The following is a 144,179-nucleotide window of genomic DNA, read 5'->3' as shown; positions in this document are numbered from 1 at the left end:
ACTAATTTTTACCACAAAGAAAGTAAACTCTATATGGAGGTTCTTTGATGCTCATCATCTTCTCCGAAGTAGATTGGTGCTGCAAGGAGCAGATGTGTCTCAATGACAAAATGCCTTATGTTATTAGAAGCATCTTAAATGCCATATTCTGTAGCTCTCCAATGTGTTTGAAGACCACCTATCTACCTAAAATATATCTCTATTTAACCTTGAAAACATACATAACATGACTACAAGTTTGATTATGATAGGTGACTGGCTACTAACCAGCATTTCTTTACTATCCTAAATAATTTATAATGATAACTCTCAAGGATGAGAAATTTACATTGCATTGTTAAAGGAGCTGTATAGGTACAATACCTTAAACAAAAGTAGAAATGTATGTACAGTATGATATAACACAAATAACCTTAAATTTGTATCAATATACAAAAATTTATACGAATGAAAAATATTTAAGACTAGTAGTTGCTTCTTTTGTTTAAAAGTAGATTTAATGATCTACCCTTTTATCCTATCATTTCTATATTCCCCTTTTTCTTTTCAGAATGAGATCCCTGATTCTAATCTCCTTTGCTTAGCTTTTTTCCCTGACCATTAGCAATAACAACTTGTAACCACCCCCCTAAATGATGACAATTATCCATAACCAACTGAGTGACCAAAAATCATCCACCCGACCTCTTGGGAATGTGGGCATCATGTTCTCTAGATTGTATCCTGCTGAATGGGAGGTTACAGTATCTCTATGGGCTTATCTATCTGAAGTCCTGGCTGGACGACCTCAGCAAGCCACCTTGAAATTGTTCTCAGCAGCTTGTAGTCCAAAGCTGATCTTTGGGGGAGGCAGAACAAAGCATCCAGCATTGGCCACCATTCCTGTCTTGTCCTTCCATCCTCTGGTAGGGAGTGCCCTGACCTGTGGCAAGGTATCCAGCATCAGCTGCCATTCATGTCTGCAGGGTGCCCCTGCACCCTCCAGGAAAGAGGAGAGGATACAGCCTTGAACCCATACCCACCAGGAGAGGAACAGACCCCCACCTGTACCCGCTGGAATAAGAGATGGAAAGGCGACAGTATAAGAACACACCCAACAACAGAAAGAGTTATATGACACCACCAGAGTCTAAGGAATCTATGCCAGCAAGACCTGAGCATCCCAATGCAGATGAAGCAGAAGAGAATGACCTTAAAAATAACTTCATGAAAATGATAGAGGCCCTCAAAGAGGATATGAGAAAATCCCTTACAGAAATGGAAGGAAAAAACAAACCAAAAATGCAAGAAATCAACAAATCTCTTAAAAAAAAAAAAAAAAAAAAAAAAGCAAGGAAAGCCAAGAAAAAAACAATCAAACAGATGAAGGAAACAATTTAAACAGTTCAAGACCAGAAAACTAAAACAGAGACAATAAAGAAAACACAAACTGAGGGAATACTGGAAATAAAAAAGCTGGGTAAACAATCAGGAACTACAGATGCAAGGGTAACCAACAGAATACAAGATATGGAAGAAAGACTCTGAGGTATTGAAGATAAACTAGAGGAAATAGATTCATCGACCAAAGCAAATCTTAAATCTAAAAAATCCTTAACACAGGATATCCAGAAAATGTGGGACACCATGAAAAGACCAAACCTAAGAATAATAGGTATAGAAGAAGGTGAAGAAGCCCAGGTATAGAAAACATATTCAACAAAATCATAGAAGAAAACTTTCCCAACCTGACATGCCAATGAAATAACAAGAAGCTTACTGAACACCAAATATACTGGACCAAAAGAAAAGAAAACAACAAAAGTCCCCTGGCCACATAATAATAAAAACACCAAACTTACACAATAAAGAAAGAATATTAAGACCAGTGAAGGAAAAAGGCCAAGAAACATATAAAGGTAGACCTATAAGAATTACATTTGACTTCTCCATGGAAACACTGAAAGCCAGAAGGTCCTGGATAATACTAAGAGACCATGGATGCCAGCCCAGACTACTATATCCAGCAAATCTCTCAATCACTATAGATGGAGAAAACAAGTTATTCCATGACGAAACCAAACTTGCACAACACATATCCACAAATCCAGCCCTACAAGAAAGTTCTGGAAAGAAAACTCCAACCCAAGGAAGTCAACTACACCCACAAAAACATAGGCAATAGCTAATCCCACTATGCCAAAAGCCAGAAAAAAGGGAAAAATTCACACACAATACCAACACCAAAAACAAATCCAAAACAAACAGGAATCAACAATCAATGGCCATTAGTATCTCTCATTATCAATGGTCTTAACTCACCTATAAAAAGACACAGACTAAAAAAATGGATATGAAGACAGAATCCTTCCTTCTGCTGCATACAAGAAACATACCTCAACTTCAAAGATAGACATTACTTCAGAGTTAAGGGTTGGGAAGAGATTTTTCAATCAAATGACCCTAAGAAGCAAGCAGGTGTGGCTATCCTAATATCTAACAAATTAGACTTCAAACTAAAATTAATCAAAAGAAATGAAGAAGGTCATTTCATATTCACCACAGGAAAAATCCAGATGAAGTCTCAATTCTAAACATCTGTGCCCCAAATAAAGGTACCCATAGTCATTAAAAAAATTACTAAACTCAAATCACACATAAAACCCCACTCTCACCACTGGACAGGACTACAAAACAGAAACTTAATAAAGAAACAAAGGAACTACAGAAGTTAAGGCCCAATTGGGCTTAACAGACATTTATAGAACATTTCATCCAAACAAAAAAGAACATACCTTCTTCTCAGCACTGCAAGGAACCTTCTCTAAAATCAACCACATACTCGGCAAAAAGCAAACCTTAACAGATACAAAAAAAAAAAAAAAAAAAAAAAAAATCAGAATAACCCACTGTATCTTATTGGACCACCATGCCTTAAAATTAGAATTCAGCAATAACACAAATCACAGAAACCCTACACACTCATGGAAATTGAACAATGCTCAAATGCACCACTCCTGGGTAAAGGAAGAAATAAATAAAGAAATCAAAGACTTCCTAGAATTCAATGAAAATGAAGGCTCAATATACCCAAACCTATGGGACATTCTAAAAGCAGTGCCAAGAAGAAAGTTCATAGCCCTAAGTGCCCACATGAAGAAACTGGAGAATAGCCACATTAAAGAATTAACAAAATAACTGAAAGCTCTAGAACAAAAAGAAGTAAACTCACCCAGGAGGAGTAGATGCCAAGAAATAATCAAATTGAGAGCTGAAATCAATAAAGACAAAACAAAGGAAACAATACAAAGAATCAATGAAACAAAGAGTTGGTTCTTTGAGAAAATCAACAAGATAGACAAATCTTTATCCAAACTAACCAAAAGCCAAAGAGAGAACATGCAAATTAACAAAATCAGAAATGAAAAGGGGACATAACAATGGACACACTGAGGAAATCCAGAGAATCGTTAGGTCATACTTTGAAAACCTGTACTCCACAAAATTGGAAAATTTAAAGAACATGGACAATTTTCTGGATAAAAGGACATGGACAATTTTCTGGATATGTATCACTTACCAAAATTAAAACAAGGACAGATAAGCAATTTAAATAGACCTATAACCCCTAATGAAATAGAAGCAGTCATCTAAAGTCTCCCAACCAAAAAAAAAAAAAAAAGCCCAGGGCCAGATGGTTTCAGTGCACAATTCTACAGAAATTCAAAGAAGAGAAAATACTAATACTCCTCAAATTGTTCCACACAATAGAAACAGACGGGTCATTGCCAAACTGTTTTTATGAGGCCACAATTACCTTGGTACCCAAGCCATACAAAGACACAACTAAGAAAGAGAACTACAGACCAATATCCCTCATGAACATTGATGCAAAAATACTCAATAAAATACTGGCAAATTGAATCCAAGAACACATCAGAGAAATCATCCACCACGATGAAGTAGGCTTCATCCCAGAGATGCAGGGATGGTTCAACATATGAAAATCCATCAATGTGATCCACCATATAAACAAACTGAAAAAGAAAAACCGCATGATCATTTCACTAGATGCCGAGAAAGCCTTTGACAAAATTCAGCACTCCTTCATCATAAGGGTCTTGGAAAGAGCAGGGATAACAGGAACATACCTAAACATAATAAAGGCAATATACAGTAAACCAACAGCCAACATCAAACTGAATGGAGAGAAACTCAATGAGATACCTCTAAAATTATGAACAAGACAAGGTTGTCCACTCTCTCCATATCTCTTCAATATTGTACTTGAAGTTCTTGCTAGAGTAACAAGAAACAAAAGGAGATCAAGGGGATACAAATTGGAAAGGAAGAAGTCAAACTTTCACTATTTGCAGATGATGTAATAGTTTACAGAAGTGACTCAAAAATTCTACCAGGGAACACCTACAGCTGATAAATACCTTCAGCAAAGTGGCAGGATACAAGATTAACTAAAAAAAAAAAAAAATCAGTAGCCCTATTATATACAGACAATAAAGGGGCTGAGAAAGAAATTAGAGAAACATCACCCTTTACAACAGCCACAAATAACATAAAATATCTTGGAGTAACTCTAACCAAACAGGTGAAAGACCTGTATGACAAGAACTTTGAGTCATCAAAGAAAGGAATTAAAGAAGATACCAGAAAATAGAAAGATCTCCCATGCTCTTTGATAGGTAGGATCAACATAGTAAAAATGGCAATCTTACCAAAAGCAACCTACAGATTCAATGCAATGCCCATCAAAATCCCAGCACAGTTCTTCACAGACCTTGAACTTTATATGGAAAAACAGAAAACCAAGGATAGCCAAAACAACCCTGTATAATAAAGGAACTTTAGCTCTACTATAGAGCTATAGTAATGAAAAGTTTGGTATTGGCACAAAAATAGACAGGTAGACCAGTGGACTCGAATTAAAGACCCTGATATTAATCCACACACCTATGAACACCTGATTTTTGACAAAGAAACTAAAACTATACAATGGAAAAAAAAAGAAAGCATCATCAAAAAAATGGTGCTGGAATAACTGGATGCTGACTTGTAGAAGACTGCAGATAGATCCATTTCTATCACCATGCACAAAACTTAAGTCTAAATGGATCAAAGACTTCAACATAAATCCAGCTACACTGAACCTCTTAGAAGAGAAAATGGGAGGTACCCTTGAACAGATTGGTACAGGAGACCGCTTCCTGAACATAACACCAGTAGCGTAGACACTGAGATTGACAATTAATAAATGACACTGAGAAGCTTCTATGTAAGGCAAAGGACACAGTCAACAAGACAAAACATCAGTCCATAGAATGGGAAAAGATCTTCACCAACCCCAAATCTGACAGAGGGGCTGATCTCTCCAAAATATACAAAGAACTCAAGAAGCTAGTCATCAAAACACCAAACAATCCAATTAAAAAGTGGGGGGTACACATCCTACAATCCACACCACCAGAAAAGCTAGGAAACAAGGAGGACCTAAGAGAGACATACATGGTCCCTCACGAAGGGGAAAGGGACAAGATTTCCTGAGTAAACTGGGAGCATGGAGGGGAGGTGAGAGGGAGTTAGGAGAAAGAGAAGGGGAGAAGAGGAGGGGAGAGGAGAACATGAGGCAGCAGGAAGATTGAGTTGAGGGAAGAATAGAGAACAAGAAAAAAAAATATCATAATAGAGAGAGCCATTATAGGTTTTAAGATAAATTTGTCACTAGGGAAATGTCCAGATACCTACAAGGATGACCCCAACTAACAATCTAAGCAATAGTGGAGAGGCTACCTTAAATGCCCTTCCCTGATAATGAGATTAATGACTATCCTATATGCCATCTTAGAGCCTTCCTTCAGTAGCTAACAGAAGTAGAAGTAGACACCTACATCTAAATACTGAACTGAACTCCTGGAATCCAGTTTTAGAGAAGGAGGAGGGATGAGCAAAGTGTCAAGACAGTGCCAGAGAAGCCCACAGAAACAGCTGACCTGACCTAGTGAGAGCACAGGGCTCCAGTCACAAAGCTGGGGAACCAGCATTGGACTGAAAGAAGCCCTCTGAATGTGGGTGCCAGTTAGGAGGCCTGGGCTGTCCATGGGGCCTCTGACAGTGGCACCAGTATTTATCCCTATTGTACAAACGGACTTTGGGAGCCCATTCCACATAGAGGGATACTCTCTTAGCCCAGATACACAGGGGAGGGCCTAGGTCCTGCCCCAAATGATGTGATAGACTTTAATGATCTCCCATGGGAGGCCTCACTATCCTTGGGGAGTGAGTGGGGGTTGGGTTGGGAAGGTTGTTGGGAGGGTTGGTGGGGGGTATGGGAGGGTGGGAGGGTTGTGGGGAGGGTTGGTGGGGGGCATGGGAGGGTGGGAGGGTTGGTGGGGAGGGTTGGTGGGGGGTATGAGAGTGAGTGAGGGTTGGTGGGGAGGGTTGGTGGGGGTATGGGAGTGAGTGAGGGTTGGTTGGGAGGGTTTGTGGGGGGGTATTGGAGGGTGGGAGGGTTGGTGGGGAGGGTTGGTGGGGGGTATGGGAGGGTTGGTTGGGAGGGTTGGTGGGGGTATGGGAGGGTGGGAGGGTTGGTGGGGAGGGTTGGTGGGGGGTATGGGAGGGTTGGTTGGGAGGGTTTGTGGGGGGGTATTGGAGGGTGGGAGGGTTGGTGGGGAGGGTTGGTGGAGGGCATGGGAGGGTGGGAGGGAGAGGGAACAGTGGGGGGATTGATATGTAAAATAAGATTGTTTCTTAATAAAAAAAGTTGAGAAGAGGGATTGTGGGACACCCCTTTGGCATTTCCTGATGGCAAAGGGTTACTTTGCCTGTCCCATGTTGATTTCATTCAATCGTTTATTGTCAGCCTTTGCCACACCTTCTGCATATTCCAGAAAGCTAGGGCCTTCTTTTTAGATTCTCTCTAGGAAAAAAAAAAAAAAAAAAAAAAAAAAAAAAAACAAACCATTGTTCCTTCGATGCTGGTCATCTGGTGGTCGGTCATCCAGGAATGGTAACTGGATAAATTAAGGTTGGTTTCCTAATAACCTTGGGTAGCCCCTCTTCAGGTTCATAGTGCAATGATGTAGTTTCTGCTCTACACCCCTCTGTCTGTGTGAATATTTTTCTTAGTTTTATTAGTCTGTCTTTCTAAGAATTTTATCTTATCAGTCAATTTTTTGTATTTGGCACTGATCCCAAACAACTTTTTTAGGGCTAAATTACCAAAATGATTAACGTTCTGTCAATCCCAGCTAAGTTAATTATCCCATCATTTAACTGTTGCATTTTCAAACCATCCATTGAGAAACCATACAGAGATCTAACTCTGCATCATAATATTATTTCCCATTTTTTTTACGTGGGGGAGAACTATTTTCAACTAATTCCTCCCTTTAAGAATTCCCTGTTGTCGCTTTCCAGTTTGGGCCCCGGCAGGATGGCTCCCGTGAAGAAGGGTGGCGAGAAGAAGAAAGGCCATTCTGCCATCAACGAGGTGGTGAACCGGGAGTACACCATCAACATCCACAAGCGCATCCATGGCGTGGGCTTCAAGAAGCGTGCTCCTCGGGCACTCAAAGAAATCCGGAAATTTGCAATGAAGGAGATGGGGACCCCAGATGTTCGCATTGATACCAGGCTCAATAAAGCCGTCTGGGCCAAAGGAATAAGGAATGTTCCGTACCGTATCCGTGTACGTTTGTCCAGAAAACGTAACGAGGTTGAGGACTCCCCGAACAAGCTGTATACATTGGTAACCTACGTGCCTGTTACCACATTCAAAAATCTACAGACTGTCAACGTGGATGAGAACTAACCTGCTGAATGTCAAATAAAGTTGAGAGCTGACTGCAGGGGGGGCGGGAGGGGAGAAGAATTCCTTGTTGTCTCAGCAGATCTGCTGCTGATGACAGAGACGGGCAGTCCTGCATAGCATTGCTGGGCAGAGAACAAAGGTGCACAGGCTTGCTGAGGGCAGCTGTGGCTGCTTGTGTGTGCACCCTGAGCTGAGAGTGTGGTGGTTACAACAATGGAAGCTTGAACTGATGTCGAGGCAGCTAACCTACTGTGACAGAATCCCAAAATGGGGAGGGGGGGCGATCCAGGGGAATCCCACAGCCATCGGAAAAATGAGCAGCCTTGGAATGTGAGGAAGAAGCTCGTGTAGCAGGAGCTGCCTGAAGGCAGAACCAGCCAGTTGTGAGAGGCTACTCGGTTTGGAGCCCAGGCACCTCTGGAGTTTGGGGCCTATGGAGTATGGGCGGTAGCTGGAGTCTGTGGTAGAGAGGCCGCAACTGGAAAGTCGCACTCTTTCAGTGGACTTGGGGCAAGAAAGCAAAAGGTAGAGGGCGGGTCCCACAGTGGAGGTTCTGGTGGCTGCAAAGCCAGGGGCAAGCAGCAGTCTTGTGATTTCGTACCCACACTGGGCGCCGGGTAAAGCACGATCTAATTATTCTTTGTCAATATGATTAATTTTGGTCAGCTAGTGGCTAACTACATCCTCTGACTCAAAGCAAGTTTTATTGTCAGAATGTGATCAAAATATCACACAACACCCACATGTTGCAGCTGGTATGGGGCAGGAACAGATCTTCCACTCTTATATGTTTTTTTGTTTGTTTGTTTGTTTTTAAGATAATTTATTTATTCTTTTAAGATCTTCCACTCTTAAAAAAAAAAAAAAAAGATCTCCCACTCTTTGGCCTCAGAGCCAGCCCACCCACCTGCCTCAGCCATTATTGGGGGAGGGTATCTCTTCCCCACAAGACAGATGAGTAACAGGGACAGCTCTACCACACTGACAACTTTGGTGCAAGCTCACCCACACTTCTGCCAACAGGGTTGGCTCAGATGAGGTGCAGAGTCCACTTTCCTGACTGAAGCAGCTAGTATGGAGGAGGGTCCTTCCCTTGCCCACCACAGATGGCGGGGTCAAGGAAGGGGGAGAGAGCATCTTCCCCTTACCCTCACAACCACATGGCAAGTGAGGGGGTGTGGCCAGCTACCCCGCTCATACCCGCAGAGCTAGCTACCTCACCCATGCCTCTGCCAACAGGGCCATCTCTACTGTGCTGTCTCGATGAGGAACAGGCCACTTTCCTGAATGTTACAGAGGTGGGGGGTCACCTCCCACATCTGTCATAGGCAGTGCGGGGCAATGGGTTATGGAGGACAGCTCTCCATGCTCACAATTTCAGGACTGGCTTGCCCATACCTCCACCTACAGGGTTGGCTCCATTGTGCTGCCCAGGTGAGGTGCAAGGGCTGTTCTCCCAAGTGTTACAGCTGGTGAGGGGCAGCAATAGTTAGTTCTCTTACTCTATGACCTCAGAGACAGCTCTCTCACCTGCCTGAGGCATTGATGGAGGGAGAGCATCAGTGTAAGACCCTCAGAATGAGGAGTCTCCCAGTTTTGGTCGGTACCCCCAAGAACTCAATGTCCAGTCCAGTCGCTGCAACACGCAAGAGGCTTTAATGAACAGGAAATGTTTGCACAAACGGGCTCCCTCAGCACGCAGGCTAGAGAGAAGTCCCATCCCCCCAGGGCACAGGTGTTTTTAAAGGCAAAACCCACAAGTTTAGGGAGGGGGTGGGACCCTCTGTCCATTGAGTAAGTGACCCTTGGAGGCCAGATGGTCTCACTGTTAGGGTCAACAGACCTTAGGGCCTCAGGGTGTGCTAATTAATCTTGTCTGGGCAAACCGGAGGTGCAGCTATCTCTTTGTTTCTTAAGGACCCTATTTATCACCTGCTGACTCATGGAAAGGAGGGGCAGTGTGAATTCTTGGTATCCTGCCATCTGGGGGCCTTGTGAGAGGAAGTTAGCAAATTCCAGGTCAGACTGTCCTTTATTTCAAGTGGGGGGGGTGTTTCTTTAACTTTACTTTTTTGTCTTTCAGCAGATGAAGGGTGGGGTTAGGTTTCCCATACTTACATTCTTGGGTTTGGCTTACCTGTGACCTTGTCAACAGGGTCAGCTTCACTGTGCTGTATAGTGAGATATTCACTTTGTCTGCATCTGTGGCACTGACCACGCCCATTGGGGGGTAGAGACAAGAGCTATGTCCCAATATCCCTTTCATGCCCTCAGGGCTGGGTCACCTACATACCTGTCTACAGGGAGGGTCATCACATTCTTAATTCAAAGAATTACTTAATGTTTCTAACCATGTAAGGTTGAGGACCAAGGTCAACAATGAGAGACTAGGGAACCTGTGATGTCAGGACACAAGACATAATTTGAGTCATCCAAGGTCTGAAAGACCCGCGGCGGGCATGGACCCTCACACCCCGACTCAGGAAAGGTGCTCCCCCCCAAAATCACTCACGAGAAGCGGCCTTGATGCAAAAGCATGAGATCTTTTATATTCCAGTGCACTGGGGTTCACAGCCATACTCCACGTGGGGTAGAAGACTGGGAACCCCAGGTACAGGGTTCAGACAGCTTTTATAGGGTTACACAACAAAGCCTGCGCTTCAAAAACCAATCATCTCATAGCATCCAGTGTGGACCAATCAATTTGAACTATCCAAGCCCGCGGTTAGCCCAGGAAGTCTGCTTTTGCTAGGGCTTCTGGGTAGTGTGGCACCGCTCGTTTTCTGTTCTCATTCACTCACAGGTGCTGTCGGTAAACTGCCCTGTAGTAAACAGTCAAGAATGACCTTTTGCCTACTCACTGCTAGGGGACAGAGTCTAGGGAAAATTAGGCTAAATTTTTCCATCCTTACAGTTCCTTTATACCAAGATGCATGGCAAGCACCCAGGGTCCCTTTGTGTAAGCCATGGTGGTGTTTGTTCTTATTCTGATAGTTAACAGTATGAGTTCTTTGGACTTCAATACAGTCTTTGTTCAGCACAGTCTAATATTTTCCAGAATGTTTGAGATCGAGGTGAGGTAAGCCTTAATGGGTAATGTGGTGTAGTTATGAATCAACTAAATACCACATCTGGGGTCAAGAGAAATCTCTGGCTCCCATGAGGCCTTGGATGGGATCTAGAGATGAGCGAAAGAAACATACAGGACACAGCTTTTTTGAGATCTAGGTTTTGAAGATGTCTGTGTATGGTGCATTGATATCATATACTTTTTGATGACATAATATCACAACCATTTGCACTGTGTGCTAATCAATCCCAGGTACGTATATGATTATGTGCATTGCTTTTTTCCCCCTTTTAGGAAAAACAGATTCTTTTCTCACAAACTATATCCTGATTATAGCTTCCCCTTCCTTTACTCCACCCAGTAAACTTCATATCCCCTCCCATTGAAATCCACCCCCTTTTTGTCTCTCATTAGAAAAGAACAGGCTCCTAAGAGATAATAATACAATATAAACAAGATAAAGTATAATAAAATAATACAAAAACTAATACATCAAAGTTGGACATTACAAATGAAAAGAAGGGAAAGAGCCCAAGAGAAGGCATAAGAATCAGAAACTCACTTATTTACACACTCCGGAATCACATGAAAACATTAAACTAGAGCATATAATCTATATAATATCAGACCAGTGCCAGCCCTGTGCTTGCTGCTTCAGTAACTGTGAGTTCATATGAGCTTTGCTCATGTTTATTTAGAAAGCCTTGCTTTCTTGGTGTTGTCCATCCATTCCAGCCCTTACATTCTTTCCATCTCCTCTTCCATGAGGTTCATAAGCTCTGAGGGGAGCGATCTGATGAAGACATCCTATTTGGGACTGAGTGTTCTAAGGTCTCCCACTCTCTGCATTCCAATCTGATGCAGGAAGAATCTTATCTGATGATGGCTGAATATCTATTGAGTGAAGCAGAATATTTTTAGGAATCATTTTGTCACTGTTTTTGAGACTCAATAGTATTTAGTTTAACACTAGATCTTTGGGCTATGTAGTCTCTGGTTCTTAGTCACCTAAGTAGTATCAGATATGGTTTCCATCTTACAGAATGAGCTGTAAATCAAATTAGATATTGGTTGGTTACTCCAACAATCTTTATGCCTCCATTGCACTATAATCTTGCAGGTAAGACACCATTGTAGATCAAAGGTTTGTGGCTGGGTTGGTTTTACAGGGTACTTTTCTATACCAAAGATGCTAGAGCATAGAGTTGAAGTCTCTGTGTAGGCACCAACTTGACTTATCCATGTCCAATGAGTTGTACAGATACTGTATTCAGCAATGGAGATTTGCAGTCAGTTTGTGGTGAGTAACCTATTGCTTAGCAACAGCCTGGGTTGTTTGGAGATAACCAGGGGGACCCCTTTGTCCAAAAACTCAATTAGATGTAACCCAATGCCAGGACTGGGATTTGTTGAGTGACAAAAGATGGCCAGTGGGGATGCTATCCCCCATATTATTTAGTAATTTCATTTAGAAGGCCTTCATATATGTATTCATATATGTATATATCTTAGGAAGTTTCTACTGTATTAGGTTTTCATACTACCCCTCAAAGGGCCCTTAGTTTTATCTGTCTCTCCACATATTCCCTCCCTCAACTCCTTTTCCCTTCCCTTCCTCACTTGATCCTCCCATTGCAGGCCCATACATCCATCCACAAGTCTCTATTCTATTTCCCTTTCCTAATTAGATCTTACCTACTCTCTACAATGCTATTGATTATAGCTTGGTTTTCATTGCCTTAACAGCTAATACATACAGAGAAGCAAATCCATATCATCTTTGTCTTTCTGGGTCTTGCATTCCTCATTCAGGATTTCTCTTTCTAGTTCAATCTATTTGTCTACAACTATCATGATGACATTTTTTAATGGCTGAGTAATACGCTATTATGTAAATGTACCAACATTTTCTTTATCCACTCTTTTCTTGAGGTACATCTAGGACGTTCTAGCTTCTGGCTATTATGAATAGAGCAGCAATGAATATGGTTGAATAGATGTCTCTGTTGTAGGATGAAGCATCCTTTCGGTGTATGCCCAAGAATGGCATAGCTGGATCTTGAAATATCAATTCCTATCCTCTGGAGAAACCATCACACTGATATTCATAGTGCCAGTACAAGTTTGCATCCCCAGTGGCAATGTTTGAGTTCCCCTTACTCCAAATACTCACCAGCATGATATGTCACTTTTGTCACTCATCTTAGTGATCCAGACAGGTGTAAGATGAAATCTCAAATTAGTTTTGATTTGAATTTTCCTGATGGCTAAGGATGTTGAACATTTCTTTAACTGTTTCTCAGACATTTGAGTTTCCTTTATTGAGAATTCTCTATATCTGTGCCCCATTTTAATTGAGTTACTGTTTTTTTTTTAATATCTAGTTTCTTGAGTTCTTTAAATATTTTGGATATAATGCTGTACTGAATATGTAGCTGGTAAAAACTTTTCCTATTCAGTAGGCTGCCACTTTGTCCAAATGATGTCTTTTGACATGCAGAAGCTTTTCAGTTTCAGGAGGTCCTGTTTATTAAGTGTTTGTCTTAGTGCCTGCACTAATGACTGGTTCTATTCAGATAGTCTTTTCTTATGCCAATGAGATCAAGACTATTCCCCAATTTCTCTTCTACCAGGTACAGTGTATCTTATTTTATGTTGGGTCTTTGATCCATTTGGAGTTTTGTGCAGTGTGATGTGTGACAAATATAGATCTACTTAGATCCTTCTATATGTGGCCAACCAGTGTGACCAGAACCATTTTTTGAAGATGCTGGCTTTTTTTTTTTTTTCAGTGTATAATTTTTTTTTTTTAAATCAGGTATGTGTAGGTGAGTGGATTTATGTCTGGATCTTCAATTCAATTACATTGATCAGCATGTCTGTTTTTGTGCCAATATCATGCAGTTTTCATTACTATAGCTCTGTAGCACAAATTGAAATTGGGGATGGGGATACCTCCAGCAACTTTTTATTATTCAGGATTATTTTAGCTATCCTGGGTTGTCAGTGTCCATAAAGATGGCTGCACTCCATTTTGACACAAGAACAGAGAGTTCAAAACTGTCCCCAGCAAGTCATAAGACCTAAAGGTCAAAGGTGTGGCTGCAGAAGGATGCTTCAGCCATCTTATTCTAAATAACAATAGACCTGAATCTGAGGTGTGACTACTGACCCTGAAGGCTAGGGAACAAGAAGTTGAAGCTAAGGTGTGGCTACTGAACCCTTAGAATAAGTAAGGAAGAAAAGTCTGTTTGTTCCTACCATGTTCCCCTTTTTGGTTAAGGTATATAAGAGTGGTGAAAAATAAACTCTGGCATTTCAGAATTGACTGATGTGCCCTCCTGATTTTTATTCTGTGTTTCTGCTTTTTCTTTATTATCTATAGTTAGCCTTTCCCTCATTATTCACACTCCCCAACTCAGACACAGTCTTGGGGCCGCTCAGCTGGTTCTGACTGTAGCTCCACAAAGACAGCTTCCAACACTGTTTTTTTGGTGTGTGTGTGTGTGTGTGTGTGTGTGTGTGTGTGTGTGTGTTCATATGTAATTGAAAATTGTCTTTTCAAGATCTGTGAAGAATTGTGTTAGAATTTTAATGGAGACTTCACTGAATCTATACATTGTTTTTGGTAGGATGGTCATTTTTACTGTAATTCCTACTGATCCATGAGCATAGGAGATCTTTACATCTTCTGATATTTCCTTCAGTTTTTTTCTTCAAAGACTTAAAATTTTTATCATACAGGTTTTTCATTTGATTGACTAGAGATACTCCAAGAAATTTTGTATCATTTGAGGTTATTGTGAAAGTTGTTGCATTCCTGGATTTCTTTTTCAGTTCATTTGTCATTTGCATCTAGATGGGCCACTGATTTTTGCGAGTTAATTTTGAATCCAGCTACTTGGATGAAAGTGTTTACCAATTGCAGGAATTTCTTTGTGCAATTTTAAGGGTCACTTATGTATGCTATCATATCACCTGAAAATAACAATACTTTAACTTCTTTCTGATTTATATCCCTTTTATTTCCTTCATTTGTTTTATTTCTCTAGACTTTAAGCACTCTATTGAATAGGTATATAGAGAGAGGATAACCGTGTCTTATTCCTGATTTTAGTGCAATTTCTTTGAGTTTCACTTCATTTAAGTAGATATTGGCTATGTGCTTATTCTAAAATATCTTTATTATGTTTAGGTATGCCTTTGTATCACTAATTTCTCCAGGACTTTTATCATGAAGGGGTAATGTATTATGTCAAAGGCCTCTTCTGCATCTGATCAGATGATCTTGTGTGTGTGTGTGTGTGTGTGTGTGTGTGTGTGTTGTCGTTCAGTTTGTTTCTATGGTGGATTATGTTTACTGATTTAAGTGTATTGAACCATTCCCACGTCTCTGAAATGAAGCCTACTTGTTTATGGTGGATGATCTATATTTTATGTGTTCTTGGATTCAGTTTGCAAGTATTTATTGTGTGTTTCTCATCTATGTTCATAGGGAAGTCAGTCTATAATTCTCTTTCTTTGGTGGGTTTTTATTTGGTTTGTGTATCAGGGTGACTATGGACTTGTAAAATGAATTGGGCAGTGTTTCTTCTGTTTATATTTCTGTGGAATAGTTTAAGGTTTGTTGGCATTAACTCTTCTTTGAAAGTCTGATAAAATTCTGCGTTAAAATCCACCTGGCCCTGGGCTTGTTGAGTTGGGAGACTTTTAATGATTGCTTCTGTTTCACTAAGGTGATAGGCTAATTGTTTATCTGATCTTGATTTAGCTTTGGTAAGTGATATGTATTCAGAAAATTATTCATTTTTTATATTTTCCAATTTGATGGAGTATATAGGTTTATTATTCTCTAGATTTCTTTAGTAAGTTCCCATTTTCATTTCTGACTTTGTTAATCTGAAAATTCTCTCTCTGCCCTTTAGTTAATTTAGATAAGATTTTGTCAATCTTACTGATTTTTCTCAACCAACTCTTTGTTTTATTGATTTTTTTTTCTGTATTGTTTTGTTTTTCTTGTTTCTATTTTATTGATTTCAGCATTGTGTTTGATTATTTCTTGTCATCTACTTTTAGGTATGATTTCTTCTTGTGTCCTAGAGCTTTTAGGTATGATATTAAGTTGCTAGTATGAGATCACTCCAATTATTTATACAGGCATTTAGAGTTATGAACTTGTATCTTAGCACAACCTTCACTGTGTCCCTTAAATATGGGTATGCTGTGTGTTCAGTTTCATTGAATTCTAGAAAGTCTAATTCTTTTTTTAAATTTCTGTCTTGACCCCTTGTTCAGTTTCCATGAGTTTGTATGCTTTATGTTGTTTTTGTTGTTGTTGATAATCCAACTTTAATCCATCATGCTCTGATAGCATGCAGGGAGCTGTTGAAATTTTCTATCATCTGTTGAGACTTGCTTTGTATCCAAGTATGTGGTCGATATTGGAGAAACTTCCATGAGATGCGGAGAAGAAAGTATATTCTTTTGTATTTAGGTGAAATATTCTGTAAATATATTAGGTCCACTTATAAAATCAGTTAGGTCCAACCTTTCTGTTTCATTTTTGTTGAATTGAAAGACAAAAAAGTAAAGTTAAAGAAACCCTCCACTTGAAATGAAGGACAGACTAACCTGGAAAGCTGACCCAGACCAATATTTGTTCCTTGGAATTTGCTAACTTCCCCTCACAAGGCCCTGAGATGGCAGGATACCAAGAATTCACACTGCCCCTCCTTTCCATGAGTCAGCAGGTGATAAATAGGGTCCTTAAGAAACAAAGAGATAGCTGCACCTCTGGTTTGCCCAGACAAGATTAATTAGCACACCCTGAGGCCCTAAGGTCTGCTGACCCTAACAGTGAGACCATCTGGCCTCAAAGGGTCACTTACTCAATGGACAGAGGGTCCCACCCCCTCCCTAAACTTGTGGGTTTTGCCTTTAAAAACACCTGTGCCCTGGGGGATGGGGCTTCTCTCTAGCCTGCGTGTTGAGGGAGCCCGCTTGTGCAAACATTTCCTGTTCATTAAAGCCTCTTGCGTGTTGCAGCGACTGGACTGGACATTGAGTTCTTGGGGGTACCGACCAAAACTGGGAGACTCCTCATTCTGAGGGTCTTACAGAATGACCTGCCTATTCGCAAGAGTTGGATATTTGAAGCCTTCCATTATCAGTGTAAGGAGCTATTAATATGTGATTTAAGCTGTAGTAGTACTTATTTACAAAGTTGAGTACACTTGGGTTTGGGGCACAGTTGTTAATAATTGCAATGACCTCTTGGATTTTTTTTTTTTTTTTTTGTTTTCATGAATATGTTGTGTCCTTTGCATCTCTTTTGATTAGTTTTGATTTAAAGTATACTTTATCATATATTAAAATGGCTATACCAGATTGTTTTTTAGGTACATGTGGTGATATACAATTTATGATTTAATAAAGATTGAACAAAGTATCAGAAAGCAAAACCAGACACACTAGTTAGCTGTAGAAGCTAGGCAGTGGTAGCACACGCCTCTCAGGAGACAGCAGATGGATATCTCTGAGTTCAAGGCCACCCTGGCCTACACAAGAGTGAAGAGTAACAGAGCTCATACATTTGATCCCATCACTTAGGATCACATGCCTTTAAGCCCATCAGTAGGGAGGTAGAGACAGGAGGATATGGCTGGGTGGAGAAAGGAATATGAGGAGGAGGAGACAGGAAATACAGAATTTTTGCATCTGAGGATTTGTGGAGGCAGGATTGCCATTTCAGTTGGGTACAGGTAAGATCTACTGGCTTGGCTGTTTTGTTTCTCTGATCTTCAGCTTGAATCCTGAACCCCATCATCTGTTTCTGGGTCTTTTATTTTTTGTGTTACAATTGGTACTCAATGTTAAGGTATGAATTCATGAAAAAGCTGCTTTGAGGCCATCTATCCAGACCTAAGTCTGTATTACCTGTGGGGTTGAAGCCACCACAGTCCCAGGTCAGAGCTGTACTTGGGGCTCCTGCTGGAGCACCTGCCCAGCTGGTTAGTTTTTCTTTTGTTTTCTCCCCAAATCTTTGAGCAAGTTTTGGATTTCCTGGTTGCAGCCTCACAGCCAGCTCTCTTCCTCCATCTCTCCCTTCCTTTCTCCTTTCCTCCCTCCTTCTCTCCCTCCCTCTTTCTTCTCTCCCTTCCTCACTTATGCTTTCAAAGTGTCCCATTTGTTTGGGTACGTTGTGTTGTCATTTTCACTGAATTTTAGGAAGTCTTTTATTTCTTCCTTGACCCAGTGGTGATTCAGTTGAGCATTGTTCAGTTTCATGAGTTTATGGGCTTTCTACAATTAGTGTTGTTGAATTCTAACTTTAAGCTATGGTGAACTGAAAGATACAGGGGAATATTTCAATTTTTAAAAAAAAATTTTTTTTTTGGTATTTCCTGAGGTTTGCTTTGTTACCAAGCATGTAGTCAGTTTTAGAGAAGGTTCCATGTGGTGCTTTTGTGTTTGGGTAGAATGTTCTACAGATGTCTGTTAAGACCATTTGAGTCATTATATCTGTTAGTTCCTTTATTTCTCTGTTAAGTTTCTGTCTAGGAGACCTGTCCAGTGGTAAGAGTGGAGTGTTGAAGCTTCTTACTTACTATTAGTGTGTGGGGCTTGATGTGTGATTTAAGCTTTAGTAATTTTTCTTTTACAAATGAGGGTGCCCTTGTATTTGGGGCACAGATGTTCAGAACTGAGATTTGATCTAGATGGATTTTTCCTGTGACAAGTATGAAATGACCTTCTTCATCACTTTTGACTGATTTTAGTTTGAAGTCTATTTTGTTAGATATTAGGATAGCTATCCCATGTCCAATCTGTTAACCTGTGTCTTTTTATAGGCAAATTGAGTCTATTGATAATAAGGAATATTAATGACCAGTGATTGCTAGTTCTTGTTATTTTTGTTTTTGCTGTTGGTATTGTGTGTGGTGTGTTTCTTTTCTTAGGGATTTGCTGTTGTGGGATTAGCTGTTGCCTTTTTTTTTTTTTTTTTTTTTTTTTTTGGTATGTAGCTAACTTCTTTGAGTTGTTTGAGTTGGAGTTTTCCTTCTAGTACTTTCTGTAGGGCTGGATTTATGGATAGGTATTTGTTATATCTGGTTTTGTCAGGGAATATCTTGTTTTCACCATCTATTGTGATTGAAAGTTTTGCTGAATATAGAAGTCATGGTCTCTTAATGTCTGCATCATGCCTGACCAGGCTTCCATTTTTTTTCCATTGAGAAATTGGGTATAATTCTAATAGGTCTGCCTTTATATGTTTTCCTTTGAAGCTCTTAATATTCTTTCTTTATTCTGTATGTGTGTGGCAAGGGAACTTTTTTTTTGTGTGTGTTATCTATTTGGTGTTCTGATGGGGAATGTTCTTCTGTATATTTGTTTCTCTTATTGGTTAATGAGTAAAACCCCGATTGGCCAGACAGGAAATGACATAGCTTGGCAGAATCAGAATATAAGCAGGGATAAACAGGAGATTGCTCTCTTCTCTGCAGAGATGCTGAGCAGTCATCATGTAGCAGGCAAAGGAGTTGCAGGTCCAGCATTCCCCAGTAAGATAAGACCACATGGAAATACATGGATTAGTAGTTATGGGTTAATAATTAAGACAGAGCTAGCCAATAAGAAACACTAGGCACCAGCCAACAGCCTTATAACTAATATAGTGTCCTCATGTTCATTTGGGGCTGAAGTAGCGGCAAGGCCCTGCCAGGCCAGAAAACTCACATTACAGTGTTCTGTAAGCTTCTTGTATTTTTATAGGTATGTCTTTCTTTAGGTTGGGAAAGTTTTCTTTTATGATTTTGTTGAATATATTTTCTGTGCTTTTGAGCTGGAGTTCTTCTTCTATCCCTATTATTCTTAGAGATAATTCTTTTTTATGGTATCCCAGATTTCCTGGATATTTTCTGTGAAGAATTTGTTGGATTTATGATTTTCTTTGGTCGATGAATCTATTTCCTTTATTGCATCTTCAGTGCCTGACATTCTCTCTTCCATCTCTTGTATTCTGTTGTTTATGCTTGCATCTGTAGTTCCTGATTGTTTATTCACATTTTCCATATCCAGAGTTCCCTGTTTGATTGTTTTTCTTGTTTTTTTTTTTTTTTTTTTTTTTTTTTTTTTGTGATTTGTTGATCTCTTCCAATTTTTTGTTTGTCTTTCTCTCCATTTCTTTAAGGGAATTTTTGTTTCCTCTTTAAGGGCCTCAATTATCTTCATAAAGTTATTTTTAATGTCATTTTCTTCTGCTTCATTTGCATTGGGATGTTAAGGTCTTATTGTTGTAGAACCAGTTTTTGGCGGTGCTGTATTGCCCTTTGTATTTGTATTCTTACCTTGTTGTCTATCCATCTCTTCCTCCAACTGGTACATGTGGAACCTGTGCTTCAGGGGATCCCTCTTCCTCCAATCATTGTAGTTGGCTGTTGTGGCACCACTGAATGAATACTCCTTCAGGTGCAGGCAAGGCTGAACCTCTTGTGATTAATTCCTACACATGTAGATGAGCCCAACGCTCAGATAGTCCCTCCTTTTGGTGCAGGCAGAGCCATGACCCTGATGGTTACTTCTCTAGGTGTAGGCAGGGCTGAGGCTGAGGCTCTGGTGGCCGCTGCTGCCACTGTGATCTGTTGCAGTATTGATGCTGTCTCCTGGCATGCCCAGGGCACTTCTTTGGATAGTTTCTGGAAGCCAATGCTCTTGATGCTTCTGGGCCTCTCACTCTGCAGCTGATGTTCTCTCTCTCTCTCCCACTGACACTCTATCTTTATCTCCCAGCTTCTGGGCCTCTTGCTTGGCCAATGATACTCTTACTCTGCCGGCTTCCAGGCATCTTTGTATTTAAGCACTGGTGTAGTAGTGCTGATGTAACACTCTACAGTGATGTCACCGTGTGCTTCTGTAACGGAGCAGTGTTTCCAGCTTTGCTGAGACACGGATGTGCACGTGCTGCTATAGTAGTGCTCCTGGGTGCAGTGCTCTATGCATATACCCATGTGTACTACTGTCTAGTTCTTCCTTAGGCAGTACCTCCCTTTCCTTGGTTACTAGTACATCTGTATGTCCTCATATGGTATTATATTCCTACATGCTTCCGTAACAGTATATCTGTGTGTTTGGGTGTATATCTATGTATAAAGTTTTTTGAGTACATCTGTAATCACTTCTCTACTAGTAATCCATGTGTACATCTTTACTAGTACATCCATGAGTATTGCTGTACTAGTACAACATGCTGGCTCAGTTGTGTGCACTTTTATACTAGTATTATCAGTGAGTACTATTGAGTCTGTGAGCTGCTGTACAGGTAAATTCATGTGTATTGCTGTAGTGGTACGTCAGTTGTGTTTTTGCTACTACGTTCATGTTACAACAACATGCTAGTACTTGTTGTTGTGCTGTATTAGTATACCTCAGAAACTTAAGGTTCCGAGAGGCAGGACACTTTTGAGGACCTTGGGAAGATAGTTCCTCTTACCCATGTCTACCCTGCCCAGGCTCCCTGGAGATGGACCACCTATGTAGCCCAGTCTCCATAGCCTTGTGTGGGGAGGTCTATCTAGTTCCAGGAGTTTGGGATGGGCCACTGAGCAGAGCTGCTGCTGGCTACACAGGGTGTGTTCCTAAAGCTCCATGCAGGAGGAAGGTGAGCATCCTTCCCAATACATCTTTGTGAGCACCAGGCTCCAAGTCAGAGACCCTACCTAGGTTTCTTAGCTTCCCATCAGAAAAGTCCCTGAATGGGCTTCTCTTATGCTCAGATCTACCTCCTGTACTTTGGCTTCACCTACCTTAACATCTCCTAATGAGAGGCATGTTCAGCTGCAGGGAAGGATGGATAATGAATATATGAGGATAGGGCATAGAAAAGAATGAGATAGATGGATATGGTGTGGAATGAGTAGAAAGTTTTGGAATGCTTAAGAGATAGATCAATTGATGTATGTGTAGAAGGACAAGGGCTAAAAGGAAGAGGCACAAATAGGTCAGGAGGTGGCATAATTGGAGAGTATGCCTAGAAGGTGGGGAGTGATGGAGGAAACTACAGCAAAAAGGCAAGAGGCAGAAATGCCAGGTGTAAGGAAGTGAGCATGCCCAGATGGAAGATGTGATAGGCTGAAGGATGGTTGTGTTAAAGTAGGCAGGCTTGAAGGATGGTGAGTGGAAGGACAAGTCTGTGCAGCAAAAATCTTTCATATCAATGAACCTCAAAGACCAGAATGGAACTGTTCAGTGTGGGGCATAGTGGACAGGACAGGGGCCGGTAAGTCCTCCTTGTTTGGGGTCCTGCTCCTTCTTCAGCTGGCAGCAAAGGTTGCTGTCTGGATCAATAGGATCCCTATTATCCATGTGGGGCTGCACACACTGCAGTCCTAATTCACCACCATCCTTCAGGTGACGACTGGGACAATGCAGGGGAAGAGGTAGAGACAGAAGATATGGCATAGCCCGGTTCTGACCCAGCATCCCTCCCCCCAGGACCTATCCTGTCCCCAGGTTCTCTATGGATGAATACGGTCCTGGGATTAAAGGTGTGTGTCACCACTGCCCAGCTTCTGTGGTTGTGACTAGTCTTTGCATTCTGATCTCCAGTGGCTTTATTAGAACATAATGTATCATCACAGATGTCCAACTCTAGGACAAGATCAAGTGGCACACTGACACAAGCATGTTCACATTTCCGCTATTGCTTGTGTGTCAGTGTGTAAATCCAGCACTCTCTGTTGCCCTTTTGTGAAACAGGGTTTTACACAGCCCAGGATGGCCTTGAGCTTCTGATATTACCTCCCAAGTCTGGACTATAGGCCCGTGTAACCATGCACTATTTATGTGGCTCACACCAAGGCTTTGCACGTGCTAGGGAAGCACTCTATCAACTATATTACATCCCCAGCTATGGATTCAATTCTACACTTATTTACAATTGTAAAATTGAGTGTCTGAACATATAGTCCTGGCTAGTCTCAAAGTCAAGTCCCTCTGTCTCAGCATCTAGAGAATGCTGGAATAACAGTAACAGGCTTGTGCCACTGTACACACTTCGACTCACCATTGCTACCTAGCAACACCACTGTCACTGTTGGCTGTGGGTCAGGGCTAGTGGGTCTTATACATGCTAAGCATACTGAGCAGTATTCTTGGGTTCTACTCAGAGATGCCCCCTCACCTGCCATTGTGGCAAGGCAGTTCCTACATACTGCCATGATCCCAGAGGCCCTAGTACCACTCACTGAGTATGGGCAGGAGAGAACTCCTACCTGCTTCTAGGGATACAGAGCCTGCTCTATTCCACCCATGTCCTGGGGCTTCTCTGTGGCCCACTCTGACATAGGGTTTTAGGGTTCTCCTTCTGCCTGGAGTGATCTTTTGTGAGCATGACCAGAAGCTCATTAAGAGGCTTTCTACTTTCTAAAAAGTAACCCTCATTACCATGGCTACCTTTAGGTGTCAGTCTTATCACAATGTTTATCTTTTTGTGTCTCACCACCATGGCTGCCTTGGTTGTATCAGCCTCAGCACCATAGCTGCCTTTATTGTGCAGAAGAGCAAACTGAAGCTAGAAGTGACAAAGTGGAAACTTGGCCCTGGGCTTCTAAGTGGTCCTGTTGGCAATTCTGCTCTGGGGGCGGGGGAGCAAGAGACTGGGCAGCACAGCACTCAGCCACCTGGCCTCAGGCAGAAGCTGCTGTGTCTCTTAAATCCAGCTTGGAATGCTTAAGAGATGTCTGTCTAGGAATAGACAAGAGAACATCTAGTAAGCCAGTAAAGTGTTCCAGTAATCATTCCTCAAACCAAGGTCTCCTGATAGCAGGGCCCAGCTGGCGGGGGAAGCAGGAATCAGCTCCAGAAGGCCACAGGCACCCATCCTCAGCCTCTGGCTGTTCCTGTAGGCCTTTCTTGTCTTTTGTGCGGTGCTGGGGATGAAACCCATTCAGGAAACCAAGCCAGAAGACACAGTATCATCATCAAGCCCTTCCTTCCTACATTCCTTTATGGATACATTGGCAGCCACTAAATCCCTTTGACAGGAAACTGAGGCCAGAGAATTTTGATGGCAATCTGCTCAGCAGTGCACCTTTCCAGTCAGTATGGCCTCAACTCCTCAGTACATGCCCAGAACCAACTTCCATCCTACACTCCCACTTCAAGGGCAGAGGTGAGGGACAAGCTTCCTTTCCTTTTTAACTGAAAGACTTGCTTGAGAAATTGGAGGTCTGTCTCCAGAACCTTGCACAGTGCAAAACAGGGACACTCAATACATACTGACTGGGTGAGCCAGAGACAGGAAGGAGGGACTAGCAAACACCACATTTCTGTTGGCAAGTGGTGTTAGGGCCCAGGCACTGTACCGGGTGTTTTAACAAACTGTTTCATACTCATTGAACCCCAGCTGGCAGTGTGTGATGATCTCTGTGGCACCAAGGCAGGGACATAACCTAGATGGGTTATGTTTAAGAGGCCCTTTTGACAGAAGGCCCACGCTGTGTGGAGCTGTGGGGGGTGACATAGATCTAGAGGAAACACAGGTGGCAGAAGCCCGTGAAGCAAAGCCAGTTTGAGCAGGACCTGGGAGGATGAGACTGGAGTCACACCACTGGTATGTGTTCATGGCGTTGGTATGGCTGCTTGGTATGGCTGCTGGGCGGAAGACAGACTGTGTGGCTGGCTGGGAGGCATAGAGAGCTAAGGACAAACATTGGGAGTGCCCGGCCGGCACCTGTGCTCTCAAGTCCTGCTTTCTTTAGCAGATTCATGGCAGAGCAAATTAAACTGGACCCCAGAACCCAGCTCTTCCCTCCGTGAGCTCTGAAGCCTGTTGAGGATCTGGCCTAAGATTGGGGCTCAGAAACACAGGCCACATGTAAGGCCCAGGCCCAGCCAGCAGGTCCAGATGGTGCTGAGCCTTATATCAGGGCTCCCCCCCCCCCCGCTGCTTCCGCACACTCCCCTTCCTGCTTTATCTTTGCTGTAGATCAATGGTTTCAATGAGGTGTGTTACAGTTTGCTCTCCCCCACCCCGATCTCCACAGGATATTCTTCACTACCCACACTCAGCTAGAACAAACTCAGAAAGCCAGCACCCAGTCTCACTACCCCACTATCCAAACCCTAGAGCACTATGGAACGTGGCCATGGACGAAACACCCTTCATCAGCGCATTCCCCTGCTTCTTCATGTTTTGGTTGAGGCCAAGCACATGTCTGACGTTGCCAATGGACTGTGAGGGACACTGTCCCTTCCAGTTTTAGACTAAAGAGAAGCTCCCATCCCACACTATGGGACCCAGAAGCCAGCCCTTGAGTGGCAAGAAAAAGAGACCAATGTGGGTTTTTACTCTGGAGAGCGGCTCAACTCTCCTTGGAGATTGTCAAGCCTGTGCCCATTTTGTGTGTTTGTATTTTGCTAATGTTTGGTATTTTCCTCTACCTTTTATCTGCATGTGTCTGCATAATATTCATGTCTGGTGCTTGCAGAGGCCAGAAGAAACTGGAGTTAGAGATGTCTGTGCTGCCTTGTACCACGGAACTGGGCCCTCTGGAAGAGCAGCCAGTGCTCTTAACCACTGAGCCACCTCCCCAGTCCATTTTTTTTTTTTTTTTGCTTTTTTTAGATTCATTTTATGTTTAATTATAGTATGTGCATAAGCTTGTTTATGTGCACATGAGGGCAGGAGACCTCAGAGGCCAGAAACATGAATGACAGGCAGTTCTGAGCTGCCCAATGCAGGTGGCTGGGCCAGTGCTTCTGCCCCTCCCTATCTTAAGCTCTTACTGAACAAAGAGTTCACTGATTGGGCTAGGATGGCTGGCCAGAGAGCCCCAGGGATACTCCTGCTTTCCTCCCTGGTGCTGGGATCATATGCATATGCTGGCTTTTATGTTGAGGACTGAAATGTAAGGTTTCATGAACAGACAGCAAGCACTGTACCAACTGAGCCATCACACCAGCCCCATTTCCCAAGATCTTAAAGCCTTGTTACTGCAGCTCACTTCCACCCACTACAGAAAAGTATTTGGGTCATTTGTGACTTTTGTCTCAGAAGCTGAACTTGGCCACCTTACACAGACAGAACTGAGGCACACAGTCTAAGTGCCTTGCGGAGTGTCACGTGACCAAACGCCCAGGCATTTGTACTTTGTAGCTCTCAACCTTGGTCCCCGCCATTTCTTTTTTATTTTTAATTTGTGTGCCCAGAAGAGGGCAATGGGTCCCTTGAAGTCAGAGATACAGGCAGCTGTAAGCCACCAGACACAGGTACCAGGAACTGAACTTTAGTCCTCTGCAAGATGAGCAAGCACTCGAAATTGCTGCGCCGCCTCTCCAGTCCTGCCCTGCCACCTCTGACAACGGTGCTAACTAACATAGTGAGCACTCCTAGTCTGGCTCCTCCAGAGTGGAGGTTGGAAACTTTAGTCTGTACCCAAAAGAAAATAAGATGATTATTTAGAAAGAAATACAACATTTTTTCTTTACTGTAAATTATTTGCAAATACTCACGTTTCCAGTGTCATTACAAAAAGACCCCCAGGAGAAATATGGGTCCTTTAACGTGAAAGAATGGTACAAATTACAAAAATAATAAATACATATGTTGCTACCTAAAGAAAAAGAAAATCACCTAAAGAAAAATGAAATCAGTGCTGAAATTCATAGCTGGCAGCAAGTTCTCACTGCCCATGGGTCTCTCTTTGGTCTATAACTCAAACACCTAGAGGACCATTTTGAAGGATTCAGACTGAGGATCAAGTGCAGAGTTAGGCATGGCTACTCCCTGAGTCCAGTACCTCCCCGCTAGAGATCGAATTCTTGGGAGCACCTTTCTCCCTGGAACAATGCTTAAAAATAGGGTGTGGCGGTGGGGTGGGGGGAGGAATCACTGCTATTCGTGAATGGTTCTCTTCTTGTCCTGGAGGGGACTCTGGCTGTCTTTGTACCACCCTTTTCATCTGTGGGTGACATCCCTTGTACCCTTGACTTTTGCTGCTCGTAACTACTCATAGACCTTCGGGAGGAGTGAGCCTCCCAGCAATGGATAGGAAGAGGCAGAGAGCAAGAGAGGGATGGTGAGGCAGGATATGAGTCCCTGTGAAGGGAGTATTGCCTGGCCTGATTCCAAGCCTGTCTGGCCAGGGCCCTTCACAAGGCTGCATCTAAGGGAAGTCCTGTGAGAGAGCTGTGCTGGGTGCAGGGAACAGTGTGTCAGAGGGCCTGAAGACCAGATGGCAAGCAGGCTGACATCACCCTGAAGCAACAATCCTGGTTTTTTTTTTTTTTTTTTTTTTTTTTTTTTTTGCTTCCATGCTTTCAACTGCAGGCCTGAAGACAGGAAGTTCTCTTCTGGAACCAACAGGACCATGAGAAGTGATAAAAGAGCTGGCAGGGTCAGGACAGGCTCCAGGGCTTGGCATCCATGGATGTGGCTGAAGAAACATGAGGCACTGGCTGTGTTTAGTCACTAACTTGTGTGTTTGACACCAACAATTTCTCTAGAAGTTTAGCTGCCCTAAGCCCAGCTGTGGGCTATAGCAGGAGCATGGGTGAACTTCCAGGGAGCCTCACAAGGGGCACCAGAGGCCAGGCATGTGTTTAAAGTGGAGTACATCTGTCTCCCAGTTTCTTCAAGGTCAGATTCAGGATGGAGTCAGATGGTGGCTGATACTTTGTGTGTTTTGCTTCTTTTTAGTTTGGTTTTCCATTTTTTTTTTTTGGTTTCTGTCGGGAGGCTTGGGAGGTCCTATAGTTCTTACCAGATTTGCTAGTATCCAGCTCACACCAAGCCAGCATCCTTAGCCATGCTATAGAAGATGCCCCTCTGCTGCAAGAGCTCAGAGGGTGCACCACACTCCCGAACTTCTCCTTTGTCCAAGACGATCACCCTGCATTGGGAGGGATACAGATGTGAGCATTACACAGAAACGTGTCTAATGCCTGTGTCTTTCTGCTTTGCAGAAAGCATTGCAAACTCTAGGGGCTGGAGACATGGTACCCACCCTACCACCTTCTTGCTATTACTTGTACCATGTATATATCACTCTCTGAAATCAGTGTTTGATGCTGTGATCATTGTCTCTCTTTTAATTAAGTGTTCTGGTCCTTAAGATGTTCCCTAAACTTTGTTTGAGAGAGAACCAAGAGTCCAGAATAACATGGGACACATAGCAGGCCCCTCATGCATATAAATACTGAAATAAATACTGGATTAACTGGCTCTTCCCATGACAGAAAATTCCCACCAATTGGAGATGCCCTGATGGGAGATGTCATTCTGTAAATATGTTTCTCGTATTGGTTAGGCCAATAGGAAAGGAAGATAGGCGGGACTAGGAGACTAGGAGGAGAGAGGAAGTAGTAAGGAGGGTCAGCAGAATGCCAGCCCCTCTCTCTGGTAAGATAAGACCATGTGGAAGTACTTAGATTAATAGAAATGGGTTAATATTTAAGACAGAGCTAGCCAATAAGAAACTAGTAGTTGGCCAACAGAATTATATATTAATACAGAGTCTCTGTGTTTTATTTGGGACTGGCGTGGATGTGGGACCAGGCTGCCGGGGGAAAAACCTACTCATAACAATGCCCCTGAACACAAGGATAGTGATGAATGAATGAATGAATGAATGAATGATGAACGAACGAACGAACAAACATGTCTACAGGATCAACCCTGCAAGCCCATAGATCCACTCTGGGTCTTACCTTGTGTAGTCCATGATGGTATTAAGCCTGTGAGCAATAGTGAGCACAGTACAGTCTTCAAACTGTGTCCGGATGGTGGACTGAATGAGGTCATCTGTCTCGAGGTCCACAGCTGCTGTAGCCTCATCCAACACTAGAATCTTTGTCTTCCTCAGCAGAGCCCGGGCCAGGCACACAAGCTGGCGCTGCCCAACACTACAAAGGGAGAAAAGCCCAGAGACAGGGGCTCAAATTATCCTGATCCCGAACCAGGCCTGGAGGGGAGAAGGCTGGCAGCAGTCTGGGTGTGGGCTTTGGGCAAGAGAACAAATCTACTTCCATGCCTGTGACAGGCATTACTAATCAACCATGCCTTCCTGGAGAGCAGAAAATGGGCTGAGAATCATTCCCAACAAAAGGCTCAGAGGTGATGTTCAAAGTATGAGGCCATATTGGTGTGGGTGATGCTAACAAAGGTGACTCAGCATCCATGATCTCACTGAGCTGCAGCAGACTCAGCACTGGCTGGATTCAGCTATGAACCTGGCTTTAGTCAGTGAATGGCCAGTAGAGGCCTAATGTGGGAAAGAATGGACACTGAGCATGTTCACCTTTACACATCTGCCAATAACATGACAGCATGCCTGGGCGAGTCTGCTGGAGGATGAAAAACATATACTGAGGCCAAGTAGATCAACTAACAGTCAGCTGTATCCCCAACCCTGCCCCATGAATGAGCCCAGCCAGGATCAGCAGCACAGCCACTGGCTGACCACCTTAGCACTGAAGCAGAATGAGGCTGGTGACGGATAACTGAAGTTGGCACATAGGCAGGAGGGTGGAATCTTCACACACCTGGCTCCTGCCTGCCTACCTACCTCAGGTTCTCTCCGCCTTCTGTACACTCATGATCCAGCTTATCTGGCAAAGCTGACACGAAGGCCTTCAGGTGAGCGAGCTCCAGGGCCATCCACACTTCTTCATCAGAATACCGACTGAAAGGGTCTAGGTTCATGCGGAGAGAACCCGAGAACAAAACAGGATCCTATGCAAGGATAGCAGATAACATGTGTGATGGTCTGAATCTAAAGATTCCCCACAGACTGATGTTTTGAGCATTTGTTCCCCAGTTGGCGGTGTTATTTTGGGAAACCATGGAGCTTTTAAGGAGGCAGAAATTGTCTGAAAGAAGCCGATTGCTGGGGGCAGACCTCTGAGGGTGACACTTGGCTCTGATGCTGGTTAGGTCTCTGCTTCCTGGTTGCTTCATGTCATCACCACATATCCCTACTTCATGACCATCCTTTCCCCTTATGATGGACAGCAACCCTGTGATACCATGAGCCAAAATAAACCTCTCTTCCCTGCAGATCACTCTATCAGGTATTTTGTCACAACTATCAGAAAAGTAACTAATAGCATATGACAACCACACCTCATTGAACAAGGAAAGCTCACGGATATAAGACATGAGATGTTCACACCAGAACAGGAAGAGGTCTCAGAGTCCCTTGAAAGCATGAACTGGGATGTCTGCAACAGAAAATGCTGAAAAACCCTGGGTAAACTGGAGCAAGACTTTCATTTTTGCAAAACTCCAAGTTTTCAAAATGCAAATGCTTTTAGTGATGGCACTTCATCACAGCAACTGAAATATAACTAATAACACTCATTCAACTCCAGCTCCAGAAAAGACTCTCAGAGAAACTTAAGGAACAATCACAATCACAAGCAATGCCTTAGGAAACAGATGCCCACAAGGATTAGTTTAGAAAATTTTTATGAGTAGCTTAGCTCCAGGAAGTATAAGAGATTAACACACTAACTCCTGCAACTGGCAGAGAAGACACTGTCTTAATAAGCCCCGACCACCACCAAAATCCACAGAGGCTCTGGTTCTTTGTATGAAAAGGTATTTTTACATAACCTACTCATAGCCCTATACACAGCATGTATAGATGATGTACTACCTACTATAAGAAAATACTAGAAATATAACTGCACATCACTTGGGGATAAAAGTCTATGTATGGTATTTAAGTGCAGATGCTAAACCTAAAACAAACAAACAAAACACAAAACAAAACAAAACAAAACAAAACTAGTCATAGGCTCAGTGACTAGAGGCACATGCTACCAAGCCTAAAGGCCTGGATTTGATCCTCAGAATACACATATAGAGAATTGACTACAGCAGATTTTCCTGACTTCATACATGTGATCTGTTCCCCTTCTCCCAATAAATACATGAATGCAAAAACACCATTCTCCATCTATACTTGGCTGAGCCTATGGATACAGAGGGTGTGGTCTCAGTGTGTACGGGACCCACCAACCTTCCCACCTGGGGGATGATGGTGATCTTGAAGCGCAAGCTGTGCAGACCAATCTTAGCAATGTTCACCCCATCGATGATGATGTCGCCATCTGCAGACTCATTGATCCGGAACAAACCCAGGGTGAGAGAAGACTTCCCAGCTCCTGTACGGCCCACAATACCAACCTGCAGGACAGGAAGGGGCTGGTGAGGTGGGAATGCTGCAGACTCAATGTTCTCCCAGCAGGTGGCTGCGTCAGAGCTGTGGTCATCTGGTCAATCTAGCTACCACTCCCCAGCTTCCCTAAGACCCTTCAGGGGCTACTTTGACAAAAGGTAGGAAAGACGCCTTTTTTGCTTCTAAAGACTAAGGACTTTTTTTTTATAAGTCAGAGAGGTTCAAAGGAACAAGGAATGTTAGTTGAGTTATGTTATGTTCAATTAGAGAAACTCAGAAAATAATGAGGTGTTTCCTGGCTTCCCACAATTCCTCTCTCCTCTAATGGGAATTCCTCCTAGAGCCACAACACCACCTCAGATTTGAGCAAAGCCCCTGAACGTCTATGATGTGGCCTTGGCACCCCAGTTACTAGCCAATGGCTGATATTCCCAATGCCCAGTGAGTTTTTGCTCCTCTCTTTCACATCTGGGCTTGAGATGGGCTCCCCCATAGTTATTACAGTCCAGTACCCTTGCATGAATCCCCTTAACACATAAAGACTCAGAGACTATCTCAGGGAAATAGAACACTCTGATATATATATAGATGACAATTTAACAGATCAGTATTACAGAATACAAATGCCTAAGGTGATCCCTGACCAAGTTTCTGAGAAAATTCTATGGGTCAAAGACATATGGAATGTCTTCCAGGAATAGCTTGGAACCATATGTCCCTATAAGCCATCCTGGTGATGGTGGCATCACCTATTACTCCAGAGTTCATAAACTCCAATGTCTTAAAGGGACCACATAGGCACATGGACCCCACAGGAGGAACTGGGGTGAACTAAAAGGCTAGTATTTTCTAGAAAGGGCCTGGAGGGGATTAGGCCAGAACTGCTACATGTTTCAACTGTCCAAAAAAACCAAAAGGACCATTTTATGAAAGATCATAGATTTTTTTTTCAGTATTTATAGTTCATGCAAATGTTTCCCCAAAACATATCTACATGTCTGTAGACCTCATCCTTCAGTGTGCCACCTGTTGAACACAATCAGCATCTTTTATTCCCTTGATTCCTCATCCCACAGTATGAGCTGGAGATTCATGCTAGACCCTAAGTCAATGGAAATGGAGGATGGCACACACCCACCTTTTCTCCACCCTCGATGGTGACGTTTATGTTCTTGAGAACCAAGTCCAAGTCCTCTCGATATCTCAAGCAGTAGTTCCTGAACTCTATACGGCCCAAATGGGGCCAGGTGCTGGGTGGAGCCGTCTCCTGGATTTGCCAGGGAGCCTGGATCACAACAAGAGGGATCAGAGAAACCAGCAAATGCAGGCTGCTAAACTCAGTCTTCTATAAGGGGCCTGGGGGTCTGAACTCTACCCAATGGGCTATTTCCCCAGTTGCTTCTAATACTTATAATCAATTCATTTCCATTCAAATCTTCAACTTATGAGGAAATTTTCTTCACAGATGCAATTTAGTTCCCCATAACAAGACCCCTATAAACTGGCATAGCAAATAGCTTTGGAAGGCACAGTTTGCCATTTGGTGAATGTGAGAGAGAAATTTGCCATTTATCTGTCAGTTGTGGGGAAATCATCTTAAATAATAAGGTAGCCATGAGCCTCAAGCATCTTTCTCTGTGACATCAAATGAAGGAAAGAATCGCGGGGAAAAAGGTTCCTTAGTAAGTGACACAGCATACAGGTATCTTGGGAAAAACAGCGTATGAATAATTTCCTTCATCTAAAACAAGGTGGTTCTTAGCAAGTGTTAAAAACAGACAGGACAAGCCCGAGAGGGCCTGGAAGGCACATAGCTAACCCTCCCAATAGGCGGAGGACACACAAACGGAAGGCCAAAGCCAAAGAGCCAGGCTGGGATCCTGCCTTACCTCCTTCTCTGTTTCAGAATACTCCTTTAGTCTCTCCACGGCTACAATGTTGGTCTCCATCTCAGAGGACATTCGAACCAGCCAGTTCAAGTAGGAAGTTATCTGCCAGTGGAGAGAGCCATGTGGGGTCTTTTAGGGAAAGTGTGGCTTCATTTTCATGAAGTATGTATCTTATCATTCAAACAAATACAGAAATGAGTAACCCACACAGAGCCATCACCTGGAGTGAATGCACTGCAGCTCTTAGTGATTACACCTTTCAAGGTGACACATGATCCATACAAGTTGTCAGAAAGCAGTCAAGAGCTGTGAGATGGCTCTATGCACAAAGCACTTGCCAAGCAAGCCTGGCAACCTGAGCTCCACCCTCCAGGGCCAGGTAAGATGCAAGAAGAGAACTGATGCCAGAGAGTTGTCCTCTGACTTCTGCATGTGCATGGTGGACAGGAGGGAGGGAAGGAAGAAGAGAGAGAGAAGACAGAAAGAAAAGAAAAGGCAGACAGAAAAAGAAGTCATATAGGAAACTGGAAAATTTTGAAACTGGGTGATTTTCATGTGGTGGTTCATGTCTATAATTAATCCCAGTGCTCCAGAGATTGAAACAGGAGAATTATGCTAAGTTCTAGGCCAGCCTGGGCTATAGAATAATAATCAGTCTCAATGGCAGAAAAGGAAATATTTTGAACTCAGTATGACAAACATCATGAGATGCAACTGACACAGAACTCAGAGGGAATTTCATAGCTTTGAAAGCATCAAGCCACTGAGAATCTTTTCTCTGATGAAGAATGCAGGCTATTTCTCTAACTCCATTCAAGCCCTCTCCTTTCCCCATTCCTGCAGGTACCCAAAGCCAAGGTCCAGGAGCTCAAAATCTGGTTGCCATAGCAGACCATTCAGTCCAAGAAAGAGTCTTCTACCTGCAGTGAGTAAGACACCGAGAGGCCCACCAAGCCAGCACTGAGGCTGTGCCGGGATATGACGGCAAACAGGGCAGCGAACAGTACGATGCAATTGCCCACACACTCAAGACGCACAGCAAGCCACCTGCAAGGAGATATGTAGGAGAATATCAGACAGACAAATGCCCAGCTTTAAGCTTGTGGGACAGATCTAAGCCCATCTGCTGGCTGAACTAATTTCCCAGCACTTCTAGAAAAAGTCTTGTGGATACTACTCATCCAAGATAAGAGAACTCGGGGCCTCGGGGTGGTGGATATTCCCAAGGGCCCATGGGATCCGAGGCCAACAACTTTTCATGAGTCTGGCTTGCCTGGAGACTAAAATAGAATTCCCTGGAAGCAATCCCCATCTTGGAACCTCAAGTTTGCATTTAGAAAAATTGACTTTTTCTTAGGAAATCTTTAAAATAAAAATGTAATTCCCTGGAAATTCCTAAGATGCCATAGACTGCAGGAGGCACTGCTGTTTGCACACAGGCATCTTGGGCAGAGGCAGAGCTCAGCAGTGGGTTGTTGGCCTGGCATGCACAAGGCCCTGGGTTCGAGAGTCACCACCATATAATAATAGCAATAATAATTATAAAAGAAATAAAATCAGTCCCTTGGCAAGAGATGGGTCTCAATGTGAGAAAGAAATAAGTTGCTATTTTCAAGGTTGGACACTAAGCCTATCTGTATCCCACAATGCAGGGATATACGGGGACACAAATGTGGGTTCTCATGCTTGCACCGTAAGCAATATTAGCCACCAGGCCATCTCTCCAGCCCCCAGATTGCTTTATTTTGGGATAAGGTCTCCTTCTGTACCCTAGCTAGCCTGGAATTCAGTAGGTAATCAAGGCCACCTCAAACCCATGGTAATCTTCCTTCAAGCATGCGCCACCATCCTGTGTACTTTGAAATTCTCTCCTAGAAGAAACAGACCAAGGGACTGGGCACTCGACTGGCTTCCTCTATCCTACCAACCGCAGCACCTACCTGTTGGCCACAATACTGGGGTAGTAGGCCTTCTGGTTTTCATCCACTTTCAGGTCACTCTGGTGAATGAAGCGTCCCTGCTCCTCAAAGGCACGAATGACACTGACCCCCAGCAAGGTCTCGTTGAAATGTGAATACACTGGGGAACGGCTGACAGACTCCAGGCGTTTCAGCTGTCGGGAGGAGGCCACATAGAACCTCTATAGGAGAGAGCAAGGGACACAGAATCGGTGCTAGTTCCTCATCCCATCCTCCTGGGGTATACCAGGAGAAGCTAGACATGGCTGATACCTCCGAGACCAAAACCTGGAGGTGGGACAGTAATGTCAGTGGCAGTAGTCATGGCTACTTGAATGCATATCCCCTGTCTACAACCCATAAACCTAGGCAGTGCTCTTTCTTGCTTTTGGATGGAGACAAAGAGGTACAAGTAGCTCCCTCTTTGGATCCATGGCTAAGAAATAACCTCCAGACTTTCTGGCCTCTCATAAGCCCTAAATGTTTGGGGCTGTCCTCTCCAAACAGTACAGTTTAGAAGCAAGCTTTGTGACTGTGACTTCATTTGCTACTAACACAGAGACCCAGCCAGGTCCCTGGGCTGTCTTAGCCTTGGTTTATTCTGTATAATAGCAACACTAAAGCCATTTTGCACAATGGGCAAAATGGGGGAAGTCCTTCAGCATGCTGTGAATATATGTTTCTATTATTGGCCAATGGACTGGCAGGATGTACCCTGGCAGGAAGTATAGGCTACCAGACTAGGAGAATTCTGGGAAGAGGAACACAGAGTGAGCTGGCAGCGAGATGCCATGTAGCTGCCAAGGAAGCAAGAGACCTGGGCATCACTGGTCAGCCAAAACCATGTAGAGATATACAGATGAATAGAAATAGGTTAACAATTAAGAGAGAGCTAGCCAATAAGAAGCCGAGCCATTGGCCAAAGAGCTCATAATTAATATAAGCCTTTATGTGTTCCTTTGGAACTAAACGGCTGTGGGACCAGGTGGGACAGAAATTCCCATCTACAGACAACAAGTAAGAGCTACTGATTCTTCTGTGTGAGTCTCACATGTTCATATGCATACACATTGCACATGACAAGGCACACACATATAGATCAACAAGCATGGAACCCCGTGAACTAAACCAGGAGAAACTGCCTGGGTCAGCAGCCTCACATGCACGGCACCTCCACACCCTCCCATATACCCATCCCTGTTCTTCAAATTCATGGGCTCCTCTTTCATTCATCATTATTGTATGTATGTAAGTGTATGTCAACACATACACATTCCTGAATATAACCTGTTTCAGTCCACATAATGTTGGCACTGGACAACCGAATGGTGTGCTCTTCCTTGGGGAGGGCCACCTCTCCTGTTCCTAGCTTTACTTGGTTGCCTATTGTCTTAGTTAGGGTTATATTTGCTGTGAGGAAACACCATGACAAAAGGCAACTTGGGAAGGAAAGAGTTAATCTCATTCAGTCCCATATGATACTTCATCATTAAAAATGGGGCAGGAACTTAAGCAGGGCAGGAACCTGGAGGCAGGAGCTGATGCAGAGGCCATGGAAGAGTGCTGCTTACTGACCGTTCCCCATGGTTTTCTCAACCTGCTTTCTTTTAGAACCCAAAACCACCAACACAGGCATTGCCCCACCCACAGTGGGCTGGGAGCTCCCCAATCACTAATTAAGAAAATGCCCTATAGGCCAGCCTTAAGGAGCCACTTTCTCAACTGAGATTCCCTCCTCTCAGATGACTTTAGCTTGTGTCAGCTGACATAAAACTAGCTAGCACACCTATATAGCTCTTTGTATATAAGGGCTGAGCCCTGCTCTAGTCAGATGCTCAGCAAATGCTGAAAGCAAAAAAAAAAAAAAAAAAAAGAAAAGAAAAGCCCAGTATATTGTCTCACCCTTTGGAAGCTCCAAGAAGCCAATGAACAGACACCACACTAATCACTTAAGGACCTGTGAGCTCCTTTGGCCTCCGTAAAAAGGAGACTAGTTCTGGTCCACCACAGGAGGGCAAGTTAATAAAGACTGCCTCCAGGGCAGGAATGGGGCATATCAGTGGTTCCCACCAGGCCATACCCAGATGTGGCACCCTCGAGGCATCATCCCGCCAACTCCGTACTCTGCACCAGCTGTTCCCTGTCCTCCTGTATGTTTTGCCCACTTTATTCCCAGCCTGGCCTCCTCAACAGGCCACTCCCTCTACAGACTGTCTTACAGTCTCCCCTAACCACTTCCAATCTCATTACTGTAAAAAATTCAATCTGACATGAATTGTGTTCAGGAATGATCTCAGTTCTTAAAAAGTATTTGTTTTTTTTTAATATATGCAGAGGAGCACAAAGTACTACCTGGTCTGGGTCCCCTGCAGTAACCACTGCAGGAGAGCACATGGACCAGGCAAGGCCCTAGAATTCTCAGCAGTGTGCCCAGCAATTGCCATGGAAACCAAACAAGTGCAACATCAACTGTATTATAGCCTAACAGAATTCTGCATCATTTCACCTGTTAAATAAGGAATTATTCATTTTAAATCTCATATGATGATGATGACGGTGTGTGTGTGCGTGTATGTATGCCCATGCTAGAATGCACATGTGGAGCTCAGTGAACAACTTTTGGTAGTCAGTTCTTTCTTTCCATCTTAGGATGTGAGGGGTTTGTGCACCAAGAGCTGAGCAATTCCTACCTGCTGAGCCATCTTATTGGCCTTGTTTTTAAAACCACAGAAGAATGAATGTATACTGACTATGGTGGTTAGAATGAGAATGTGCCTCCCAGGCTGAAATGTGTGATCTCTTGGTCCCCAGTTGGTGGCACTATTTGGGTAGGTTTTGGCATGGCCTTGCTGAAGGAAGTTCTCTACTGGGTAAGATTTGAGGTTTTAAAAGCCATGTGCCATTCCCCATTTGCTCTCTTGTCTCATAGTTCAAGATGAAGATGTGAGCTCTCGGCAGTTCCTGCCATCACAGCTGGTGCCTGTCATGATTCTCACATACGATATCGGGTGATGGACTCTTCCTCTGTAATATGGGAACTGTAAGCCCAAATAAACCCTTCTTCAATGAGGTGCCTTGTTCACAGAGTATTTATCACAGTCATGGAAATGTAACTAATACACTAAGAATGATATGGATAGAAAGACTAAGTAGTGCCTAAATTTAAATATATAAGGGGATGTGGGGGAAGCATGGTTAAGTAGAAGATACTGGTCTAACACTTTGGTTTTCATTTCCAGCATCATAAAATTTAGATAGATATATTGATAGACAGATAGATAGAATATTCCCTTACACTATGTGAATATATGTCACTGTGATTGATTTAAAAAAGAAGCTGAATGGCCAATAGCTGGACAGGTAGAGGTTAGGTGAGGCTGGCAGACAAGAAGAGAGCTGAAGAAAAGGAGGAGTCTCATGAATCTTGAGGAGATGCAGAGGAAGCAGGAGATGAATTTGATGTAGTGAGAAAGGCTGAGACACATGACCAAGTGTAAATAAGAAACATGGGTTAATTTAAAATGTAAGTTAGCTAGTAACAAGCCTGATCTTTGGCTGAGCATTTATAATTAATAAGTCTGTGTGGTTACTTGAGAACTGGCTGGTGGGAAAGAAAAGTTCACCTACAATAGACAGCATTGAGTATGATGATTAGACCTTCCTCAGAGGAGGATAGTCTCTGTGGGCACCTACAGAGCCAACATCTCAAAGCCAACTTTAAACTGTGATATCTGTTGTAATGTGATTGGCCATCAAAGACGGGCCCTTTGTGTGTTGAGGAATTTTCCGAAAGCCAGATGTAAGAACCACCATCTCATGTCTGGGAGTACGGATAAAGACTGGATAAAGGAAAAAGGAAGCTAGCACACACATCCTCTGCTTCCTGACCACGTCACACCCTCACGGATAGTCAGCACTGAAACTGTGAACAAAAGCACATCTCCCTTGAGCTGTTTGTCAGGTATACGTCATAGTAACATAGAACTGGCGATGTAGCTGTGGAGTATACTAAATCATCTGAGGATCCAGGGTCATAGAACTGCACAGCACACATGGGAAGTGAGCCCACAAATGAAAACCACCCTTTCACATTCATCTACACCTGGGTGACCCCCATCAAGTTCTCCATTCCTGGAGTCTCCCCTGAGACTCCTGGTGCGACCTCCTTCTCCAAGCATTATCATCCCTCTGACTTCAGTAAGCAGTCATTGCATTGTTCCTAACCCTCCTCCCCATGAAGACGAACAGAGCGAACTCTCAGTCTGGTGACTCCCATAACTGTAGCACCTGTGAGGGCACAGGGGTGGGCAGCTCATGCCTGCTACAGCAGCACAATGTCCAGCATACAACCATACCGCAAGTTATTTGTGTGTATTCGTGTTAATCGTCGAGAGGTCAGGGGTCACTGTCACGTCTTCCTCAACATCTTTTCCACTTTGGTTTCTGAAAAAGGCTCTCTCACTGAACCTAGGGCTCACTGACTAGACTGTCTGGCCCATGAGTCTCTGCCTCTCCAGCACTGGGATTATTATGTATTTAAACTAAATACATAAATAAATTTACACTTAACTTATTCATGCCATAGAGCATGCACAGAGACCAGAAGCAACTCAAGGAAGCTAGTTCTCCCCTTTCACCGTGTGGGTCCTGCTTGGCCATCAGGCTTGGCAGCATTTTGATGGCCCAGGCTTAGCTTTTCTAGGGATCAACTCAAGTCTTCACGCTTGCAAGATAAGCACTTCACTCCTCATGGGGCTCTGAGGTCATTGCCATTTCTAGTTTCCTGTGCTACACTGGTGCCTGCTCTGCTAGAACCTTTAAGAAGCTTTCTAGGCAGCCATGAGCACACTGTGGTAAATGCAGTCAAGCTGTTCCAGTAAACAGCTGGCACTGATTTAAAGAAGCTACAGGGGAAGGACCGTACAATTCCATCTTTATGGTAACATCACTGGCCGAAGTATGATGGGGCCCAGGTATGGAATAGTGGTACCAAGGTTCCAAGACAAGAACCCACTATTTGGTGTTTTAAAATTTTTGTTTTGTTTCTGAGAAGGTTTTGCTAGGTAGCTTTGAACTCTCCATCCTCCTGGCTCAGTTCTGAGAGTTGGAATTACAAGCAGGTGACAACAGGTGTTGCCATTATCCCCCCAACAATCTCAACAGTCAACCTTACGAATGACAACCCTTCAATCAGGGCTCTCAGCACATGCCTCAAAGCCACAGACCCAGGGTCCAACTCTTGTCTCTGTCACATGAAAAAAATGCTTCCTCTCACCTGTCACCTGAAAATGTAATCTATACAGAAACGACCCAAGAAAGTATACATATGCAAAGGAAAGGTGATTTCTACAAATGGGACAAGGCATGAACCAGAACAGCTGCCCCTCTCCCACGGGAAACTGGTTGGTAAAAAAGCACAATGTGCCTAGTTCTCCCTTTTAAATAGCGGCCATACAACTGAGTTTGAGGACTATATAATTTAAATGGATAGTTCTGATCCAATGCCACAGGCTCCCTGTTCTGTTCCACTGTGTGAATCTCAGTGTCTGAACTGTAGATATGACTGACATGACAGCTGAAACTTTGATAAGCATTTTGGAGCACGAGACCAACTTAAAGACTGTGACGACAGCAAAGCAGAACTAAGTAGAAAGGGGCACGAGCAGCAGCAATAACAAGACTGACCCTTGGGCCACACCAGTCTCGGAATGAGCTGCCTCCTAATGTGCTACATATACAAGCATCCACCCTGATGAGGCTGCTGTTTGTCATGACTCCATTGCAGAATTCTGTTCTTCAATCTATTAACAACTGCCTTGATAGCTGTGAGCTTCCTGCCTCATACACAGCTTAAGAGTAAAACTGGTGAGAAAGAGCGCATTTGGCTACTGCAAACTACAGTAAGCAGTCCCCTTAAGTATTCACAATAGAACATCAGGACCAGCCCTCCAGGGACTGTAGTTCACCTGCACAAAGAAGTAGATAAGGCCCAAGGGAGGGATGACAACAGCGGCAACAGGTGTGGCCAGCAGGATGATAATGACAGCTCCAATGACGTTGAAGAGTGAGCCCATGAACATCTTGATGACCTGTGGAATCATGGAGTCCACTGTGTCTAGCTCCTTGGAGAAGCGGTTCACTAGGTTCCCGCTGGGTGTGCGCTCGAAGAAGCTCATGGGCGAGCGCAGGACATTGCGCAGCAGGTCCAGGTGCAGGTGACGGGAGGCAAAGATGCCCCCAATGGACACAGCCATGGAGTAGCCAAATACTGACAGACCTGGAGCGACAACAGGGATGTGAACGTGAGATACAGGCGTGTGATCTGCAGGCTGGCCCTACGCGTCTCAGCAAGCCAGTGACAGTGGCCCACAGTCACCAGTACTCATTGTGTACTACACACTGTGCTGGGGTTTCTGAAGAACCGAATTTTCTTTTAACTTTAAGGAACTAAATTTAAATCACCTCCCATGACTGTGTGGCTAATGTGCCAGACAGCACAGCTCGTACAGCAGATGCTGGTGCTATATGAACCCAGGAATATACCACACCTTCTCTGTTCTTTGCTTTCTCTAAAATACAGTATGAAGGCTGCTGCTCTGTGGCAGGGGGATGTAGTTATAAATGGAGAAACTCAAGGCATCCATGCCTGATCTTCTGATAGCTTGTTCCAAAGCTACTCAGAGCTCAGGAGACAACCGTGGCTCCTCCAAACAGCCCACAGTCCACAGAACTCTTTCAGGGGCTTCTATCTGTGGCTCTTTCACCAAGAACAAGGGAAAGGCAGATTCTGAAGTAGGCACTGCCAGCCCTGTCAGCTAGGGCACTCCCATGTCAATCAATGTGAGTCACCCCACCTGTAAAATGGGGACAGTGACACTCAGAGCCACAACCAGTACTAAGTGCCTTCCCAGACCATGCCTGAATGCAGGAGGAACTCCCATACCAAGAAGGCTCACTTACCTCCTACATGAGTGCATCAGGGACATGGAGAGGACAAAACACTTTTATGAGTACATAGACCTACAACTAGATCACATACTGCCTGGTACAACTTCAGAGTAAGCGCCAGGGCTGGGCTCCTTCATTCAATGCCAACTCAGCCAGCAGTCAGTCATGTGGTTTGAGCTGACTGGGAGGGAGGGTGGGTATGAGTTCAGCAAGCATTTAGGGTTTACCATGTGCCAGGTTCTATCCACCTGGGTCTGGCTCAGTTTGTGGGTATAAATTCCAAGGACTTGGGAGACTCAGGAAATTACATGTGAAGTAACCACAGCCATACCTTGCAAGATGCCCAAGGCACCATAAACACTCAGTCGGTACGTCCTCTGTTCCTGAGTCCCATTGATAGTAGGGTGGTCATCTGTCCAGAGGCTCAGCCAATAATTGGAGGCCAGGGAAGACACATGGTTGCATAGGAAGAGAAAGATACTCAAGAAGGTGATGAAGAGGCCAATGGCCTTCATGTAGTCCCAGTACACTGACAGCTGCACCTAGGATCCATAGAGTGCCAGCATGAGGTTAGCAGTTCATGTGTGACTCCTTACAGCCCAGTCCACCCTCCTGTGCCCTGGCCCTTGACACTCTGCTGCCCTGTTAACCAATGCCAGCCAGCAGTAGCAAAGCCAGGCTTTCTGCCTCCCACAAGAGCTTCCAGTCAAGCACACAGACTGGCTCATGTTCCATCATCACCCATTCAAATGCACAAGCAGAGAAGAGCCATGAGAGACACAGGACATCAAGCAAGGGCCCGGGTGAGAGGTACCAGGGCAGGTTTGCCCCGAGGAAGTGATGTTGAAGAGTTTACCAGCTGTGAAAGGAAAACAGGAAGAGAAGGAAGTGACCCACAGCCATAAAGGCCCTGAGGTGTAAGGGAGCATAACACATTTGGGGAAGTGACAAGAAGGATGGAGAAATGGTTACAGCTGGCCTATCTGTAGCCTGGGAAGTGCCATTCAACACTCCAGGCTGCTCACAGCCAAGCAGTCATGAGCGCTTGGAAAATCAACATGGAGTTAGCTGAGACTCCAGGAAAAGTCACTTGGCCTCTCTGACCTTGACTTTGGCATAGAAACTGAACATAGAGCCCCAGCAGGCTTACTGTCAGATACATACACACATTCCTATATGCTTGGCAAAGCAGTCTGCACTGTACCTGCCCTGTCTGTGCCTTGTCGGCTTCCATCAGCTTCCAGGTCTCCTCCTTGGCTCCCGCCTTCTGCAGTTCGGCTGTGCTGTTGTGCTGCTGGCCAGCATCCCCACTGTGGGAAGAAGAGCTGCTAAGATGTCTGTTGCCAAGGAGAGTAGGGCATCAAAGAGGAGCCTTAGGGAATGTGAGCATACACATGAACATATAGACATATGACCCATGGCACTCCCCAGAAGAACATGCTTCCATGGAAAGGGATGTGTATGTCAGGAATGAGGTCTGCTGTCACCTGTGTGAAGAGCAATGGGTAGAAGGTGTGTGGAAACAATCTTTCATGCAAAGAAATGATCTAAAATGAAGCTCTGAGTTCCATCTAAAGCACAGCATAAACTAGGCACACACCTATAATCCCAGTATCAAAGAGGTAGAGGCAGGAGGACCAGGTATTCAAGTTCATCCTTGGCTATTCATCTAGTTCAAGGCCAGCCTGGGAGACAAAAGACCCTACTCGTTGTGGAATATTAGTTCAAGATATGTTACACTTGTTTAATGAGGCAAAGATATGTTGTTTTCTTTCATGCTGCATTTGTTTAACTCTGTGAAACTGTGTTACTTTGCCTGCCCACAACACCTGACTGGTCTAATAAACACCTAAATGGCCAATAGTAAGGCAATAGAAAGGATAGGTGGGGCTGATAGGCAGAGAGAATAAATAGGAGAAGAAATCTGGGAAGATCAAAGAACGAGAAAAGGAGAAGAGGAGAATACCAGTGGCCAGCCACCCAGCCAGACACAGAATGAGGGGGAAAGAAAAGATATACAGAAATAGAGAAAGGTAAAAACCCAGAGGCAGAAGTTAGACAAAATAATTTAAGAAAAGTTGGCTAGAAACAAGCAAAGATAAGGCTGGGCATTCATGAGAAAGAATAAGCCAAGTAAGTTTATTTGGGTGCTGGATGGTGAGCCCCCAAAGAGTAAAGAATAAAAACAAAAAACAAAACAATACTCTGCTTCAAAAAAAATCTCTAACCCTAAGCAATGTCTTTGAAGAGCACAAGGTAGAGCTTAGGGCCACTGGCTCAGAGTCTCTGGACACTTGTTCAAATTTGAGCTGGGCATCTCTAGAGCTGCCCAACTGGTAAGCCTCCATCTGTTTGCTGTGCGATGGGAACAGGCCAGCAGTGAATTGGGGGTCCACTGTGCCCAGCTCCCAGACCAGCATCATCATTAATGCTACTGTCTGTGATCAGCACAAAGCTCAATGCAGCAGGCCCCATTTCAAATCCTGAGGAAAGACACAGATCATGCAAGGGGCAAGTTTCAGAAGAAGAAACAAATGAAGGGCAGGCCTGTGTGCATTAAGGGTCAGTGCTGGTTTCTTCCTGGAAAGGCTCTTGAAGGATAGAGAGGCAGGAAAAATGTTCACAAACTGCAAATCCCTGAGAGTTGTGATGGTAGAGCAGAGGTGCTACCTGTCCCTTCTCAGTTCCCACAGACAGAGATATAGAACCAGGAGCAACACAGGGCCGGTCACTCTCCCCAGTGCTTACCTCTGAGGGAGCTTCCCCACTGTCACTGGCATCCCATTCTCCACAGGCTTTGACTCCTTCCCTGAACCACTGACACCTGGCAGAAGACAGAAGAGGGAGAATGTGGTGTCAAGAGCTCAAGAGTGGGCAAGGACAAACAATAGAACAAGAACCCAGTCACTTCCAGAGCGGATAACAGTGGCTTTGGCTGCCAGGAAGCTTGAAAAAGACAAAACCACACTGCTTTGAGCGCCATCCACAGCTCAGGCCCTCAGAGAGGTGCAGGGCTCTGCTCCTGACTGCTTGGATGGAGGTAATGGCACCAGGAAACACAGGTAAAATGTGTAAAAAGCACTCATCAGGGAGATGCTGGAGCCAAGGCAGGAAGGAGAGACAGGGCAAAGTGTGCTGGACTCTAAGCATCCAGCAGGGGGCACTGCTTACTACGAACCTCACACCCAAATAGTGATGCAAGCTGTCATCTGAGACTGGAGGATTGCAGGTTAAAAACTAACCTGGGCTACATATCTGACCTTGTCAAAAACAAGCAAAACCAACTACTATGACGATGCATCCACCAAAGGCAAAGGCACAGAGGCCCCTCGGTGCCAGAGCTTAGCCTGTGTGGTCAGATTGCACGGGGGAGGCCGAGCATGGAGAAGCAGGCCTGTTAGAATACCCATGTCTCTAGTATTAAGGTTTTGATGGGTGAACAACTGCTGGGGCCACATGGGGCACACTGCTAGATGCCTGCTCTTACTCCAGAAGGAAGGGTGTCAACAAGATCAGAACTCAATGGCACCTGATGTGACTAGGGGCACCAAACACCACCGTCCCTCCCACTCAACAGCAGCCATCAATCCAGACTCCCCCCCTGCACTGGCCTCGCCATTCTTTGGTACTGAGAGAGGACAGGTATGTGTATGTGTGCAGGGTAGAGGTCGCTCACAGATACAAGAACAGGACCACCAACACTGTCAGGATGACTGGGACTCATAAGGGCGACACACACAACAACACAAAATGCAGAGCCTGTCCTGGAGGCCATCAACAGGCTAGAGGGGATGAGGCTACAGGAGAGCTCCAAGCTAACAAAGGTGCCCCTGAGGTGGGGTGGCTCTGTAAACTATCAGACACCTGGATCTTGTCTGCATCCCCACTGGGAGGGACTCAGCTCCAACAGTCTGGGGCTGAGCTTTCACTTAGCTATGTGCCCTGATGAAGTACAAAACCTCTCCCAGCTTCAAACTGCACATCTGTAAAGTGGGAATGTACCTGATCCTCATATGCAGGAGGCAGAGATTACTTCACAAGGCTCAGTGAGATGCTCATTATATGAACATCTGTAAATGTGCTCCAAGTAATTCTGGACCTGGCTAGAACTGAGACTAACTCCTTTAAAGGTCCCCTTGAACATCGGTATCCATACTCATTTCATTATGTTATTTTGTGAGCACACGTGGACAGAGGTTGTAACACCTTGGCTGCTGTTTCTTGAGTGCTATCCACCCTGAATTCTGAGACAGGGTCTCCCTCATCCTCAGGCTCAGTGACAAGGGTTTCGTGTTTCTAAGGCAAGCACTCACTGACCTTCATCTCCACAGCCCAGCCACTGCCTCACTCACCCCCAAACAGCCATGTTGCTAGGGTGAATGGTAACAATCAGGACTTTGCTGGCATAAGGAAGCACCCCCCCCCCCATCCCTCTGCTCCTGCTTCACTGGCCCCAGGGCAGCTTCTGTGGTGGCTCCTTTCTCACCTACCAGGTGCCCATGAGCTAACCTAGGTCATCTAAGGGCTCCCTTGCCTAAGAGGTACTTGTCAGAATTCCTCTCCTGAGACCCTACTCTACCATCAGTGGCCGTAGTGACTAAGGACCACCCCCATTACTGTGCCCTGACAGGCCCTCAGTTCCCAAATTTCACTCCATCTCTAGGCCTCTGACTGATAGGTTACGTGTATTTAAAATAGGTTGTGTAGGTTCAGGTGTCAGCTGAAGAGCCCTTGGTCTGGAGCTCAGCACCACACTACCGCATGTAAGAGAGGACGGGGACCCCAGTCAGCCACTGGGTCTTGCTGCAGCATACCCCTCCTCCACTCCAAGGGTCATGCCCAGGGATGTAAAGGCAGTTTTTAGAGCCCTGTCCTTTCCCTGTCCACCTGCTTTTTGCCCAGCACTCCCAACATGGTCTCTGAGAAGTATGCTGGATGGGATTACTAGGCCTGGGAGATAAGCAAGCTTGGATCTGGAAACATCAGAGAGCCTAGATATGCGCATCCCAGCTCCCTGCCAAGCACGCAATGGCAGCAGCTGTCCCAAGATGCCTATGGCTGCCTACATCATAGCCCAGATGCTACTGACCTTCCTTGGTTTTCACTCAGTGCCTGGAGGCATGAGATCTGGGAATTGTTGGGAGCCACAGGCAACTCCTTCTCTGTACTTCTTAACCGGCCCAGAGGACTGAAGGATAAACCGGGCTGAGGACCTGCCTTATGTGCACTTCAGTTTCCCAACCCCACATGGGCTGGGAGAGCCCTGACCAGCACCTTCTCCAGAAGCTCCAATTATATTTAACCATCAGGACAGCAGAGGAGCTGAGCACGGAGCACACACCTGCAGTCCCAGCTACTCCTAAGGCTAGGAGGAGGGTGGCAAATTCAAGACCAGCCTGGGCAAGATCTCAGGTGAAAAGTAAAAGGAGGGCTGGGGATGCGGCTCAGTCACAGTGTTTGCCCAGCCTGCACCAGGGTCTGTGTCTGGTGTCCAGGTCAGGCAATAAAGAAGAATAAGAAGGGTAAGTGGAGCTCAGAGACAGCACTGGCTTGGCATGAGCGAAGCCCTGAGTTCCTCCCACATTGTTGGTGGAAGAGCAGCAAAGTGCTGCTGTTAGGGGAAGGAAGGCACACTACAGGCTCAGAGAAAGCATGACAGTCAGTAGGAGGCCAGGTGAATCCATTGCCCCCTCAGGAAGGCCAGGCCCCACAGACCCTTCCCCTGGGCCGGCGACATGAAGGTCAACATGAAGGTGAGATGAGGCCACGCTGCTCAGATGTGTCCTCGACCCCACCTCAGGGTGGGGTGGGGCCTTTTCTCTGGGTGCTGCCAGACTCAGCCTTCCCCACTGATGCAGTCACCACCATGGCATTCTTTGTAATTTAGTCTGTCTCTCTTGCAGGCTCTAGGACAGACTAGGTTTCATCTGCCGTTGTTCTCCCAGCTCCTGGTGCACCATTCAATGGGATGACTGACAAGTGACAACCAGTGAGGAGGTGGAGTCACCCTTCCAGTGCCACTACGGGTACCACAGCCACACCCTGCCCTCAGAGTCTATGTACGAGGCTGGCTGCAAAACCTCAGGGAAATGGGCAAAATGAGCTCAGCCCTCTTCTGTTCCAGTGTTTTCATAGCTCTATTCATGTGGGGCTCTCTGACAGACACACAGGTGGTGCAGGGGAGCCTAACTCAGATCCCCCTCAGAGCAAGTTCTCTTACCCACTGCCCCAGTCTCTCTCCCAGCACTGAGTAAGGGCCACTGGGCCTCCAATCCAGGCACTGTCTCCACTGCCTAGCTCTGCCTCCCTGACGCCCTCAAGCAGGCACCAAGAGAATCACCAGTAGCACCTGTCCTCAAAAAGGCTCTGGGACTTCATGGGTTCAGTAGGCTAGCCTCCCTTGAGGAGATAGCTCAACTGCTTTGTAGTGGATTCCTCGTTTTTACCCCAATAGACCTGTGTGATTGCAGCACCCAATGTCAGGCCTCCAGCATCACTTTCCAACATCTTGGGGCCATGAGAAAGATGGGCAGCTGCCGAGGGCTGTGAGAGGAAGCTACCACCCTGCAGGAGGAACTCTGCATCTGCAGCTTAGGGTGATGGCCAGGAAGTGAGGTGTACCTGGGTTTCTCGGGGCATGAAACAGGAGCCTGGGCTGTCTTCAAACCTGTGATCCTCCTGCCTGGGCTGGGTGAGACAAGTCCCCATCTCACCTGGCAGGAGGCTAGGTGGCTGAGCTGGGGAATTGAGCCCACCACTGGGGGTGGGGCATGTGGTACATTCGTTTTCAAATAAAGTGTGACATATACAGAAAATAAACTAGGGCCAGTGAGAGTCTAGTGGTTAAAAGTGCTTGCTTTCAAGCCTGAAGATCAGAGTTAGAATCCCTACAAGTCGCCCTCTCTGAGTGCCACACATGCATGCACACATACACACCAAATACATGTAGAACCCTTTTTAAAATATAAGAAAAGAGTAACTAAGAAATACAGTTCTCCATTTGTGTACAAAGGGCTCTCACGGCTGGAGCAGGAAGAGTGAGACAGACAGACTTCCTTCATAAACAGGGATTCAGGAAAATCCTTACACACTGAGTTGAGCAAGTGAAATGCAGTGACAAAGAAAACTGCCCCAATCCATCACTTGACCTCAGAGGTAAGGACAATTCTGTCTGAGAACAATAGGCCAGACTTGGGGTAGACCTTTGTAACCACAAGGGTGTGATCACGTAGAAAGAAGTCATTCCAGTCAGACATGAAGGCTGGCAGGAGCAAAGGCTGTCACACAAGCAAAAAACAAGTCACAGCTCCTCCTCCTCTTAAAGATAGTGTCTGCAGCACATACTAACCTCTCCCAGCTGCTAGCATTAGCACTGTAGCTTTTCTTTGAGACCACAGAAGAGCAGAGCAATGATTAACAGCCAGCAAGCAGAAGCAGACCCTGTCCCCAACCTCATGAACAAGCTATAAGTCAATAATGCAGTGTAGTACAATGAAGAATTATGCAGCCATGTAAGGATGCATGGCTACAATGTAGACAAGATTTGAGAATATAAGACTTGAAGAAGCCAGATAACATCACATATTGTAGACACAGAAAGTTCAGAGTGGAACAGTCCACTGAGATGGAATACAGGAGTGCCTACCGAGGACTGGGGACTCTAGCAAAAGAAAAAAAAAAAAAAAAGGCAGTGTACATGCGTGCTTGCTAATAGTTCTGAGGTTTCCTTTGAGGTGACAAGAATGTTCTAAAGTTAATCATGGTGGCTACAAGAGAGTTTGTTAACAAACACCAGCCGGCACAAATTCAATGAACATATGGTTGGAATTTGAATGATAGCTCAATAAAGCTTTTTGGTTTTCTGTTTCAAACTCCCAATGGTCCGCCTTCTGGAGTCTCCCAAGTGCTGCCATTACAAGTATGTATTTCCACACTTGGCATGTTAATATCATATTTATTAAAAACTTCTATGATGTGCTGGGCATGGTGGAACAGATCTTTAATTCTAGCACTAAGAAGGCGAAATCTTTTGTGAGTTCAAGGTCCACTTAATCTATATAAAAAGTTTCAAGACATCCACTACGTATAGTGAGACCCTGTCTCAACCTCCAGCTGTCCCTTCCCCTATTGGAAAATAAAAACACCGATGATACCCTAATGTTGACATGAAAATGGGCCCCACTTCCCCTACATAAAAGACTAGATAAGAGATCTGCACTGCTGTCACCACTTTGTGTCCTTAGACCAGATGTTTCTTCTCTGACATTCAAGGATTCAAGAGTTTCCATGCTTGGCCAGGAGAGGTGGCTCAGTGGTTAAGAGCACTGACTAATCTTGCAGAGGACCAGGATTTGATTCTCAGCACCCACGTGGTGGCTCAAAACTGTCTGTAACTCCAGTTCCAGAGACTCTGACTCCCTCTTCTGGTCTCCTGCACACTGCACATATTTACACTCAAGTTCACATATACACTTAAAACAAAAAATGAGTAATAGAGTTCGTCAAGGCCCTTCTGGGTGAGCATCACGCTGTGGTGATATATTATTTATGATTTATTAAAGCTCGCCTGAGGATTCAGAAAGCAAAGCCAGCCTCAAGCTATAGAGATCCTGTAGTGTTGGTACACACCTTTAATCCCAGGACTCAGGATTAAGAGATAGATGGATCTCTGTCAGTTCAAGGCCACATTGACTACAGGAAATTGATCCAGTCCTAAAAGAAACAGCTCACACAAAGGTGATCTCAGCACCTGGGATCACACACTTTAATCCCAGCATTAGAGAGGTGGAGACAGGAACAGGGTCTCAGAGCTGCCATTTATTTTCCAGCCACACAGAGGATAGGAAATCTCAGGATTCTCCAGCCACATTGAGGAAAGCATAGCAATCTGGGATTTCATTCTGAGGCTTGGTGAAGAGTTCGTGGATCAGCCCTTTCAGCCTGAACTAGAGGTAAGAGCTAGTGGCCAGCTGCTTTGCTTTCCTGATCTTCAGCTTGAATCTTGAACCCTAATATCTGTCTCTGGGTCTTCTATTTTTCACACTACACCTCGCTGCCTCACTTCCTATTTCCTACCCTGATTTCCCTTGCCTAACCTGATCTGTCTGCAGTAGCCTAGCCTTGAAGCCTTTGCACATATGCCTAGAGAGTCTCTGGCTTAGCTCCTCTCCATGCCTATCATCTCCTCAGAGGACCCCAGAGCCTATACTGAATCCTGGCTGCATGAATCTGTCTTCTACCTCTACATTTTAAGGTCCACTAGGAAAGGGATTTTCATGTTATCTTGTCCCCAAACCTAACTGCGTATGTCCCCCTATAAGTTCCAAGTGAAGGCCTCACCCCTAGCCTCAGACTGTTAGAGTGTCTGAGACAGAATCTCCAAGAAAGACTGGTTATCCTACGGTGAGTCTCACTGAAATCAGATGGTCCAACCTCCACCTTACTACTTTCTTTATCAAGAGCTGACCAGTGCATGCCTGGGAACCCCAGCACTGGGCAAGAGGACCAGGTATGTGAAGGAGGATGAGGGCTCTAAAGATGAAGACGGAGGCCTGAACACAGCACAGCCCACACTCTACAGCCAGCTTCCAACCTCAAAGGTCTGAGGGAGGAATTGCTTTCAGGGAAGTTGTGTAAAATGGGTCTGTTTTGGGTGGTTTTGTGTAAGTCACCAGAGGAGGGAGCCTCAGCTGAGGAATTGACTGGATGAGAGATCCAGCTGTAAGGATTTTCTCATTTAGTGATCAATGGGGGAGGGCCCAGACCATGGTGGGTCATGCCATCCCTGGCATCTATTAGGTGTGCTAAGCAAGCCTGCAGAAGCAAGCCAGTAAGCAGCTCCCCTCCATGGCCTCTGCATCAGGTCCTGCCTCCGGGATCCTACCCTGCTTGAGTTCCTGTCCCGAATTTCTTCAGTGATGAACAGAAATGCTGAAGTGTAAGCCTGATAAACCCTTTCCTCCCCAACTTGCTTTTTAGTTATAGTGTTTTGTCACAGCAATAGAAACCCTAACAAAGACAGGGCCTGAGAAATGCTTAAACACTTCATATACAGTAGGTGCTCCATAAATACTCAAATGGCCAAGTGAGTGGACAGCAAACAGCATTTTTCTTAGTGACACCAAGGTCTCAGGCCAACCCTTGGGACCGCAGGCTACTGCCTGCAGGGCCCCCATTCACTGACTCTGATGAGAGTTTTACCCCTGGGAAACTGTACAATGGGGGCGATCCTGGAGCTCCATTAAAAAGGGTCATCTACCTAAGATCTATCTGGAGATGTATAGGGTAACATGCATGTCCCAGAGAGGCTTTGGCTAGGTGGGGGATTGTCAATCAAGTTTCAGGCAGTTTACAGCAGCTCTAACCAAAGGAAGGTATCCAGACCAAAGCCCTGTGGGCTACAGAACAATATTAGCTGGCATCATTGTTATCAACTGGGGCCACTGCTCCCAAGCTGCAGCTAACCAGGGGGGCCTCTGAGAGCCTGTGTAACTAATGGAATAAGAGGCTGCCTGAGAAGGCTGCAAAATGGTCCCCAATTTGTTGGCCACTGATGGAGGGACCCAGGCTGCTGGAGCCTGGCACCTGCTTCCTAAGTCCCCTGCATGGAAGTCTGCAGGGGCAGATTCAACTGGCACCTAAAATTTGGGCCAATAGCAGAGGTCTAGGAGAACTGGTGGCTGCAACAGTCAGGTCTGTGGTGTCATGTATCAGGGGAACAGTACAGCTATAGTATTCAAGCACCTAGGATGTCACCCAAGACTACACTATTCACCAGCACATGCCAGGCTGGCCCTGCATTTAGCTCTTTGGGGGTGAAAAGACAGAGACACAGATCAAGAGGTCTTAAGGAGGAGCCCCGGACCACAAACCTCTGAGGAAGATGGCCACTATGAGTGTTCACACTCTGCCTTAGGCCACATCCTATGAGCCTCATGCTGTTCTGAGCCACATCACGGTTGTCACTGGTACTCAGCACCCCAGGGAATATAGAAAACTGTAACTATTTTTGTCCCCATTTTAGCCATTGGGGAGCTTAAAGCCCATAGGAAGGACAGAGACTAATCTTGAGGTAACAAAGCCAAGACCCAACCCTACGTGCCTGGGTGTCAAGTGCTAGGAACCCTTTTTACCTGACCTGCAAGGTTAAGCAGGTCTTCCATTGGTTGATCCCCAAAGCACAATGGGCTTGTCATTCATACATTCATGAATGCACCCCTTGGGCACAGGTAAACCCTCCCATAAGCAGCTATGGGATCAGAACCAGCTCCTGAAAGTCCCCCTGTCGTCCTTACTGTTATCCTCTGAGGCCAGGTCCTGCTCAGCACTGGCATAGGTACGCAGGAACTCGGCGAAGGCCCCATCCTGGTCTAGCAGCTCCTGGTAGGAGCCCATCTCTGATATCTTGCCGCCACTCATGACAATGATGACATCCACTTGGGGTAGGTAGCTGACGCCATGGGTGACCAGGATCCGTGTCTATGAGCAAAGCAGAGACCTGACCCCATCAGCACCGTGAAGGAAACTGTTACAGCCCTGTAGAGACTAGAGGTATCTAGGATCTCAGGACTTGGTGGCATTGCTCAGGTCCAAAGGTTTTGGGAACACACTCACTCTCCTGTCTTACAACCCCCCAAACCTCCCACCCCAGCCCACACAGTGTTAGTCACGAGCAGCAAGGGACAAAACCAATAGAACCCTGCCTGGACTCCAGGGATGGAGACAATGAACCACAGGCTAGAACCAGCACAGGAGGGGGCAATGTACAGAAGGGTAATTCAGAGAGTTGGGAAGACCATTTGAAAAGGAAACTCTAAGACAGGGACAGACAACACCACCCAAGAGTGTGGATGAAGGAATAGTGAGACCACAGTACAAATCTGCATTTGATAGCCCCGTGTATTTGCCGTGCTGAGCTCAAAGCCTGTGCATGCGAGACAGGCACGCTACCACTGGCCTACATATCCCTCTGGTCCTGGTCTTTTAAGACAACTTCTTGCTATATAGGCCAGACTGCCCTAATCTTCTGATCTCAGCCTCCTCAGTTCTGGGCTAACAGGTGCACTCCACCACTCCTGACTCTGATGTTTGTGTTTTAGACAGTAACTTTCCCTATCCTTCCAGCTCAAACCCACCACAAACATGATCTAAGCTGCACAGTTCTGCTTGGTTTGCCATGCTGAGCAAATTCAAGGGTATTAAACTATCAATAGATAGTTTAAAAAAACTGCCATGTTTTTTTAAAAGGTAAACACAGCACACCACCACTAAGGGAAAGGGTGGGAATACTTGCTTTGGTTTTGCTGTTTTTCTCAAACCTCAACATTCCTTCCTATACACATTGCTACTTTATAATTAGGAAGAACCAGTATGTTCCTCTATCACCAGCCCCCACCCCAAAAAACAAATAACGACAAAAAACAAAACAAAACAAACAAAAAACAGGATCCTCTCTGGCCAAGGCTGGTTGAGTCATCTTCCTACTCCAAGCTCCATCATCAGTTTCAGCCCTGCTTGCCATGGGGAAGGAATGACAGACTTACTGAAGGTCTGGGTGATCTCGTGGGGGAAAAGGTTCTTTAACCAGTGAGGCAATGAATTCAAGTGGAGCCAAGAACTCACCCTATGAAGACTGTCTTGGGGAGCTAGCAAATGGCTTAGTTCATAAAGTACTTGCCACACAAGGACCTGAATTTGGTCAACAGAATCCACGTGAAAAAGTTAGACATGGTGACAGACCCTGTAGTGCCACTGCCAGGGAATCAGAGACTGGAGGGTCTCTGGGGGCTCTAGGTTCAGGAAGGGACATTGGTGCCTGAGTAAGGACAGCATGGTGGACTTCCAGCCTCCACCTGCACACATGCATGCATGCACACCAGTACACACTGTACTGGCTGCTTTTGTGTGTCAATTTGATACAAGTTAGAGTCATCAGAAAGGAAGGAAGCTCAGCCGAGAAAACGCCTCGATGAGATCCAGGTGTTAAGGATTTTCTCAATTAATGATCAATGGGGCAGGGTCCAGCCCATGTTGGGTGGTGCCATTCCTGGGCTGGTTGTCCTGAGTTCTTAAGAAAGCAGGCTGGACAGGCAATGGCTTTCCATTTCTGTCACTCAGGATGGCATTTTTTTAGTTTCTTCCATATAATAGCATGTTTAAGAATGACATTCCTAGCCAAATGATGGTGAAACACAACTTTAAGCCCAGCACTCAGGAGGCTGAGGCAGGTGGCTCTCTATGAGTTCAAGACCAGCCTGGTCCACAAAGCAAGATCCAGGATAGTTAGGGCCTATCTTGAAAATCCAAAAGAAAAAAAAAAAAAAAAAAAAAAAAAAGAAAAGAAAAGAAAGAAAGAAAAAAGAAAGAAAGAAAGAAAGCAGGCTGAGAAAGACACAGCCTCTGTATCAGCCTCCGTCTCCAGGATCTTACCCTGTTTGAGTTCCTGTCCTGGCTTCCTTCAGTGATGAACAGCAATGCTGAAGTATAAACCCTTTCCTCCCCAACTTGCTTTTTAGCCATGATGTTTGGTCACAGCAACATAAACCCTGACATATATATGATGTACGTACACACACACACACACACACACACACACACACACACACACACACACACACACACTGAAAGCAAGCCCAAGAATAGGGGATTTGTCCAGAGCCATTGCTGCCAGTCCTGAAGTCACACACACACACACACACACACACACACACACACACACAGAAAGCAAGCCCAAGAATAGGGGACTTGTCCAGAGCCATTGCTGCCAGTCCTGAAGTCATGGCCCAGGGAGAGTACCTTGCTCTTCAGTAGGCCCGAGGGACCAACCACCTTCTCAAAGATGTGCTTCCCAACATGCGCATCCACAGCCGAGAGGGGGTCGTCGAAGAGGTAGATGTCAGAGTTACAGTACACAGCTCGGGCCAGGCTCACACGCTGCTTCTGGCCCCCTGACAGGTTCACACCCTAGGAAGACAGTGAGGAGCAGGTTTCTTGGGATCCCTGAACAATCCCGAGGGACCACATAATCATACAAAACAAGAGTGGGGACAAAAGAGCTGCTGAGTGGGGTGCCTGACCCCCAGCCAGCACTCAGGGAAGGGAAGCAGACAGCTAGACCTGCTGACACAGGTCTATCCAGCCCAGCTACTCAGAGGCTGAGGCAGGAGGATGCCAAGTTCAAAACCAGCCTAGGAAACATCTCAAGTGAAACATAAATGGAGGGCCGGAGATGCAGCTCAGTTACAGAGCAAGTGCCTAGCCTCATCATGGTCTCAGTCTGGTCTCTAGAGCCACAAGAAAGAGGAGGTGGGGGCAGCTGATGACAGCTCCAGACCCATCAGCCTACAGAAGAGTCTGCAGAAAGATTACATTAGTATACTGCAGCTATAGAAGAGTCTGTAGAAAGACTGTATTATGCTGCAGCTGGCATCATTACTGTTGTTGTGAGCAGAGTCTGTGGTGAGCTTCACTCTGAGCTGTCATTCCTATTTGCAACCACATAGTAAAGCTGGCTGCCTCCAGAGTGCTGAGAGCCAGCCAGAACTCCACTCACGGAGGAAGGATTCAGCACTGAGCAGCAGCAATCCACCTCCCTCAACAGGTGACCAACACGATGGCCATGGGACACCTATTGAATAAATTGCCCAAACCTCTAGAGATAGACACTCCCTTCCTTTGCAGAGGCTAGTCCCCGGGCCTGTCCAGATACACTGCCTTCCTGTGCTGAGGCTGGCCCCAGTACTTATCTCCCATATTTTTGATTGGATTGGATTTGATTTGGGCAGTGCTGGCGACAGAGCTCGGGGCCTTTGTACATTCTAAATGAGTGCTCTACCACTGAGCCACACTGCTAGCCATTTTTCATATTTTATTTTGAGATGAACTCTTGCTAGGTGGCCTAAGCTGTCCTCAAACTCATGATTCTCCTGCCTCAGCTTCCTGCATGCTGGGATGACAGGTCCAGATACAAAGGTCCCTTCCAAGCTGTGCCCTTTCGACACAGCTTATTGGCCTGAAATCAGATGCAGTAACCAAGATGAGTGAGTGAGAGAGAACTGTTGCTACGTAGAGAGGCTGTGCCTAGAAACTGTCTGACATGCTGTATGGTGGATGAACGATGGAAATGAGATGCATAGCTATGGCTGTGTAGAGATTTACAACTGTAACTGAATATGGAAATATGTAACTGGGCCGGAGAGAGACCTATGTATGAAAGAGAGATTGTTGAGAAAGAGGTTATTTAAGTTGAAGAGAGTGTTACCATCACTTGCTCTTTTTTTTTTTTTTTAAAGTTACCAGCAGAAAATATGTGCTAGTTTGCTTTTTTCCCCTCAGAAAAGTCTAGCAACTCTCAGATGAGAATTTTTTCCAAGTCCCACTACTCTGAGGTCTCTGTTATCCTGGTGCCGACTGGGGCTGGCCCCCAGTAGTCAGCATTATTTTGGCACCAGAAACAGAGGACAATATAGAGATAATCAGGTAATTACCCACAGAGAAGAGATAGTTTTCATGAAGGAAATGCCCCACATACACCCTCTGGGAGTGTTGGAGACGGACACTTTCTAATGGTCAGCCTCAGATAGTCATCATTAGTGGATTCTGCAAATCCCTTGGTCTCCAGCACTAGGTAAACATGGCCGAGTAGATTAATTCTCTAACCATCTTTATGTTCTTCCCATTGTGTTTGTCTTTCCCTCAGAATGAGTCAAACAAAGTATAAAACAGTTCTGGTATACAGAAAAAGGAAGAAAAAACATGTCTCTTACAATATTTCTGGAAAGGAAAGAGTTAATTACAGACCTGTTTGGAGTAGCAGGAGCTGCCCTTTAGATAACTCATGGCTGCCTGCCTGCATGCTAGTCAGGCTTCTTTTTTTTTTTTTTAAATGCAATCAACAAGAGTATTTATTATTCCAGCATGCTGGGGCCTGCCATCCCATATAAAGCAAGATGGTTAAGATCTTGAGGGGACATGTGGGCTCCTTCTAAGCACAGCAGAAGGGGCATTTTTAGAGCAGATAGGTCACATTAGATATGATTGGCTTAAGTAACTGGAAATCATATTATTGTGTTCTGTATGCTAGTCAGGCTTCTTAAGCTAACTGGAAACTCAAAGGATAAGCCATCTCTCATGGTTCACTTTCACTTCTTTCTCCAACTGCCTTAAAAGTCCTAAAAATGTCTCTTTCCCTCTCTCTCTGGATATGGGAGCTTTTTGATTGTTTACAAAAATCGCATCATCTTCCTGTGATTTTGGGACTCTCTTGGTATCAATCTCCTAGATTCACCTTCTGTGTCTCCTCTCCTCTCTCCTACTCTCTCCTGGGCAGGCTGTTACACTTGAAGTCTTTTTGTCTTCTTGTTAAAATGTCCGCCTACCTGGAGAGAATGGCTGATAGTGTGGCCACAGCACGCGTGTCTACTGACTGGTTTTGAATGCCAATTATTGCGGGCAGTCCAGACATACACACTGCTGGTTGGCTGCCTCCTACTTCTGCGCTTCCGAATTCTCATTTATCCCCGAAAACCTTTCCTTTTATTATGTTGGCTTTATCACTACACTTACTTTATTTCATGATACACTATAAAAGGATTTATAATATTAACAGTCTATCGTATTTATGATTAAAAAGCCTTCATTTCAAACTAAAAGAACTCCAGTTCAAAATTATTATTTTTTAGGTTAAACCTAAGAGAGATAAAACATAAACTTCTGGACTTATAAAAACAACTAACTTATAGACTGTTAAGAATTCTTAATTTACTTGAGAACTATTTGGGATAATTAGGAATGCAGGTTGATGAAATATGCTAAGTAACGTAAACAATTCTTCACTTAGCTCCCTGGCACTTAAAAAGTTTAAATTTCCCACTATAGACAAAACCATGCCATGCCTCGTATTTATGGCCAGAGTTTTGTTCTAATTACACTTTTGGGTCATTGAGATTATATTTCCATTTGCTGGGTTTAAAAATAATTTGCCTTACTATCAAATTCCAAATAGAAGACAGCTCACCAAATAGGTTTCAAAATAACTTTTTACTATTCCTTTGTTTAAAGAAAGTCACCCAAATGGGCTGCTGTCAATAATCCATCCATCCCCTATGTCTCTTGAAGAATTAGAGAAAGAAAAGATAACTGAGAGAGTGTGTCATGAGGGTCTGAGGAAGTAATCTGAGATATAAAAATATGAAACTTTAAAGTTTAAGTTGTAAGGGTTTGAGTATAAGTAAGGTTTATAAGGGGTGTGAGATGTAAAGGCTTAAGGTATGGGGACATAAAAAGAATGTTTTGGGAAGAAAGAAAGATACTTAGGCTATGTGAAATGCAAGTTATTGGGATAGGTAAATGCAAGTTATAAGGTCTGAGGATGAGAAAACCTAGGTGATGATTAAGAGAAAATAATCTGAGGTGTATAAAAGAATGAAACATGTTTCAGATCTTTCTCTTGCTAGTCTGCAGTTACAATCAAACTCCAATGATTCTTAAACATTAATTAATAAAACCCTGATAAACTATTAATCTGGCTCTGACAAAATACCACCACCATTACCACAAATAATAATAATGTTAATTTATCTGGAATTTTTGTCTTTTTAAGAAGGTTCTCTTTTTTTTTTTGTGAAAGTGGGGGACTGTGTTCGCACTCTCACCTAAAATGTTTTTTTAAATTAAAAAACAAAAAACAAAAAACAAAAAACAAAAAAACAAAGATTCTTAGTAACTTCAGAAGATCAATTTGAAGTCACCAGCACCAACAGGTGGAGACAAACTGGAGGAAAGTCCTACCAAGCTGCTGCTGGTTTCCCCACCAGCCTACTGCCTTAAAGAGAGCATCTCTTTTCCTCTGTCTTTCTGAATATTGGAACTCCCCTTTCTCATCTGCCAGGACTTTGCACTTAAAAATTTCAAATGTACACCTTAGAAAAGTTCCCTCTCTAAAATACCCTAACTTCATGTTCTGCCATTAATATATATTTGTTCCAGCAGATTTCTAATGCATTAAAAATTACAGACTGCTTAAAAACTGCCTATACGTCCCTGGCCCAAGATCATCCCACAGAGCCTAGACAACAAATGAAACAGCCTGCCCCTCCCAGATTGCCACTGCATTCAAGCCTTCAGGACCCCCAACTTCACCCCCATATCAGCAAGAAGCAACCACAAGAGATTTCTACACTCCTTTGTCACCCCTTTTTTCTAAACTGAATGCTCAGGGGCTGGACTACCCTTAAAAATGTTCTATTGTTGATTATGTAAATTCTGTCCATGATCCTGATATGTTTATTTTGTCACATAGCATTGCTATGTACTTCTGACAATTGTTCTGTTATGAAAATCTTGCTATGTATACTTTGAGGCAGATTGGCACTGCCCTCTCATAGCCAAATTGGTTAATTGCTTTGACTACAGGTTTAAAGATACCTGTCCGCGTCAACTCAAGGGCCCCAGCCAATCCAAAGGATCCCCAGATCCATACAAGTAAAAGACATTGTGCATCAAATAAGCAAGTTGGTAGATAGATCCTTGGCTGGAGACTGGGAGCCTATAAACTTAGCTTTCCCAAGAGTTCCCCATCGCTGTGACCGGCTGCACTCCCAGCGCGTGGGGGCAAGTGGGTTGGGAGGCACACCTAAGGCCTTCTTCAAAAGGGACAGTGGACCAGGTGACAAGAGGGACTTAAGAACCTCCGTCCCTTTGCTGTGTGGCTTGCCTGATCTCTCTGAGCCTCCCTTTCCTCAGCCATCCTTTAGAGATCACATGAGCTGCTGTGCACGTATTTCAGGTCTAAAATGTCAGCATGGCAGCAGAGTGAAGAAGTGTGTGTCATCTAGTGTAGAGCTGTCTGTATTATCACTCACAGGCTCTGAGGTGCCCTGTATGACTGACAGGGGGAGTCACTTCTAGTGACGTGGCAAAAGCATCACCATTCGAGAGGCTTCCACTTGGGTGGCTACTGACACCTCAACTCAGACAACAGCATCAAGAGCCAGATAGTATAGACCCTCACCAAACTCACAGAACTTGACAAAAGGAGCAGAGCCACAGGCTGGAGACAGCAGGTCCCTGACAGTCCACTTGCAGGAGGACGGCACTGACAAAGTGTGGACCTGACAGCTACATGCGGTACCCATGCCATACTTACCTTCTCACCAATCTCTGTCCGGTCCCCACTGGGCAAGATTTCCAGATCAGGGAGGAGGGCACAGGCTTCCAATACTGACTTGTAGTAACATTCCTTCAGGGGGTGCCCAAACAGGATGTTCTCTCGGAGAGAGTCATTCTGAATCCAGGCCTGCTGGGGCACATAGGCCACAGAGCCCTGTGTGGCAGACAGTGGAAAGACAGACAGACTTGATTAAAAGACAATGAGGTACACCTGCACGCACGAAGAGCCGGTTGCCCAAAACACACACACACAGGCAAGAACAGAGAAGGGCATTAATTCATAGGGAACATCACAGACAAGGAAGAAATGAATGCAGTTCTTTCAGGAACAGAAAGGCCAGCTTGACTGGACAAGGGTGAGTCATGTGAGAGGAAGGCAGATGACAGGGACCATTTCACACAGGGCTGGTGTCATGCCCACCTTTATCAAAAAAGGTGATGAAGTAACTAACACCGAGGACTCTAAAGGAAGGGAAGAGAAATCAATGACCTAAATCTGGATCTAAACTCTCAGAAAAATGACTCAGTTGCTATTCTAATATCCTAGCTAATATCCTAGCCCCCATGTCAGGACAAACCAGTTGTAAACCTCACAAGATAATTCATCTGCAGGCCATGCATACCAAGACACTGGGAAAAACTGATGTTTTCAATATGCTTTCTGAAATCACCAGCTACAAACAAGTCTCGGGCTCAAAACATCAGTGCCTGGGATGGCAGGAACCCAGGAATTATGAAACAGAATGTAACATGGATATCTAAACACCTTTTTCATGTTGCCCGCCCACTACTTGAAAGAAACAACAGGACATACCTTGAAGCAACAAGTCTTTGCCTGGACCCAGACACTGCCCACTTACTTCTAAAAGAGCACTGAACCAGCAAGGGAAACATCTGAATTGAAATCAAACCATGACGAAAGCCCACATCCCCAGATTTGAGTTCCCAGGAGAAGGGGATGCAAATGACAGACAGGTTCGGAGACATGGATCGGGCACAGGCTGGCTACAGTAAAATAGTTGGGTTTTTGTTTATCATTTTGGTTTTTATTTTGGCTGCTGCAGAGCTGACTTACACAGCAAGTACAGGCCTCAGCGGGAACAAGGTGCATGTAGAAAGATCCCAAGGGACTTGAGCTTACAACAGCCTGGAACGTTTCATGTAAAGTTTAGCTCAGCTTGAAACATACTGCACCTCAACTCTCTAATTCCACACTCTTCCCCTCCAGGCCCATATCAAAAATTCAACACTAAGGATTCAAACTGAGTTTCACACATCAGGTTCTGAGATGATTCCAGCCACATCAACCAGCACTGGTTATATTCTATTTACAGGACGAGACACAGAATGATCCAAAAGAAAGAAGCCAGAAGGTTCCAGCCACAAAGATTACAGGGTAAAGTGAGAGTGGAGGGGTGCAGTTTGAACCTTCAGGGACGCTAGGGTATAACCAGGAATTTCCACCCCTCCCCCTCCCTCTGTTCTGACATTTTCAGGCAGATATATCACTGTACTTTGACTAAACTCACCCTAGTGCCTCTCCTTCCCTTAGCTTAGCTTCTTCCTCCCTCAAATAGCCCTCCTCCTTTTCAGCCACACGCACAGGAGTATTATTCAGCCAGGAAAATGGGGATGGAGATCATCATATGAATAAGGCAAATTCAGAAAGCAGAAGCCACAACAAATGTGCTCTTCTCTGCAGCATACCTGGGAATTCACAGCCTGTTTACTGAGCAGCTACCACACTCCACCACAGCCAACAAGCTGTCTTTCCATAGGAGCAGAGAGAATGGGGGATGGCAGAAGGAAAAAGGGGGCTGCTCCCTTGGACAGTTTGTGAGAGACACTAGGCTGACGAGCCTTCCTCCTGAACCATCTCTCCCGCTTCTGGCCCCATCCTACCTTGAGAGCCACGTGTCCCTCCACCTTGTCCATCTCAGCCAGCAGGGCTGACAGCAAAGATGACTTCCCGCAGCCTACCTGGCCCACCACGGCCACAAGTGCTCCTTCGGGGATGGAGAAGTTGATGCTGCAAGGACAGAATAAGGAGCCTGAATGACACAGTGCCCTATCTCCTCTTGAGGGTGGCCCACACTCTGGCTGTCCTGGTCAGTGCCTGGAGACTTCCAGGCTGTGGGACAAGGATGGCTATGGGCTACATGTCACTTTGGAGAGGTGATGGAGGGTATTCGCCTCACTGGGTCTACAACACTGTCCCCAACAACAAGCTACCTTCAGTTGAACTCAAATTGCTATGCACCTGGGACTGTCTGAGAAAGTCCAGAGTGTTGGGCCAGCTATGAAAGAAGGTTCACTCTGAAGGACTGTGTAAAGAGAGCTGAGTTCCAGAAAGACCTTAACCCTGAATGGTCCTTATGTTTGTGTATGCACATGAGTGCATAATGTGTGGACACGCGGTGGCCAGAGGTCAATGTGCTCCTCAGGCTCTGACTGCCTTGCACTTTTTTGGACACAAGGTCTCTTACGATCTGGAGCTTCTCAAGTATGCTGGGATGGTTGCCCAGTAAGCTCCAGGTCCTCCTGTCTCTGCCTCCCCAGGGCTGGGATCTCAGGCATATACTGCTACACCCAGATGCTGTTCTCTTTTAACATGGATTCTGTTGATGGAACTTGGATCCTCATGTGGCACAGCAAGCACTTTAATGATGCCATCTCCTCAGAACTGCCCGCCACCCTGCCCCGAGGTCAGGTCCCACACAGCTGGCTGCCAATTCACTATGTAAACAAGGTTGACCCTCTAACTTCTGATCCTCCTTCCTCTTCCTCCTGAGTGCTGAGACTTCAGGTGAACACCATCATACTCAGCTTTGAAATGGTCTGTTAACAAATAGGAGTTGCCAGGTGGTGGTAGCACATGCCTTTAGTCCCAGCTCTTGGGGGCAGAGGCAGGCCTGGTCTACAGAGCTAGCTCCAGGACAGCTAGGGCTGTTACACAGAGACACCCTGTCTGGAAAAAACAAACAAACAAATACAAGTAGTGGAGCATGCCTTTAATCCCAGGCAGGCAGATCCCTACAAGTTTGAGGTCAGCCTGGTCTACATGGTGTGTTCTAAGCTAGTCAAGACCATATAGTGAGGCTCTGTCTAAAAAGTGCAGAAACGTAAGCTGCAAGCTCTACAGCTAAGACTAGTTTGTCATCATGCACGACACAGCTGCTCTTACAGCCGACAGCTCAGCACATTGACCTCCATGCCCAGGCTGAGCACACGAGCATCCCTGGCCCCCAGGCAGAGACCCTTCTCATTCCTGGGCAATGGTTTCAGAACCAGTTAACCACATGGATCAACTGTTTTGTTTGTGTAGATATGTGAGAGCTGGTCAGAGGGCAAACTCAGGTGTCATTTCTCTGATGCCATTCAGCTTGTTTTTTAGGGACAGAGTTCCTTACCGACCTGGAATTCACCAAGCTGGTTATGTCGTACACCACAGGATCTGCCTGTTTCTCCCTCCCAGTGCTGGGATTACACTGATGTGACCATGCCAAGCTTTTGTCATATGGGTTGAGGGCCACATTCAGGTTTTTACTTACTGAGTCATCTCCCTAGCTCCTAGACTACTCACTGCTGTTGAGTCTTTTGTGCTGCACTGTGAGGGGCAGGGTCATGGGGCTACCCTGGGAGGATTCCCAGGGAGGCAGCTCCTCCCTTCTCCCAGGGGAGACCAGAATATTCTTACAGGCTAAGGGGAGGCAAAGGTTAAACACAGAAGGTTGGGGATTCAACCCTGACAGGTGAAAAGAGCAGGAACCCTGAGTGCTAGGAAGTTGGGAGTGGAGAGCAGGCACAGGAAAGAGACTTAAGTCAGCCCTAAAGGAAGGTCTTACACCCTGAGTAGTCAGTGGAAGCAGAAAGGGAGAGATTCCTTTCTCTGGACAGTCTGTCCTGTGACTGATAAAATACAGTGGGCAAGCTGCCATGACAGAGAACAATTGTTTAGGAGCACAAATGACAAACTTTGCTCCAAAAAAGTTCCCTTGGCTTTGCGTTTTGGATTCCTTGAGAAGATCACTAAGCCAGTACAGTCACAGTGAATGAGAGGCACATATGAGGTGTCCAGGGAATAGGGACAGGGACAGATACTATTGGGGTGAACAGGCTGCTAGGAACCCCTGAGAAATACAGAGAAATGCATTGCTAAGACTAAAACCCTTCAACAGAGTCCCAGCCTAGACACCAGTACACCCTGGGCCTCTAAGCATTGTGCCTGGCTCAGAGAGAAGCACCAGACCCAATCTGGGTCAATGGGAGATCGGCAGGGAGTCTGAGAATGGGGCAGCTCAGAGGAACAGCAGAGTTCTATAGGTTCCGGAGTCCCTGGCTCATGCCGTACCTCAAATGGACCTTCTCACTTCCCCAAACCCCAAACTCCCCTTGTGGCCCAGGAGCACGACTTTCTGTCCCAATCAGAAGGGATACCTGTACCAAGCACCTTCTGAGCTTCTCCTCACAATAGCCCAAGCAGTTGTGATCGGACCTTTTTTCAGATGGGTAAACCAAAGCTGAGAAAGGTAAAAGTCAGGGTCACAAAGGTAGAGAGGGTTCAGAGCCCCAGTGCCAGTGTGTCCACCTCCCAGGCTTACCCATTTAGCGTGGGAGGTTCATCCCTAGCCCATGTGAATGTTGCATTCTTCACAGAGATGCTATTCATGCCCCCACCTGGAAAACAGAGACTATGTGTTGGGAGTCATGCATGGCAACAGGCACACATGCAGATGACCTGCTCTAGGCCCCTCAGAGGCTGAGGACCCTCACTGGTTACACAATGCTTGGGGATACCCTCTTCCATCTCTGGCTGGGCGTACTGAGCATGAGCCAAGATCAAGGAGAAAAAGAGTTGTGCTCATGTGTAAACCTCTCTCCATCAAGGTAACTACCATCATACAGATCAACATACTCCAGGTCCTAGGTTATTGTCTAGCTTAAAGCTAGGGCCTTTACCCCTCAACTCTTAGATCCTAAGACATCTTCCCTTTCTGATTCCCTCCCTTAGCCATTCCTCCCAGCCCACCTCCCAGCTGGGCAATCTTTCTACAACTTCAGTGACAATCAACTGAAAAAAGACTACTGGAAGCCTGTTAGGGAATGGGAAGGCGGGGGAAGGGTGGGAACTTGCCCAGTGCTCACATTATAAAGTCCAGATTCCTGAGGGTCCTGCCCTGCTCCACCAATTTTGTTTCCTCATTTTCCTTTAGCTTCTGTCTCTAATTTTTTTAAAGCCCCCTTAAGGCTACCAGAAACACTTCCAGGGTAAGTGCTATAGACCAGAAACCCACAGAAAGAGGAGGCTGCTAGTTAAATGACACTAACTTCTGCTCCCTGAGAGGCGTGCAAAGCAGAAGCGGCAGCCTCCCAGAAGAGGAAGGGGGTGTGCTGCTGCAAGAACCAGCCGGAAGCTGCTGCAGTCACAGTGCACCAGCCAACTGAGCTCTGGCGGGGCGCACAGGCAGGGCTACACGGTGATTAAAAACCTCAGAAGCAGAAAGACTGGTTCTGACTCTGGCACCTGTAGAGAACGGTGCGCAGCTTGGCTCTGGAGTCCATGTTTCACACCCCAAGAGCCTCAGGACAGCAGAATCCCATGCAGCAGAGTTCAGCACCTGCTTGAACTGTAGTGCTCAAAAAGGGACAAGTATCCCCCTAGGGAACACATGGCAGTGCCTGGAGATAATTTTGGTTGTCACTACTATGAGATGTGGTAGGGAGATGTCAGGGACACTAGTCAGCACCCACAGTCAAAAGGCTGTCCTCAACAAGAACCGTGAGCCTCAAGCACCCACTGTGATAACCTGCTAAGGGCAGCGGAGAGCAGCTACTACCTTTACAGAACAGCAGACACACCCATTAGGCTCCTGGCCAGACACGTCATCACTCCTGCTTATTCGGCCTCTGAGGCAGAGGGTATGGACAGCCTCTTGCCAGCTGGACAGTCTCTGTGGACCTCTTTCCTCATGTGAGCCAGGGCAGCACCCTGAACCACCACAGTAGTGTGTACATGTGCACAGAGGCCTCAGGCACATCTGCTGGCCCTGGCTCCCGCTCTAACGGACATACTCCACTCCATGTTCAAACCATACACACACACATGCACACACACACACCAAAAAGGCTCACCATTGCTGGGGTCATTAGCTATGACTGCAAAGTGACTAGAGACTCCCAAACAAGATGCCAGCTCAGGGGTCATCCAGAAGGATCAACTAGTCTATGAAATAAAGCCAGTGATAAAGATACACAGGATACCTGGCTGGGCCCCATGGCACAGCCCTGTACTCCCAGCTATTCAGTTGGCCAGCTTGGGCAACTTAAATCCTGTCTCAAAAAGTAAATGGTAGACTGAGGCTGCAGGTCAGTAGTAGAGCATTTGCCTAGCTCTATGTGAACTCCTATGTTCCTCCCCAGCAATAAATTGACTAATCAATCAATTAAAACATCCAATGAAAGATCCAGATGAAGAAAATGCCTGAGTGCAGACATAGGCAAAAGCAAAAACTGGGCTATTCCTCACCCAGGACAGAACCAACAACTGGGCTAAACAGCCCACAGTTCCCACTCACACTGAGGAGGGCAAAGCCCCTCCTGGTCCCCTCTGCAGAGGTTAGATCTGGGTCTTGTGGGCAAGCTGGGCAGAGTCAGGTCCTGGAGGATAAGGAGCCAAAGTGGGTAGAGGAAAGGTACCCACCATCCTTGATTGACCACCGCTCAATGCTGTCTGGCTCCAGCTCCTCATGAGACAGAAAGATCCTGAGACGCTTGAGGGAGACGCTGGCCTGGAGAAGCAAGCACAGGGTGTGTCACCCTGGCACCATTGGACCACCTGCCACCCTCACCTGGTGCCCACACAAGTCAGTAAATGAAGGGTGTGCTGCCACATGCAATGGACTTTGGAAGGCAGCATCTCTACACTAGCAGACTGAGTTTGACTTCAACAAGTCACTGGGTTTGGGGGTCCTAATTATAGAAAGACAACACATGCTGCAGCTTGTATGGGCAAAGGGTCTGGGTTTGCTTAAAAATCCTTCCATGCAGAAAGAATGAAAGCATGAGGGATAGATGGAAACGGGAAGAGGGAGAGGAGTGTACTCAGAGTTTTCAGAGGGTGGATCAGGACCCATCAGCAGCATATGAAATTGAAGAAGTAGGCCAAGACCCACCCATGTTTTTTAAACACCAGCTGTGAGAGGGGCCAGAGGAACATAGAATATTCTAGAAAGATTCTTTAAAATTAAAAGAGAATTATTGAGGTAAAGTCCGTACCTCTTATACTTCTGAGGCCGGGGTAGAAAGAACATGAATTCTAAGCCAGTCTGGGTTAGAGTTGAGTTCTAGACCAAGCTAGGCTACAGAGCCAGGCATTCTTTGCAAAGAAGGAAAATGTGTGTCTTTCCCAGAATAGAATCAAATGACTCCTTGCTGCTGAGACAGGAGCCACACTGGGATCAGCAACTGGATTCCCGCACTGGGCCCTCCAGGACATAACACAAGTAGTTTGGAAAAGTGTTGTCAGGGCTGCTCGCGTAAGTCAGTGGGACAGGCTGGGTCCAAATGACACTGAGGAATCTGTGTGTACCATGGCTCAGAGCCCTCATTTCCCCTCCTGGTTCCCTGTCTACCCACACACCTGACACAGCTCCCATGTCCACTCCTGGTTCCCACTGTCCCCGACACATCTGCATGAGGCTACTGATGACCATGGGAGGATTCTGAGAGCCCCTATGTTACCCTCCTGGACCACTCTGTCCGATACACACCTGCACAATGCTGCTGATGACCATGGGCAGGATGTTGAGTGGGAAGCGCAAGATATTGAACAGGGCTAGGGACACAAAGGCTTTCTTTGCATCTAGAATGTTGTTCTCATCCACGGTCACATAGACAGCAAAGGTTGACAAGGCCACCTGCAAACACGGCAAAGTATTGAATGATGGAACCACAACTATACCACCCACAGAAGGAAGGGGGATTCAGTCAAGTCAGATCTCTTTACAGGGCTTAAAATGGAAAAGATTTAAAGGGGGGTGGGAAGGGGCAGGTGCAGAGGCAGCATTCCTGCATCATAAAGGATGAACCAGAAAGACAGATGATCAGGTAAGTATTCTTGGCATGCTTATCTGTAATCCCAACACTGGAGGGGAGGAGCAAGGAGGACCAGAAATGTAAGGTTATCCCTGGCTGTAGAGGGAGTTCAAGGCCAGTCTGGGTTATAACAGACCCAGTCTCAAGCAGACCCAGCCTGGGCGCAAATCCTATAAGGTCACCCGGGAAACTTTACTCCACTGTACACTCTTGGCCAGGCCCCTCTGGCCAAGCTGCCAAGGACTCCATCTTCCTAGAAGCTTGGGTCTGATGAAACCAGCAAAGGGACCTACTTCCTACTCTGCCTGTCAGCAGACCAAGGGAAGAACTATCCAGGCTCTGTGATCAAAGTGGTAGGCAGTGCTCCAAAGACCACCAGTACCTCTTATCACGTGGGTGGCCTCAGATGAGCACCCTGGATATTACAGGCCTCTCAGATTATGTTTTAAACTTTTTGAGATACATTATATGTGTTTTAACCTTGTTTTATTTTTTTTATGTTTTTGAGATGGGTTCCTATTATGTAGTCCTAGCTGTTCTGGAACTCACAATATACACCAGGCTAGCCTCATATTCAGAGATACATATACCTCTGCCTACTGAGTGCTGATTAAAAGTATTATGTATCTGTTTAAAATTTATTTTTTAACTGTACATAGGGGCTAGAGAGATGGCTCAGTGGTTAAGAGTACCGACTGCTCTTTCAGAGGAACTAGGTTCAATTCCCAGCACACACATGGCAGCTACCAACTGTCTGTAACTCTGACACCTTCGCACATAGATGTAGTCGAAACACCAATGCACATAAACTAAAAATAAAAATTTTAAAACTGTGCATTATAAGAAGGTACCATGTGATGCTTTGACACAGGTACTCAGGTCATGTACCATCCCTCAAGCATTTCTCCTTCCACTGCAGGAAAAACATGTTTTGTTGTTGTTGTTTTTTTGCTCCAGCTTTTGCAGACAGACTACACACTCTTCTGTCAGCACTGTGCTTCAATCTAACAGCAATTACAAACAATCCAGCAACCTCCTTCCCCTCCCCCTCACGCAAATGTGTTTGCTCAAAAGCCTCTAGAAATAACCCACATGTTAGAATATTACTCAGCCATAAAAGGAATGCATTTGTTTTGTTTTTCAAGACAGAGTTTCTCTGTGTAATAGCCCTGGCTGCCCTGGAACTATGTCTGTAGATCAGGCTGGCCTCAACTCAAAGGAATCCGTCTGCCTCTGCCTCCTGAGTACTGGGATTAAAGGCGTGGGCCACCACCACCTGGTTAAAAATGCTATTACAAGAAAGAAACTAAAAACTGCCATTCTGAGTGACAGAAATGGAAAGCCACCTCATTTTCTATGTTGTTCACACAGAATGCTCCCAAAAGAAGGAAGTCAACTGATGATTACTAGAATTAGTGAGAGTAAGGGATTGGGGGTAACTTGTAACAAGTATAAGGTCTCCTACTAGGTGAAGTTATATGCTAATATGTGGGGCACATATCAAATATGAAACAACTTAAAGGGGCCACAGAGCTCAGCAGATAAAGGCACTTGCCGCCATGCCTGACAACCCAAGTTCCATCTCTGGGAAACACACAGTAGAAGGACAGAACCTAATTGCACAGGTTGTTCTCCGACCTCTGCACATGCCCCATGGTATTAGCAACATTCACACACACACACACACACACACAAAGTAATAATAATAAAACTAGAAAGCCAAAGTACTCTAGTATAAGAGCCAGTCTTGCCAGCCCCAGGCCCTACTGGATTACAGATGTCATCCTCCTCTGTCATCAGTCTGTCCCTTCTTCCACTCATGTTTGCTCTCATTTCCTCTGTGGAGCCCAGAATTCTACACTCTGCAGGACGCGATGGTCACACAAACAGCCACCATCTGTTAACTGAACAACTACTAGGCTCTGGGTGCCATGGGCTGGGGAGCAAGGCAGGCCTGGCAGCCCTGAGCCAAACACCACTCCAGGGTTTCAGTAGACTTCCTGTTGCCTGCAAGCTGCCATGCTCCCTGTCATGATGATAATGGGCTGAAGCTGTAAGCAAGCCGCCCCCAAATACATGTTTCCTTTATAAGAGTTACCATGGTCATGGTGTCTTTTCACAGCAATAGTAAACCTAAGACACAAGGGTTTAAAAAAAAAAAAGTGTTCTAGTCACACACCTAATTCTCAACAATGAAGACTCGTACAGTGCCCTCAATTGCTGTGTGAAAGTAAAAGGAGTGAAATGCACGGTGCCTTTGAGACCAAGAGAGGTAGGAACCCAGCTAAAAGGGTGAGGAAGGATGGGGTGACTTGTCTATGTCAGAAGACACTTTATTTTCAGAGCATGCCAGGCTACATGTAGTACAATTCTACTAGAATACATGAAACTATTTTAAAGATTTATCTTATTTTTATTTATCTGTGTATTGCCACATGTGTGTGAGTGCTCACAGGGGCTAGAAGAGGACATCAGATCCCCTGGGACTGGAGTTGCAGATAGTTGTGAGCAGCCCACTTTAGGTGCAGGGACTGAACTCAGTCCCCTGGAAGAGCATCGAGTGTTCATTAACTGCTGAGTCATCTCTCCAGCTCCCATAAAGGTATTTTTAAATACCTATAACCTTAGACACTGTTTTCCGAAAATGCACAGAACAGTCTCTCTGGAACAAAGGAGTTGTCACAGATGTGGGGGACAGCATGCATCCACACTTTAGAACTTCCCATATGAACTGGTGGCAACCATAAACAACAGTGTTAGCCTTGGACCCTCTGAGGAACAGGGACAAGGTGTTCCCGGATGCCTTCCCAGAGCTGACATTCCAGACACAGGCAGTAAACAAAACTGTAATTTTACATAGGCTCAAACCAAGCCTGTTGAATGTGGGTGTCAGTTGGGAGGCCTAGGCAGTCTATGGGGCCTCTGGCAGTGGAAAACAGTATTTATCCCTAATGTATGAGTGGTCTTTTGGAGCCCAATCCCTATGGATCTCTCAGCCTAGATACATGAGTGGAGGGCCTAGGACCTGCCACAAATGATGTGACAGACTTTGATGATCTCCCATGGGAAGCTTCACCCACCCTGGGGAGTAGATAGGAGGTAGAATGGGGAGGGTTGGTGGAGGAGTAGGAGGATGGAAGGGAGAGGGAATTGGGATTGGTATGTAAAATAAGATTGTTTTTAATTTAAATAAATATTTTTTAAAAAGAACTGTAATTTTAGAATGTGTCTGGCAGTGCCACTGGACACATGGTTTTAGGTCACTGACAAGCCACAGCTTGCAATCAATTAGTAACAAGAAGACACTGTTCCCCTGGCGTCTACCAGCTGTGGCAATCAAGTATGCAGTTTAGATCAGTTAACATTGTGAGTGTGTGTGTGTGTGTGTGTTGTGTGTGTGTACACTTATGTGAGTGCATGTAGATGCCAGAGGATAACCTCAGCTGCCATTCTATTTGCTTGATTAGTTTTTTGTTTTGTTTTGTTCTGTTTTCCAGAACAGGGTTTGTCTGTTTAACAGCCCTAGCTGTCCTAGAACTCAGAGATGCATCTGCCTCTGCCTCCCTAGTGCTGGGATTAAAGGTAATGCACCATCACACTCAGCTTAGCTGCTAATCTTGAGGCACTATCCACCTGAGATAGGCTGTGTCATTGGCCTTAACTCAATAAGTAGGAGAGCCTGGCTGGCCAAGGAGCCCAGACTCCACCTGTCTCTACCTCCCCACCTCTTCTGGCTCTGCTGTTGAACACAAGGTGCTGGAGAAAAAACACAGGAACTCATTCTTGCAAGGCAAGCCCTTCACTGTTGAGTCATCACCCCAGCCCCAGCATGCTTTCTTATGAGACTTCCTCAATGAAGGAAGCTGACAGCACAGGTTTCCACTCGGTAACAGCTGCCAAGCATTGAAAAATAAAGCAGGCTTAGGATATTAGCCTTGGAGAGGAGTAATGGGGAAGGCCTTGCTCAAATGGTAATCTTTTTGTCTGTCTAGTTAGCTTTGTAGTGATGGGAATGGAACCCAGGACATCATACCTAAGCAAATGCTATACCACTGAGCTAAACCCCAGCCCTGAACTAGCAGCCTTTGGAAAATATTTAGGTAGCTGGGTGGTGGTGGTGCATGCCTTTAATCCCAACACTCATGAAGCAGAGGCAGGCGGATCTCTGTGAGTTTGAGGCCAGCCTGGTCTACAAAGCTACTCAGAGAAACCCTGTCTTGAAAAACCAAAAAAAAAAAAAAAAAAAAAAATTTAGGTGTTGGCTCAATGGCACAGGCACTCACTGCCAAGCCTAATAAGCTTAGTTCAATCCCTAGAGCCCACACGGTGAGATACAGAACTCTAGTTACCCTCTGGCCTCTGCACTGATTCTCAAATTTTTACAAATTGTAGGTTTAAAAATAGAAGATATAGCAAACATCTCTCATGGAAATAACTGCCCTACTCACCAGGAAAGGTGTGCAGACCCAAGTGAATGTGCCCACAGCTGCCAGGTACGCAGACTTCTTTAGCACCTTCAGCTCCTCCTTCCTGATGTCCATGACTTTGTCCTGGAACGCCAGCTCCCAGGCGTACAGCTTAAGTACTTTGATTCCGTTGAGGATCTCATTCATCAGCTTGATTCTGTTGTCTTTGCTCTCCATGTGTGCTACCTGCAGGGGAAGAGCAGCGTCCTGGGCCCTGGGGACATCTATAATCAAAAATGGCTCCTCCCAGAGGTTGGGAAAGCTGGCCTTGAACCCCATGATCCATAGTGTCAGCTCCCAGGCCATGGCAAAAGCTAAAAATTCTTAAAATTGGGTTGGATTTGACTAAGACCAACTCAGAGCTGGGGAACAGAGGTAAGACAAGGCCCCCAGGGAATCAGAGACTAGAGATGCCACCTTATGCTGCTGACCCAAGTGGGAGAGAAATTATCCCTCTCTTCCTCCCTCTGTCCCTTCCCTTCTCTAGCGCTCTCTTTTTTACAGGGTGTTACTCTGTAGCACTGCCGGCCTTGAACCCTTAGTCCTCTTGCGTCAAGCTTCCCAAATGCTAGGCTGACAAGAGCAACACACATCTGTTGTTGTTGTTTTTTTCTTTCATAACTGGTTTCCAGCCGCTGAAACCTGCCAGGTCTGGCTGGCACTGGTTCTGACAATATTTTAAAACCATCTGGCACATCACTCTTGGCAGACAATTTTCTGAGCATTTCACACACAGCCACTCCATGTTCAGCCAGGCCGGTGCCATGGTCACCCCTGGGTCACAGATGAGGGAACCATACACACCAGATAGAAGCATTTTTTTTTTTTTTTTTTTTTTTTTTTTTTTAGCTGAGCCACTCAGGGAATAAGGAAGCCTACTTATTCAGGACTTCAGGACAAAACCTGCTGGCTGGCCTGCTCCATGAAGTCAGCCTACAAGGCCACCCTCCCACCATGGTCAGCCCACCTGGAGCCCATCAGTGCAGCCAAGGACAGCACACAGCCAACAACGGGGCAGAGAAACATGGGAAATTAAGAACATAGGAAGTGAAGACCACATGACCCACACAGGAAGGTCATCTGGCATGGGATCAAATGATAAAATCATACCCCCACAAATGCCCACTGAATTAAAAATTACATGATAAAAGTATCACCAGTTTAGTGTTTTTATGAGTTAACTTTTTATTTTATCTTCAATCATTATATTATATTCCCTGAGAAGCTTGCTTGTTCTCTAATGTAAGACAGAAAGGAAATGGCTCCAATGGAAGAGGATATGGGGAGGAACTAGAAGGGATGGGGGAGGAAAAACTCTAGCAGGATATGCAGGGGGTGTGTGTGTAGGGGGAGGATCTATTTTCAATAAAAGGTGAAAAAAAAACTTTAAAAAAAGTACATCATTTCATAGCAACCCTAATTATACGTATAATTATATTGTATATGAAAGGTGAAGCCAGGCATGCTGGTGCAAGTCTGTAATCCTTGAAGTTTTAGGCAGGAAGATAAAGTGAGGCCAGTGTGGGTTACAAAATAAGATCAAGACAAGGAGGGAGAGATGGGAGGGGAGAGAGGGAGGAAGGCAGAGAGGGGAAGGAGGGATGGAGAGAGGAAAGAAGGAGGGAAGGAAGGAAGGAAGGAAGGAAGGAAGGAAGGAAGGAAGGAAGGAATCATAGATAGGCATGGTGGCTCACACCCTTAATCCCAAAAGCAGGCAGATCTCGGTGAATGCAAGGCCGTTCTGGTCTACAGAATGATTTCTAGGACAGCCAGGAATATACAGAGAAACCGAGAGAGAGAGGGGGGGGGGAGGGAGGGAGGGAGGGAGAGAGGAGGAGGGAGAGAGAGGGAGAGGGAGGGAGAGAGAGGAGAGAGAAAGGGAGGGAGGGAGAGAGAGAGAGAGGGAGGGAGGGAGAGATAGAGATAGAGATCTACCTCAGTGTGTTCAAAATGGCCAAGAATTAGGACATGGCACAGGATAACACCCTTCTAACCTACAGTCATATGTAGTTTAAAACTGTATAATAGAAAAAAAGCACCTGCTGTGTTAAAAACACTTTTAAAAAGTGTCTCTCAAAATAAGAGTTAACACTATTCATGGTAAGTAACCAATATAAAAGAGGAAGGGAGGGAGGGAAGGAGGGGGGAAGGAAATGGGCGCCAAGCTACTATGATAGACTCTCTGACTGCCTGCCTGCCTGCCTGCCTGCCTGTTCAGACCAACTCTGGGGCATTGACCATGGCTGCCCTTTGGAAAGCTTGCAGAAACTCCAAGGCCAGGCCACTCAGGGAAGCAGTGTCCTTGTGTAACGGAACCTCTAGTAGACGAGGCTAACCATCAGGAAACTGGGACATCCTACCTGGTAGGTCTTGGTTTTCATTGCCATGACAGCATTGAAGGGCACCATGAAGACCATTACAGCCACCCCAGCCAACACAGATGGGCCCAGATTCTAAGGAAAGACAGGTGATAATTAGTCATTCAGCAGACAGAAGAGAGCCCTGGTTCTCAGATCATTTAACAAGGACTATGCCACTCCAGGAGGACCCCACCAACCAAATATGGTATTTATTCCTTTTATCCAAAGATGGGGCATCAAGAGTTTTCAGTTGGGGTCTTCCCAACCCTTTTGAGAACATGCAGGTAAACTATCCCTTATCCAAATCTCTTGAGAACCAGGTAAGCTATGCAAATTGACCTAGGAATCTCAGAACGGCTTTAAGGTACTAGCTAGTTAACCTCCAGGCTGATGACTTAGTGCTAATCTGGATGGCTGCAAGGGTAGCTACAAGACTGACTGGTGGCTGGCACTGTAACACTGGGGTTTCAAACTGGTTTCCTGCCACTCTTAGGCATTGTGTACTTGCTAGGCTGAGCAAGTACACAATGAGCTGCAACAACCCATCTCCCCCAGCTTCACACCTGTGAACGGAACTTGCTAGAGGCTCAAATTTGTTGCTGTCTCCTCTTGCATGGGTGCTTTATCCTTGCTGAGTATATATGTGTACATATGTGAGGATGTGTGCATACACACACACACACACACACACACACACACACACACACACACACACACACACACAGAGAGAGAGAGAGAGAGAGAGATGACTCTGGTGTCTTCCTCAGTAACTTTTCACTCCACTTCTCAAGACAGGGTAGAGTTTCATGAACCTGGAGCTCACTTCTTCCTTGCTAGGCCCAGCTTTTTGCATGGATAATGGGGATCCAAACTCAGGCCCTGATGTTTGCACTGCAAGCCTTTTATGGATTAAGTCATCTCCCTAGCATCTCTGATGGTTTTCTATAATCAACTCTGACTATACTGTCCAACTAGGGAATCTTCAAGGATGGCATGGCTTTGAGGACGATGATGCAGTGCATGTCACATACTTCATGACACTCACAGCATAAAAAATCAAATACACTGATTTTTTAAAAAAGCATATTATGATCATTTGCATGTGTAATTGTGCACTGTAATTATTGGGCAGGGTATGATACACAAGAGTGTATGCATAGGGGTTTCCATACACAGGCTGAGTGTTTAGGGGGGTGCAGTATATAGGTATGTATATATGAATTCAGAGTTCAAACTCAGGTACCATTCCTCAGGATAGTGTCTGACTCTTTTTGTGAGATAGTGTCTCTCTCTGGCCTAGATCTTGGCTCGTTAGGCTAGGCTAACGAGTCAGTGAGCCCTAGAAATCTGTCTTTCTCTGCCTCAGTTGCCACGATTCTTATAAAGGTTTTTTGTTTTGTTCAAGGGGGAGGGTCTGGAGATTCAAACTTGGGTCTCTGTGCTTACCTGACAACCTCCCTAACCTTATAAATAAAAATAAAAATCTTATGGGTTAATTTCATACTTACTGCTTTTTTTGTTCATTTGTTTGTTTGCTTGTTTGTTTTTGGAAACAGGGTTTCTCTGTGTAGTCCTGGCTGTCCTGTAACTCACTTTGTAAACTAGACTGGCTTCAAACTCAGAGATCTGCCTGCCTCTACCTCCTCAATGCTGGGATTAAAAACACGTACCACCACCACCTGGCTCATTACTTATTGCTTTAAAAAAAAAATGTATGTATGTGTCTGTATGCAACATGTGTACATATGCCTGCCAGCAGAGGCAAGAAGGAGCTTGAGTTACAGGCAATTGTGAGCTGCCCGACATGAGTGCTGGGAACCAAACTTGGGTTCCCTGAGAGCAGCAAGTACAACTAACCCCTGAGCCATCTCTCCAGCCAACTTATGGTTTCTCATACAATATAAATATATTGGGTAATAAATTTTATATTAATTTATGATATCTGCTTAGTCTCCCTGAGGATCACATGCTCATTTAGCCAATGGTCGCCATTTGGGACACTGAGGACACGAGCTTTTCTTGGGAGGGGAGCATGCCCAAGGTCATGAGACTCAGAATGAAAGAGGGAGCCTAGTTCCAGAGCGACCTCAGCAGACACCATCCTATATTATGGAGTTGGTGGTCTGAATAAGGAAATCCTGCTTTGGTCTCAAGATGGCCTTACTGTATAGCCCAAACTAGCCTCCATTAGATTCTTTTTTATGATTCACAAACCAACTGTGGAGGCTTCTCAACATTTCACATGGATTACAGTTCCTAGCAAAGGGAGCACTCCACAGTGTCCACTTGAAGATTTGTATTTAGGAATTTATGTTTTCTGTGTGGGACTGGAATCCCATCATAAGGCTTGCTCCCCCAGAACCAGGTCCTGGATCAGGTGGTTTTCTTTGTAGTTACATTCACTCACCACTCATCTCTATCTACACAAAGCAGTGGGACTGGTGAAATGGTCTGTATTAAGCATGGGCGCTTGCCACAGAGGATCTGGGGAGATGGGGTCATCTTGTGATGTGAACCTGTAACATCTATTCATGCTAAAATCTTCCTACCTGAACGTCTATATCTCCTTACTTCCCAGTACTCTGGTTCCAATTCATGTAAAACAAATACTGGCTTTGAAGTTGTATTTGGCTTTCCTTCTCTAAATTCAAACATGTTGTTAAAATAATATTCAGAGTTTCTGTCTCATATCAAAAAGCCAATTGGTGTAAGACAGAAGAAAACAAAATCTAGGGACTATCATGGTCAAAACTCTGTTATCTCCCAAAAATCCTAATTTCCCTCATACTATTTCCATCCTTATTGTTACCTTTCCCAGTATACATACCTACTAAAGTTAAACTTTCTGTGTTGATATTAATGTTTAAGTCTTTCACAGTGAACAATAAAATTTTCTAACAGCAATCTTTGAAGTCTCTGAAAATAAGATGTGGCCCCACAACATCGATTCTGCTTGATTCAACTTGATGTCTTTGAACTACTAAATACCACTTAAGGATCGGTTGGAGACTAAAACTGCTCTAGATAATTCCAGATTAGATAGCTGAGATGGTGCACCTTCTTACAACACTCTGCCCAGAGCTTCAGATAAGAAATTCTGATAAGCATCACTGTCACTCAGAGACTAGCTACAAATGTTACAGCTAGTACTCTTGAGAGTTAACCATTGCTTTAGGGTTTTCTTTTTTTTTTTTTTTTTTTCCCATATAGGATCCCACAGAGTCACCATCATCCCATTACAGCATAAAATAATTATAATTCTAAGAAAACAACATCCCCTTACCCTATTGATAGATTAAAGGGTATTTTGGGATTTTTTTTCTTTTGATCCCTGAAAAAAGGATAATTATCACCTGCTTAGAGTTGGTTTTAAGTTGTGTAGGGTTGGGTATGGAAGGTGATGGTCAGACTCGGATATCTCTTTTAGAGAAGTTTAAGGGTATGGATGTGAAGGTGGGAAGGGTATGGTTGGGATGGGATGTAGTAGATTAACATATCTTCTGGACATGTAGTATATGTCTATGGCTCTATGCTGCTTTACTGGTTATAGGTCTTAATTTGTGTATGTTTTTACCTTTCCTTCTCTTATTCATTGTATATAGTTTTGTATCAAGCCTAAATCTTCCTCTTTAGACTAAAGAGGAATTGTAGTGGCATCTTGACTGAATCTGTAACAGTGGCCATACCCGTTTAAGGTAGAAGGAAGTCCCCTTGGGTCACCGAGAGCATTGGAGATACAGGGTCTGCATCCTTCAAGCAGGGAGGCTGCAACAGTTACTTACTGTTACCTGTGTAAGTATATCCCCAATAAAACACTTACTTATCATTTATTTTGGGTTTGGTGAACTCATTTAAACCCTGCCTTCAGTCATGTGTTTGTCTCCGAGTGTCTTGCCACCAAGCCTGTAACCCTAGGCCACATATGGTGGAAGGAGAGAACTGACTCTCACAAGTTATCCTGTGACCTTCACACGAGCTGTGGTACACAAACACATGCATAAATAAATGTAACATTTTAAAGTTTAAGTGTAAACTCCATTCAACAGCTGGGTTTTTGTGGTGGTGATTTTTTTGGAGTGGGGGGATGTGTTTTTGTTTTTGCTGGTGTGAACAGGTATACCACCCACCAGAGACATGGACTCCAATGCTATCTATCCACAAGCAGCTAACAGCCAAGGGTGTCAAGGACAGTACACCAAGAAGCCAAAATCTTTTACCTCAGAAGAACAAATCAGACATACTCCTATGCTAAGGATATTGGAACTCAAATAAAAAAGGGGGAGGGCTGGGGAGCTAGGCCGGTAGGTCACATGTATGTCCTGCACACATGTGGCCTGAGTTCAGATCCTCAGAACACATCTGTAAACCCAGAGACCTACAGTGTGAGGGAAGGTAGAGATGGGAGAAACCTGGAAGTTTGCAGGTCAGCCAGACTAGCATACACAGTTGAGAACAAAGAGACCCTGTCTGTGTGAGTGCCTGCACACGTACTCACGCACACACGTTACACACACACACACACACACACACACACACACACAGAAATGACAATGCATATATACCAAGCCAAGCCATCATACAGAACTTAACCTGATGACACAAGGAAAGAATAAAATAAAACTAGAAACTGGTCAATGGATCGGAAAATAAAATGCAAATGACAACAAGAAATGTTCTTTCCCATCATGCCATCCCTGTCACTGCCCAGACAAGGACAGCCCTCCCTGCATAAGGAGACCAAGAGCAAACACACACCAGCCACAGGAGGCAGAGGGCTAAGATGACTTGCAGAGGGGCTGACCAGATCATGTTAATGTATGTGGCCAAGTCCATGAAGCGCTGGGCATCCACAGACATGAGGTTGACGATCTCTCCAACGGTAGAAGACTTTCTAGCAGAATTGGTGATCACAAGCGCCTGTGGGATACAGGAGGGGGAAAGTTGAGCCTACAGGTGAAGGCAAAGAGTGGTCAACTCTCCCCATACCCAGGACAAGATTCCAAACAATGGTAACTGCTGATCTTTCTCCTCCCCATCCTGAGCTGTTCTAGATACTTTCTAAACCATGGCCTTGCACATTTCAGTATGCAGGCATGTCACCTGAGGGAGGAACCCTGTGGTTTCTTGATCAGCAGGTCTGTGATAGGTTAGGATTCTGGATTCCTAAGAAGCTCAAAGGTCATGACCTTTGTTGTTGGTCCCAGATCCCAACATAAGATTTTTTACCATGGTACTCTGACACTGGGAACTAGACAAGGTTGTTTGGCCAGTCTACATATTGACTGCAAGACAATCTCTGGCCTTTACCCAGAAAATTATTATTCTATCAAGCTGTGAAACCTAAAGTGTCTTGAGATGTCAGGGGCAAGTGACTCTAGTGGAGATGTCCATCCAAGATTCTGTTCTCATATGGCTGGATACAACTGTCTGGGGGGGGGGTCATAAAAATACACCTGTACCAATGAGCATGACAAATTTGACCCAAAATACACCTGTACCACTGGTCTAGGCTGCAGCCTATGCACCAGGACTCAGTGAAACAGGGAGTAGGAAACACCAGGAAAGCCGCCTCAGAGGCCAGGGCATGAGTGGCTGGAAGATTACTGAACCCCTTTTCTAATGAGAGAGAGGGTGTGGATTTGGGTAGATGGGGAGGATCTGGGGAAAAAACTGAACAACAACAGAAAGTGGAGGGTGAGAATGAAAACAAATCCAGGAATAAACCAGAATAATGACTTAATGTAGACTGCTTTTCTTTAAAACACAAAATAAAAATAGAAAACTGCCCACGTGTTTGAGTCTGTATATGCAGGCTCACGCTATGACGCTCACGTGGAGGTCAACTGTTGTCCTAGCCTTCTAGCTTGTTTGGGACAGACAGGGTCTCATCACTACTGTACCCCAGGCTACCTTGCTCAGGAGCTTCTCTTCATTTTACCTTCTAAGTTGATTGATGCTGGGTATACAGACATGTACTACCATGTCAACTTTACATGGTTCTGGGCATCCAAACTCAGGACGTCAGGCTTGCATTTTACTTAGTCAGCCATCTCTTCAGCCCCTGAACTTGGATCTCCACCCATGGCTTCATCAAAGATAGCCAAGCCATCCAAGAAACCCAGCTACCCACAGGTGGGATGTGGGGTCACTGACAACACACACACCGGCCAATGAGAACTACTTTGTTAAGGAACAAAGCTTGGTGGGGGGTATCCTTGGCACTCATCATTTCTTGGCTGAGGCATGCTGGGCTGGAAATGTCCACACAGGTCCTGGGGAGGCCCAGATCAGCCATCTGAGGTCACAGGATTCAGTGCGGGTGCCTGGCCTACCTTGCGGTAGACAGCGCCCACCACAGCTGTCTTGATGCGCATGCCGCTGATGAAGCAGATATGAAAGTACTGATGGAGAACCAATGTCTGCAGACAGGAGCTGACAAACAGCAGTGCCGTGTAGAAGTAGCCCTGCCAGTCGGGGGCTTCTCGGTCATTCATGAAGTTGATAATCAATCTGTTGGGGGGAGTGTGATGCACACATCAGGGAGAAGTACTTCCTAGTCCTACAGTGATTTCCACCCGAGCCTCAGGAAGTCAGACAACATTTTACCTCACAGGGGTGGTATGACTGCCAGGTAGCAGCTTCTTACAACAGGGACCTCTGCCCTAGGAGCACCACACTGACAGGTCTGTCTCCCCACTGGCAAGTAACCCAAAGATGGTCAAATAGAGCATACTAGGACCAAGGTGTTGGAAAGAAAGCTGGCAAAGCTTCCCTTGCTGTCTTCTTGGTTTCCAGTCTGTACAGGCTCATGAAATTTGCCTACACATCCTTGCTCTAGACAACTCCACATTCTCCCCAAATGGCTACAACGCAGACGGTAATTAAACAAAGCTGGGGAAGGTGAAGGTAGTGGGTAACAAGCCTGCCCCTGCACATGGCAGCATCACCCAGGAAGTTAAGGGAGCCAGGTAGTCAGGCAAGAGTTCTTACTCCAAGATCTTGGGGCCGGCAAACATCATCAGGTCATGAAGGGCCTTGAACAGGAAACTCATGAGGAAGTAGGGCCCAAAGGTTCTGTATAACACCTTGAACAGAGAGGGGTCCTGGTTCTTGTGGGGGGACTTGACAATCAGCGCCTCCACCTCCTCATTCACGTCCAACTGGGAGCTCCCCTTGGGTTTGCTGGGATCTTTGGGAGATGCATACACAATCTGCACAGGTTGCCTATAACAGAGGAGGGTAAAGCAATTATTGTGTCCATCAGGGAGGCAACTCACAGTCATGAGTTAAGAGCAGAACCCAAGACAAGTCACCATAGAGAAGCAAACTTAATGCAATAGGTATGAGCCCTGGATCCTGCCTGGGCCATCTGCTGCCTGCAACTGCAGGTATACTAAAGCTAGTTTCCTCTTTTGCAAAGCAGGCTCAGGGTGTGGCAGTGCATAACGGGTAACTACAGTGTTGGGGAAGCTGAGACAGCAGAATCTCAAGCCTGAGGCAAAAAAACAAAGCAACAATAACAACAATAAGAGCAATGTAGTGAGGCTCTGTCAAAATAAATGAAAAGTCCTGCCTATCTCACGGAGTGCTTGGGCAAACTGAGTGAGTGGACATTACTGAAAGGCTTGGTAGCATGACAGTCCCAAGCTCCTTTACAGACACACAATTCCTATCAGAAGCTCAACTGGCTGCTTCACAGGAAGTGATGGACCAGCTCTAAAATCTGTAATGGGAACTCAAGAGACCCAGATGAGCTAAAACCATCCTGAACGAGAAGAATGAAGCTGAATCACACACTACTCAATTTCAAATTTTACTGTGAAGCAACAGATGTCAATAAGAGAGTCTTTTCAAAAACTGGTGATGGGCCAGGGACGGTGACTCATGCCATGGAAAGGCCCGGGAAAGCGAGGCAGGAGGACTATCAAGAGCAGAAAAGACAGCCTAGGCTATACAGCAAGGATCTCTCTTTAAGTAAAACAAAACAAAACAAGATAGTGGTAGGAAACTAGATAGCCACATGCAGAGAATAAGCTATACCATGGCCACACATTATGTACAAAAATTAAAAGGCCTTTTTATTTATGTGTGTGTACATTTGCCTACATGATTTGATGTGCACTGTGAGTGCAGGTACCCGTGAAAACCAGAATGGGTGTTGGATCCCAAAGAACATGAGTGGTTGTGAGCCACCTGACACACAAGTGCTGGGAACCAAACCTTGGTGCTCTATAGAAGCAGTATGAACCAACTCTCCAGTCACACAGAAATGCACTTAGAAAGGAGTCAACTTCTACACACAGAAGCTAAGAACTATATATCCTCCTGAGCACGGTGTGCACACACAGTCCCAGCACTTGGCAGACGGAGGCAGAAGAATCTTGAAGTTCAAAGTCATTCTCAGATACATAGGAAAGAAAATACCAGCCAAAAGTTTATCTCAAAGATGAAACAAAATAAAACAAACACCATCTCCCACACCACAAAACAAACCACCACGGCTACATAAACTTTCAAGCAGCCTTGTTTCATAAATCTAAGTCCTCAGGTAGTCACAATGACCCAGCCCAGTGATCATCCTTTTGTGTAGTTCTCTAGTTCTTCCTTGTCCTACATAGGCAAGTCCTGAATGAAGACAAATACCCCAGCAGGCATCCACACAAGTGAAATGAGAGTCTGAAGTCACCTAAGTCTAGAATCTTCCCTCCATCTGCAGACACAAGTCTATAAAGACTGTATTCTTACCCGTTTAAACACACAATATCCCCTCTAATCCATGGATACAAGTACCTGTGATAAGAGGTGTTTATTTAACCTACACGTCAACTAGAAATTTTAAAAAAGAAACATTTACAATAAAAATGACACAATATGAGTGTGCTCTGTTACTCTCAAAACACATTCTTATCCTGTCCTCATCCTTGTGATACTAAGGCATGACAGATGAAGGAGGCAAACGACAGGCACTGTGATATAGCTAGCTTTAGGCTGCTACCTAAGGACTGTCTGACCTTATGCACCACCAATCTGATATCCAAGATGACTGCTGAGTAGCTGGGTAGTGTGTACAGTGAGGACATAGTAGACAAAAGAACAGTTCATACCTGGGGTGACAGAATATAATGGGACAAGAATCGTGCATAATTTAAACCTTAGGAATGGAATTTTAGATCTAATACTTTCCAATCACGTTTGATCACTAAAACTAGATGTATAGGATCTTTTAAAGCATCACCTGCTAGAGTAATTAATGCTACTTTATTTTGTTTTACACTATTTTAGACAAGCCATTCTTTACAAATTTCTTCGTAGTGAAGTTACTCTGTTCCCCTTTGCCTAATACTGTGCCTTCTAAATCAGCAGCTATAACAAAAAACTTATGATGGCTGACATATGAGCTATTACAGAAGAAAGGGACAATCTCTGGTCCCCAAACCTAAGAGAATGCTTTTCATTTGTCAGAACATGGAATACCTGTGGTCTTTAAAGGTAAACATCCCTAAATGACAAGGATGGTCATCAAGCTGAGATGCAGAACTCAATCCCTCTCTGTAAGAGCTCTTTGAGTCATGACTTCCCCAAGATGGACAGTTCTTCCATCTCTCACGATGTCCTGAATAAACCTGAAGCCCTGTGCGTTGTCTAGCATGGGTGTCGGGAACCAAACTAGAGTCCTTTGGAAGGACATCAGGCACTTCCACTGAACCATCTCTCTAGCCCCAATTTTCTTTTAATTAGATACACCAGGACACTGCTGGTACATCCTCATTTTGCTCTTCAAGTTCCTTTAGACGTCGAATACTGAGGGGACAACTATCTGTCCACTTTCTCTCACTTAGCATAATAACTTTGTGCTTCCCCCTCTGCTCAGAACAGTGATTCCAACTTCTACTTAACGTCCTAAGGGGTGCCTGGGTTTGATTCTGTTTGGGGCTATCACAAACAAGGCAGGTACAAGTCTGTACAAGCCTTTTAGAACCTGTTTCCGGTTCTCTTGGGCATTTGCCTGGGAACAGAATGACAACAGTTAAGTGACTAGATTTAATTTAAAAGCAAAACAAGAACACCACCAAACTCTTTCCCACAACTACGAAATCACCTGATATTCATGCCAACAGGTACACGATCCAAAACAGCCTCACATAAAAAGAGCACAGTCTGAGGAAAACAGAGTATTAACACAAACCAAGGAAGCATCGGGCCAGAAAAACAAAGGCAGGCAGACCAGATTTCATAGGAGCCACTTAGGGCCAAGAAACCAAGGCTGACTTCCCAGTCCACGCCTCTCTCTCCATTTCCCCGACAAGCAGAACTCCCTGAAGGCCCGAATCCATCTAGCTTACACCTTTACTCTGGATGTATGATTGTCAAGTTCTGGCCCAACAAGATTTGCTCCCTACCCCTTCCCAAGTGCTCACACCTCTGGGAAAAAGAACAAGTGGTCCCTCACCAAGATGAGCATTCCTAAACGTCAGGGTCCTCATGGAGTCAATCTTTGGGTGACAGCTTTCAAGCCTAGTGGGCCAGTTTCTGCCACACCCTCTGCAGCAAAACACAAGTGTCCAGGCCAAGACTGCCCCAGGTGAGTAAACACAACTTGTCTAGAAAAGCTGCCCAGGGTTGGTCCAGCACTGAAGCATGGCCTATCAGATGCCATTCATCTCCTAATCAGCTCAGAAAACCCTGAGGAGAATGGAGGCTGAGAGCCAATGAGATGGCTCAGTGGCACCTGCTGTGCAGCCTGACAACCTGAGTTCAATCCCCAGAATCCACACGGTAGAGGGTGAGAACCAACTCCTGTAAATTGTCCTCTGACCTCTATACATGCACACTATGGTAAATGCTCATCCACACATGTACATATAAATAAATATAATTTAAAAATTCAATCTAGCAAGAACATTCAAGAAATATTCAAGCCACCAGAAAGATGTTCAGAGAGAGAAAGGAAGAGAGGTTAAAAACAGAGCAAGTCAAAAGGGCAAGGCCCAAGCTCCAGCATACACAGGCTATGACAAGCATTATCAACTTCCAGATTGGCAGATGGCCTCCTTTGGAGGCCTAATCAACCAGTGATATCAAGATGTAACTTCCAAACAATCCAGGGGGTGGGGGGAGCTGCTGGCAGCTCCCTTTGATGTGAAACACTTCCACTCCACCCATCTGGGAGGTGATAAAGTTACCCCAGAACCAAGAAACTTAAGAGGTTCTAAAGGGAGGTAAACAGATCAGCCTAGGCTGCATCTGCCTTGCCTAGAAGAACACAGAAATGTGACACTCACTTCCTCGACTTAGCACATTCCTTCTTCCAGTTATTTACCAGCACAGGAACGATTTCTTCTGATGTGTCCTCCTTATTCAGTGACCAGAGGTCACTGCTCTTCAGGGGCTGGCGGTAGCCCTGCACCATCATCCTGGGAGCAAGGCACAGAGGAGGCACAATGAGCATGGAAAGAAGAGTGTGCAGGGCTTCCCTCACACACCTGTGTCACTGTCCAGCCACGCCTGGAAAATCTGAGCATGCGTGGGTACGAAGGCTTGTTAACAAGTTATGGCTGATTCTACCAGGTCTTTCAGGGAAATGGGCCTATCTTGACAGACAGGTAAACAGTATGTTAAGAAGGAAGTAACTGGGTATTTCTAATTATTGTTCTGCTTTGTAAATTTTATTTTTAATTATTTTATTTTCAAATAGGGCCTCATGTAGCTCAGACTGGCCCCAAGCTCTCTATTTGGCCAGATATGACCTTGAATCTGTTTTTCCTGCTTCCTATGAAAACACTGGCAAATTCTGAGTGTTTTCTTGTTGTTGATCATGTATATTTTCCTCATGTATTTCCTATGATGTGCATATATAACTTTGCTATAAACTACAGGATAATAACAATAACATTAGTCACTATTCTCTATCTGTGGATTTGGAAAAGTTTTGTCTCATAGTATTTCTTAAGGACTAGAGCATGGCAGCTATTTGCACTGCACTCAGGATCATGCAGCACATAGAGATGACTCAGAATACAAGGAAGATGTGGTTAGATGCAAATCTTACTCTGCTTTACATGGAGGGCTGATCATCAATCAGAAAGTATAGTATCTGTATGCCTTCTGGAACCAAGTCTGCTAGGATACCACATTAAATAGTTACAAAACCCCGCCACGAAAAGGCAAGCCTACGTGAGAGACTAAAGGTGCCCACAGCCCATGCATCTATCACACTGGAGCTGGTGGTCTGAAGATTTAAGTTGTAGATGGTAAAGGCGGGAACTATAGGGAGCTGAGCTGCATGGAAGCATTCATTCACCCACTGCATTCATGCCCCACTACCTACCCCATCTGGAGGTCCAGCCTTACCCTGTAATCCACCAGAAAGTGATCCTGGAAAGGAAAGAGGCACTGGATTCTGGGCATGGATTCTAGGAGACAGAAGGCAGAGGGGAAGGAGGATAAGGGAAATCCAAACTTAAAATTTCACATCTGGGAGAGCTAGGTAGAGCTGACCATCCTTCCTTCAAAGGACCATGACCCATGCCCTCACTTCTGCACCCCACATGGGCTGTTCTCTTGAGCCACAGGAAAAGACCAGAGCTTACCCCTCCAGTTTCACCCAACAAATGTTTCCTGAGTACCTACTACGTGTAAGCACAGTACAATACTATTCAATCTCATCTCAGCCTACATCTCCACTGCAACCCCATGACTTTTGTTAACATCAGCCCCATTTCATTCATCCATTCAACAAGTATTTTATGAGCACCTACTATGTGCTGAGCATTCTATAAAGTACTATGGATATTCTTTTTCTTCATTCCCACCTCAACCTTGTTATTATCAATGTTCCCACTTTACAAATTCTTTTATTGAGCAAATTTTTATTAAGCATCTATTATGTACCAGGCATGCTTTACAAAAAGGTATTATGTAATTTTGTGTTGTATTGCTGGCAAGTAAGTCCAGGATATTTACATGTTAGGTAAGTGTTCTTTAAGCTACACTTTCAGCCTAGATTTTACTGTTGTATGGCCCTGTGGACTCTCTGAACACTGTCTTATTATTATCTCATTTTGTTTAACCACCCAAAAGGTACTTCCTGAGCACTTACCATGTGCCAAGAAACATACACAAATATGAACAAAGAGACAACCCATGTACACTTTGAGGTAGGCTGTTATCCTGCTCTACAAGCGGTTCCATACACTCATCTCCAAGACTACCTTCCAAGGCAAGGTTAAGTGTCACCCTCATTTTGCAGTTAAATGAGAACAGAGTCAAAACAGGTATCTGAGCTCCTCTTATATCTAAAAATGGCAGGATGTATAAGTCAAAAGACAGACAATCATCAAATGACTCTACAAACACCAAGAAAAAAAAAAAAGATAAAAAAAAAAGTAAAACTTAACTGCAACCAGTGCCTAAATGTAGGTGGCTATGACAGCTGAGCTCATATAAGGTAGCAAGGGCTGGCTCATGAGGCTCAAAGAGGGAATAGAAGGCAAATATGTCAAGAGAAAAGCAAAGCATTCCAACAGAAGGCAATGTGTGCAGAGACCCAGGAATCTGGAGAAGCACAACATACCCAGGGATCCAGAAGGAACTCGAAAGCTTACAGCAGAAGGCTAGTCATAGCTCAGTGGCAAAGCACTTGTCTAGACTGTGGAGAGCCCTGGGTTCAACACCTGACAAAAGAAGCGAACGCAGTCTCTGATGGAGGCTGTGTGATCTATACTGGAGGTCAGGTTAGGACTATTGAGTTCTTATAGGCAACTCATACAGGAGCCATAGAGAGTTTGAGCCGCCTATCAAAGAATTTCTTTCTCAGAGGCAGAAGGCCAGCTCAACAGCGGATAGGACACTCTAGCACAGAGCTCAAGAAGCCCAGCATTTAACATGTACACATCGAGATCTCAACCCAAAACGGCCTCCATGACGGGACAGCAAGTGTTCCTTCAACCAAGAGTACTGCTCACAACCTCAGAGTTCTATAGAGAGAAGGCATTCAGAGAGCAGAGGAGACAGCCCACTCTAATGACATGGTTCCCATCCAGCCTGTCGATCCTGTTCCAATCCCACAGTTCCAGAAGAAGCTGATTTGGGATAAAATCAGGGTAATAAAATTTGTTTTCTGTTTGAAACTTCCAAATTATTCTTGGCAAAGTCACTGGGAAAGAAGCACGCAAGATAAGGCCAGAACAAAATGACACCCCATAGCCGTTTGTCCAAAAGTGAGTAGAACATTCAAAGCTCTAAAAGCAGCCAGGAGGAGGCATGGATGGCCAAAAGGGCCAGTTAGAAAAATTGTGTTCCTTAGCCAGGCCGTGGAGGCACACACCTTTAATCCCAGCACTGGGAGGCAGAGACAGGCGGATTTCTGAGTTTGAGGTCAGCCTGATCTACAAAGTTCCAGGACAGCCAGGGCTACAAAGAAAAACCCTGTCTTGAAAACCAAAAGGAAAACAATGGTGTTCCAAAATACAACAAACCACGTGCCATACAGATACCTATGGATACTGAAAAGATGCTAGGTGACCCAAACCATTGTTCTGTTACAAAGAATAAATGAAAGGAAACAAGAATTTCTTATCCCTTTTCTAAACAAACCCAACACTCAGGCAGTCAAAGAGAAGAGAGAAATTGCAGCTAATAAATGAAGGAATAAGCTCGCCTAATGATATGAAGGTTCATTTGCTACCACAATGGCTTACTCTAATGTTTGATGATATTAAGAGAATTGCCTTGAGTGATACTGGGCTAGATAATGGCCATATTTTTTTCAAATCATTATCTCTCAAATATTATTACTGGGTAAAGATGAAATGATACAGGGTGGTTTGAAAGAAAATGGCCCCCAAAGGGAGGGGTGTTAATGGGAGGTGTGGTTGTTGAAACAGGTGTGGCCTTGTTGGAGGAAGTGTATCACTGGGGGGGGGGGTCAGACTTTGAGGTCTCCTATGCTCAAGATATCACCCAGTGTCTCAAATCACTTCCTGTTGTCTGTGGGTCAAGATGTAGGACTCTGGACTACTTCCCGAGCACCATATCTTCTTGCATGCCACCATGACCCACCATGATGGTAACGGGTTAGACCTCTGTAAATGTAAGCCACTTAATTAAATGTTTTCCTTTACAAGACTTGGCATTGTCATGGTGTCTTTTCACAACACTAGAAACCCTAAGACAGGCACTCTATTCCTTTTGCAACTTTCTGCGAGTAGAACTATCTCAAAATGAAAAGTTATAAGACAGGCATGGTTTCCACACTTCAATCCCAGGAAATTAAGGCAAGAAAAGGGCTGTGAGTCCAAGGCCAGCCTAAGCTACAAATCAAGGTTTTTTATTTTAAGTTATTAAAAAAAAAAATAAACAAAAAACAGCAGTGGGGGGGCACTTGCCCAGCAACAGGAAACCTGGGCCCCATTAATAAAACTAGGCATGGTGGGACATGTCTGTAATCCCGGCACTCTGGGAGCAAGAGGCAGGAGGTCAGAAATTCAAGGTTGTCCTCAGCAGGTACAAAGTGAGTTCCAGGGCAGTATAATCAGGATCTCCTGTCTTAACAAAAACACAAAAAGAAAATCCTTCCCTTTAAGCAATACATATGGAAGTGTTTGGCCAGGGGATAAATCCACTGAACCATAACCAAATTTACTTAAATGTAAAGATGCCACCATCCAGACCAAGAAAGGCCTTGACGCATGGCAAGTTCCCTGTCCTCTGTTCATCAGACTCACCCAAGAAGCACCTGCCCAGTGCAGGCATTCAGTCCTCATCCTAGCCCAACCAAATCAGGAATAATAGGTGGGACCTGGCATAAGCAAAGCAAATCCCTAACAGGCTAAGACAGATGCTGTCAGTCTGGGTTCTAGGTGAATAACGTTAACAGCACATCTGTTTGTCTCGGTTTTCACACCTGGAAAGTCAGAGTCCTCTTGTTGAGCCAACCACAAAGGAACCCCCAACCACAAAGGAAGGACATGAGTGCCCCAGGGCTGTGTGTAAGACAGATTTCCCTGGCCAAGGCAGCAACACCACCCCTGGAGGAAATACAGACATCTTCCTTGTTGGCTTCGATTCATTGTGCCCAGAAGAGTAGACAGCTGCCTGAGAGGGCACAGACAGGCTCACAAATGGGAAGAGAGGGGAATCAGTCACTTGTTCTTCCTTGCAAGCCCACGGCCTATCCAGGAAAGACTAAGTAAGAAGTTTACAGGAGAGAGGGAAGCTCACAGTTGGAAATGACTCCTTTATATCTTGAGTAAATATTTAAGGAGGAGGGACTCACTTCTATATCACGATTAAGGTTAATGCTGGAGATAGGGCACAGGGGGGTTGTATACCCTAGGAAGCTTCCTCACTGCGGGAGAGGCACAGAGGAAAAAAAAAAAAAAAAACAACGTGAAAGTAGTAAACTGGGTGTGGCCTTTCATCCCAACACTAGGGAGGTGAAGACAGAGGGATTAGGGGTTCAGAGTCATCCTTAGCACATAATTAGTTAGAGGTAAGACCTTGCCTCAAAAAACAGGCTTTAGAGTTGGGTAAGAGTATTTGTTTTTGTTCCAGAGAAGCCAAGTTCAGTTCCCAGCACCCACATGGTGTCTCATAACATCCCTAACCTTGGTTCCAGGGGATCTGACCTCTTTTGGTCCTAAAAGGAACCAGGTACACACAGTGGACATACATGCAAGCAAAACACTTATACACAAAATAAAACAAATCTAAAAACATTCTTAAAAAGAAAGAAGGGAGGGAGAACAGGAAAGAATGCAGAGGGTGAGGGAGAAGGGGACGGAATGGAGCAGGCAGCGACAAGAACCGGCTCCTGCCCCGAAAGCCTGGTGAGCCAACTTCAAGCCCCAGAACCACACAGAGTAAAAGAGAACCAATGCTTCCCTGTGAACTCCAAACACCCCCCATGGTTCCCAGCATTCAGTTAATAAAGCCCTGCAAAGATGACAACAAACCAGGAACTGTATGTGAGTCAGGGCATGGTCTGGTTCCCAGTGCTAAGGAAAGATGGCTGAGTCTTGCCTTCATGTATGAGCTGTGGCATGTCAGGAAACTTCCTTGGAAGTGACTAAGTGAGATAAAACAAGATAGCTACTTAGAACAGGGCCAGGGCAGACTAAGTAATGAACGAACTATGCTACCCTGGGCACTGGGACAAATGCTTTTCCATCAGAAGTGGAAAAGCTGCAAAGCTGGTTGTTTATAAAGAACCCAGCCTGAGGCCTCTGTATTAAAAATAAGTAGGTAGTTAGATGATAGATAGATAGATAGATAGATAGATAGATAGATAGATAGATAGATAGAAGATGGCTGATCACACTATTCCTCTAACCTCATGCCTTGATGGTGAATAGCCCTTACACAGGCCACCATGACTGTCTAACAATGAAGTTTCCACTATTAAATTGTATATGCCTCTCTGATTAGTACTTCATGACTTTGGAAAGCCAGAGAGTATAGATCTAGAATCAAATTGTCGTGAGCTATCTTTAGCCCCCTTTATAGCCATTCATTGCCTATCTCTGTGTCCACATGGCAGCCCTCTGACCACCATATGAACCTTTTAGGATGCACCAGCAGCTCCCACCAACCCTAAAGCCTAAGAATGTTATCAGATGGGTACCACTGATGATTTGAAAAGTACCTTCATTTATGACCCTTTTTTGTTCTGAAACTTACCATGTTGAGCCATGGTATTTGGAGCAATCATGTTCCTGGGCCTTGGTCACTCATATTTGGCTACAAAATAAACCATCTCTTACTCCTGCTGAGGTGAGATCTGAGTTTTTGCATCAACAATATCCAGTCTTCCTTCAGCTTTGGCTGTAGATGGAAGTTCCTGTTCTGCAGCCGTACAGTCCCAAATAAACACACAGAGGCTTATATTAATTATAAACTATTTGGCCAATGGCTTAGGCTTCTTACTGGCTAGCTCTCTCTTAATTATTAACCCATAACTATTAGTCTATGCATTTCGACATGACCTTATCTTACCGGAGAATGCCTGGGTGTCCTACCTTCATAGTGGCTACCTGGGCATCACTCTGGAAGCTCCTCTCTGCTTTCCTCTTCCCAGAACTCTCCTAATCTGGTAGCCCCACCTATATTTCCTGCCTGGCTACATCCTGCCAGTCCATTGGTAGAAGCAGCTTTATTCACCAACCAATAAGAGAAACGTATATTCACAGAAAACTGAAGGAGCCCCCACCCCTATTACTTGGCTTCAATAAAGAGGGGTGAGGGCTCTTGGGACTGACATAAGCCAGGTCCAGCTCAATAAGACACTTAAGTCTATGGAGACAAAGCTTTACTGCAGCTCCTCAAACCGAGTCCCTAGTCACTAGGAAGAGACACACCAACAAACAAGGTAAGGCCATGTTATTGGCTTCTCTCTGCAACCTCCCAGGAGCTCATCTATTCCTAGGCCTCCTCCCTCCTCTGGATTCAATCAGGGACACTCAGATTATCTGAAATTACAGCCACTAGTCTCCCTGCAAGGGCAAACAGGGAAATCTGTCAACTTGGGAGCTGGTTTCTGGAAGTCTCCATCTAACATGGGAGGACTTCCGTGATAACAAAGGTAACTAATTCAGCTTTTTTCCCAGGGTGCTCAGACTAAAGGATTGAGGTGAGGTGTGTGCAGCAACAGCAGCAGCAGCAGCAGCAGCAGCAGCAGCAGCAGCAGCAGCAAATTCCTTAGAAATAAAAAGCTCGAGCAGGATGGTGGTGGCACATGTCTTTAATCCCAGCACTCAGGAGGCAGAGATAGGCGGATCTCTGTGAGTTCAAGGCCAGCCTGGTGTACACAGAAAGTTCCAGGATAGGCTCTAAGACTACACAGAGAAAAAAAAGAGAGAAAAAAATAAAAAGGTTTTAGCCCTGCCCTATGCTATCCATAAGGAGGTAGGGATAGTAATTTACACTCCCCTGCTGTGAAAACCCTGCAGAAGGTCCCTGAACTTCTACACTCCCACCCTCTATGTTTTTACCTATAAACCAACAGGCTGAACGTGCAGTCTATTGGCTGAGCCCAATCAACTTGGGACCCTGGAACACTGGGTCCCAAGCTGCTGCAGTTTCTGGAGACAAAATCCAGTACTGTTTTATCTGCAGCCCCATCAGGTATCAAAATGCAACGTGCCTATCGCTCCCTTATTACATTAATCACCTTCTCATCGCTCATAGTACTGAACACAACATAATTGCTATGCAAGTATCTGCATGCACCATAAGCACAAAGACAGAACATCGAGATGCTCACCTTGGCACAGGCCAGCCTTGGCTATGCCACATCGGCATACAATGTAGAGCTGAAGGCAAACTAAGTAGCAGCAAGTACAGAAGCTCCTTACTCTTCCTCAAGCTGCATACAAGCAAGACATACACCTCCCCACTCTCCACTTACACACAGGGCAAAGAACCAACAGTATTAGTGGTGGCACCAAGACAGGTCACACAACCCTCACTAAAGCAATCCTCACCCTCCATCGTAACCCCCCCCCCCCCCCCCCCCCCGCATCAACCCCTTGTTAGGATTCAGGCATCTGTACTGGCCTGCCTTTGGAGTTCTGACAGGATACACTCTCCGCTGCAGCCACTAAGAACACCATGGTGCATATTCACAACATTCCCTTTAAAAACGGTCTGCCCACCTCCCATCCCCCTCTCTCTTTTTTTCTCTCTGTCTGTCTGTCTTTGTCTCTCTGCCTCTCTACTGCTGCTCCCTTCCCCCCTTTTACAATCCTTTTTCCTTAATTAAAAAAAAAAAAAAAAAAAAAAAAAAAAAAAAAAAAACCAAACCCTGCTTGTACTCTGTTGCATGGTGTCTTTCTCTCTCAAGGCACTTTTTAAATTACAACTTATCAGCCACTTCTACAACCCCTTTGTCCCGATGCCTCCCCACAAATATAACCCCCTCTGCCGAGATGGCATATAAGTTTTGAGGCCTAAATGCTTGCAGGGTTTTCACGTTCTGTCTCTGAGCCCTAACCCCTGTGTATATATAATCAACATCTTCTCCTGTTAACCGTGTGTCAGTTTGGTCTGCCAGCTCCAGGTACCCACAGCTTTAATCGTGACTATTATGCATGAATGCTATGTTTCTAGGATGAGGTGTCTCATACACCACAGGCCTTGCAAATGTCCCTTAAAGGCACAAGAGGACACAGGTGGACTTAGAACCCGGGGTCAACCCAACTCCAAAAACAGATTGGTTCTTTTTCCACACAAATTAGGTATAAATTAGAGTCTAATAGCACAACTTCTCTGAGCCCAAGTTTTTGAGTCTGGAGTGCTGGGGATGTGGCTCAGTGTTGAAACACTTGCATCCCCAGCATAGCAAAATGGACGCAAGCCAAAAAAGGAAAAAAAAAAGCCAACTCCCATTCAAGTCTGAGAGCTTTGCACTAATGGCACTTCAATTTTGCTGTGCACACACACAACTAAACAATCTGGGTTTGCTGTCAAAGTTGTGTCGGTTTGGCCCCAGGCGCAGTCAGGGATTCTGTGTGTCTAACAGTCCCAGTTGAAATCACTGCCAGCCAGGCACAGTACCTGTGGTATGAGTGACATCAAAAGCTGATGTTGCTGAACTGTGCACTTAAAGCAGTTATGGTCAATCTCAGGTTGCGTATATTTTGTCATAATAAACACACACAACATTCTTTGTTTGCTGTTTTGATTTTTGAGAAAGGGTTTCTCTGTAGCTTTGGATGCTGTCCTGGAGCTTGCTCAGTAGACTAGGCTGGCCTTGAACTCACAGAGATCCACCTGAGTGCTGGGATTAAAGGCATAAGCCACCACCACCCAGCCAAACACAACTTTTTAAGAGGGAAACAAGTTTTGGCAGTATATCAAGACTTCAGCAGCCCTCTGAGCACATTGGTACCTCTACTTCCTTCCTGATTGGAGGGGAAGTGGACAGAGTGGAAGCCTTATTCAATGTCCTAGGAGGCTTCAAGCAGACCTCAGAGGACCCTTGGAGTGAATGCCTCTCCCTACAGTGTTATAGCAGTAGTAGGAATAATGGTCCACACATGCCAGCCCTGACTGAGGCAGCAAGATCCCAGGGCAATCTCTACCTTTGAGTCTAAGAGTCAACCCAGCCATTATTAAACCTGCCAAGAGAAGTGATGGAGAGCAACAGGAAGGGTCAGGCCTTCCTGGGTTCAAATTCCTGCTCTGCAACTTTCTATGGGCAAGGTACATGAGACTCTAAGACTGAGTTTTTCTATCTGAAAAACGGGACAATAAAAGTGCTCAGCACAGCAGGGGGCTAGTGAACAGCTATGTTCTGTCCTCATCCCTCATGTGACTGCACTATGTGTTCTCATGAAAAAAAGAAGCCCTGAAACAAAGTAGCTACAAATACAAGGCACCAGATCAGCACAGCTAAAGGAATGTTCCAAACAGCAAATGTCAGGCTTTGAGGGGTACAATCTCAGTGGCAACTCCTCAAGTCTCCTTTTAAGTACGTAACAGCCAAGTGGGACATTTTCACAAATGAGCAAAACTGTGTTCCAATACAAATTTATTGACAAACGCAAGTGGATAGTAGGGATTTGCCTACAGACTGCTGTCTGCTAGGATCTGGTCTAGAGCCAAAACTGCCAACAGGCGGATGGTACCCCCGCTGGGTGGATGAGAACCCCACAGGATAGCAGGACACCTGAAGGACACTTGATATGTACTGGAAGGAGGAAGGGGTAAAGAGGGAAGGAAGGGAGGAACAAAGGAGAAGTAGAGGAAGAAAGGGCTGAGGACAGCAAAGGAGAAGGAAAGATGGGCCAGAAGGAAGCAGCAGCTCACACAATGTCCTTGGCGCTGACGAGGTGGCAGAGGGCCTGCTGGGTACCACAGCAGAGACTCAAGATCAAAGACAATGAGGATCCACCGTCCCAGCCCCTACCAACTATTGCCCGGTGAGACCATGGCCCTGATCTGCCGAGACTTCCCATTTTTCTAGAAAGCCTGGGTGGTTGGAGTTCATGTATATTTTTGCTGACTAAGTTTTCAGCTGTGTATTCTGATCATATTTTCTAAAAATCACCATGCTGAGTAAAAGCTACCAGCTAGCTCATAAGGCACAGCCAGGAATACTACAACGCAGACTCTGTGTTTTCAGGGACACCAGTATACTCAAGCCCAGGTTTCCCTGGCAAGGAGGAAGAGTGATTTCTCTATGGCCGTGTGGAAGAATGGAAGGTGAGTCTGAACTAGTGACATGGGGCTCAGAATTAGGCAGTATTCAGTTGGCGTTGAGCTCAGAACCAGTGCCCGATCGGTATTAGCTGGGATACATGTCTGGGTCACACTTACCAGGTCATGGACAGTTTCGGAAAAGAGGGGTGAGCTGTCTGAGAAACAGGATAGCACAAGCTGGACAAGCACGAGGCTGAAGTACATATAGAATGTGGTGTCTCGGAACACATCCACCTGGGCATCCTGAGCAAGAGAGAAGGCAGGGAACACAAATCACCATAGTCTTCCCTGGAAGCAGGGCACAGATGCTTTACCAAATCCTTCAGTCACAGAGAATGGTGTTCAGTGGTGGGAATCCATGATGTTGGGAGTACTTGTAGGAGGGGGCAGAGCCACAAGCTGGCATCTTCATGATGTCCCTAAGCTGCCACATGGCCTCTACAGGGACTCCACCAGCAAGGCTCTCTCCAGGTGCAGGCCCAAGACCTCAGACCTCCCAGCCTTCAGAACCACAAGCTCAATACACCTCTCTTCTCTCTAAATCATCCTGACTATAGGATTTGATTATAGCAACAGTAAAAAGATCAAGATAAGTCCAAAGAACAGGCTGCAGACACCCACCTCCCCTGCCACAGGCATCCCCATGTTTCCCTTCCCTTAAGACAGAAGAAAGGTAGCTCCATCCCCTGTGCCCAGATAGCATCCCACAGTGGGGAATGAACAGGTCCTTCAGACTAAGGGACCTTTACCCAACCACTTAACCTTTCTGAGCCCTGGCTTCTCCACTGCTGAACACACGCAGGGCCCTCAACCAAGAGTGGTTTTGCCTCCTAGGCAACATTCCAGTGTCTGGGGACATCTTGTTTGTCATTAACTTGGGTAAGGGGTGCTCCTAGCAACAAGGGGATGGAGGCCAGGGTGCACCTAGATACAGATAAAGCACAGGACAATGCCCCACAAGAAAGAAGCCTCTGTGTACTTGTCTGTTAGTGGTGAGGTGGGAACACCTCATGAGGGTCATTGCCTTTGGTCCTCAGATTACCCCTGTAGTCCCTGAAGCAGCATTTGGGAAAACAAACTCAACTAATGCCAGAGGCCGTGCCCTATATCCTAGGTGCCCCACAACTGTTCAGTCCCTCTCCCATGCTCATGCCAGTCTCCAGCTCCGAGATAACAAGAAATAGCAGAGAGCCAAGAGGTGCACACTCTTCAACAGTTTTGGGAGTGGCACACAGCAGCCAGCCCCAACAACTACCTGCCAGAGTTGCAGCTGGTAGCACCAAGGTAATAGGGGCGTGTCTAGGGCCCTTAGGGGGTAGCCACTGGGCAAACACAGCTCCCAGCTCAGCTCAGCTCCAGCCCAGCCAGCTCACAGACACAACAGAGACAGCGATTGCCTGTGTAGAGGAACAAAGTCTGTACCTGACTGGTGAGAATTTTGTCCCTAGAAAAGAAGCAGGGTCTATGTGGTCCCCATCCTGTGGTTCCCATAGCAACACATAACCATACAAGATGGAATAAGTATCTTTCCCACAGGGCTATCAATTACCTTTTTTAAGGCAGAGATGATCTTAGATCTCAAGATGGCGATGGCACACAGTAGGGCTACAAGCCAAAAAATAAGCATAATCCCAGAGGATTGAACTCCTTTCCTTCGCTCAAGTTGAATTAAAAAGGTAGCGAGTAGCTGTAAGAGAGAGAAAGGTACATACAGTTTAGAGAAAGCAAGGCCTCAGGGCCCCACAGTGGCACCTGGGTAACCATGCATGACGCAGGGGTCCAAGAACTGCCTGAAGAGGCCCTAACCCCAGTCTCAGCTGGGCCACGGCACCTACCTAAAGAATTGTAGCAATTTTCTAAAGGTTTCTTTTTCTTTTCATTCTGTGTGTGTGTTTGTATGAAAGTGTGTCATATATGTACATGTCTGTGTGGGTGCACATGTAGGTGCCCAGAGGACAATTCTGAGAGTCCTGCTCTATCCTCTCTGCCTTACTCTCTTGACACAGAGGCTCTCATGTAATCTGGAGATAGGCAGTGGCCAGGTTGCCTCTGCTCTCCATAGCATTAGGGTTAAAGATATGTGTGGCATGCCCAACTTTTTCCACGTTGGGTGTTGGAGATTTGAATAGGTCGTTATGATTGTCCAGCAAGTGCTCTTAGCAACTGAGTCATCCACCTCCCCAGTCCCTGTGTCACAGGATTCAAGTATTTGCCGACTGAGTTTTCAGCTGTGGATTCTGCTCACATCTTCTAAAATCACCATGCTGACATGTGAGGACAGCTCAGTTTAGAACCGAGACCCAGCTTTGAGAGGAGGCAAAACAAAACAGATCCCACTTGCTGTGAGACTAGAGTTCCCTGGTGTCCTCTACCTCCCAACTGTCACAATCTCCCTGATGCCTCCTCTCCATCCCTGCTCCAGGCACACAGGCCAACCCTTCGTTTCTCCCCTACCCTGGCACTGTTGGACATGCTGCGCTCAACCGGATGGTTCTCTGGCCCCAGCTGCTTCATCCTATTTAACCTCTGGGCCTCAGCTCCATTATGCCTCCCCTCAATGATGTCTTCTTCACTACCAGCCCCAGATCCAAATTCACAGCTCCCCACTCAAAGTTCTGTACACCAGGACTTATTTTTAGTCTTCTGTAGAGAAACCATTGGACGTCTTTGTGCTCAGACAGGCCACACATCATCAGAGCAACAATATGTTTAATCACTGCCTATTAAGTGCCTGCAAGGAATCCCAGGCCAACAGAAGAACCAGAGAGTAAGTCAAGAGCCACCAGAGACATCAGGACAGCAGTGGGAATGTGGCTCTTCCATTTCCTGGCTTTGTGACCTTAGCCCAGTCCCTTCCCCTCTCATTCCCACTCACATATGTAAAATATGGGAAGAATGTGCAAAATATATGAAAATAAGTCAGGAAGGAGTTGGTACTGTGCCTGGCACTTGATAAACACGGCCAGCAGTAGCACGATGTCTTCCCTGTTCCCAGTGCTGGGCCAGGTCTCCACACCCGTCTCTCCTGAGCTCCCACTGTCCTTGCTACAGCCTGGACTTCCTCACACACCTCCTTTCAGCCCCAACCATTCTGTGTACAGACTTCTCTGCTCTTAAGTCTGCTCTGAGCTTGTATTCTTCCTTTTCCGCCTCTTCCTCCTCCTCCCCGTCAAGCTGCCAAGGCCTCTGTTCTCTAAGAACCTTCTGGGCTTCTCAAAGGAAACCAAAGTACACCAATTGATTTGGGCCTATCACTCTGTGACCACAATGTAGCAGCTATGCACACAACAGCGCAGTACTCAAGCCCGGCTCCGCCACCCATGACCTGCATGCCCAGCCCTGGCCCTCTCCGTGCCTTCATCTCATCACCTACAAAAGGAAACACATGGTGCCTGTCCCACAGAGTCACCCTCAAAAGGAACTGAAGCCCCACTCAGTACCCGCTCACCATGTGCATGTGGGAACCAAATTTCAGTCCTCTCTAAGAGCAGCAAGCACTTTTAAATACTGAGTCATCTCTCTAACCTCGATTTCTTGGCTCTGTGAGACAGAATCTCATGTAGCCCAGGCTGACCTTGAACTCCCCAGCCCAACAAGTGCTAGGACAAAGACGTGTGTCACCAGGCCTACCTCACTGAGAAGCATCTCTTTTGTTGAACCTATGTCCTTGCTCATGCTAGGCAAACACTCTACCACTAACCACACCACAGTCCAAGTCCTCTCATTTCTCATTGCCATACCCACCATGGTGACACCCAGCAGTGTCGGGCTGACCAGTAACACTGGGGGTAGGAACACTTCCTGACTTCTTTTCCAGAAAGAGTAGAAGAGGTCTGCCCAGCAGATGATCCACAGCAAGAATCCTAAAACCTAGAAAAAAAGGGAACATTGTGGCAAGTTACAACTGTCTTGGGATCTCTCTTAACCATCCACAAAAGTTCATCATGAGATCACTTGCCGAACTCCAAGGTCCTCAGTTAAAGCACCTAGCTTCTTACTCTGTCAGGGTCTCACTATGTAGCCTATGCTGGCCTTGAACTCCTGACCTTCCTTCCACAGCCTCCTGAATGCTGGGAAGACAGATGTGCTCCACCATACCCAGTTGTCTTACTTATTCTCATACCCTTAGGACCTTGCATGGAATCTGACATCTAGCCATAGTTGCTAGAGAGCCCCTCAGGGGCTTGAGATGGTTCCATCCCTGCCTGTCACCGATGACACTTTAATAAAAGAGCAGACTAATTTGAGGAAAGAAATACAGAAGAATGATGGATAGCATGGGAAGAGCAGGGACAAAGGCAGGGGGATCTCAAGTTGCAGGCCAGCCTGGATTACAGAGTAGGACCCTGCCCAAAAAAAGAGGTAAAAAAAAAAAAAAAGAAGGAAAGGAAGGAAGGAAAGAAGGAGGAAAGAGGGGAAAAAAGAATTAAGGAGCTCAAGGGCACGGTAGATGTCACCTCTTCACATATAGCCAGGAAAAACAAAATAATGGGAATATGTGCACATGAAGAAGGCAAAGACTGAGGAGGAGACAAATGAGCCCACTGGAAATCCTGGCCAATGTGAAGCTCATGCAGAGAATCTGGTAAGGCTTTATACTGTCGTGACAATTTCCTGGAGCCTGAAATTATTTCAAAACGAAAAGTTTTTTTTGCATGTGAGTATCATGTGGGTGCGTGTGTGGGGACATACATGTGTGTAGGACAGGTACACAGTGAGGCCAGAGGTTGCTATCAAGTGTCTTTTGATTGCCTTCCAATTTATTCCCGAGGTCTCTTGTTGGAACCTGGAGGTCTTTTTTCAGCTAGCCTGGCTTCCAGCTCGATCAGGGGATTCCTGTCTGCACCTCAGCTTTCACATGGGTTCTGGGGATCCAGTAAAGTAAACAAATGCAAGGAAATTGCTTTAATGAAGCCTTCCTCTGATACTCTCCTGAGAAAGCATCCATCAGCCCTAGTGCATACACGGGGAAACTGAGACCATGGAGGTTAAATAGTTATTCAAAGGTTCTGTTTTGAACCTATCTATGTTTAGCTCCAAACTTCCAGCCTTGATCTACCACATTCTTCTGCTTTCTTCACACAAGGCTGGGCAACACACCTACCCATATGGCCCACCCCACTGGGACACCAGGTGACTTACAGTTTTGGCCTTGTTGAGGTGTGTCATCTGGATGTAGCCGCGGTCATGTCGGGAGAGATAGAGGAAATAGAGGGGGAAACAGGACCAGAGGTAGAGACAAGGCACCCATGTGAGGACGGTGTTCTGAAAGCACTTGGTAAAGTCAGGGCTGCTGGTGTGCCATGTGACATTCCAATCCTGGGGACATAAGCACATGCAAAGGTCAGCTGTCACACCAAGAGGGAACAGGGTTCACAGAGTTCAAATCCAGATGCTGTAGACTCAAAGAAATAGACCATGATTCCTACATCCAGGGACCTCTCAACACAAGTATGCAAACTTCAAAGTGTCAGCAGCCAGAAAGCCAGGGCCAGAAGTTAACAGGAACAAAGGGCAAGCCTAGGGTTGCAAGTCCCCCTGTTCACAAGATGGAGGGAGGCTGTCGCTGAAAGGGGCCTTGAAGAACAGATGATTACTTGAACCCTGAAGAACCTGGGGAGTCATATAGGTCACGTGCATAGTTGCCTCAAGAACTAAAGACTCCAGACCTCTATCACCATCAGTACATAAACCCAGATAGCAGTACTGTGTGTCTGTCCCTAGTTTAGATGTTCACAGAAGTGCTACTGTCAGGGGCTGGGGTGATGGCTCAGAAGGTAAGGTACATGCTGAGAAAGCATGGGGACGTGAGTTCAATCCCCAGGACCCACATTAAAAAACAAGGGCCAGGCATGGTGGCACACACTTTTAATTCCCAACAGAGGCAGAGGCAGAGGCAGTTGGATCTCTATGAGCTTGAAGAAAGCTTGCTATATATAGTGAGTTCCAGAGCAACTGGGGCTATATAAAAATAATAACTTTTAAAGCTCAGTGTGGCCAGGCACACCTGTAATTCCAATGCTGGGAAGATGGAGACAGGCAGATATTTGGGATTCCCTGACAAGCTAGCCTAGTGTACTTGGCAAGCTACAGGCCAATGAGAGCCTCATCTTTAAAAAAATCAAAGTTGACAGCATATGAGAAATGACAATGACAGCTGAGGATGTCATCTGGCCTCCAAATGTATACATACACAAACATGAACCTGCACACATATACATATACAACCCAACCTTTAATATTTTATTACACTTGTGTGTGTGCATGTGTGTCACAGCATCCAAGTAAAGGTCAGAGAGCAACATGCAGAAGTTGGTTTTCTCTTTCTACTACATGGGTCCCAGGAATCAAACTCAGATTGTCAGGCTTATTGGTAAGCATCTTTGCCCACTGAACCATCTCACTGAAGCCACAAAACTTTTTTAATTTAAAAAATATAAATAAAGTATTGGGCCAGGTACAGTGGCACACACCTTTAAGCCCAGCACTTGGAAGACAGAGGTAAATGGATCTCTGTGAGTTCCTTATCTACAGAGTAAATTTCAGGCTAGCCATTTTAGTAGTAAGACCCTGTCTAAAAATATTTATACACACACACACTATCTTTTATTATAAATAAAACAGTGTCTCCTACTTAGGGATACTCTATCATACTGTGAGGGTGAGTTTGCATTTGCACTAATTAAATAAAATCCATCTTGGGTCAGGAGGCCAAGTTAGCAACTAGCTGACAGAAAGTAATCATAGAGAGTCCTAGGGTGTCTAAGCAGATAAAGAGGCACACAAGAAGTAGTAGGGAGGGACTTTTGTTTTGGTGAAGCATCAGGATGCTCTCTTTTAGAGATAACAGCAAAGAGAGGTCAACTAGTTGCTCTCCAACCTTTCTGAGCTAGCAGGTTTTCATCCTCTGCCTTTGACTCCTGAGTCTTATTGGTAAAGAGAACAAAAGAGACTCAATTAAAAGCTGTATTTGGCAGTACTGACATAGCCCATGCCTGTGGGAACAGAATTCCTGCCAGGCCAAGGCCTGAGCAGCTGGGCAGCTGCCAGAGAAGCAGGCTAAAACAGCAGCAGACTGACGTACCAACTGAAAAACAAATCTCCTTATAGATTATGAGTTTAGTCCTTTACCATTTCCTTGTTTAGATGGAAAAAATGGAGACTTGGACCACTGCAGTAACATACAAACCCAGCTACTGGTCCTACACAACCCTCCCACTATAGCAAGTCATTGCTCTATCCACCCATGACCCCCACACCTGTCTGTCTACTTTTCCGTCGCCCATCATCCTCCCCATTCATGCACACTAAATTTACCCATGACTCCTTTCTTTTGGTACTTCTTTGCCCTTCATAGGTATACAAAATAATATATGGTGAAAAATTAGCCTTTCCCTCCTAACTCACAGACTATCAAAGCACCTCACAGGCATGCTTTCCTTTCTAACAGATTAGTTTTCCACCCAAATGCAAATGATTTAATTTTCCTTAAAGGTACCATGAAGTCAACTCCATTTTGCATCTTGTTTTAAAAAAGTTTTTTCTTACATTTATTCTTGTAAATGTGTGTGTGAAAGTCAGAAGACAACTTTGGGTGTCAGCTCTTCCATATGGATCAAACTCAGGTCTGGCAGCAAGCAGTTTCATCTGATGAACCCTCTCTACAGACTCCCTGCCTTATTTTGAGACAAGGTCTCAGCATAAGCTGCCTTCAAACTGCAGATAGAACAGACCTTGAATTCCTGACCTACGGCCTCTCCCTCCAGAGTGCTAAAATGACAGGCATTAGAGGCGTGAACCACCACATCGCTTTCTGTGGCACTGATGACCCCAAGGCCTGATACACCCTGGGTAAGCACTGTTCCTGCTGGGCCAGGGCCACAGCCTTTCCTTTTTAGTTTTTAAACCTAACTGACACCTGAAGCCAGCTTCTTTCTTTTCTTTTTTCTTTTGCAACAGGGTCTCACTCAGCAGCCCTGGCTAACCTGGAACTCACTATGTTGACCAGGCTAGCCTCATACTCATAAGAATTTGCCTTCCTCTGCCTCAGAGTGCTGGGACTAAAGGTGTGCAACCCCACACTGGACTATGGAAATTAACTTCCATCATTGACAGAGAATGAGTTTAAGGCCAGGCTGGGCAACACTGTGAAACTTGTTAAAAAATAGGGGAAAAAAAGGGAAGGCTCAGCGGGCAAAGCCACTTGCCACTAAGCTTGAGGACAAGAGTTTGTTCACTCAGCCCCACTCCCAAAACTGACCTACACACTTACACAGTGAGTACCACGTGTCTTCACACAAAGAAACTGAAATGTGTAAAATAAAAAATGGAAAGAGGTTGTAGCTCTGTGGTAGAGTGCTTGCCTAGAATGTGCAAGGCCCTGAACTCAATTCCAGGTATGGGGAGGGGGTGTAGCAGGACAGACAAGACCCTCAAAACAAACACCACAGGCTTACACAGGGCAGCCGCCCCCAAACCCCAAGTATTTACAAGCTTCTGAGTCTAGCCAGACCAATTAGTTGAGATAATTTTTTTATACACTGTGTGAAGATGTGTCTTTGTTTAACCTCATCCACCTAAGACACCTTCTGATTGGCTTAATAAAGAGCTGAATGGCCAATAGCTAGGCAGGAGAGGATGATAGGAGGGGCTTCTGCACAGAGACAGGAAGTCTGGAAAAGGATCTGAGGTGGGAAATTCCTCAGCCAGACACAGAAAAAGTTGGACATATAGCATTGAAGACAGATAACGAGCCACATGGAAGAACATAGATTAATATAAAGGGGTTAACTGGGAATAAGCCTAAGCTAAAGCCAAGCTTTCGTACTTAACAAGAAGTCTCCATGGTGGTCCAAAGAAAGCCCTGCTAAAATTGGCATCCAAAGTGGAGGCACACATATACAAGCACAGGGCCTGAGAAAGCTGAGAGAAGTTCCTGACGGGGCCGGATGCGACTCCCTCAAACTGCAGTCTCTCAGGTAGGCCCAGGGCTCGTGGGGTCTGTGAACACATAGCACACCACTCAGCGGGAGGGAGACTAGGTGTGTGCCCAGCAGCTTCCCAGAGCGGCAGCCCAGATCCAGGGAGGTAGCCTTTGAGACCAACCTGAGGGGCATGGCTAGCCACCAGGCCCTAAGCAGAGCTGCAGCCAGAAAGGGCCTGGCCCTTTAAGGCCCAGGCCATATGTCAGAGAAAGGATGCAGGCCTGCAAAAAGCCAGGTCCAGACTAAGAAAACCTCTGAACAGGTGTAAGATGTTTGAAAATGTGCTTAGGTGCTGAAGAAAGAAAAGAAAATGGATATAGACAGTTACAGGGGAAAAATAGTTTAAAATAATAAAGTGAAGTCTTTAAAGAGAGAATAAAACAATATAAAAAAGGATAAGCCACATAAGGATAGGGAATAACACAGGGCTTTTGAACCCTATATAGTGCTTTATTAACTTCACTTTTTTTATATGATAATGAACAAAAACAACTGCTGAGAGACACTGGATTGTGGAAAAAACTGCTGAATTAAACCAGCATATGTATTCTCAGGATGCCTTAACTTCAGAATGGAAGTCAGGAAATATGTTGTGTTGGGGAACAGGTTTCCACAGGAGAAGAAAAATATGAATACCATCATGATTGATAAAGATTAGCTCACATAGAGAAGAGACCTCCTGAATAAGGAGAGGCAATAGCTCATTAGATAACTTGGTCATTAAGTCCAATCTAACCTATAAGACTAACAAATGCCTTTCATTTGATCAGGTATAAAAAATATTTTTGAATGACACAAACACCTTACTGGAATGAAAAGCAAACTGGGTTTTCTTAAACCACATGTTTCAGTTCCATATTAGGATGTTAAGACTGTGGATTGCCATGTGGCCCATGCCATCCCAACATCAGCTTTTGAGTTCTCTTCTTAAATAAATGGATATTGTTGTTGTTTGGTATTAAAAACCCAGTAAAGAGATTTTAAATGTTTTAAGTAAATCCAAAGAGTTACTGTAGTTCAAGCTTGTTTTCTAAATACCTCAGAGTTACAATGATTTGGAGCTGAGGTGAAATCTTGGAGCAGGGCAGTGATAGCCCATGTCTTTATTCACACTGCAAACAGATGGGTGTCTGTAAGTTAGTTGTTTCTAAAGTCTAGAGTTACGGTGAGTAAGGTGGTGGTGCACACCTTTAATCCCACCACCCAGAGACAAAATTTAGGGATAGCTCCTAATTGGTATGTTTGCATACCAGAAAAATCACATACCATATTTACAGATTATTATAAAAACCCTCTACAGGGTTTCTAAAAAGACAGGCTGAAATTCAAAATGAATGTACTTAGTGATCTAAAAATAAAGGGGAATATAGGTATACTTATCCACACATACCAAGGTAGATTTAATTTCAAAATTTCAAAAAATTTATTAAAAGATAATACTTTTTCTGTTGAAAACAAAATTGCTTTAACAAAGATATAACCTGCCCCCCCAAAAAAGAGCCCCAAAGTTAGGGTTGGGGCAGCGTTTTCTTTTTGTCTTTCTAGGAGAATAAAAGCATCCAGCTAAGGAGTCAGAGGAACACTGGACAAGTGAAATGTCTGATGAGGAAGGATGAATCATCCAGAGGAAGTGTCCCATGAAGAAGAGTAGATTAGTAGAATTTCGTACATCCTCCTAAATGCCTGCTTCTGCTGCTCTCTACAGATATATAAGGCAAATGGTCTTTTTGTGGTCCCAATTCATTAAAATTTAAAGCTGGCTTTGGAGTTGGAGTGTGGCTCTCTCCTCCTCTAAACCCAAGCACACTTATTAAAAGAGAATCCAAAATCTCTGTCTCACGTCAGAAGAGCCACCTGTTATGGGACAGAAGAAAATCAAACATAAGAGAATATTCTACTGCCCCCAACCTCATAGTCCTTTGGTTTTGACTCTTTAAAACTTTTCTTAAGGAGCAAATATTGTCTCAAAATCTATAAGATTATAATATATATACAAACTTTGTCATGACTTATTAGTGGTCATACAGAATATTAATTTTAGAACTAAATTGTGGTCCTCTAAATGTTTAAGCATCCCGAGTGAACCATTACCATTCCTAACAGTGACCTTTGAGGTCTCCAAGAGGATGATGGGGCCTGGCAATGATAAATCCACCTTGATTGTAGCCAAACACCACAAAAAGATCAGCTTTGGACTATGAACTGTTTAGGACAACTTCAAAGCAGCTAGCTAACATGGTCCAGCTTCACAGACCACTCTAGCCAGGACTTCAGATAAGCTCTGCACTTCCACAGCACACAGAGAATGGACAGCAAATGATACAGCTAGCTCTCCCAGGACTTGACCATTATCCCAATTTTCTCAGGCTCCCCTAAAGATGCCATTGCCCCCAGGCAACAAGAAGACGTTTTAAGAACATGATGCCCACATTCCCGAGAGGTGGGATGGGTGGGTTTTGGTCATTCCGTGGGTTATGAACATCTGTCATTGTTTAGGGGATTACACAAAGGAAGATAAAGGATTTCTTTCCTTCTTTCTTTTTCTTTTCTCTATCCATTTTTCTCTCCTATCTAGAGTTGGGGGGAGGGGGAGAAGGGATGAAAAGAAAAACAAGGATATTGGAACGATAGGATAAATGGCAGATTATTGAATCTAATTTTAAACTAAAAACAGCTACTAGTGTCAAATATTTTACATTGGTATGGATTTTTGTATAGTGATATAAATTTAAGGCTTTTTTTGTTACAACAGTATGTTTCTACTCTTGTTTACATATTGTACCTATGCAGCTCACTTAAAATTGTAAAGTGCCAGTCCTTGAAAGCTACTATTGCAAACTGCTTAGGATAACTAAGAAATACAGCTTAGTATCAGTCACCTATAACAATCAAACTTGTAGTAAAGTTCTAGATGTAGAAAGAAGTAAGCTGTATTTACCTTCATGAGTATATGTTTTCAAGGTTAAACAGATATATTCTAGAAAGACAGGTGATTTTCAAACACTTCAGAGATCTACCAAATATGGCATTTAAGATGTTTTAATAATATAAGCCTTTTCATGTCAGTGAGACATATCTGCTCCTGGCAGCACCAATCTACTCCAGAGAAGATGGTGGGCATCAAAGAACCTCCATATGGAGGCTTTCAATGTGGCAAGCTAGCCACTGGGCAAGAAGACTGCTGACAGTATGCTGTCCAAACTGAACAAGCAGAATGCAAAAGAAGGTGACTGCCAAACTTTGTCTAGACAAGGTAGGACAGTCCTTCAAAATCCCTGCTTCACAGAAAATCTGTCAGATATTCTAGGTCTGTATGCTGAAGATGGATGCCCCAGCTGTCCAGGCAGCCAACTGTCTCTGCTATTTGTATAGTTATGGGAGTTGCTTTTTTCTGCACTTCCTGTTTACTCAAGTATTATTTTATTCTTCTCGATCTCTGATGAGGCTGAACACTAGATAGTTATAATCTTACTATTTCTTTTGTTAGCAAATTCAAAAAAAGAAACTCACAAAAGCAATGTAAAGTTTATAAAGGTTGAGAGACATAAAAATATTTTAAAGACTATCATAAAGGTATTTTTATGATAGAAGTTATGATAGAAAGCGATTTACATACAAAACTTTGGACTCACCAAGACAGTATAGGTAATAGTTTCTTCAAAATTCCCAAAAACAAATTGACTGGACTTTGTGAATGTAATTCTTACCTGATACTTGTTCTTATTGTATATAAGTTATTGATGTTAAAGGAAGACCCATTTATTGAACTCTGTCCCTACTGGTTCACAGCTGTTTGGTCCCACAGAGACTTATATTAATTATAAACTGTTTGGTTGAAGGCTTAGGCTTCCTGATGGCTAGCTCTTTCTTAATTATTAAAATTATTAACACATTTCTATTACGCTAAGTACTTCCACGTGCTCTAGGCTTACCCGGTAATGCACTGGCAAGGTACACGGTGTCTCTCTGGGCTCCTCGCTGCATCCTCTCCCCAGAATTCTCCTCGTCTGGTAGCCCTGTCTATACTTCCTGCCTGGCTACTGGCCAATCAGTGTTTTATACATCAACCAATAAGAGAAACGTTTATACAGAAGATCCCCCATCAGGACTCAAAGGGGGAGTTGGAATAATTCTTCACACACTGTGTGAAGACGTGTCTATTCAACCTCACCTGCCTAAGGCACTTTCTGATTGGTCTAATGAGCTCAACAGCCAATAGCTAGTGAGAAGAGGATAGGCGAGGCTTCAGGGCAGAGAAAGGAACTCTGGGAAAGAATCTGAGGTGGAAGATTCACCAGGCAGACATGGAGGAAGTCAGACACATGGTACTGAGGAGAGGTAACAAGCCACACAGCAGAACAGATTAATATAAATGGGTTAATTTAAATTTTAAGAGCTAATTGGGAACAAGCCTAAGCCAAGGCCAAGCATTCATACTTAATAAGACGTCTCCGTGTCAGTCATTATTCAGGAGCTGGAGGTCCAAAGAAAGAGCTGCTACAAATGAGAGATCCTGTCTCAAGCAAAAGTGCAAGGTGCCCAAGGACTAACAGCCAAGGTTTTCCTCTGAAACACACCAACAAATCTCCACATGCTTACCCACTGCTTCTAGCACAGGGCCTCCAGACCCACTGCCCTATGTCCCAAGTCAGGCTCACAGGAGCATTGCCAAAACTCTGAAGATGGCCATTGCCAAATACACACTCCCTTGGAAGTGAGTGGTTCCTCTAGTCACTGCTGCCTAGATCCTTCTGAGCAGTATTGCTCTGCTCCAACAAACTCCTACTCATCCATCAAAACCCAACTAGTGGGGCTGTGGATGCAACTCAATAGTAAAGTGTTTGTCTAGTATGAATGAGGCCTGAACTTGATCCCCAGAGTGGAAGGAATGAAGAAAAGAAAAACCTAAAGACTTAAGACTGCTTCTTCCTCGCTCCCCAGACTGTCAACATCCCACTTTCACAATAGTTTTCCTGTCTACCAGCACTCCTATACTTCCAAGACCTCTGCACTCAGGCCACAGTACTCACTACGTTTGACTCTCCTCACCCTGCTGCAGCAGGTGCCTGGAAATGGCTAAGTAAATAAATATCCAAGATCACTTCTGCCCTCCCCAGCTTTATTCCTGCTTCAATGTGTATGTGACTGTACATACGTGAATGTGCATATATGTGTATGTGACTGTACAAAGTGAGTGAGCACACGCATGTGTGACTGTGCATATGTGAATTGCATACATGTGTAAGTCTATGACTGTGCATATATGAATTGCATACATGTGTGACTGCATATGTGAATGTGCATACATGTATTGCTGTCCCTTCTATGCTCAAGCAAAGAACTCACTGCCACCAACCCAAGACACCCCTGGTCTTCCTTCCCTGAGCTCTCTTAACCAAGGATCCTCAGAACTCAATCCAGCCTGATTCAGCTTGGAACTACCCAGGAACCCAACTAACTGGCCTGACACAAACCCAGCTAGAGATATATGTGACCCAGGCTACTGAATGCACACTCCACCCCACCCTCCTAACAGGACCCTTGTCAAGCTGGTCACCTTGTAATGTGCCCCCTTGTCCTCAACCCAGACACCTGAGGATCTGAGGGTAAAGACCAAAGCCCTTGAGCTTTGTGTGTCCACAAAATTCTTTCTTACGGGCATCTGTCAGCACACTCATATTTTTCTCTTCTCAATCCTACATAGAACCCAGGGTCTCCCACATATTAGACAAGCCCTCTACCACTAAGCTACATCCCCAGGACTCTTTTTATTTTCTATTTTGAGACAGGGCCTCAGTAACTTGCCCAGAGGCTAGGTATGGTGGCACTTAGGAGGCAGAAACAGAGGTGGATATCTGTCAGTGTGGCCAGCCTGGTAAGGCAAAGAGTTACAGGCCGGCTAGGGATGTACAACCAGACCCTGTCTCAGCATGCCAGTCAGTTTCCTAGGCTCCAACCCCATCAACATCTAAAGTCAGCTCTGCAGCAAGTACCGAGTTGTAGGCTGGCAGTATCTGTCTTTGAAGATGCCTTCATTTCACCTCTTCCTCCCCGCATTCCATCCTAGAGAAGACCTAGAAGCTCTATCATTGAGTCAAATCCAAACTACCACAGGTCTGCAGCAAAGACCCAGGACATGGCCACCTGCCTAGAAAAGCCTAGCGCTGGCCAGCCCTCCCTGCTCTGCTGAGCTTCTTGAGGAACTGCCCACAGTCTGGGCATCTCCTCAGCCACCCCTCCACCGTACTGCTAAAGCCTAAATGACACAGACCAGGGAGAGAATACTCAGCTCTGCCTGAAAAAGAATGAAGCTGGCCTGAAAAAATCCTCCATAAACTTGGTGTGCTGCTGAGTTATATCCAAGGAGTCCTAAAGGCAACAAGGACTGACCATGTACTGAGACTTCCCAAGGCCTGATCATCCTAAGTTTTCCAATGGATCTGTTCAGTTCCCTGCCAATCATTTACCAGGAACTTTTGGGGACCAGTATCATCTGGCCAGATGATAAGGGATCCATTGTGTGGTAGCCCCATTCCATAGAAAGAGGGGAAGGTCCAGCACAGGGAAGGAAAAGGGAAGGCAGGCAGACACTACCAAAAACAACTCTAACCCTAACAGCAGCAAGTACCAAGAAAGAAAGCGGGCAGGGAAGGTGTCAAGCTTATAGCAAACAACGAAAAGCACCTTAAGCAAAACCCAGAAAGTGGCTGGGATGTGTTCCAGGTAAAAGTTCAAGGTTAGCCAGGGTTATACAAGCCCCCTTCTCAAAAAGAGAGAGACAGAGAGACAGAGAGAGAGAGAGAGAGGGGGGGGGGGAAGAAACACCTATACAAAGAGAACACATGAGCCCTTACTCAGGCTGCATGCTGAGCTCTGTGGGAGGCTAGGTCTGGGGTCCCGGACCCCAGCTGGAGCTCATGGTGTAGGTGGCAGAGAGCCTGGGTGTGGACCCTTAGAGCAAGAACTTGCCGGTCACTTCTCCCAGAATAAAATGTATAACCCAATTTTATCCTCATCCTGTGTATCTTAATCTGTGCGTCGTTTTCTGGTATCAGAAGTGGGATTAAAGATTTCCATGGGACCTGGGGAATTAGAGTTCACCCCAGCCAGCGGGGCATCTGTGCCCTCCCCACCCCACCCCCGCCCCCGCCTAGTGAGCAATTGCTGGCAGGCACTCGCCAGCTCCCGCCAGTTTCCCTACTCTCTGTCACCCAGACAGAACCAAGAGCTCCAGCTGGGGTCTGGGACCCCAGACCTAGCTTCCCCACAGGTCACTTCCGCCCGTGCCCACACTCCAATGGGTGTGCTCAGTGCAACAGGTGCGGGCGGGGTGGATATCTCACTACAGGGCTCTGCTCCAAGTACCTGAGACCATATGGTCTTTTTTAAATGGAGGCCATGGAGCAGAAGGTGAGTCTTTGATAGATCACCCAGGCTGGTCTTAGACTCCTGCCTCAGCCAGCCGCCCTCTCTATGTTAGGATTACAGGTGTGCACCACTATGTCTGGCTACAGATATCATGCTCGAATCCTCAAGATCCACTCTGGGACATGGGTACAGTGGTGAAAATCATTTTATGTGGCGACACTTGCACGTGCCTTTAATTCCGTCACAGTCACGAAAAACATTTTGTGTGTCACATGCCTGCTAATGTCTCCAGCAGCCACAAAGCAGAGACAGGAAGGAAGAGGGCTTGAGTTTGAGGCCAATGTGGATTACAGAACAAAACCTTGCTTCAACTTTCCCCCTAAAACCCATTTTCTGGGGACAGAAACTGAGACCCAAGCACAGAACATTCAGGCAAATGTGTGCAGCCTGCAGCCATACATAGAAGCCAGTACAGAAATAAAAACATTTGTACTGTTTATCAGTTATGTATACCACTGTCCCATCTCAATCAGTATTAGTGGGGGAAGAGGTGGCGCTGTGGGTAAAGTGCTCACCATGAAAACATGAGAATTCGAGTTTAACCCCAATACCCACATTAAAAAAAAAAAAAAAAAAAGTAAAAACCAAGTGCAGCAGTGTGTAACTGTAATGTGAGTCCTGGGAGGGGAAGGCAGGTGAACCCCCAGCCTTGCTGGCCAGCCAATGTATCCCAATGGCCCCGTCTCATAAACTAAGGTGGACAGAAGCCTCCCCACACACAAACACACAGAGAACATGTATGCATGTACAGACATACACAATGTATCACCATAGTGTCGCACACCTATGTGACTCCAGCGCTTGGGAGGCTGAGGCAGGAAGGTAAGGAGTTCAAGGCCAGCCTAGGGTACAGAACAAGATGTTGTTTGCCAAAATAAGTAACTAAACTATTAAGATCAGTCTGAAGAAGACACATGTGGCTGAGCAAGGACATTTTCTTAGGCAGTCAAGGAGACTGAGTAGCTGATTAGTTGGGATGTTGGCCTGAAGCCAGAGAAACACGGAAACCAGTGGTTTGGAGTTTATTATCTTTGGTCCTGTTTGGGTTTTTCGCTCTGCATGGGTCGCTTCTAAAATACCAGCAACTGCTTCAATTCACACTTTTTAATAAACAAACAGCAGCAGTGAAGCACTGAGATTTCAGAGATGAAAACAAACCAGAGAGCCAGTACCGACCAATGTGAAGACAACCACCACCATAGCAATACAGGCTGGGAGCTCTGGTCCGCCTAGCGCCAGCCTGGGCAACCCTCCTAGTGCCCCCAAAGTCAGAGAAAAGGATGAGGACATCATTTCAGCACTGGGGAGGCTGAGGCAATTAGAATGCCAAGTTCAAAAAGAAAAAGGGCTGTAGCTCAGTGGTTTTTATCTCGTCCCAAACTAAGTTCAACCACCAGTATTGCAAAATGGAAAGTAAAAAACAAAACAAAACAGATAGGGCTGTGAGGACAGGATAGTGAGATTATTCACAAAGTCTGCGCAGGAATAGAGAACCAAGGGGGTCTAAACCTGAGCTCCTGTCTCTGACCTTGACATGCACTCTTGAGACTGAGAGCTGCAACATCCCACCCTGCAGCAACCTGCTCATAACAGCTCTCTGGGACAAGATGGCACAGGATGGCTTTACAGAGCTCAAGTTCACTTGTACAGAGCAGAGAAGACATGTACTACTGGCTTAAGCTTGTAAATAGGCCGGAAACTGGCCCTCAGCAAGAACAGTGGCAGAGATGGTAGGACCCGGTTTGACCCAGACTTAGTTGCTCACAGGCAGACTGCAGTTCATTCAGCAGAAGCCACGAAGAACAACATCCAGGGTGGGGGCAGGTGCAGCCCAGGGCTGAGGCTAGCAAGATCAACAGCTCCTCGTACACACAGACTGCATGCCAAGTGCTATGTTCAATAATCATGTACTGCCCTCCGGTTCTCCACTGAGAATCCCTGAGCTGCTTCACAGAAAGGGACATAGGGACAAAGAGCAGAGACTGTAGGCTCCAAGATCCAGAGCCACATTCGGGAGACTGGCTACAGGCCTTTTCAAGTTCCTTCTCCTGACAATGGCCAAATGCTCAGGTCACAGCGGCCACGGGCCATTTACAAAGGCCTTGCCCAGAACAGGCCCAGGCTTGATCACATGGCCAAGGAGCAGCTCAGAAGCCAAGAGCAGCTGAGGAAGGGTATCAAGAGGTAGCTGACCCAGAGTGCTCTTTGCTAGTTGCAGGACACAGGACACTTAAGAAAAAGCATGGGTGTTGTTTCCAATAGCAATCCTGGAACAATTAGGAGGCTTGAATCCCTCTCCTCAATATAGCATTAGGATAGGGTCAGGAGAGGCTCAGTGACATGCTGACAGCAATACATGCCACCTGCCAGCTGCCAGCTGAGCTACCCTCCTGTGCTCTCTGACTCATCAGAACTAAGAATAAAGCTCAGAAACACCGAGTCAGCCACAGCCAGACTCTGGGCCACCAAGGGAACCAGGAAGTAATGGTTACTGTCCTGGCGCCCAAATCCGCATGCCAGGTGTGCGAGCCAAAAAAAAAAAAAAAAAAAAAAAAAAAAAATCAAAGCAAGAAAAGAGCCCCTGCCCTGTACTTTTTAATCCAGACCCCTTAGTGTCACCAAACTGGGGTCAGGAGGAGGTGGGGTGGGGGGTCAAACATGTACCAGACACAAGGGTGTGGCAGGGACAGAGAACACTCATCTATTGCCTGAGCATCATTCCTGAGGGTAAGGAACTATCACTGAGCCACAGGAATAAAGGGGTCTGTTATTTTGTTTTACCAATGCTGGTTATCAAACCCAGGACCTCACACAGGCTAGGCAAGCCTTCTACCAACAAGTCACAACCCTTGCCCCTAACTTATGATTTAAAACATTGTTTTTCAAACTAGGGGCCAGTCTGTCTTCCAAGTGACATTTGACATTGCTTGGAAAGATTTCTGGCTGTCTCAATGAGGTGTCAAGGGATTGTGCCATGGCATTTTGTGGGCAGAAGCCAAAGATATTTAAAGAAGCTTAATACACAGCGCAGGCCAGCAAATAGCCCAAGTACCAACAACTCTGAGCCCGAGGAACCCTATCTGATCCTCAGTTCTTTACCTGACTGTTCTTTAGTGTCCACACTCCCCAAAGACAGCCTTTATCAGACAGAAGGAGAAACTCTGAAACACTAGACACATCAAGACCTTCGGGCTCCCCCTAAGGAGTGGTGGCCAAGCAAACACCCCAAATCCTCATGCCTGGTAATCAAGCGCCTGGTGAAGCGAGAGAAGAGTCCCAGGCAAGGACAGGAAGCAGTCTCATTAGAACTTTGAGAACAGGGGCTGGCAAGAAGATGAACGCTACTCAAACTGGCTCTTGCTGCAGCACACAACAGCCACCCTGATTCCAAACCCGCCTCCTGTCTATGCTCAGTTCCAACAGTCTGCCAGGTACACTGGGAAGGGAGGCAACAGGGCAATCCCAAAAGGTCTGGGCCCTGTCCCCAGACCTGTAAAGACGTCACCTCACAGCATGAGAGACTCAAGAGATTCAACTGAAGATCTTCCAGTAGTAGGGCCAATGAGATAACTCAGGGGGTTAAAGCACTTTCCACCAAGCCTAACGACCTTAGTTTAATTCCTGGGCCCACATGATGAAACCAACTCCCTAAAGTTGTTCTCTGATCCTCATACATATGTAATGACACGCACGCATGTACATACAAAAGGTAAGTAAATTTAATTAAAATGTTTATACAAAAGATCCATTTATTAGGATATGGCCCAGGTGATCCACGGGAATACAGGCAAGGATTGAGGTAACTTCCTTCTTCTTTTCCTTTTGGTGTGTATGCAGTTGGTGGTCCTAGGGATTGAACTCAGGTCCTCTTGTATGTTATACAAGTGCTCTACCACTGAACTACATTCCCAGCCTTTGTTTTGTCTGTTTTGTGGTGTTGATGGTCCTGGGGTTTGATCCCAGGACCACGTTCAAGCTAGGCAAGCTCTCGAAGGCTGGATCTAGTTCTGACTTGTCACCTGGCCTACAGAAGGTCCTGCACACCAGAGCACACCTTTCCTCCACTGCAGAGTGCTCACTAGGGTGGTCGCCAGTCTTTCCTTTAACATTTTTATTGGTTCTTTGTGAATTTCACATTGTGCATCCCAATCCCACTCATCTCCCTGTCCCCTAGCCTCTGCCCTCTGCTCTTGCAACCCCCCCCCCAAATTTAAAAGTATAGCCCCTCCCAAAAAGGGGGGGCATGGAAGATGTAGTGTGATCCTGTGAATTACACAATATATCCCTTAACCCATACATCTTTATTTGTAAGTGTTCATTGCAATGGATCACAGATCTCATTCAAGGCCTGTCACTACTGGGCCCTTAGTGGGACTCCTCCTGGATATCCTGTTGTTGTCTGTGTCATGGATATCCTGCAGTTTGGATCTGCTGCAGGTCTGGCCCCTTCACATGCTCCAGTAGTTCATAGATGGGGTATGTTGGGATGGGCAAATTCATAGCCCTGGTTCTGGGCTGGGTTGGTCAGCCCTCTATCTTTCCCTCATTGTCACCACCAGGGGGAGCTCTCCAGCACTGCCCCAGCTAGCTCGTCCAAAGCAGCAAGGAGCTGAGCCACTTCTGCTCTCATTATCCACAGACAGGACTGGCTCACCTGTGCCCCCACCAACAGAGTCAGCTCTAGTGTGCTCCCCAGGCCAGGAGCAGGGCCCCTGCTCTCCAGTGTACTGCCAGCCAATGAAGAAGAGCAGGGCCTGCTGCAGGTAGCAAGGGGCAAGGCGGGAAGGCATCTTTGCCTCACCAATGGCCAGCCTTTTCTATTCCAAACTATGATACAATGTACTCCTTTAGAAGCTGCTTCTTTTATTTTTGTTTTTCTCCTGTGTTTGTGCATGGCTTGGGGGCAGGGAGCATATAGCAATGTTTATGTGGAAATTAGGGGACAATAGGAGACCTAGTTCTCTCCTTCCACAAAGTGTGTCTGGGGATTGAACCTGGGTTGCTAGAGTCGGTGACAAGCACTAAGCCATCTCACCACCCTATACCCGCTTCTTAAGCTAAAGAAAACATGGGAGAGTGTGACCCTCAGACTCACTGCACTTCCCTTTGTTCCTGAGCCTCAGGCTGACAAAGAACAGGGGACACCAGGATACACAGATGACTCTAAGATATGAACCTAAAGAAAGTAAACCAAGACATGCTGGCAGGCATCTGAGAGAGGGATTCGGATATGACAACTGACTGGAACCCAGGGACTCTGGACCCGAGGAGCTTACTTCCTCATTGTTACTTCCTCTTGTGATGTCAGCAAGTTTCTGAAAGGACAATTTTCAAGTGGAAATGGGAAATGGCAACCCAAAGGTATCGCAGGGGATGGTCACTGGAGGGCCTGGAGATGACCCGGTGACAGACCTGACTTCAGGTCAACTGAAGGAAAAGGAAGCTTCCCACCAGGAAACTGAGGCACGCTCCACATCAAGGAGACTGACTCCATCAAATGCAGTGGCCTATAAAAAACCTGTCCCTCTCCACTATGACTGCAGCTCAAGATGCCTGGACTTAGCTCAGAGCAAGACAGCAAACACATGACAGCGTGATGTGGCTAGCCCCAGAAGAGGAACGGGACACTAACGTGGCATTCCACACAAGACCTGTGCATTAATGATATATTAGCCATGTATTTCATAGTCCAGTAAGGAGCCATTGCTATGTTCTACACGAGAACACAGGCACAGAATACAGGCAAAGCTGCCAATTCAAAACCAGTATCTAAACAGAGTGCACTAGTGTGCATCACTGTTCCACCCATGTTTACAACTGTTACCTCGGCGAGAAAGGGACAGTAGTATGTCACTTCTTGGGATTACAGGCATGTGCCACCACACCCAGTTTATGCAGGGCTGGGGATCAAACCTAGGCCTGGATGGATGCATCCTGAGGGACATCCTAACCCTCCCAGATTTTAGTATTTCAGCTTTTGTTCTCTCCCATGCACTCTGGTTATCCATCAATGCCCCAGGCCACATCTCCCTGCTGGTATCTGATGCTGCTGAGGTCACAAGTTTAAGAGGACCTCTTCCATCCAACCTCACCATTCAAGGAGAGGCTTTCTTCCACATTTCCAGAGTCAGGAAACACAGGAACTCCACGATGAGCTTGGTGGTACAGGCCTATCATCCCAACTACTGGGAAAGCTGAGGCAGGAGGATCAGAGGTTCAAGACTTGACTAGGCTACAAATGAATTCAAGGCTAGCTTGGGCAACTTAGTGAGACACTTTCTTTAAAAAAAAAAACAGAAAAGGTACTAGAGATCAGATCAGTGGTACTGGAGTGTTTGCCCCAGCACTGTACAAACACACACACACACACACACACACACACACACACACAGAGGGGAGAGAAAAAGAAAAAAAAACAAGAAAGAAATACACTAAGTCTCTGCTTCTCAGAAGACAGAACTCTACGTGCCCCGCCTCCGCACTGCAGCTCCCTGACAGTCAACCACCTTTAATGGGAAGGCTGCATGTAATTGCCAAGGGACCTGCCTAGCCAGATCAGGGACTCGACAGCAGTTTCACTGTCTCCAACGTCAGCTATCTTCTGTGTACACTAGCCACATGCCCAGGCCAGCTTGTTTATGCCAAACCCAGGCAGAGAGACAACAGGCTCTCCTCGCCACTTAACCACTGACCTCTCCAAAGCTGTGGCCACTCACAGCCTGTGACTACCAGGCCCCAGGGAAGAAGTGTACTCCAAAGATGCTGCTCCTGCCAACACAGATACTAGGGCAAGGCTGGTCTGACAAATGAGCTGTTATCTCAATGTGAGCACACTGCCCCTATTGTCGTAACAATGTGTCTTACATTCATGGGCCTGTTCTTAACCCCATTCCAGAACTGATATCGTGCTACGGTTTTCTGCACAGACAGACCCTGCAAACCAAGCAGGCTACTGGCTTCACATCCAACCACCAGGACAAAGCACAGGGGCATGCAGAAGGGGCTGCCCAATCCTCTGGTTCCTAGCAGCAGAGACACTGAACCCAAGCAAGGGTCTCCTCACCATGAACTTCTGGTGTCTAAGGCTATCCTGAGCTGTGACTCCCTCTACATATCAGTAGAAGCCTCCCCTCCATTACGTGGGACCTCCAAAAGTGTTATTCTACACTACCATGTGTCCCCTGGGGATTAAAGTCAACCGCACAGCACTGAGAACCACTGACAAATGTGGCTTGTTTCTGGGCTCCCCATCCCCATTTTTACAGTATAGATATATACGCAGCAAACTCCATATCATTGGGCCCCGCATCCTCAGACTCAACCAACTTCAGACTGAAAATACTAGGAAAGGCCAGTGAGATGGCTCAACAATTAACAGACCTGCCACCAATGACCCAGATTCCCAGAACCACATGGTGGAGAAAACTGACTCCCTCAAGTTGCCCATTAACCTCCACATGTGTACTATGCACAGGCACAAACACACACAGTATGTGTTTAAAAGAAAAAGTTTAAGATTGTATCTGGAAACAAAATTGCATTATGCTGAACATGGACAGAATATTTTCTTGTCATTATTCTTTAAACAATATAGAACAGCTATTTAAACAGGATTCACGTTGAATTCAGTGTTATAATTCATCTAAAGTCAACCTAAAGTATATGGGAGGATGTGAGTAGATTTTATGCAAATGATAACCACTTTGCAGGTGGGACTTGAGTATCCAGGGATTCAGGAATTTAAGGGCATTCAGAACTAACACAGTGTGGATCCTGATGGACAACTTAATTTCCTTTATAAACCCATGAATATGACCAGGCTTCATAGATATTTAAAATTTTTTTAAACATCAGTTTGTGTGTATGTATGTGTGTACATGAATGCACACACCCACTCATGGGAGCCTACACATCCCGTGGCAAACATGTGAAGGTCAAGACACCTTATGGAAGTTGGTTCTCTCCTTCTACCATGTGGGTCCACAGGACTAATCTCAGGTTGTCAGTTTTGCCAATAAGTACCCTCACCCACTAAGTTGCCACTTGCCACCTCACCACACGCCAGCCCTCACAGATTGTTTAACTAGAAACTTCCTTTGGGATTAAAATTTTAATTTAAAAGGAATATGAAGTGGATACATCTGTGGCAGATACCACTGGCTGCTTACTCAACAACCATACCTACCTTACTGTTCCCACTCTGTCTCCCACCACAGCATATAACAAAATGCTAGCTTTCACTCCTCTGCAGCTAGAGATGGTCATATAATACGGTTCCAGCCAAGAGGACAGGAACCCAAGTCTGTACTGCAAACACGAGAGCCTTTGGGGTAAGGAAGACCTATGCTTTCATAAATAGAACGAGATACAGGAGGCTGGTGCAAGTCTTCTCTTGAACCTAGCAGTACTGGTAGAGCTGAAGCAACCATTTTGGAGCCTGGAGGAAAACATAATGAAAATGGCTAGGATAGTAATGCCAGCAACAATAAAAGGTGTTGCAATTCCTGGTAAGTAAAAATTAAAAGAAAATACCTTCATGCTTAAGTCCCCTACTTAGGTTTTCTGTTTCTTGAAACCAAATGTAATCCTAAAAGATAGAAAGCAAGATACAGGATAAAGCATTCTAAGTACCTAAGAATGAGGACCAGAGCATGGATCCCAGCAGCCATGTAAAAAGCCAGGTAGGTATGGTGGCCCTCCTATAGCCCTAGTGATTAGAAGTCAAAGGACAAGTTCTGAGGGAGTTGCTTAGCTAAACAAGCAAACTGAAGAGCTCTAGATTCAATTCAAAGACCATGCTTCAAGGAGTAAGATAGTGACTAAAACAGACCCTCCATGTCAACCTCTAGCCTCCACATACGTGGGTATACATCCACCTGCGCACACACCCAAACATGGGAACACACACGCTTTGGTTAACTGTCAAGATTGGTGGAGGGTGTCATGGGTGAGTCATTTTATATAAACTGTCCTCTTAATATAAAATAATGAGTGAAAGAATAATGTCTTCTTCCTTTCTTCTGGCAGGCCTGGGTAGCAAGCCTAAGGTGTCATATGACAGAACAAGTATACTAATCCTGAGCTACAGCTCAACCTTTCTTTCCCTTTTCTTCTAAGACAGAGACTAAGTTGCGCAGCCTGGTCTTGAATTTCCTCTGTAGCCCAACCTGTCCTTGAGCTCTCCATCCCATCCCTCTACCTGGGTGGCCACCACACAAGTAACTCAATCACTGTGGTTCTCGGAGTCTTAAAAGCTCAACTACATGCGTGGCATGAGTGCAGCCGCCATCGGCATCCATGGCCACCTTCAGGCTGCAATGGATTTAGAGGTAAAAAGGCTGGTTTGCATATGCCTGAGCTTCAAAAGGAGCTGCAGACTGAAATCCCCACAGAGTCCAGTGTCACAGGTTCCATGCCTGCCTCTCCCATAGCAAAGCACCCCAGACAGACTGATGAATCGACCCAAAATGTCTCAGACACCTGGGTTGGGATCCATCTCTGGCCTGATTCTGCCAATGGCTTGAATGAGTCCAAGACAATCATCACACAAGAAATCCCCGCTCCCCTCCACACACAGTCTCCACAGGCCCTTCCTGTCCACCCATCTCCCTTATCACCAAAGAGTGGAGTCTGCTGAGAGTATTTGTGTTATGTGCTACATTGCACTGAGAAGCCTGCTAGTACCTCTTTCGTAAGATACACATCGTAGATGCCAGTGAATGGTTCATTCGGTAGAGGACTTGGCTGCACAAACATGAAGGACTTGAGATCCCTCAACAACAGCCAACACCTGAAATCCCAGTGCTGGAGACAGGGAAAGACAGGTCCCTGGGGCTCTAGTCGGAGGCCAGTACAGCTGAGCTCCACATTCAGTGATGCACCCTGTCTCAAAAAGAAAGGAAGACACCCAACACCGACATCTGTCTTCCACATGTATGTACACACACGGGCATGGAGATCTGAGTATACACACAAAAATATGTAGCACAACCACGACACATTTATGGATAAGGAAATGGAAGCTGCCGTCAGGCAACCAGCCCTCTCCACATGATGGGAAGTTTTCAAATCCACAGGCTCTCACGTTTAGCCTTGATTCCAGCCATACATCTCCAGATTCCCTTAGGGCCACACCTTCTGGACCCTCAAAGTACATGGAAAGATTGATCTCACTTTTCTCCAGTCCTTCCTCCTACCAAGAATACTACTGTCACCCAGGTGGATCAGCTCTGTCCCCATCACCAAGCATGAAGTGGGTGAGAAGAAAATAAGAAAGCCTGGCTAAACTATAGCTGCAGCGTTCCCAGATAATGGTATGAGACACATCCTGGGTTAAGATATCAATGAGACCTTATCAAAGCTCTCAAAAGACATGCTGATCCCATCGTAATCACCAGCTAATCCTCCCAGGCCTAGGGAATCCAACTTGCCTATGGGTCACTGATCTCCAGCCTTACAAAGCTGATCAGAGGGACCAGGTAGGAAAGAGCCTATCATTGTCTATACCTTTTGTCATCTATTTTGCTTTGTTTGTAGTGTCTCGTGCATGTTAGACAAATGTTCTACCACTAAGCTAAGTTCCTAGTCCTCATCTTATATACTGGGTTTGGTAAAAGGGGCACTGGGTGCTGTTTTTGTATTGTGTGTTTTCTTTTGTTTTGAGATAAAGCATCATGCATCCCCGGCTGGCTTTGAACTCACTATACAGCTGAGACAACCCTGAACTTCTGATCATTCTGTCTCCACCTCCTGAATACACAGGTTTACACCACCACACCTGGTTTATAAAACTGGTACTGGAGATGGAATCCAGAGCTTTGTGAATGCTGAACAAGCAATCTACCAACTACACAACATCCCCAGCCCTTCAATTACTTTTAAGAAGAGACTCTTAAGAACACCAATAGGAATGAAGTATAGCTCAGTGGTACAGCATTTTCACCAGCACGCATGAAGCCCTGCATGAAGCCTTGAGTTCAATCCCCAGCACTGTCCATGCACACAAGCAGTCACCGCGCACACACCCCATAATGATGATGACGATAACGATGATGATGACAATGGTGACAGCTATTCTTAGACCATGCTACAACTGTGAGCTAGCCAGCTCTTTTCTGGAAAAAGCAAAAGCTGGAATGTAACTTTTTTTTAAATGTTTTGAACTATTCCTTCTGCTACAGGAATGGCTTCCAGGGAAAAAGCCAACAAACCCTATGTCCATAATAGCATCAATACAATATGTTTTCTTTCTCTCTCAAAAAAAGAAAAAAACAAACAACCAAAAAACAAAACAAAAACAAGAAACAAAACAAAAAACCATGACAGAGGAGGAAAGAAATGCTATGGTGACTTAAATGTCAAACCACAGCTAATAATGACAAGAAGTGTGGTGGCGCACTGAAGACTGTCATTACAAGGTTATGGAAGGATGGGAAAGTCCTACAGCAATAATATCACAAAACGGAATGCAATCTACCACTTCGGCCACTCAAAACCCCTTGAGGGTTAGCACAAGTGTTATATTCCAGACAAACCTGGACCCACCTCTCACCTACCTGTGCATGCCAGGTGTATGTGCCCTGGCTCTTTAAAAGAGAGACTCCCACCCACTTTGATCTCTTTCCTGTTCCCCTCTTCTGTCCCCTGTCTCTTTACCTCTTTTCTCTTTCCTTCCCCCTCCCTCCCCTTTCTAATAAAACTTCTCATTTAAGCTCTGTCTGCCTGGCATGTTTGTTCCCTGCCTGGGTCACCCTCACCCACCATGGAGTTCACCAAGGTCCCCTACTTGATTTAATATAACATTAGTGCACATGACTCAGCAGGTTTTCCTGGCATTTCCTCTTGCCCATGGCAGTCTGAGATATGCCGGGACCCTGTAACCTTCATTGAACTCCAGCTAAGGATCTCTGGATTCGTCCATCAACCACCCTCGTGTCTGGTAAGCCTGCCCCTTCCTCTCTACTGCCCATGCTATCTCGAATGTGGTCTCTCACTTTTTTGGCCCAGTGAAAAAAACCCAGTACTGGATGACTGCACGGCTCCAGGAGCCTTGGCCCCTGACCCCTGATTCTGCATTTGATGGACTGAAGTGTCAGCCTGTGACTCTCATACCCGTTCCTCCCTTAGCCTCTGGGATACTGAAGATTATAGGCTTTGGATCTTTTCTATGTCAGCCATGGAAACTGCACCCCACCCCCTTCAGATATCAAACTACATGGCTGCCCTACATTCTGCCAGTGATCCATAGTTGGAAGTGCGGCCTCTGCTCTTTTCACTTGTCTGTTTCCCTCCTATTCCCGGCATGCTAAAACTCTCCCTCATCCACTGCACAGCCTCCTGTTGCCTCCGACTTTGGCTAACCCTGTCTGGGGACAGGAATCCTCCTCCATCTGGGAACACTCTGTTTCGATTAGGCATCTTATGCTCCTGTTCAAAATGTCTCTCTCCTGTTTGTCTTATTTCTGCTGCTGCCCACCATCCAGCCCAGTTTGTCGAGTTCCTTTCTCCCACACAGTTCCAATACTACCCTGGGTCTCCTCCAAGCAGATGCCAGTGGCTCACAACAGTCTGACCTGAGACTAACAGCACCTGCTCAAAAACACTTTCTGTTGTCTGTTTATATGTATGAAACATGTATGTATACTGTATATGATGCGACCACATGTATGTGATTCTGAATGCCTGAGTACTTTAATGTGTGTCTTACAAAGTACATCTGGTTTAAAATCTATAAGATCCCTTACAACACGTGCACAGGCACCATCTTGCTAAGGTGAAACATTTAACCTACTTCTGGCAGCTGCCATCATGACTAAGGCGGACCATGTCGCCTAGCTGCATTGGCCTACCTGCAGGTCTGCCCACCCCATGAGGTTCCTACCTCTGCTGCACCAGCAGCCTACTCAGCTTCTGCCAACAAATCCTGCTGTCAGTCAAAATTCATTCACTTTTTTGCCTTTTATTTGTCACTAAGTTCTTCTTTCACAGTAGCCCATGGCTTCTTTGCATGCCTAATGGCGAGCCTTTCCAGGGCCCCGTGGAGCACACATTTCATGCAAAACAAACAAACAAACAAACAAACCCTGCCTGTTCCATCTGCAGTGGATCTGTTTTCTTGTCACTGGCAGCTTTAAGTCTGCTCTGTTTGCTACAACAATTGAATCAGAGCTCACACTCTCTGGTTCTTCTTCCTTTAACAAGGCTTGTTTAATATATCTATGTGTACATGTAGCTACTGTTTAAAAAAAGTAAGCCAGCTTTAACTCTCTATGTATGCATATCTCCTTCTAGACTAAGGAAGCAATAAATCTCAAATATTTCTAAATTGTCTTGTATCTTAAGATGATAAAATTTTCACTTTAAATTCATATGTATTTTTAATTGATAATAAAAATTTAAGCTTATAAAGATCTATTTCAAATTAACAAAATATTTACACCACCCAAACCCTTCCTGTAAACTGTTTACAAGAGTGACCTATGAAAGTGAAATTAAATCAGTTATAAACTAAAGTTAGAGATTATTTCCTCCCATACTCTGTGACCTTCACTGTTGTCAGTTTTTAAGGTTAAGCTTCTATTTTGCAAAAGGGAACTTTAATTCGTTTCCTTGTCCTTCGCAGGCATAAATCTAACCTAATAAGTTAAAACCCGTTACAGTCAGGCTGGAAGGCTCTGAGTAAAACATCCCTCCACAGCCTCTCAGCTTGGATCCAGTTCTCCAGACACATCCTGCACTAATGTCAGTGTAGTGACACTAAGACAGATTAATTACAGGGGAAAAGCCTTATCTAGCCACCTATGTGCTAAGGCAAGTAACCAAAGACAAATGTTGTCTGCTGAGATATACTAAATAGACAGAGAGCCCTCAAGTACTCAGAAATCCAGAAAATATGGCATTTAAAATGTTTCCTTAAAAAGCTTTTCATAACGGAGAGGCAGGCCAAATGCTGGCAACACCTCATTTCCTCCAAGAAGACTGGTGGACAATGAAGAAACTCCATCCACAAAAGTGGTAACACTAACCACTGAGAAAACCTGCCTTCCACCTCAACTGTTGCAAAGGACTCTTAACAAGAGGACACTGGAATGGACTTCCATGTTGCCCAAGGCCAGTGGTAGCTGAGTCTTCCTAAAGCTCCTAATCCCCGGGATCTCCCAGGGCTTTTGTAGGCCCAGTGCTAATAGCAGAAGGCAGGTGTCTAAAGCCTCTGCCCTCAGGAACTATGGAGGACTCTGGGAGTGGCTGTCCATGTGGCCAGCTACTAAGTCTCTGTTATTCTCTAATCATTAATTCAGATAAAATTTTATCCTTCTCAAGAACTCTGGTATAGTTTCACAGCTAGTAGATTTCAGTATAACTTATTACATTCCTTTGTTTAAAAAGATGTTTTAAAGTATAAAGTTTATATAAGAACATAAAAACTTAAGATATAGGAATTTAAGTGTTTTAAGGTATAACAAAATGTTCAAATACAAGTTATCAGATTTCTTTCTCATGATGCTACTGTTCATAGTCTTAACATTAATCAATAAACTTCTGATAAGCTATTAATCCAACTCTGGCAGAGTACAAATGTTAATGCTTTCAACCAAAATAATTTATGACATGAATATACTGCCATTTTTACATGCAAATCTCAACACAGATTACAAACAGGAAAAATACTAATGTGTCTAAAATTCATCTTTTCACAAAGAATTCTTGTAAGTTCCTCTGCTCTGCCAACCTCTTGCCAGGTCTAAGAGGCACCAGAGAGTTCCACACGGCCTGGACTGCAATGAAACAACCAGCCACTCCAGGGCATGGCAGCACCCCAGCATTCTCAGGTCCCCCACAGATGGTCGAATCCCTTATTCCCTAACCTGCCACACCTAACTCCTCACCTTTTTAATTAAAAAAAAGAAGAAGAAGAAGAAGAAGAAGAAGAAGAAGAAGAAGAAGAAGAAGAAGAAGAAGAAGAAGAAGAAGCAGCAGCAGCAGCAAGGATGCTGTAGTTCAGGCAAACCTGGGCATGGCAGGTGTGTATGCCCTGACTCAGTAAAGAAAGGCACTGACCCATTTGGCTCTCCTTCCCACTGTTCCCCAGGGGCAGACAGGACTTTTCCTGCCTGCCTCCCTCTTCTCTTCTGTCCTCTCTCTGTCTCTTTAGCTCGCCTGTCTCTCCTTACTTCTTCCTTCCTCTTTCTAATAATACTTCTCACTTAAGCTCTGTCTCCCTGGCATTTCTGTCCCCCACCTCTGTCACCCTCGACCTACCAAGGTCCCCCACATACTTTATTATAACCACAGAAAGATATACGATGGCCCAGGAGAGACTCTTCACAATGCTCAGGAGACATAGAGGGCCAAAGACCCCAATACACTGTACACCCTAACAAATTAACAGTCAAAAGATCATCAAGCTACACAAGCCTTACTTTCACTACTTCCAGAAAAGGTTCCTTACGTTGCCTGGGCTGACTCTGAGCCTCCTGCCTCAGTCTCCCAGATCTCTGGAATGGCACAGTACTAATTTGGATTTGAACAAGTGGGGGTTTGTTATTGTTGTTTTGTTTTGTTTTCAGTCTCACCTTGCAGAGACCGACTTCTAACTCATAAGCCTCCTTCCTGTCTCAGCCTGGGATTACAGGTGTATACTTACCACACCCAACTAGAAATGGAGTTTTCATTCACTGTCATTCAGAAAAGACTGGCTATAGCTATAGACTTTGGCGTGGACCACATAGCGACCACTGCTGCTTGACAAGAGTTCCAGCATTTTGACATCGCAGACCACACTTCTCCAGCACCTTTTTATTTCATTTTTAATGATTCTCACTATTAATTTCCCTTTAGGAAATTTTGTGCAGGCTTTAGTAAAGGATGGAAATGTGTACAATGGTAACCCCTCTAAATAAAATAATTCTTTGAAAATAAAAATCTCTTGACACTGGAACCAGGAATCTCACTGTGGCCTCCTAATTACACCAAAAACAGGAATGTTAGAGATTCACTGGACACAGCTGACCCCAAGGATGAAGAGCCTACAGTCCAGATCCAGAGCCTGAGGCCATTAATGGCAACAGTTCAGCTAGTAAGTACAGAGACATCAGAATGTAGGATATAATGGGAAAGGAGTTTAGATACCAGGACCTTCCCTTTTGGGGACATATGAGAGGAACAGGCCCATATAGTAAAACTAAGACACACAGGGACACAATTAGGGAACAGCTCAGTGCTTAGCCCCTTGAGGTATGAAAATTGCTCTTAAATTATAGTGTCTAGTTCCCAAGTCCTTTTCCCAAGGTCAGGCATTTGGATAAAGGCCTCCATTCCCTTGAGGGCTTGAGGAAAGTTCCTGTCTGGTAAACCAGTCATTCTCTTTATCTCTGGCAAGAAAACTTGTGGCCCTTCATTAACATATACTATGCCTAATGTCAAGGTCAATATCAGATTCTTCAACCCTTGATCTCAAGCCACACCCCAGCTCACTTGCCCCCTTTCTCCCACTTATTCCCATGTGTAAGCCTAGACTATAAAAGGTGCATTTTTTTTTCAATAAATGCTGCTGGCAGCCATCCTAAATCACCCTCAGATCATGTCTCTCCTCCCCCCAAGCAGGTCTTCAGAAAGACATCTTGGAGAATGAACAGTCTTTATATTAAAGATTAAAATTTACATAATTTTGCCTCATGCGCAAGGATACATTTTGTATAAAAGGGCACTCTAGACAAACAATATCCATATCACAGCTCTGTAACCCTGAGTATTTCATAACTAATGGAAAAGATTAGTGACATTCTATGTATCATTGTGGATGGTAAAAACATCAGCAGAATAAAGACTATACTCTATGCAGACTTTTATATATGCTATTCAGTTTATGAGCAGGGTGGAAGGACATGGCTACAGGCTGGCCTAATAGAACAGCATTTATGTAAACATGTCTGTTGTGTGTGGTTTATTTGGCAACAGAGCACATGTCATTTTTATAATTAGAAAACTCTGGTGCAACTAGAAACTTTGTGCGGGGAGCATAGACACCTGAAAATAGGATGTAAGTAAAGCCTTACATGACATTTGTTAATTCAAAATACTTCTTAAACAACATAGGGAAAATGCTTAGTATTTAAATACATCTTTGAAAAACTGGAAGGAACCCAACCACTCTTCTTTGGTCTCCTGACCTCAGCTCTCTGGTATGCAAGGTTTAACTTCCCTGACCAAAAGTCTCACATCCAGAAAAGCAACTCCAGCAGGCTTCCCAGCCTGCCCAAGACTATTATGCCAGGAAAACAGTAGGTATTTAGTAAGTGCTGCAGGGATAGCTTGTGGGAGAATAACAGTGTAGCAGCAACCTAGTAATTAACTAGCAAATCTCAAAAGGTAAATGTCTCTTAACCAGGCAACTTCCAGTGGGAAAACTTACTTTGCTGAGTCATACACACATACATACATGCAAATACATACAGCACGATCAGGAATGTTCTTCCCCCCTCCACTCCTCCCCAATACTGACTAATAGGCTGAAAAACTAAAAATGACCCTGACAATCACCAACAGACAACAAGGTGAAACTTTGGCTTCTTAGTTTTTCCACAGAAGGACCAAAAGAAATATAATTTCTTGTTCTTTCTAATTCCATAGACTTCATATTGAAGGATATAAGAGAATGATACAAGATACAGAATATTTACAGGGAGAAAATGTACACATGTAAGTGCAAAAAGCAAAAATGTTTACAAAACATGTTCTCAGCTGGGTGGTGGTGGCGCATGCCTTTAATCCCAGCACTTGGGAGGCAGACAAAGGTGGAGCTCTGTGAGTTGAAGCCAGCCTGGCCTACAGAGCTAAACAGAGAAACCCTGGCAGGGGGATGTTCTTCTCATCAGTGCTTTTGAAACTCACTTTTCCCTTCATATTCTTCTAGATTGTTCACTTTTTTTTTTAAGCACAAGCACCAATTAGACCTAGTGGGCTGTCATCCCAGCTACTGGGGAGGTAGAGGCAGGAGGACAGCCAGCTCAAGTCTGGCTGCCAAGCTTGAACAACTCTGAAATTCCCTCACAAGATTTAAAAAAAAAAAAAAAAAAAAAAAAAGGCTAGGGGGTATAAATTCAGTGGTACACACTGCTTAGCTCGTATGTGTGAGGCCCTGTACTATAGAGCTCAGCGTGCACAAAGCTCTGGGTGTGATCCCCAATGACAGGAGTGGTAGAACACACCTTCAATCCTAGTAGGGCTTGGGAGGGGAAGGAGTTAGTTCAGGATCACCCTTGGCTCTGTAGGGAGTCTGAAGACAGCCTGGGCTAAAGGCATTGTCTCGAAAGATAGAAGAGAAAGGAAGAAGAGTAAAGAGCAGGAAGGAGCACCATTCATCAAGAAAACTGCAGTCTAGATCCGGGCTGAGTTGCAGCCCACTCAGAGTCCATTCCCAGCACATCACCCTCCCTCCATCTGCCCTGGCTGCTCCCTTGCTGGCCTGGCCAGCACAGCACCCACCAGGGATGTCCAGGCCCTTTTTTAGTCCCATTCTGCTAGGCTTCATGCATCTGTGGAAAGCTTTAGACAGGGCTTTAGTGAGACAGTTCTATAGGCCCTGTAACTCTTCCGAGCTTTTAAAGTGCAATGATACAGAGCCAGGGATGGAGATGAGCGGCCAGAGTGCTCACCTAGAATTTGTGAAGCCAATTTCCATCCCCAACTCTGAAGAAATTGGGCCACTGATACTCCCCTATAATAAGTAGAGGTAGAATATGGGAGGCTCAAGATCATCCTCTGCTACATGTGAAGCTCAAAGCCAGTTTGGGCTGCATGAAACTCTGTCTCAAATAAATGTGTGTGTGTGTGTGTGTGAAAGAGAGAGAGAGAGAGGGAGAGAGAGACAGAGAGAGAGAGAGAGAGAGAGAGAGAGAGAGAGAGAGAGATGGCTCAGCAATTAAGAGTACCGGCTGCTCTTGCAAAAGACTCAGGTTCAATTCTAGCACCACATGGCAGCTCACAACCATCTGTAATTCCAGTTCCAGAGGATCCAATGCCCTCTCTTGGCCTCTGTAGGCAGCAGACAAACATGTGACACTCATATACATAAAAACAAAAATAAATCTGTGTGTGTGTGTGTGTGCGCGCGTTTGCATTTTACTCTATGCTACCTTAGCCACATCATGCTCCTCAGGACCTCTGTGGGACTTTTGTCCCAGATCCTTACATAGCCAGCTCTACCACCAAGATGTTGGGACAAATGTCACTTCCAAGGTGGTTTATACCCACCCTAGTTCTTCCTGGTTTAGGTCTCTGTGTGGTTTACCATAATCTGAAACTTTGTGGCATCCCTAGCACAAACCCCATGAGGACACGGACCTGACCTCTCTTGTTCAAGACTATATAGTAGATGTTCAATTAAAGAAAGAAAAGGAAAAAAAAAAAAAAAACAGTGGAGGGGGGTGACTGTGGAGGAACACAAGAATAAACCAGATCTTAAAAGCCACCCCAAAGATCTCTAAACTTCAGCACTTAATGTAAAGATTCAGGCATTATGCTGGCCTGCCCCTGTCACCTGGCAGAATGCACTCAGGCAGTACCCTGGTCAGCAAGCAAGTGCATGCCTGGCATGTTTGTCCCGTCTCAGTCAACCCTCACCTGCCATGGAATCCACCAAGGTTCCCCTCTCGAATTATCCTAACACTTAATCCATGTTCTCTGTAAATAGTGTCCCTGAGCAGTCATCAACCAAGAGGTCAAGGAAACTGAGGTTCTTAGAGACTAAACTCAGAAAAACTACAGGGAAATGTTCCACAAAAATCTTCTTTATAACTTGAGGGTGGCAGCTCAGAGCCACCCTCTCTGGTCACTAACCCCAAAGATGAGTCCAACAGGCAAATCAAAACAGCAACAGACTCTGGACTTGGTTGCCATCTACTTAACCTGAGGCAGCTCAAAATTAGGGCGTGGAAAGCCAGGTGTGGTAGCACACACCTACAATCCCAACACCGGGAAGACTGAGGAAGGACATACTGGCCATAAAGAAAGAGCCTGTCTCAGAGGAATGAGGCCTGTGGAGCTGACTAAATGGGTCTAGTGCACCCTCAGCACCCATGTAAAAATGCAGAGACAGAAAGTGGTAGGAACCCTCTGGCCAGTCAGCTTAACTAAATAGGGAAACTTGAGGTTCAATGAGACTCCATCTCAAAATAAAATGGACATCCACCTCTAGCCTCCACACATGAACTTAAAATGAACGGCGTGCTAGGAATGGTAAAGCACCCTTTGATCTTAGCACTCAAGAGCCAGGGGCTCTGAATTTGAAGCCAGTGAGAACTACACAAGAAGACCTCAAAAAGGGGGATGGGGAGTGAAGGGGTAAGGCCTCATAGCTACTCTATGTAAGACATTTCACTGGTAATACCAAACTGTCTCCTACACACCAACAGGACGAGTGGATGAGGGAAAACAGATCTTGGTGAAGGAAAGACAGCCCAGGTGCTCTCTGGCTAATAGGAGTGTAGCCACTTTCACCTCTCAATAAGCTCCAGAGCTACCCCACACCAATTATCCAATAAGCTCCACAGCCTAAAAGCCCAGGAACTCCAGATGAGCATGGACTTCTAGCCACAAGTTGATCCTCCATCTTCCTCTACATCAGTGTCTGTGGGTTAACCCCTAAGGAACAGCTGGCACTGCCTGGAGGTATTTTTGGTTGTTGTAACAAGGGTTGGTATGCCCAGAATCTGTGGGCAGAGGCCAGGATGTTGTCAAATACCCTGAAGTACCCAGGGTAGCCCTACACCACAAAGAACAATCCGGTCCAACTGTGAACAGGGTTGTGGTTGAGAAAGTAGGCCCTATTCTCCCACACCCTGCAACTCCCATAAACACAGTGTCTTACCAAATCATGGTGTCCTCAATCAGCTAACCCCAAGGAGGAAAAGACAGGCACACACCTCCACCAGGGCAGATGATACCCCATTTTCTTGTCAAGCCAGGAGACGTTTGCTCCAGGATGTCTGGGCTCTCCTTAGGACTCCAACCCACTCACTCACTTTTATGAAAGTTCAGGAAAGATTTTATAAGCTGATGTTTTTACTGACCATTAAGATCTGGTCATAAAAGCCACACCTTGCTCTAGTAGGAAAACCTAGAGCTCAGGCATATCAGATACTTGTTTCAGAATCCTATGGTACCCAGAGGACAGCCCTCAGCCCACCCCCTCCTGCTAAGGCAAATACACCTGGGACTGAGACAGGCTCTTCATGTTGTCAGCCTAGCCAGCTGGGGATGAGATGCAGCTGAGCAACCAAGCACTAGATATTCAAGACCCCGGGTCCATCCTCCAGAAACACATGCAAAGCATTAAGGAAAGACTCTAAGGGCTGGAAAAATGACTCAGCAGGTAAAAGCCTGTACTTCCAAGTTCAGTTCCCAGCACCTGCATCAGACAGCTCACAATTACCTGTAACTCTAACTCCACGGCACCCAATGTTCTGGCTTCCTCAAGCACCTTTACACACATGCGCGCGCACGCGCACACGCACACACACACACACACACACACACACACACACACACTAAAACCAGGTGGAAGTCATACACACCTTTAGTCCCAGCACTTGGAAAGCAGAGGCAGGTGGATCTCTGAGTTCAAGGTAAGCATGATCTATAGAGTGAGTTTCAAGACAGGCAGGGGAGAAATAAAAACAAATCAAAAAGTTAATCTCACTATTCTGGAGGCAAAGACAGGCTGATCTCTGTGTGTTTGAGGCCAGCCTGGTCTATATAATGAGTTCCAAGCCAGCCAGAATCATGTAATAAGGCCCTGTTTGAATAGTGGTAGTGATGATGATGAGTCTTTTAAAAATCTAAAGGCCAGGCTTGGTGGCACACATCTTCTAATCCCAGCACTTGGGAGGCTGAGGCAAGAGGATCAAGCATTTAAAGCAAGCATAGGCTACACCGTAAGATCCAAGCCAACCTTTGTCCCAAACAAACAAAGTAACCTACTAAGCCAGGTAAGTCCCAGTTCAGTCACCTTAAGGTTGGGCTATGAGGCAATAGATCCAATTTGAATACTAACAGACAGATGGCACATGAACTCCACCCAGGAAGATGGCCAACCAGGTGTGAGAAGTATAAGCAAAGACAATGGACACTTGGCCTTCCAAGAGAGCAGCAGTAAGGAGGAGCAGGTTCTGCAGCCCTGTTTTCCAGATGCAGCTACAGTGTGGCCCAGTACTGTCCAATATTATTTAAGAGAAGCCAGAAATCGGCATTTATGCAAAATCCTCCAGTAGTTAAATATCAGAGAAGATAGCAGTTCACATAATTAAAATAAAGCCAAAGCCACAATTGGTGATGGTACACACTCAGGCAAGAGAGTCAGGGTCCAGGGTCATCCTCAGCTACACAACAAGTTTGAGGTCAGTCTGAGCTACATAAGAGTAATAAAAAAATATTAAAGATTAAGTAAATAAGTAAAGCCAAGCCAGCCTAGAGGAAGACTAGAACTAAAACCCAATTCAGAACACCTATCTCAATTACATATACTCAAACACTGAAACCAGGACTACTGGCACTATTCTACGATCCCAACAGCACTAAAGAGACTGAGGCAGGAAGACAGTAAGTTCCAGGCTAGCCTGAGCTACAAAGCAAGATTCTGTCCCAAAAACAAAACAATAAAAAGCAGATATGGTGGAACACACCTTCAATCCCAACACTTAGGAGGTAGAGGCAAGTGGTCTGAGTTTGAGGCTAGCCTGGTCTATACATCAAGTTCCAGACCATCGTTATATAAGATGTCCTGTCTACAAATAAATACATTTTCAGTTTTATTTATTTGTTCAACTGTTGGTTGAGCCTACTGTGCAAGGCACAGGGCCCAGGGAAAAACAGGCAGACATGACCTCCTGAACTATTGCAACACAAAATACAAAACAAGGAATAGCATTTTATCCTGAATGTCTCCAAGAGAGGCATTCAAGGAAGCTTGAAACCTATTCTAGCATTATAGGTCATTTATTCATTCAACAAGTAATTACTGGGCACCAGACCCTGCCTTTGATACTAGGATTATAGTCCCATACACAGCAGAAAAGTAAGCAAACTCTTTGATGTATGAGAAAAGTTAAGAGCAATGAGGTGGGAACAAAAAAACTAGGTGTACAAGAAGTGGCAGGGGCCACGGAAAAGATGCCTGAGGAGACCCTGTGACAGGAGAAGAGAGTAACCAAGAAAGCAGCTAGATAAGAACAGAAAGAGAGCAGGGCCATATATTCCAGAGCTGGTTGAACACAATTGAAGGGTGCCAAGCAGAGGAAAGACAGGGTTTGGTCTGCCCCTCCCTCCTGCCCTCTCCCTCTGTCCCTGTCTCTCTTTGTCATTTTTTGTTTTGTTTTGTGTTTTTGTTTTTTCAAGACAGGGTTTCTCTGTGTAACAGCCCTGGCTGTCCTCGAACTCAGAGAGATCTGCCTGCCATTTCTAAGTGCTGGATCTGGTGCCTCTTAATAGAACTCCTTTGGGCTGGAATTGGGAATAGCTTGTCCAGCAGTTGCCAGGCCCTGGATTCTATCCCCAGTATCACAAAATGTCACAAAAGAATAAAACTCAGGCCAGGAGGTGGTGGCACTTGCCTGCACTTGGGAGGCAGAAGCAGGAGGATCTCAGTGAGTTTGAGGCCAGCCTGGTCCACAAAGACAGTTCCAGGACACCCAGGGCTATCACACAGAAGAAAAAAAAAAAAAATCAAAAGCACGATCCCTGGCTTTTGGGCTGATACTACAATGCAGGGACCAAGGGAGGACAGAGAAAGAAAAGTGACAGGAAGCTGGGTGTGGCGGCATGGGGCTATTATTCCAGTTACCGCAGAAACTAAGGCAGGAGAATCACCAGTTTCAGGGACCATGTGGGCTACAGAGTTGAATGAAGGACAGTCTGGGCAGTTCAGTGAGGTCTTTGTCTCAAAATAAAAGTAAAAAGAGGGCTTGGGTGTGCCCGTAGCTCAGTGTCTTAAGACCCTAGGTTCAGCCCTCAGCCTTACAAACACAAATACTGTCCAAAAGCAGTAATAAATCAGTTAGATGGCACCTCGGGCCCCAGGAGGCAGCCCTGACAAGTTTGGATACATTCTGCAAGAACAGGCAGACAGACAGTAGAAGGCAACAAGAATCAGGGACACAATGGCTTTTTGGCCGAGAGAAAGGACCACCTTCCCTGAAGACAACACCAGAGGTGCCCCAGCTCCTCCCAGGATGCGGTAATACAAGGATGTCCCTGAGTTCCCAACAGGGGTTCTGAGGACACCCTCCAAGTCAAGTTGTCACACACACACACACACACACACACACACACACACACACACACACACACACACACACCAGGCCCTGGCCTTAACCACAGAGGCAGCTGCAATTTCCTCCTGCAAGGCCAAGGGACAAGGTCATGAACCATGGAATCAGAGCCTCTCAGGCCAGTCCCACAAGGCCCCAAAGCCATTTATCTGGTTATCTGGACACCCTCACCCCACCATTTTGGTTGTGCTCAAATGCTACATCCATCTGGGGTGGGAGAGTAGTGGGGACCTGACTGTATCAACCCACAGTCGTAGGAGAGCAGGGAGGACAGTTGTAGAAGGCGGTGGAAGGACTGAAAAGCAACAAGGTGCTTGCCGGGTAGAGGGCAGGCTTTCCAAGGCCACATGCTACCCCAGGCCAATTCCACCAGTGAGTCACCAAGACCCATGCGCTACAGTGGTCAGGCACGGTGTTCAGGGGGTTGACGAGCTGGAGGGGCCCCTATAACCACTCACTCCAGAGAGTGCACTGCTTGCAGATCTCGAGCTGACTTCCGTGTGTGACCAGATGTTCTTGGCAGTTGCAGCAAAATTCAAATATGGAGTCCCACCCAACTGCAAGCACTTACATCTACTGAGCGCTAACCATGTACTGAGCCAATACTAACCATGCACTGTTCCCAGAGCTTGCCACCAATTCATTACTCAACATTCAAATTACTGCCATTTGCTATGTACTCCATTATTCCACATGGGGAAACTGAGGCACAAAGTAGAAAAGTAACTGCAGAAACAGTGTCTGAATGTAGGGCATACAGGCACTTGCTCTGAGACATCACCTACAAAACTGACAGAGTTCTGTGCTGAGCTTTTAATATTTACCAGTATTTCTCCAATTATCATGAAGTAAGTATTTTTCTTTTTTGGTTTGTTTTTTGTTTGTTTGCACATGCTAGGCAAGTACTCATCCACAGAGCTAAATCTCCAGTCCTTTTTATACATTTAATTTTGAATCAAGGTCTTGCTTAATTATCTGGGCTGGTCTTGAACTTATGGTCCTCCTGCCTCAGCTTCTTCAGCAGCAGGGATGACAGGCCTGCTCAGCTTAATACATATTTTCTTACTTTTCAATTTACTGCGTGTGATGGTGATGAGGGATGTCCTTCTGTATAAACGTTTCTCTTACTGGTTGATGAATAAAACACTGATTGTCCAGTAGCCAGGCAGGAACTATAGGCAGGGCTACCAAATAAGGATAATTCTGGGGAGAGGAGAGAGAGAAGCCACCAGAGAGAGGCCATGTGGCCCTGAAAGAGTGACATGCTAGAGCATCCTCCGGTAAGTCAAAACCACATGAAGATACACAGTGTAGTAGAAATGGGTTAATAATTAAGAGAGAGCTAGCCAGTAAGAAGCCTCAGCCATCAGCCAAGCAGTTTATAATAAATATAAGTCTCTGTGTGTTTATTTGGAACTGAAGGGTGGCGCTGTAAAGAAATGTCATCTACATGATGGGGTGCACATATGTGTAAGAACACAAATACCCATGTATAAACTAAAGCAACATGCCAGGTGTTTTCCTGTAGGTGTGTTCTTTCCTTAAGGTCTCTCACTGAACCTGAAACCAGATCTTTTGGAATGCTAACTGACCAATCTTTTCAACCCAATCAATGACACAGCCACGCCTGGCTTTTTATGTGGGTCCTGGGATTCAAACTCAAGTCCTCCTGCTTGCACAACAAACTCTCTTGCCCACTGAGCCACTTCCTCATACTTATTATTTTTTTTAAAGTAACTTATAAAGAGAGGCCCAGGCACCTTTTCCCAATCATCTTCCAAAGATCAGCCACAACAACGCCTCCCACCCAACCAGCTCCACACTCCCAGTAAAAAAAAAAAAAAAAAAAAAAAAAAAAAGTAAGCCACTGCCAGCCCTCAGCTCCAACTTTCCACTCAGAAGAAACTCTCTTCTCATCCCAGACCTGTGCCTGAGGGAAGGTGGTAAATTCTCAAAGGCACAGGAGCAAGGCTCTGAGAATCCGTACAGGTGGAAACTTAACTTCTCTAAGCATGGTGTTGGTAAAGATGTAAGTATGAGCTGCCCACTCCCACCAAGGGAAGTGAATGTCAGTTCCAGGCAATGACCAGCAGTCAAAGTGCAAAGTGCATCAAGTCCCCCATGAGCCCTGTGCAGCCCCTACTGTGACACATGTTCTCCTAGTGTCCGCAACCCCTCTGCCTTCTACAATCCTTCCTCCCCCTCCTCCAAAGGGTACCCCAAGCTCCACCTAAATATTTGGCTGTAGGTCTCTGCATCTGCTCCCATGTGAAGGGAAACAGAGGGTCTGGAGGGGGTGGGGAGGCTGAGAGCAGTGGAAGGAGGGGGACTGCAGTGGAGATAAAATGTATGAGAGAAGAATTACAAAAATAGACAAAAGTGCAATGCAGGCTAGATCGCTCACACTGATAAACCCATGACCACAGCACAGGCTAGACCATGCACACCATAGCCCTAGAAGGCTGGGAAGCTTTCCCCATAACCCTATTCTACAGCTAACCTGAGGCACAGTCAGCAGTGAAATCAGCTTACTCAAGATGATAAAGTCTAGGGGGCGATGTTAACACAGTGATTGTGTGAGACCCTAGGTCCAATCTCAGGGTGGAGATGCAGCTACCTGCCTATCCGTAGGCTAGTCTGTGCTGCCTGCAACACTTAGCTTTGGAAGACCACAAGCCACCTGCTTCAGTTGGCTGTTCTTGAGACACTGTCTCACTCTAGCCCAAGCTTCTCTGGAACTCTTAGTCCTTCTGCCTCAGCTTCCCAAGTGCTGTAAATGCAGGTATATGCCTCCATAACAGTCTAACCAACATTCTCTGTATTGCGTTTGGATTCTATAGCTACAGGGAAATGCCTGCTTGCCAACTGCCCTCTCACCCTTTCTGGTTCCAGGACTCCAGAAAGAGGCATCCAGCAAGCCTAGACCAATGGGAGGAGGGGCATAGATGAAAATTGGGGGGGGGGGGATGGGAACCTAAGGTGAAGGTCAGCCACCATTACTGCCAAGCACAGTTCATCCTTCTTAATTTTCTGTGGCAAAAAGTCACTAGAAAGAGAAACACAAAGCTGGGTTTCTTGGGTAGGCTTCTTAGCTGATTAGAAGATAGAACACCCCCAAACACTTTTTAGTAATCTTTGCACAACAATAAGATACATCCTGGTATGGGTTGGCATGATGCTTGCTGCACCTAATAACCCGAGTTCAATCCTGGGACCACACATGCTGGAATGAAAGAACCAATCCCTCAGGTTTCTGATTTCCACATGTGTGCCATGGTATGCATGCCCTCATACATCCACACATAATACACACACACACACATATATGAATATAGTGTGTATATATGTATATTTATACATATATGGGTATATATGTATATAATGTGTGTATATGTATATATGCATATATGTATATGTGTGTATACAGTATTTGTATATACATATGGATGTATACATATATAAAAATAAACAAACTGGTACAGAATCTAATGTCTAATCAACCTACTTTCACCTACCACAAAAGAAAATAAACCAGGAAATACACCAGCACCTATATAACACTGAGCCAGATCCCACCAGGTCCTTGACGAATAATTCTGTTCTCTCCACACACGGCACACGTGGAGAACACACAGGTGTTCCTCTGTGGCAAACAGGCACCAGTCCCTTGCAGATTCCTGAAGGCTAATCACTAGCACTGTTTTCTGCCCTGGAGAAACCTCGTGGCTTTAAAATGGGAGTCACATCCAGGTGTGGTAAGTTTCTTGACCAAAAAAATGGCACCCTTCCTCACCCAAAAGACTAAAGTCTGCCATGGGTCTTCTTCATAGGTCGTCACTCCTATCAGGGAGGTATCCCAAAACAGTACAAGAAAGAACTTGTGGGCACTAATCAGCGACTAAGAAACGGGTGTTTTTCCTGTTTCTCAAACAACGACAACAACAAAAAGTCATTGTGTCCAGAATGTCCTATTGTATTCACTAAATAATCAGGACTGCATGATACAGGAGTGTTCTGAACAATGGGCAAATCGCATTACAGGGACACCAAATCCACAAGCACTGGGGATTAGAGCCAGGGAACCCAGCCTAGGATTATTTCAGGAGGAAGCTACCTGGAGAGGGCCTGAAGTATCCGGAACACCCCCCAGAGCAGAGCCTCAGCACCACACAGGGTAGAAGGCACTCCCCTGGGTACCAGGGTCCCTGGCATCTCCCACGGCATCCCAAACACAAAAGGAGGGGCAGAATGGCCTCCTACCCTTCTCTTGCCTTATTCTTCCTGTTTCTTTAAACTTTCCTGGTAGCATTTAGGCAGAAAGGAAGAAAAGGATGAGAAAACATGATGCCAAAGTAACAGGGAGGTAAAACAAACAGTGGGGGATCCCCAACACAAGGGGTGTGAAGTCCCTTTGTAGAGCTCCTGCCCGGTGCTCGGAGACGGGGTGTGTGCTGTGAATGGGGATCCTACCCCCACAGGGGACCGAAGACCCCCACTTTGCTGCCTCCACAGTACCCCAAAGCAGAGAGGCCCCTCCCCGCGAACGCCCAGCAATCCCGGAACCGGGTCCCCAGAGCCTGGCCGCGGCGGCTGCGCCCGGGCCCGGATGGTGGGTCCCCCGTCTGCAGAGCGGGACTCAGGCTGGGGAGCGGCTGGGCCCGCGCGTCCCCCAGACCTCTCCGACTACCCCGCGCCGTCCCCGAGGGTCACCACCTACCCAAAGCGGGTCGGAGCCATCAGAGCTGCAAAAGCTGCGTAGCGCCATGCGGGCGACCGGCGGAGCGAGGAGCCGCAGCGCAGCGCCGCGCGGTTGGCCCGCGTCACCGGGATGCAGCCCCGCCCAGCCCCGCCCCGCCTGCCCCGCCCCGCGCGTGGGAGCAAGTGAGGCCACTTGGTGCCCGGGGCTGGGCGTGCAGGCCGCGTCTGCAGCTCCCCCCTCCTGCCGGTTCCTAACGCCGACACGGCCGCGAGGAACCACACCGTGGGCCCCCACTCCCCGGCTTCGTCCCAGGCGATCCTAACTGTACAGCCTGTTCCCTACTGCGGGATTTGGAGCTTTTTCCTTCAGAATCAACTGGCGGGGTAGGGATGTGAGCTCCTAAGAAAGAAAAGGGAACAGATGAGGAAACTGAGGCTCAAAGGGGTGAGGAAACTCGCTCAGGGCCACTCAACGAGTAGAAGTGGAGTTCGTTCGAATCAGGAACCTTAAGATTCCATCCTAAACACTGAGATCTCCAACCTAAACGCCTGTTTGCCACCCTTCCTCCCATGGTCTGCAAAGCATCCTGGGAATTTCTCCCACTCTTGA

The 144,179-nt window shown here is 45.4% G+C and overlaps 2 protein-coding genes across 3 annotated transcripts; one reads left to right on the top strand and one right to left on the bottom strand.

Moving 5' to 3' along the window:
• The first annotated feature begins 7,405 nt into the window (after positions 1-7,405).
• LOC127238197 (60S ribosomal protein L31) lies at positions 7,406-7,835 on the top strand. Its single transcript, XM_051206678.1, has one exon. It carries the CDS (start codon positions 7,427-7,429, stop codon positions 7,802-7,804), a length of 378 nt encoding a protein of 125 aa, XP_051062635.1. The 5' UTR covers positions 7,406-7,426; the 3' UTR covers positions 7,805-7,835.
• Positions 7,836-26,326: 18,491 nt separating this feature from the next.
• On the bottom strand, positions 26,327-143,710 carry Abcc1 (ATP binding cassette subfamily C member 1). 2 transcript variants are annotated; one of them, XM_051206755.1, is made up of 31 exons: positions 143,589-143,710; positions 103,279-103,455; positions 101,881-102,006; positions 99,686-99,823; positions 98,254-98,379; positions 88,288-88,349; positions 87,219-87,350; positions 82,927-83,160; positions 82,269-82,446; positions 80,692-80,853; positions 75,937-76,029; positions 73,559-73,762; positions 68,786-68,932; positions 67,717-67,804; positions 65,618-65,693; positions 62,919-63,045; positions 60,994-61,170; positions 55,644-55,811; positions 53,144-53,327; positions 44,598-44,673; positions 43,054-43,159; positions 42,181-42,391; positions 40,868-41,178; positions 34,884-35,083; positions 33,864-33,990; positions 32,944-33,045; positions 32,193-32,339; positions 30,904-31,062; positions 29,438-29,604; positions 28,581-28,775; positions 26,327-27,763 (listed from the first exon to the last, which is right to left on the bottom strand). In XM_051206755.1, exons 1-31 carry the CDS (start codon positions 143,634-143,636, stop codon positions 27,655-27,657), a joined length of 4,557 nt encoding a protein of 1,518 aa, XP_051062712.1. In that variant the 5' UTR covers positions 143,637-143,710; the 3' UTR covers positions 26,327-27,654. The 2 variants fall into 2 exon arrangements, with proteins under 2 accessions (XP_051062712.1, XP_051062713.1); XM_051206756.1 differs by lacking the exon at positions 82,927-83,160.
• Positions 143,711-144,179: the final 469 nt, after the last annotated feature.

The sequence above is a fragment of the Phodopus roborovskii genome, unplaced genomic scaffold (assembly GCF_943737965.1).
Source record: "Phodopus roborovskii unplaced genomic scaffold, PHOROB, whole genome shotgun sequence".
NCBI classification, from domain to species: Eukaryota; Metazoa; Chordata; class Mammalia; order Rodentia; family Cricetidae; genus Phodopus; species Phodopus roborovskii.
The sequence above is the reverse complement of the archived record's forward strand: the minus strand, read 5'-3'. Positions and strand labels throughout refer to the sequence as shown.

Coding starts and splice junctions, on each gene's coding strand:
- Abcc1 (XM_051206755.1), bottom strand. CDS start 143,636: ATGGCGCTACGCAGCTTTTGCAGCTCTGATGGCTCCGACCCGCTTTGG. Junction 67,805..68,785: donor TCATCAGCAGCATTGTGCAG/GTGTGTATCGGA, acceptor TTGCTTCTCCAG/GCCAGCGTCTCCCTCAAGCG. Junction 28,776..29,437: donor GAAGGCGGAGAGAACCTGAG/GTAGGTAGGCAG, acceptor CTCCCTTTGTAG/TGTTGGGCAGCGCCAGCTTG.
- LOC127238197 (XM_051206678.1), top strand. CDS start 7,427: ATGGCTCCCGTGAAGAAGGGTGGCGAGAAGAAGAAAGGCCATTCTGCC.